Raw genomic sequence first — 144,179 nt, 5'->3', positions numbered from 1 at the left:
TGGTTAGTATTTTTTTATTTATACCTAGATATCCCAGATGATTTTAGATAACTATTATAGATAAATACCAGCAAATACTCAATGAAATTTTCGCTTTTAAAATGCATTACTGGCACGGGGCTGAACACTTTTTTTAGGCACAATTCTAACTTTGTTTACATCCCCGAGAGATCCGAAAGGAATTTGTTTATGAATTGAAAAAGGCATGAACTAACATAATAGTTTTAGCAGTAAGTAAACATGACACAATACAGTCTTTGTTATGTAATTATCACAGTGACTCCGGTTTACAGGAATAACTGATAATCAAGGGAGATAACACACTTCATACGAGTAAAGTGAAATACATCATCACATGTGCTTTTATCCAATAATTTGACCCATGGTCAGTAGATATCATATGCAGTTAATAAACAGTCAAACTTGTACATGTTTTAAGGAAATCATGAATTATTATTTGTAATGCACACTAGCAAATCACAATATATTGTCTTTTCTCAGTGAAAAAGGGTGAGGATCAACAAAACTTTTGAAAACAATATTGCTGCACCTTTTCAACTATTAAGCTAGTTAGCTAGCACTCGTTGCTGCTAATATAAAAGATTTAAATGAAGGTTGATAAGCCACAAGGGAGAAGCATTTTTCTTTCTTTGCGATAAAACTTTCAAAAATTTGATTTTTGCTCTCTCAATAATACTTATGTATCTAAACCAAATAATAACACAGCCTGAGTAATTTTTTTGTCTTATTTCAGTTCCAGACATATCATTACTTTTAACCTGAGATGGCAAACTAGAGGTTTTAAAAAGTCCTGAATAACTGGTAAGCATTTTGTTTTATTTGGCAAGCTCTAAATTGTTTATTTATGGTATTTATGCAATTCAAATTACAGTCGGTATGTTAAAAATATACTGATATGAAAACTGTTGCTATGGTCTTGGCATTAAATGAAAATGCTTGGTTACTGATCTTTTCGACTCCATATTTCAAGTTAAACCTTGCGGCAACTGTTCTTCATGTAACACTGCAAACTATAATTAGCATTATTTTGATATGTCGTTAGTTAATGACGCCATATTACGTGTGATGCCACAATGTTTCCTTTAAAACCTCATGCCGATATCTAACTGATAAAAGATTTTCACTGAAATACATGTAAAAAACATTTTTTCTCAAATAGAATTATGTGAGAGAACAAGTTTTGAAAATTTGCACTTCATTGCACTCTAATTATATGATTCAAATGACTTTTACAGTAGTTTATAGTAGTTTCTACAGTATAAAATACAAGGTTTCCACTGGCTAGAATAATTAAGTATTTTGGTGTTTTTTTTATGAAATCTTCATTTTTGCATAATTTCTCTGTCAAAATGCACTTTTAGGCACCAGAAAATTATATTGAATGCTTTAACAGGGTCTGTGTGTTGTAATATAAGGTTACATTCAGATGTTTTGTCCTTTTTTTGACTAGTGAAGGTATACTGGAAGAAATTAATTATGCATACACTTTGTATTCAAAATAAATAAATATAGCGATAAAAGTGTCATTGCCTTATAGTGCTGAAACAACTTTATTTTTTTTCAGAAATGGACAAAAATACACAGATTTATTCAGAATGTCATACCGATGACGATCACATAAACATATTTGGAAAAATCAGAATTATGGATTGCAATATGGGACAACATCCCTAATGCGCCTCGAAATGAGGAACTCAAATGTCACGTGTAAAGAAAAAATCTCTGTGTAGTGATACTGGACATGTTTCTATTTTTAACAAATGACTAAACTTAATTATTTGTGGTGATTAGGAAAGTAGAGGAATATAGAATAAATGTGTAAAAACTATGGAGCTACTGAATGTGTTCAAAGAATTAAATTTTCAAAGAACTTATTGTGTTAAAAAGGGGATATTTTACCACAAGGAGCCGCATCACAAAAGGATGTTCGGGGTTTGCTAATTTACGGAAAAAGTAATCTCACTTCGTACCCCGAAAATTTAACCACATATGTGAAAATGTCACAGCTTCGAAACGAGCTATCATACATATCCAAGTTTACGATATGGACTGAGCTACAGGAAAAAACGTTACCATTACCGCCTATGTAAAAACAATTAAAGATATTGAGCCAGTTACTGGATTATTTACATGCAGAGAATGTGGCACTCTCTCTAGATATATGGCAACATATGTAACGTCCCAAATTTGACCGGAAGTTGCTACGTACTGTTATATCCCGAACAACTGAATTGATTCTCCACTTTTGCCATGGTTTTACATTCCGTCGAAAGAAGAGCAAAGTGTGCATATGATCATTCCCCAGTCATTTATGAGGACTATAATTTAATAACAATGCAAAAAAAATTACTTAATTATTCTATCATTTTGTTCTGAAAAGAACTAGTACTATCATAAATTTTGAACTACAAAATACGAAACAGATATTTTGAAAAAGCTCATAAAAGATAATAGGTTTATAATAAGGTTTGCAAATTTTTTTTCTTTTGAACTTTATTATTTGTTTGTCATCTATTCTGCTTTTGCTTTATTTGATTGTTAAGACAACGATAGATAATGAAGATCATGTATTAGCAACTATACCTCCAGGGTTTTCTGTGAGACAATCGACAATACCTGATGCAGGCCTTGGAGTATTTGTAGAAACGACCATTCCTAGTGGGACCAGACTAGGACCTTACGATGGGCTCATATCGAAAGAATTCCATGGCGACGACTGGACCTATATATTTCTGGTGATTATTAATCATATGCTGTTGAGAGAGAGAGAGAGAGAGAGAGAGAGAGAGAGAGAGAGAGAGAGAGAGAGAGAGAGAGAGAGAGAGAGAGAGAGAGAGAGAGAGAGAGACTGTTAAGGGTTAGGGTTAGGGTTCAAATAAATAAAGACACTTCTTATTCAGAGAGATATAAAGAGAATTATGATGTCTCGAAAGTTAAATTTTGAATATTTGAAACGCTCGGTCAGATATCTGGGTTTTATCTAGTTTAAAATTCTGGTAAGGGTTAGGGTTCAAATAAATAAAGACACTTCTTATTCAGAGAGATATAAAGAGAATTAAAATGTCTCGAAAGTTAAATTTTGAATATTTGAAACGCTCGTCCAGATATCTGTGTTTTATCAAGTTTAAAATTCAATCTTACAATACTTATTTAAACAACGCTGACACATTGTCATCGTTAGGTCAGGGAGGGAGAGAGATTTGGGTTAGATAAAGGATGTCATCAGATGTCGTATATAGCATTATAGAAACTATTAGTCACTATTTACTAATACATCGGGCAATAAGATGTCCCTCCTGTCGTAACAGTTGAATCTCAAGTATTTGAAATGGTCAGCAAGCTTTGCGTTTTACCAATTTGAAAATGAAATCAAGTTTATTAATTAAATTCAATTTAATGAAACTTAAATAAGCAACGTTGACATGTTATCATCTTTAGGTTACATATAAAGATTGAGAAATAAAGAATTATATAGATGGTAAAAACAAAGAAAAAGCTAGCTGGTTAATATATATGAACTGTGCACGTACGATCGACTAGGAGAATTAAGAAGTCCTTCAATATAACTATGAGATATATAATGTTACTAACCAATGTATAAAGCCTGGGACGGAGTTATACAATTCCTATGGTGAATCATTGGGTCTGAAAAGGACACTCGACGATGATGATTATGCTGAATTGTCTAGAAGAAATATTATTGTAGGAATAATGATTACAATAAAGGGTAAGTGTTTCTGCTGTAGAAATGTAAATATAAAAATGCTAAAGAAATAATTAAATAGATAAAGACAACAGCGGTCAGGGGCGTAGCTAGGCAAATTTGATGTGTACGCAATGCCGGAGAAGGTAGTCATACGGCCGGGGGTAAATGGTGCAAAATCCTGCATTCTCTCAATTTCCGAGGACTTAAAATGACCTCACAGAAATCTTACTTTCAGGAGAAACAATTGAACTTTGGAAATAAATAATCAGAGAAAAACAAAGAAACCCGTACTGTTGGGCTTAACTATTTGTTTTTTCTTTTCTTATGTGTAGTGGGTTAAAATGGCTTGATTAGGTATTTTTTATTTGTTACATAATCATGCTGAACCCACTTTACATTAAAAAAAAAAAACTAATTTCTAAGCCAACACTGTGCAACTTAAATGGTATTTTTCTTATTGAGATAATAAATAAATAAAAATTCGAATCAAACACATATCTTTATGTTTTATTTTATGAGTGAACAAGCAGTGTTTTTCAGCTTTTTTTTCTCTCTCAAAGTTAATTCTGAAAAATCAATGCCCATTTCCTTTCTTTTTTCTACTAAAGATGTCCAAAAACCGTGTCTGTTTTTTTTTTGGTTTTTTTTCTTAGTATATGTTCAAAAGACCGAGTCCAGATAAACGATTCGTTTTCATTGTATTTCTCAACTAGGTCTTCCCTCTTCTCATGGTACTAAAGAACCGTTCGATCTGCCGCGTTGCCGTCGAGACCGGCATACATGCAAATACATTAAGTATCTGAAAGATTCCCGGGTATCCTTGGTTTATAACATTTAATGTTTCCTGCAGCTTGTTAGGAATGTTATCAAAATATCCAGTCCATTTTGTTAACCTTCTCCGAATTTCGATCTTGAAATTCGTCTTTTGTAACATGGGCATCATCTGCATTTCATTAAAGATTATGTCCCCAACAGCTAAAGTAAGTTGGTCAATGGTTTTTGGGATTAACTTTGTACGACATAACGTGGCTCTGCTGTCAGAAGTCTTGTATTTAACTCTGCTATCAAATGATCAACGAAATGTAGATACATGTTCAGTTTCATAAGAATGCATTGATGTCCATGGTCTCTTAAGAATGTCATATTTTATTTCATCAGTTATTTTGGAATCTTCAGAAAAGATGTCAGGGTTAGGAGGCATATGGGAGGTAACAAATGTGTTTTGTATCAGCAACAGAATCACGATGCTGATTTCGTAAATGAAAAGGGAAGACTAGTTTTCGGAACGGATTATAGCTACAAAGTGATCATTAACATATTTGTTTATTTATTTATTTTTATTAACTTCATTACTTTAGTTAAATTCTTACTAGATTTACCATATTTTTATTTTTGTGAGATTTTCGATGTGTACGGAACTGCGTTTTTGCGTACGGGTTGCTACGCGCCTGGCGGTACATCGAAATTCATAAATCGATAGAAAAAAAACAAATCCGTGTTACAAACTAAAACTGAAGGAAAACGCATCAAATATAAAAGAGGAGAAAAACGACGCAACATTAAAATATAAGAAGTTGTGGTATGAGTGGCAATGATACAACTCTCCATCCAAGTCACAATTTTGTAAAAGTAAACAAAACTAAATCTGACGTAAAAGACAATCCTAAAACAAAAAGGCTGGAATGCTTAATGGTGAACAATAGTCCTCGCATCTATCTGCTGGTGGAGATTTATTTCCCCGAGGGTATCACAAGCACAGTAGTCAGCACTTTTTGTGTGCTGACATGAATTGTCATTGATATGGTTATATTTATAATTTTTCTGTTTACAAATTTTTGAATTCTTTGAAATACTAAGGCTTTTCTACCTCAGGCATAGATTATCTTAGCTGTATTTGGCAAAACGTTCAGGAATTTCGGTTCTCAATGCTCTTCAACTTCGTACTTCATTTGGCCTTTTAAACTTTTTTGGATTCGAGCGTCACTGATGAGTCTTTTGTAGACGAAATGCGCGTCTGGCGTATATACTAAATTTAGTCCTGGTATCTATGATGAGTTTATTTAATGTTACCGAATTAAAAAAAACCACTTTAAACTGACAAAAGAGTAATCAGTGTAGATATATATGTCATAATTAAACAATATAAACTAGTCTAAATTGAAAGCAACGTTCAAACCTATGAGTGCGTTAGATAGAAATCGCAATTTGTATACATGTTCATGAAAAAAACACGTCTAAAAATAGCACAAATATAATATTCCAAAAATTCAAAAAGGGAAAAAAAGTATTATATTTTAACAAAACACATTTGATCATCAGGTGGAACAACGATTGTTTTTAAACCCTGCTGACTGCCATTGGTGATTACCAAATAAACGGATTAACAGATGTAACAAAATAATTCTTATCATCAATGTAATACCAAAACAGAAAACAATAAACTTGCGGAAAAGATGGTATAAATAAAAAAAATATATATAGACTAAACATTCTGATACTAGCAGACACTTTAGTTTAATTGATGTGTCGACGTATAAACTGAAGTAACTACGTCCATTTACCTAATAATGCAAAAACAAGATTAACATTTAATTTGATATTGTTAAGGTGGTAGGCCATGGTGAGACCAACATTTTTCTCTCGCTTACTTTTTCTTATATTTGTATAATTAAAAAGGAAGAGGTCAATGCATCATCTGTCAAAATTCACTGTTTCATTTTATGTTTAGGGTATATTGAATATGACCAGTTTTTGGGTACCAGAAATAACGGTCGAAAACAATAGTAGGTATATATCATTTTGCGTTTTTGCACATATTGTTCTAAGAAATACACATGACTGTTAAAATGCATAGCAGAAACATATTTTTAAATAAATCTGAAATATTATGGTAATTCTTATAGCGTGAATGTGACAAAAATAGTTTTTAATTATTGATAAGGCTGAAATGCTGGTTACATTGTAGCTCAGATAACACATTTGTTTTAAAACTTAGCCTGGAAAAATTTTTGTCGTTTAATTCCCGCCAAAAATTGCTGAAACATTTATTGGTTTTAAATCTTGATAATCGCAAAGTTTGATAAAATCTGACCGTTTGAAATTTTCAAAATTTTTGAACAGGTTGGCTTGGAAGACACAGGAAAACCCTTTAAACTGTATTTGTTATGTGCAAAAGTCAAAATTGTACGGTCCCAATACTATTGTTATAAAGTTTATAAGGACAATAATAATACTCAGTACTGGACGAGTGCCCTTGGGGGCGAATAGACATATCACAATTATGTATTGGTTTCTCTCCCCAGAGTACAAAATTATCCTGTCACCAATAACAGGCGCTATCATAATTCATTGTTTTGACAGTCTGTCACTATCTAACTACTAGCTTTGTGGTAATGTAGATTTTTATTCGCATAAACTTGTACTTGGGTTGATGCCCAGATCATATCTTCTAGAATAGTGCCCTTTATATTTGAAAAAAACCAAAGACAAACAGGTAAGTACAAACTCTGTATCACTGACTTAGCATTAAAAACATATAACTTCATTATTTTATCCATTTATTCTAATAGAAATTTCCCAAACTTCCACAGCCAGTGTAGTTTTTTGTAAAACATCTCAGACTCAGTACAATGGTGTTTTTAAAGCATTTCATGAATGATAATTTTCTACCTTTTCATCTACATTATTACATGTAACATGATGAAAGAAATATTTCCCTTTAAAATAAAAGCTTGGTGGTGTCAAATATGTACACTTTACTGGATATGTTTGCTTCATTCTTATTGAAGCCAAATGTAAACAACATAAAAGATTGATCAATGTTTAATTTACTGCTAAGTTAAAACGCACAAATAACTTTCAATACTTGTGTAAGAGTTGTCTTCCATACCCCAGATCTACCCCCTTAACTGACATATCCAGTCATTTGTCATTAAATGATTTCAATTTTTATGTATTTTGCTTTTTTATACACAGATCCAATTCAACGATACAGTTCAAGGTGTTATAAACAGTACGAACAAGAACCGTTTCAAAAAACAGGTTACTCAAAATTTTGTGTCGTACAAAAGAACTTTGAACTATACAAATTTGTTGTTTGTGAAAGAAATCCATGCTCCAAACAGTTTGACTGTAATCAATGTAAAGGTACGTACATCAAATCTTTATTTTAGATTAATTATATTATATGGAAACTTCATACGAATCATCCATTTTCATGATTATAATTGGTAGACAGTTTAGTCTATTACGTTTTTTTAAACCCAAAATAACTAAATAGTATTGATCATTCATACTTTTACTGTGCCTATTTGACCAGCGGTATACTACTGTTACATTTATTAAAGTTGCATGTTTCGTAATTGCTAGGTACATGTAAGTACGTGCGCCGTGTAAAATCAAGGATTGCGACATCGTGAGGAATTTGATTTATGACGTATAGTCTCCGCCATGTGAAGTTGGACCCTTGTTTGTTTTCAAATGGTTCTGAAATGGCCAATGCATTTGTTCTAGACGACCTTTACTCCTAGCTGTAAATGAAATGAACCAAAATACAACTAATTACTACTTTGTACCTTTAAACGTGATTGCACTGACTTTTTACATGATGGTGACTATTATTTGTTTATAAATTTTGTAATAACGAAAAGTGTAATTAATTTTAATACTTTAGTTGGCTTTAAAAAATGTTTAATCTGGTGTAGTATTACTTGTATGAAGCGTTAACAACATTTAATTTCAAATATAAAACCCAGTGAAAACTCATGCATCGACAAATTCGAAGTATATGCGTGGAAAGTCGTCGTTTACTTCAAACATCGTGGCATGTACAAAGAATAAATTCAAAAGAGAACAAAAAAATGTATGGATTCTAAGTGAAAAAAAATATTCAATGAAATACTAATGGACCAGTACAAATACGTAAGTCGAATAAAATCTGTAAAAACAGACTATTTTGCATCCCATGATCTAACAATTAAGTGATAACGCATGCATTGAAAGCGATGGAATCTAAGGCAATGCATGTAAAGTCGTCGTGCACTTCAAACATCGAGACATGTTCAAAGAATAAATATTGCAAAATTAAATAATAAAACTCATCACACGAATGGACAACAGCTGTCATATTCCTGACTTGGTACAGGTATTTTCACATAGCATGCATAGAAAGACACAGTATCCAAGGATGTGCATGAACAGTCGTCGTGTATTTTGTATGTCGCAGAACGTAACAAGCGCATATTAAAACAGAACTTCTTTAAATGTCTGCATAGAAAGAGTTTCTTTTTTAAGAAGGAGAAAGGTAACTTATTGCACAGGTAATATCAGCTGTTTATACAATATCATGATAATTAGTTAAGTTTAATATGTTTTCTTTCAGGATATGGATTTCACTTTGGAAGATATATAAAGAAAAATCATGAGTTTGAACATACTGATAACGTTAATAAATGTAAATGTCATATGACCGGAAGTTGGAATTGCACTGATCCGCATGCCAGCGTTGAAGCTATTTGTGCATACTGAATTTTGTGATTGACGTTTATTCTCACTGAAATAGTATACATATTCGTTAAGGGCCAGCTGAAGGACTCGTATGGGTGCAGGAGTTTCTTGCTGCAATGAAGACTAATTGGTGGCCTTCGAATTTTGTCGGCTCTTTCGTCGGGTTTTTATCTCTTTGACACACTCCCTATTTCCATTCATTTTAACCCTTTAAAACCAAACATTTCAATTACTTGTATATTTAATATATACGGACATGTTTAAACTTAGTCAGCATTTCATCAGGTTTATTAGTAAAAACGCTTCATATTGATATCTATAGTACATTTCGTTGCACAAAACCAATAAGATTAAATAATTAAACGCAAATTAAAAACCGAATTAAAAAGACTATTCACACAGTTATTGTTGAGCATACTACAACATAATGTAATAATACATTTTGTACAAGTGTGCATTTTTTATTTTACATATATTACATACAGTCATCATATTTACCAGGCTTTAAATATTTTTTCAAAAGACGCGCGTTTCTTTATCATAAGACTGATCAGTGATGCTCAAAGAAAGAAGTTAAATAGGCCAAAGCAATACGAAGTTGAAGAGCACTGACGTTCCAAAAATCCCGACAGGTTTTGCCAAACATTGGTCCGGTAATCTGTTTCTGTATTTTGAATTCAGCTATCTCCCTTTGGCCTTTTTTTAAATTAAATTATATATATTATAATTGGAGTTTATTATCAACTTGTCATCTCACTCTATTGGGTAGTTAATCTTCTTTGCACACGATCTATGACGTCACAGTGCAAATTCCATTCTAATTTAATTTTGCTACGTCATTACCTCATAGGATGTTTGCGTATGATATGTGTCTGCAATTTATACATGAACTTCAATTGCTTCGGTCATATTATAACTGTGTTCTTTGTTTCTTTATAAATCAAGAAGGATTTAGCATTATATAGAATAACTTTGCGTATAGTGATGTTTTTTATAACGGGGACATATAATTATCTGTGTAAAACGTTCGTCTCGTTATGTCTTCCAAAAGGAGGGAAACTAGAAAAAGAACACGTGGTCCAGAACTAGACCCTAATAATCCGAATAATTTGACATCAACAGAGCTGAAAGATAAATTAGCTTCGCTAGGTATCAGAATATCCGACAGTGGAAATACAGTGGAGTGCAACTGTGAATGCTTCTCTAGCGTCAAATGTAGAAGATGATGTTATTATATTATTATTATTATTTAGTTATCAAAGGTACCAGGCTTATAATTTCAGACGCCAGACGTGCGTTTCGTCAACATAAGACTCATCAGTTACGCTCAGATCAAAATAGTTAAAAAGCCATACAAGTAAAAAGTTGAGGAGCATTGAGGACCCAATATTCAATTATATCGTCTTCACATACGCAAAATTCCGAACTTTCCAGCATAATTTCGAAAGAATCTACCTCGCTGATGAATACAGAGGAGCCTACGCCTTAACCAGTAGTAGGTGCTTCTGCACATCAAAACAACGCATTTCTGCCAAGGGCTGATGTCAATACGCTTGACTATGCTCTTGTCAAGAAACACCTTACATTTATTTCAGCAAGTTATTGCCGGAGTTCCTAAACAGACTAATAAATACAACTTACATTCCGCCATGAACTTTAACCCTGGGCCTGGATCAACATTTCCAGTTAACCCTTATACACTTGGTGTTCAAACCCTGTGTTGGGAGAATTTGTAAACCCCAACCAGATGAATATCCCGAACAGTTTCGGACCACAATTTCCAATCTTAGCCATGCAAAACCAACAATTGTAAATGTCAAAACATGAATATCCCGCCACACCGTTTTCCGGTGTTGATATGGTATCTGCAGAGATTCGCACTACAAATATCTCAGGTTAAGACATCAACTTAAACATTCTCCTTCTTCCGAATTATGAAACACCCAATAACCAAAAAAAACGATTACCGTTTAATACGAAATTTAAAACTAGACGAGTTTATTATAGCTTTTGGAAGATACAAAATAATAATGTGTCAAGCATTTCCAAACAGGACAGAAGAAATAGATTCTTACCTATCCCACTTCATCGAAACTGCTAATGTGTGGCCGGCAAATTTTTTTGAATACCACAAAATGTTTAGTGCTTAATGTTCAATTATGTACCAAGAACACAGCATTAAAATTTACTGGTCTAGGGGTGATTTGGAGTTGAGACAAATGGTTTGTGCTGGCTCAACAGTAAATATGTGTATCTTCTGTTCATTAACACTACACAAATCATCTATGTGTCCAAATAGCAGGGGTTATCAGAATTCAAAAATTTAATCTCCGTATCAAGACAAACATGGAAGAGATATTTTGATTCACGATGGAATGCAATTTTGCAATAATTTTTATTAACCAAAAGGTTGTGTCAAACCTTACTACCGATATGCCCGCGTGTGTAAAATCTGCAAGAAAACCTATGGAAAGTTTTAATGTTCCACAAATAAAGCTATGCCAGGAACTCAACAACAGGAACAAAACAAATCATTCCTACCCAGCTAAACGGCTCAACACTACATCAAAATGACTAGATTTTATTGATACAAAAGACGTTCCATCAACACCTATTTACATTGATTAACTAGAAAGGGAACTTTTAAATCATCCCGGTAGGCATTTTGTGAACTTTTTATGTAACAGCCTTCGTTATGGATTTGATATGTTAGTTTAAGATTTTAATTTACCTATTTATGAATGTAAAAAATTTCAACTGACAGAACAAATCCTGGAGTAGTCACAAATTTATTACAGCAGGAGGTTGATAAAGGCTTTTTAATGGGCCATTTTTCTCAACCCCCTTTTAAAAGTTATAGAATAAGTCCATTGGGTATTGCTACACACAAGTATTCCAAAAAACTAAGGCTTATAATTGATTTATTATCATCTCATAATTTAGATAAACACAACAGTGTTAATGATTTGATAGATAAAGACCTATGTTCCTTGACATACATTAAAATTGATGATGCTATAAATGTGATTCAAAGATATGGGTCAAAGTCCCTATGATGTAAGGTGGACATCTCTGATTCGGTCAAACAACTTCCGATTAAAAAAGAACAGTGGCATCATTTTTTTTGTGTTATGTTGAACGGTCAGTATTATCATTACGTTCGTTTACCTTACGGGTGTCGTTCTAGTTCACGTCTGTTTGACTTTTTATCTACTAGTGTGTGCTGGATAGCTCAGAACAATTATGATATTTCAGTTATTTTCAATCTATTAGATGAATTTTTAAATGTAGACATACCTTATGATTGTGAAGAAAGAACGATGGCTTTGTTAAGCCTAATTTTTAACAAACTTAATATTCCTTTGTCACTAAGAAGACCGTTGTTCCAGTTTGCGAATTCGAATAACTAGGCATTATTTTGGACACGATTAATATGAAGGCTAGACTTCCTTTCGACAAGGTAAACAGAATCACACAATTCATTTTTTTTTATAAAAAAATCTTGCACGCATACAGAACTCGAACAATTAATTGGACATCTTAACTTTGCGACAAGAGTAATTTTTGCATGTATGACATTCGTTACTTACCTTTATAGACTGATGTCTTTTGTCAAAGAAAGTCACCACTATGCTCATTTAAATAATGAGTGTAAATCCGATTTGACAATGTGGCTGCAATTTTTGTTAACGTGGAATGGAATTAACGTGTTCTACGAATCTCAATTAACCTCTGCAGCGGACATGCATTTATTCACGGATGTTTCATCTACCATTGGTTTTGGAGGTTTTTATGAAGGAAAATGGTTTTGTGACACTAGGCCAAAAGACCTTCCAACTATTTCAGATAAAACTCTATTGCTTTTTTGGAGTTATATCCTATCGTTGTGTCAGCTGTTCTATTGGAAAAAAGATGGTCTTTAAAGCGTATTTTATTTCACTGCGACAATCTAGCGTCTGTTATCATTCTGACTAAAGGTCATATAATCATAAAACTGATAAGACGTTTTGTAACGTCTGCAGCAAAATTTAACTTAGCATTTTACAGCGAACATGTCGGGTGGGGAAACATAAAATGCATTCGACGAGGTGCATAAAAAGTTGATCGACGCTTTAACTACAAATCTTCAAATTTGAAGAATAAAATTTAAAATCAATTAAGTATACAACTAAAAATAGAAAACAAACCTGACTGGTAAACTGTCTAGGTAAATAATAATATTACTGGTGTTTATATTTACAAAGAAAATCATTCAGCCAATTGCTATCAAAATTCGTTTGGTGTGTTTGAGCTTTTGATTTTCCTATTTGAAAAAGGACTTTCCGTTTTGAATTTCCGGTATTTCGATATTTTTTCTATTTTACTTTTGTTACGGTTGAGAAAAAAATCAATGATGAGAATTCATTAAAGTATGGAAAAATCTTCTTATTTCAATTTGTCAAAAGTAAAAGTTAATAGTTTTTTAATTTTTCGATAACTATTTACTTTTATTTAAATAGAAAAAAGAGAAATTTTACGGCCCTCATTAGAAATTGGAAGTTATTATCCGGATGTGTCTTATTCCCGATCAAGATTGAGTGTGGATTTGAATGTCGGGTGATGCATGCATAGCAAGAAACGACTTCCCTTATCACATAGACGGTTACGCTTCTTTTTCAGTTCCGCATTTGTTGTTTTTTACCTTGATTTGTCTATTTACTCATCTAGATTTGAACATCGGTGACTACTCTTACCTTCATTTCTGTACAAAGCAACAAACTTCTTTAGATATTCCGTTATTGATTTGAATTTGACACATCGAGATGGATTTTTTTATATGATCAAATTTCAACGTCACTTTTAGTCTTGTAACATCATGGTTATCTAATTTAGTGTAAATCATAAGTGAAAAGAAGAATTTTTATTTTAGACACCATACATTTCTATTATTTGACACTATTTGTCCGCTAGACATTTTAGATATTCCGTTATTGATTTGAATTTGACATATCGAGATGGATTTTTTTATATGATCATTTTTCAACGTCACTTTTAGTCTTGTAACATCATGGTTATCTAATTTAGTGTAAATCATAAGTGAAAAGAAGAATTTTTATTTTAGACACCATACATTTCTATTATTTGACACTATTTGTCCGCTAGACTATCTATAATATGAAAGCATTGAATTTCCTATTCTACGAAAGACAACTGTCGAAGAAATCTAGAAATCTAGATATTTTACATTTTGAGATGAACATTGTTTACATGCCTTCAGCTGAAACCGAGGTATGGATTACACATGTATAATTAGATGTTACCGATATCAATGTTATTTTTATTTCATTTATATATATTTATGTAATTTTATAAATGTAGATATAGTCAAGTGTTTTTTTATATCCGTCAAGCTTTTCAATAGTTTATTTATTTCTCAAAAGAAATAAAATATAACAGGATAAATTAGTAGTGGTGTAAAAACGTTGATGGGAGGAACATATCAAAGATGAATATGTAATTTGAACACCTCATTCACATCTATCGCATCTATGATGAGTTTGTATACTATTTGTTATATTCGTAATTTTTTAGATGTATAATTGGTATTTTTTGTCGAAAAGCACAATAGCGTAAAATTAATTTTACCGTTTGTTTCTTTATATAATTTAGTTTTCGTTAACAGAATCATTGAGAAATTAAAAAAAATATGCAGATCTATAAAAATCTAAAGAATGACTTTATCATGTTTATAACTACTTACATTTATGATATTAAAATGTGTGATGTTTTCATTTATATATATTCTATTAAATTATTTTGAATATATGATAACTTATAAACAGGAAAAGCCCAAATGCTGTTTGTTAAGTACATTAAACGGCATATAGTGCAATAAATATTATTTAATTGTGTAAAAAAAATTAAAAAAAAAAATTACTGGTAACAAATGCAATTTAAATTCAAGATCATTATCAAAAAAGTCATCTAACATAAAAACAAATTGCAAAGAGAGAGTCTTTGGTCTCGTATGGATTACAATTCGAATACCGAATACTATGTTTTGTTTTGCAAACCGTTGTTTGTATTTTAATCTGGGTTTTTTTCGAAGGGCGTTTGGCGTTGTCATGTCAGTTTATCTTCGCTGTATTAGTTGATTATCCTTTTGAAATTATCCGCGTTTTCTTAACATATAAAATGTTACCAATTCCAAAGTACTTCAAGAAGACCCTTCATCTAGTATATCCCATATTGAATAGCAAATTTCATTAAAAATTAAGAAGGATATTGCAAGCTATTAACCTGGTATAATAAGTAAATAAATGTATGCAGGCTAAGGTTTATGCAAGATAATAGGGGAAATATGACACTGAAGACGTCTAATACCCTTCCGAATTCGATAATGCTGGGAAGTCGTTTATACTTATTATGACTACCAATTTTGATAGGTCTTTCAACACTTTCACTATAAATATTGAGGATCAGGGTCTACTCATCCTTCCTGAGCACCTAAGATCCCCGACCAAAATATTGATAAGCTCTTGTCCTACACAAGTCAAAAAAAAAAATTAATAACATAATGATTATGATGAACGTAATCGAAATAACATATATCAAATATACAGTTAAGTAATGTTTTTTAAAACGAACGTCACATCTTTTGTCAAACAATTAATTTTCCAATTATATATATGTAGCAACATTCCAGGAGCGTCTGCATAGGGAGTATAAATGTATAAGGTGATACGATATTTCAAAGTTTGCACTGACTATCGCGATGTCCCTGAAAAGGAATTATTTAAAAGTAGTATTGACGCCTTTTAAATGATTCTGTCTTAGACGACTACAGATGTGAACTTATTGTTGTAGACACAACGGAGCTCCGTGATGCTCGGTCAATTTTCTTTGTAATATTTTGTAAACTCTCGTTTGTCTTTTCGTCTTTTTTCCTTTTGAAGAGATTTGTATTTTCGACCCCATGTTGTTGTTTGTCCCATTTATATCTTTTTCCACTTTGTTTTTACTTATTTCAACTGGTTATATCACCTTTCTGATTTTCACATTCGTAGAATATAAAATTAAACAACGAAAATAACTTCTTCTGACATGTCTTATCATATGTCGCTGTTGATTCTGCATTGTTCTATATTACAATCATAAACATTTTATATTTTTGCAACTAATATTCAAATATAATTTGGAATAGGTAAAAACAATTCAGATCATATCTTTTTTCTTCAGCAATGAAATATATGAAAATAACATTATGTGTATACTCTGATCTGCTAGATCCCGAATATATGATCCATAACAAAGATCCAGATTACAAAATAATTGAAGGCATGTGACCAAAGTCAAGTAGTTTCCAACTCCCGTCTGGTAAGTAAAGTCTGTATGACCCACATGTCAACCCCCTCTCCCGCGTGCATGATGAACTCAGCAACTTTTTAGAAGTTTCTTTCAACAAAAGTCCTTCTATTTTCTGAATTTGATGTCTGAAATCTTTGTAGATATGGTATCGTATGCTTTATGTCGACTTATGATTCTGATCACCCCATTGTGTTATACTTTCTTTTTTAACTGGTTATTATAAATAAATCAATGTTTTGAGAGAGAGAGAGAGAGAGAGAGAGAGAGAGAGAGAGAGAGAGAGAGAGAGAGAGAGAGAGAGAGAGAGAGAGGGATGGTTTTCGCCGTAGCATGAGGACAATCGTTGACTCGTAGACCTACGTCGTGAGGACTGCCATGGAGATATGAGGACAAACATATGTCCTCACTTCAACATTCGTTTATTTTGATCTGCGCGTCTCTCTCTACACATGCGCACGATTTTTTGGTTGTGAGGACAAGGGTCCTAACAAATGAACCTCTCACTCTCTTTGCCATGGAATGGATAAGTCTATTCGATAATTTCTTTTTCATAGACTGGTTTCCTCAGTAAATATTCAGTATGCCATCGGAATATTTATATGGGTACCAGATAGCTTTGCTTTGCATCGTAAAGTTCGAGGTGTTCCGAATGGGTAGGGTTACTTTTTCTGTGCTTCAGATTGTCATTTAACGGGAAAACGGGGCTTTTAATACATGCGGGGGGTGAGTATGCATTTTATGATATTGATATACATGGATCCACCTTCTTTCTCCAACACACAATATACTTCACATGGGTAGAGTAGAGTGGGGTGCTCATTTTCGCCGGGGACACAATTTCGCCGTTTAAGGATTTTGAGTTGTAAAATCTTCAAAGGATGGCTGAAATGGAAGAAATGTACCCGTAAATTATATTTTTATAACAAATATAATATTTTTTTAAACTGAGACAAAATTGCGGCTTCTACCGAAAATGACCGAAAAACGGACAACGATTTTCGGACAATTTCCTGAATAAAAATCACAATTTCAAAGACGTATTTCTAAGTAAATATTTGACTGAATGCCCTAATTTTGAATTCTTTATACCTTTGAAATGTCTGCTATTCATCTATAATGCAATTGATTTGATAAAAATTGTTAAAAGCTGCGGTTATTTGGTTTTAAATAGATGTGTAAAGACGGCGAATATGTGTCTCCCATTGACAAAACATCCGGAAATTTCAAACACCCTTTAATCTAACTTTTCAGATGATTTTCTTAAAACAAACCGGTTTTAAAGCTTAAGTCTATTTTGCATTTGAAGTTATCTTCATATAGAAATATCAGTATACTTCAAAAACATTTAGATCTGAACATAAACTGTAGAAAACATGGAAAGATTTGGCGAAAATGAGCACCTCACTCTAGGCTTTATTAAAATGTTATTTAAAATGAAGAAACTACAAACGTATATATGCGCACGTATCCTAACTATTTTTAGTTCCTACTGTCGTGCTGACAGAAGTTCGTCGGGAAACTTTATTTATACAAACAATGCATATCATATGATATAATATCTATTCCTTTTGGAACAAATATTCTATACACTTTATTCCGTCTGAACAAAAACTAATATTTATCATGTTTAGTCCAGTGGGAAACACAGGCACTTGTCTGAAAAAAAATGACAATGTTAAAGTAAAGGCTATTTACCTTTAATACACCTTATCACTATTTGTCCGCCATTACTGGGTATCACACAGGTTCCCGTAAAATTTTGACGTCATAATACAAAATATCTGACGCCACAATGGAAAAGTGATTGTTGTATGCATCAAAAGTTCAAGCGGCCGTGTCAGCAGGGATTAGCGATAAGGTGTATTTTGTTTAGAGACCATGCAGTGTTCCAGAATATTTGTTCCATTTAAAAAGTAATAATATGAGTAAGTATAACCTATGTGGAAAGGGAAGATAACTTAGCCATGAACAATTTTCTCATCATGTTGATACTTTTAGAAATACCAGAGTCATATATATTGGCATGACCATGATGACACGGGTTATGTTCTTCTCATTTATTTTATGATAGTATTATACTAAACCCCTAACGGGAGGGGTTAATTGTGCCTGATATTCATATGATGAAGACATAATCTTTCAATCAGTAATTGAGGTCTGGAGCTGGCATGCTGAGTATATTGTTATACTATTGTTTCAGAAAAGGGAGAGGGTTTGGTACAATTAAAACATTTACTCCCGCTGCAAATGCTTGCACCTGTCCTAAGTCAGGAATCTGATGTATAGTAGTTTTCGTCTGTTTATGTAGTTCATACGTGTTTCTCGTTTTCACATAGATAAAACTGTTGGGTTTCCTGTTTGAATGGTTTAAAACTAGTAATTTATGGGGCCCTTTATAGCTTGCTGTTTGGTGTGAGCCAGGCTCAGTGTTGAAATCGTACCTTGACCTATAGTGGTTTACTTTTATAAACTGTGACTTGGATGGAGAGTTGTCGCACAGGCACTCATACCACATCTTCCTATATCTACCAACAGGCCCGGTTGAATCTAGGGTATCTCCGGGATCTGTTCTGGGTCATGTGTTAAGTTATATCAATGATATCTTGAATAATCAGGTGTTTGTCCAGTAGAAACATCAAATGAGCAGATGCGTAGTGTAAAATAAAGTATCATTTCAGTCATAAACAAGAATGTGTCCATAGTACACGGATGCCCCACTCGCACTATCCTTTTCTATGTTTAGTGGACGTGGAATTGGGGTAAAAACTCTAATTTGTCATTAACATTAGAAAGATCATATCACAGGGCACATGTGTACTAAGTTTCAAGTTGATTGGACTTCAACTTCATCAAAATCTACCTTGACCAAAAACTCTAACCTCAAGTAGGACATACTGACGAACGGACTAGGAAGTGTAATGTTTTTCCGACTTTATTACCAAACTGCGTACTTCAGTATTGTAATTAGGTGAGAAAGGCTTTGTAAAGTGAGTGATTTTTTCAATTTTTACATAAAAAATAAAGTGTATTCAAGTTTCTACTCTTAAAAGAGTTTTCTCGTTTTCTGATCGGTTGTTGTCCATACAGCATTGATGAGCATTGTCCTGGCATTAGGTTTCCTTTAGGCAGCAACTATTTGATTTTCTGGGGTGGCTATGGATTTTTTTTCAAGACAAACTTTTTTTTTCGCCTGTGGCGAAAAACAATCTATTTTTTTGGCGACAAGCATGACAAGTCGAAAACAATTTTTTTCTTTCAATTTTAACATTACATTTAGTGGCAGCTGAGGGTGAAACAAACATTTTTTTTTTCAGAATCAAAAACAAATTATTTTTTTCTCCAAAAACTGGAAACAAAACTTTTTGCTTTAAAATCTTTTATTTAAATGTTTTCCTCTGTTTTCCTTTCTTGTAAACATGTGTTATCCTATATAAAACATTAATATGTAGATAAATTAAACAAAAAGAAGAGATGTTAATTCTTTCTGTTTCCATTTTCCGTTCCGTATTCCGTTTCCGCCGTTTAGCAACACCCTATAATTCAGAGTTAAGTATGACGTCCATTATCACTGTACTAGTATACATTTTTTAAGGGGCCAGCTGAAGGACGCTTCCAGGTGAGGGAGATTCTCGCTACATCAAAGACCCATTGGTGGCCTTTGGCTGTTGTCTGCTCTATGGTCGGGTTGTTGTCGCTTTGACATATTCCCCCTTTCCTTTCTCAATTTAAGTTAATGTTAGCAGAATTTGCCAGTGGTCCATGTTTGTTAAACATTAACCTAAATATAAAGAAAATGCATATTGGCTGAAGGTAACCAACAATAAATGTACAGACCTACTTTTGTAGATTGTTGGGTTATTTTTTGTGAGATACTCTGGGCATGTGCAGCACAAAGTATATTTTTGACAGGACCATGTGACTCAAACCACACTTTTTTTTAGATCATTAGATGGCATCAAGACATTGTATTTATGATATTCCTGCTGATTTTGATTTCTCATGATAATTTTTTTGCAAGTGTATAATTTTTGTGTCTCTAGTGGGTATAACTTTTGTTATACATCTTTTGAGGACATTTATATTTTGCTTAACTATTGTGAGCCTGAACTGACAGAAACCATCACAGTTTGTGCTGTTCTGACCTGCTATATCTTTCTAAAGTTTAGTATACATTCTTGTTTGAATTGTTTTACATTGTCTTATCGGGGCCTTTTATAGCTAACTATGCGGTATGGGCTTTGCTCATTGTTGAAGGTCGTACAGTGACCTATAGTTGTTAATGTCTGTGTCATTTTAGTCTCTTGTGGATAGTTGTCTCATTGGCAATCATACCACATCTTCTTTTTTATATGTACTTAAAGACAATAATAATATCAATAGAACTTGTATACATTTTAACAAAACAAATGATGTATATTGGCCCGTTGAAACATGTAACATACATATGTTATCACAGTTCTTCGATTTTTTTAGTCCACAATAACAAATGTACAATGTATGTTATTTTTCTCTTATAACCTTATAGAGTTATATCGTTGACTGATAATGGAGTGCTAAAATATGAAAGATAGAGAATAATGGGTAAAAAAAATAATCAAATAATCATTAAAAAAACGGCCAAGTAATCACATAATCAAAAACCCCATGAGGGCCCTCATTCTGCTGATTAATGTGCTTTAAGAAAATAATGCCCCAACTTGTTGAGAGACAGGACATCTTAAAAAATGAAAAGAGAGAATTCTTTTGAGGACAACAGTCACAATAAGCTCAAGGTCACAGGAAGTGCATAACAGAAGAAGTCTGCATACACAGATCTACAAGCATGCTTTGAAATATTTTTTTTGTAAAATTCTATATTTTGAGAATGACATCTGCAGAATGTACAAAATCTATTGGCTTTGTTTTAACCAAATATTATCTTATATATGATGAAGTAAATGCATTCTGTTACAAAAAACAATTTGATTATGGACCAAGTTATGACTGCTATAATGAGGATTTTAGAGTGTACTTGTTTTCATACAAAGAAGCTACAAAAGTTTATAACTATATCAAGAGAAATGATTTAAAGGCTTTATATGTAAATTTGATTTTATAAAAATACAAATCACAAAAGTAGATAAAAGGTGAGTTTGAGTTTTCTGACATTTAACCTTTTTAAAACTTTGCTTCTTTGCTTAAGGCAGCAACCATTTGATTTTCTAGGAGGGGGGGGGCTATGTTTTTTTTTGGAAAAAAAAGTTTGTTTCCAGTTTTTGGAGAAAAAAATAATTTGTTTTTTGATTTTGAGAAAAAAAATTGTTTGTTTCACCCTCAGCTGCCACTATATGTAATGCTAAAATTGAAAGAAAATTGTTTTTGACTTGTCGCGAAAAAAAAATATTGTTTTTCGCCGCAGGCGAAAAAAAAAGTTTGCACAGAAAAAAAAACCATAGCCCCCCCAGAAAATCAAATGGTTGCTGCCTAACAAAGATATTTATTGGTGCAATTTTCTCTGAGTTTACATACATGTACTTAAATTCTAATACAGACTATTCAACAGAATGGTATCAGCATATCAAGTAAGCTATAGATACCTTCTGGCTGTGGCACTTGTCAGGCTGTCTTTTTACAAACTGGAAACAGGATGAATTATACTTTTAATTTCTCATGTGGCTACATTATGATTTTTTCCTGTTTTATTGCTCATAGACAACATATTTTGAATGAATAGACTGTACATGCATCTATATGTTTTTATGTAATTTGATGAGAAAACATGAAAAACAGTCAAGTATTTACAAATTCTCTTTCTTTACACTGCATTATACAATGTAAAGAAAGAGAAAGTGAAAGTGATTAAAGAGAGAGGAAAATTTGTTAGGACATCATTTATGAGGACTTACAACAGGAAGTTGCTGTTGAGCATGTTCCAATATTCATTTAAATTTGGCAGCCATGAATATGATGGATGCTGCTGTAATTATATTATGTTTGTTAATCATTATTTGTCTCGTTTTGGTTCACCTATTAGTGGCAGTTATAGTGTTTGCTAGAAGATTTACAACATTACTTACAAGATTGAATGCTATTTTACAACAATAGGTATTTAGAAATATATCTTTTTATGTTCTACCTTGCTTTGCTTGTCCCAATTACATAAATTATTTCTGGTTCTATATTAAGAAACAACAAAGACTAATATGGCAGGAGATACACACCAAACAGTTTTAATTTAACATATTAATATTCTTTCAAAATAAAGTTTATATATCTCTTTGACATTAGGACATGTCCTCATAAGATTTTCCCCTCAATATTAAATATGAAACCATATTTATATATATGCTAGAAATCTTTTTCCCAATGGATTATCATCATTATGACAATGTATTATATATGTGTATGTCTTGGCTCTGACATATAAAGGTCTTCTGTCTTTAGAACTTCTAGATTCATTTATATCTCTTTGATATTAGGACATGTCCTCATAAGGTTTTCCCTCAACATTAGATATCCCATAATTCCACAGTCAAAATGGAGAATGGATTCTTAATCACATGAGAATGGCATGGCTTTGTAATTTTTTGTGAGATACTCTGGGCATGTGCAGCAGGAAGTATATTTTTGACAGGACCATGTGACTCGAACTGCACTTTTTTTAGATGGCATCAAGACTTTGTATTTATGATATTCCTGCTGGATTGTTGATTTTGATTTCTCATGATCATTTTTTGCAAGTGTATAATTTTTGTGTCTCTAGTGGCTATAACTTTCGTTATACATCTTTTGATGACATTTATATTTTGCTCCACTATTCTGAGCCTGAACTGACAGAAACCATCACATTTTGTGCTGGTCATCATGTCTTTGTATATTTTTATCCATTGCAAATTATAAATCCAGGATCCTGAATTTAGGTAAGTCAATGGTTAATGCTAACATTTTCTGTAGTTGCTAAAACACAGAGCCAAGAGGCTACTTTAAGGTAGTTCTGATTACCCGATGGGCCATAATTTAAACCCAAGTTCCTAAGTTAATTTTTTTCTTATATGGAAATTTATTGCACTGACATATAACATGTATAAAGGTCTTCTGTCTTTAGAACTTCTAGATTCATTTATATCTCTTTGATATTAGGACATGTCCTCATAAGGTTTTCCCTCAACATTAGATATCCCATAATTCCACAGTCAAAATGGAGAAGGGATTCTTAATCACATGAGAAGGTGTAACACCACTAATTCAGGCCCGGCCAGAAAGCACATACCAGAAAGTAGTACATATTTAACACAAAATAGTTCCTACGCATGGACATAACTTTCAAAATATTTAGAATATTTTATTAATTTTGGTATCAAATGAAAGCTGCATGACTGGTGATCATTGCAGAACATTTTTTGACTGATAAATTTGAATAATATAAAAATGGCATGAAATTTAAAAAGGAGGGTACATTTTGCCTTTTTGTCAGATCGGAAGTACCTGTTTTGGTACATCCGAAGTTCCGGGAACCAGTTCTTTCTTATATGCAATGTAAGGTATGTTGATTTTTTCAGTACAGGACACCAGAAGGTGTTGCTTTAACATGCAATGATTGTCACTTTATTTGAACTTAAGATAAAAGAGCTGTGACCACTCGAAATTGAGGAATTTAACATAGAAAGCAATGGGGCTATTAATTAGTGGTGTACTTCCTATTACAGAGAATCACCAGAAATCCAATTTTTAGAAGTTGTACCTATTCCAATGAAAATAAGTCCAATTTGATGTTAGTAATCATGTTTAATCATCTTTTTTTGGTCAACCATCCTGCTTATGGGACATTTAAGCTCTTAAATTGGCATACTCAAGTGTGTTAGCCTTTTATGGTCATACAGCATGCATGCAGTTAAGACTTGACTCCAAGTTCTTATTTTTGCATTTTTTCTGATTGAAATCAATAAAACAAGTATTTTATGACTTGTATATGGAACAAAATAGCTCTTGGTCAAAATAATCTTATGATTTTTCAAGTTTTTTTGTTTTTCTTATGGTAGCCTTTTACAATCAAGCCAAATGGTACATACTCATATAAGAATTCTAAAATCTCACTGTACATGCAATTTTGAACCAGTTTAGCAAGTAATCTAGCTGAGGGATATATAAATTGCTCTTATTAATCTATGTTTTACCACAGAATTATGGTATATACAAAAAAAAAGCCCTTTTCCAGTTTCAAGAAAAAAGGGGGGATAATTTCTCATTTATGTCTCCAGTTTAAACTGATATATTTTTATTTAATGAAGAACCTCTGATAAAAATATGACTATTAGTAAGCACATAGCTTTCCTAATATAAATTAATAAATAAAACAATAATATTGAGAATAAAAAAGGTATATTGGCCAATGGTAATATCCATATGCAGTTTTCTTTGAAAAACCCATATGTTACTACCAGTCCAATTTGAGCTTAAAATTAATAGAATAGTATTTGGACTAAAGCTTTATATGTTTTTTATTGCTTGAAATAGATCATAGAATGAAATAAAGTAATGCTCAAGTCAATATAGCAAGTTTGGTTCTGTTATAGGTGTAACACCACTAATTCAGGCCCGGCCAGAAAGCACATACCAGAAAGTAGTACATATTTAACACAAAATAGTTCCTACGCATGGACATAACTTTCAAAATATTTAGAATATTTTATTAATTTTGGTATCAAATGTAAGCTGCATGACTGGTGATCATTGCAGAACAATTTTTGACTGATAAATTTGAATAATATAAAAATGGCATGAAATTTAAAAAGGAGGGTACATTTTGCCTTTTTGTCAGATCGGAAGTACCTGTTTTGGTACATCCGAAGTTCCGGGAACCAGTTCTTTCTTATATGCAATGTAAGGTATGTTGATTTTTTCAGTACAGGACACCAGAAGGTGTTGCTTTAACATGCAATGATTGTCACTTTATTTGAACTTAAGATAAAAGAGCTGTGACCACTCGAAATTGAGGAATTTAACATAGAAAGCAATGGGGCTATTAATTAGTGGTGTACTTCCAGAATGGCACAGCTTTAAAACAAGTAATTGAAAATAGGAATCCATGATAATTGGTATGCAGATGTATTACCATTGCCACATCTCATTGCCATGGAGATTATTTGGCTCCGCCCCCTCAGTCATGGTCTATTGACTTTGAATGGTTTGCTTACTTTACATGTAAAAAAAAGTTTGTTTCCAGTTTTTGGAGAAAAAAATAATTTGTTTTTTGATTTTGAGAAAAAAAAATTGTTTGTTTCACCCTCAGCTGCCACTATATGTAATGCTAAAATTGAAAGAAAATTGTTTTTGACTTGTCGCGAAAAAAAAAATATTGTTTTTCGCCACAGGCGAAAAAAAAAGTTTGCACAGAAAAAAAAACCATAGCCCCCCCAGAAAATCAAATGGTTGCTGCCTAACAAAGATATTTATTGGTGCAATTTTCTCTGAGTTTACATACATGTACTTAAATTCTAATACAGACTATTCAACAGAATGGTATCAGCATATCAAGTAAGCTATAGATACCTTCTGGCTGTGGCACTTGTCAGGCTGTCTTTTTACAAACTGGAAACAGGATGAATTATACTTTTAATTTCTCATGTGGCTACATTATGATTTTTTCCTGTTTTATTGCTCATAGACAACATATTTTGAATGAATAGACTGTACATGCATCTATATGTTTTTATGTAATTTGATGAGAAAACATGAAAAACAGTCAAGTATTTATAAAGCATGTAAAATGTTATACAAATTCTCTTTCTTTACACTGCATTATACAATGTAAAGAAAGAGAAAGTGAAAGTGATTAAAGAGAGAGGAAAATTTGTTAGGACATCATTTATGAGGACTTACAACAGGAAGTTGCTGTTGAGCATGTTCCAATATTCATTTAAATTTGGCAGCCATGAATATGATGGATGCTGCTGTAATTATATTATGTTTGTTAATCATTATTTGTCTCGTTTTGGTTCACCTATTAGTGGCAGTTATAGTGTTTGCTAGAAGATTTACAACATTACTTACAAGATTGAATGCTATTTTACAACAATAGGTATTTAGAAATATATCTTTTTATGTTCTACCTTGCTTTGCTTGTCCCAATTACATAAATTATTTCTGGTTCTATATTAAGAAACAACAAAGACTAATATGGCAGGAGATACACACCAAACAGTTTTAATTTAACATATTAATATTCTTTCAAAATAAAGTTTATATATCTCTTTGACATTAGGACATGTCCTCATAAGATTTTCCCCTCAATATTAAATATGAAACCATATTTATATATATGCTAGAAATCTTTTTCCCAATGGATTATCATCATTATGACAATGTATTATATATGTGTATGTCTTGGCTCTGACATATAAAGGTCTTCTGTCTTTAGAACTTCTAGATTCATTTATATCTCTTTGATATTAGGACATGTCCTCATAAGGTTTTCCCTCAACATTAGATATCCCATAATTCCACAGTCAAAATGGAGAATGGATTCTTAATCACATGAGAATGGCATGGCTTTGTAATTTTTTGTGAGATACTCTGGGCATGTGCAGCAGGAAGTATATTTTTGACAGGACCATGTGACTCGAACTGCACTTTTTTTAGATGGCATCAAGACTTTGTATTTATGATATTCCTGCTGGATTTTTGATTTTGATTTCTCATGATCATTTTTTGCAAGTGTATAATTTTTGTGTCTCTAGTGGCTATAACTTTCGTTATACATCTTTTGATGACATTTATATTTTGCTCCACTATTCTGAGCCTGAACTGACAGAAACCATCACATTTTGTGCTGGTCATCATGTCTTTGTATATTTTTATCCATTGCAAATTATAAATCCAGGATCCTGAATTTAGGTAAGTCAATGGTTAATGCTAACATTTTCTGTAGTTGCTAAAACACAGAGCCAAGAGGCTACTTTAAGGTAGTTCTGATTACCCGATGGGCCATAATTTAAACCCAAGTTCCTAAGTTAATTTTTTTCTTATATGGAAATTTATTGCACTGACATATAACATGTATAAAGGTCTTCTGTCTTTAGAACTTCTAGATTCATTTATATCTCTTTGATATTAGGACATGTCCTCATAAGGTTTTCCCTCAACATTAGATATCCCATAATTCCACAGTCAAAATGGAGAAGGGATTCTTAATCACATGAGAATGGCACAGCTTAAAATAGAACAAGTAATTGAAAATAGGAATCCATGATAATTGGTATGCAGATGTATTACCATTGCCACATCTCATTGCCATGGAGATTATTTGGCTCCGCCCCCTCAGTCATGGTCTATTGACTCTGAATGGTTTGCTTACTTTACATGTATTAGTTTGTGATTAGATCAGTTTATGGGGAACCACTAGTGGTAGGCAAAATGGTAGGTCAATGATATTTAGTATGCAGGTGTATAAGCATTGGCATATCTCATTTCCATGGAGAATATTTGGCCCTGCCCCCTCAGTCAGGGTTTATTGACTTGGAAACGTTTGCTTAGTTTACATGTATTAGTTTGTGGTTAGGTCAGTTCAAGATGAACAGCTAATGTTAAGTCAATGATATTTGGTATGCAAATTTATTGACATTTGCAAATCTCGTTTCCATGGAGATTATATAGCCCCACCCCCTCATCATGATTCATTGACTTTGACACTTTTACATAGTTTACAAGTTAATATTTGTGTTAAGGTTTGTTTAAAAGAAACGACTTATGATAAGTCAATGCATTATATGGTATTTGGTATGCAGTTGTATTAGAATTGGCACATCTCATTTTCATGGAGATTGTTTAGCCATGTACCTTCAGTCATGGTTCATTGACTTTGAATATTTGCATAACTTACATGTTAAAGTATTACTATTTTAATTTCAAAATTTGCATTAATTATTAAAATTACAAAAAGGCAAGACATATCTCCGTGTTAACAGTTTATTATGAATGTATGTATGTACTATTTATTGGCTCAGTTTTTGTTATGCATTACCAAAAAAAAACTTGGCTATAATTGGTCCTGGCCCAGTAATAATTTTTTATACGACCGCAAAATTTGAAAATTTTTTCGTCGTATATTGCTATCACGTTGGCGTTGGCGTCGTCGTCGTCCTGCGTCCGAATACTTTTAGTTTTCGCACTCTAACTTTAGTAAAAGTGAATGGAAATCTATGAAATTTTAACACAAGGTTTATGACCACAAAAGGAAGGTTGGTATTGATTTTGGGAGTTTTGGTCCCAACATTTTAGGAATTAGGGGCCAAAAAGGGCCCAAATAAGCATTTTCTTGGTTTTCGCACTATAACTTTAGTTTAAGTTAATAGAAATCTATGAAATTTTGACACAAGGTTTATGACCACAAAAGAACGGTTGGGATTGATTTTGGGAGTTTTGGTTTCAACAGTTTAGAAATTAGGGGCCAAAAAAGGGCCCAAATAAGCATTATTCTTGGTTTTCGCATAATAACTTTAGTTTAAGTAAATAGAAATCAATGAAATTTAAACACATTGTTAATGACTACAAAAGGAAGGTTGGTATTGATTTTGGGAGTTTAGGTCCCAACAGTTTAGGAATTAGGGGCCAAAAAGGGACCCAAATAAGCATTTTTCTTGGTTTTCGCTCCATAACGTTAGTATAAGTAAATAGAAATCTATGAAATTTAAACACAAGGTTTATGATCATAAAAGGAAGGTTGGTATTGATTTTGGGAGTTTTGGTCCCAACAGAATAAGGGGCCCAAAGGGTCCAAAATTAAACTTTGTTTGATTTCATCAAAATTGAATAATTGGGGTTCTTTGATATGCCGAATCTAACTGTCATGACTGTGTATGTAGATTCTTAACCTTTGGTCCCGTTTTCAAATTAGTCTACATTAAGGTCCAAAGGGTCCAAAATTAAACTTACTTTGATTTTGACAAAAAATGAATCAGTTAGGTTCTTTGATATGCTGAATCTAAAAATGTACTTAGATTCTTGATTATTGGCCCAGTTTTCAAGTTGGTCCAAATCGGGGTCCAAAATTAAACTTTGTTTGATTTCATCAAAAATTGAATAAATGGGTTTCTTTGATATACCAAATCTAACTGTGTATGTAGATTCTTCATTTTTGGTCCTGTTTTCAAATTGGTCTACACTAAAGTCCAAAGGGTCCAAAATTAAAATTAGTCTGATTTTAACAAAAATTGAAATCTTGGGGTTCTTTGATATGCTGAATCCAAAAATGTACTTAGATTTTTTATTATGGGCCCAGTTTTCAAGTTGGTCCAAATCAGGATCCAAAATTATTATATTAAGTATTGTGCAATAGCAAGTCTTTTCAATTGCACAGTATTGCGCAATGGCAAGAAATATCTAATTGCACAATATTGTGAAATAGCAAATTTTTTTTAATTAGAGTTATCTTTCTTTGTCCAGAATAGTAAGCAAGAAATATCTAATTGCAAAATATTGTGCAATAGCAAGATTTTTTTTAATTGGAGTTATCTTTCTTTGTCCAGAATCAACTTAAATCTTTGTTATATACAATATACAATGTATATTCACTTTTTACTACCAACTGATAAATTAAAATAATCTTTACCATTCAGTGATAACAAGCAGTTTTTTTACATCTTAATATTTTATGATGTATTTAAATGAGTAGTTATTGTTGCAAACTCCATTAGAAATTTTAATTGAGATTAGTTTTGGAATAAGGGAAAGGGGAATGTGATTAAAAAAATTGGGTTCAATTTTTCTCATTTGAAATTTCATAAATAAAAAAGAAAATTTCTTCAAACATTTTTTTGAGAGGATTAATATTCAACAGCATAGTGAATTGCTCTAAGAGAAAACAAAAATTTTAAGTTCATTAGAACACATTCATTCTGTGTCAGAAACCTATGCTGTGTCAACTATTTAATCACAATCCAAATTTAGAGCTGAATCCAGCTTGAATGTTGTGTCCATACTTGCCCCAACTGTTCAGGGTTCAACCTCTGCGGTTGTATAAAGCTACGCCCTGCGGAGCATCTGGTTTTTATTTGTTAAAAGAAATGATGGTCTGTCAGTTGACCTGGTGGTTTTGGGGTAAACCATTTTTTTTTTCCTTTGATGAACTACAAATCAGCCTATGACATGGTCCAAGTTTTTATGTGATGGCTAAATTTTTCAAAGATCTGCATGAACACAAAAATATACCATAAGCTATGTGACATGCATTGACTTCTAGTTCAAGATGGAGGATAACATGGATATGACTGTTCTTGTTCTGCTTATGCTGATTACAGGAATTGCTGTTCTTTTCACTATTATGTATTTCATACGTTGGAATAGACTGAAGGACTTTAATGAATCCTTGTTAATAGGAATAAACTGTCTGTTTTTAGATGTTTTTTTTTATTTTCTTATTTATTCATCATCCTTCTGTCTTTTCATTTTGCGTTTATCTTTTCTTTTTTTATAGGCTGCCAAGGAGACTAAAGACGTTGATGGCATCTTTATTTTTGAATCATTTTCCTTGTTCTTTCATAGCTTTTTATTCTGATTTTGAGTTTAGCCAAGCGGCAGCATTTTGTACAGACTTGCGTTTTGATATATTAGAATTTTCAGTTAATGGTTTTCCTTACATTGCATTTTTTTCTTTTCATCAGTTAAGAGTTTTTTTGATTTTATGCCAGATGAATAATTTCGAAATTTACAGGTTTATGTTGAGAGCTTAAGTAGTCTATTCTTCTTTTGATTATTTGAATTATTTGTAATGGAAAAACAAATTTTTTTGACAGTTTTTTTTCATTTTCTTGCACAACTATTGCTTAAAGCTTTTATATATTTTTTCCCTGCTCATCTTTTTTTGTTTTTAGTTTGTTCTTTCTTTTTCAATGTTTTGTTAGTTATTTTATTTTTGATCTATGTCGGTTGTGATTTCAGTCGTGAATAAAGGGTAAGTTAACAATCATTTAGCATTTCAGTTCAATATTCTTATCTACATTTGTACATTGTTTCTGCCATCACTATAAAATGTATTGGTTATACACAAGAGTAAGGGTTTGGTTAGCGTTAAGGTTAGAGCTATGACCATAAGTCCAGCTATAGTTTGATTATATTAATTGTTGGACATGAATGAACATTCATATTTCCGATAATTTCACTTGTAGATAAGTTATGTCACACCGGAGAGGGCAATTTTATCGTGATCTCTGTACAATTTGTTTTATTTGATTTCTAAAGAGACGATACTTTTGACGCCTGCTGCTTAAGCAGGGCTACATAATGGGTTCACTTGCGTCGTCATCACACTTCTCTTATCTGCTCGTCCTCCTTAATGCCTTGACAAAATTTAACAAACTTGCACAGATTGTTCTGCAGGGAATGAAGTTGTGCACTTTCTATTTTTTTTTTTTTATCAGGTTGATTTCTGGGGTTTGTAAAGCTGTTTAGTCCTGAGGCCCCAAAAAGGTGTTTACGGTTACCAGACTGACCCTACCTTGTGTTATCACCCAAATTTCATCAAACATACAATGTTGTCTTTTACTATAAGGACTAACCAAGTTTTTAAATTTATGCTATAAAAAATTCTAATTGTGGTAAAATGAAGGTGGAAAAACCTTTTTCAAGCCAAAAACAACAAAATTTGAAAAAAAGGGAAAAAATTCAGGATTTCGGCAAGCAAAAAAAATTGACATACCGACCATCCTCTATGTTACTCTGTAATTGGAAACACAAAAAAGGCCTAGGAGTTTCGCCATGAATTCAAATTACCTTACAGCTTTTACATTAATGCAAATTTTTGTTTGGCTTTTTTTTTTTTTTTTTGTATCAATGTTTGCTCATGCTCATGCATGGCAATTAGGATAGGCGGGGCTTCTATTTTTCTTTCATTGACGAAATATTAAGGCGAAAACCCGGTTGAAATAGAATAAAAATGAATCGAAGCTCATTAAAAAGTTAATAGAAACTTAAAATAAGTTTTCTTCTCAAATACAAAGTGTTTTATTTAAAAAAAAAAAAAAAAAACATTTGCATTAGTTTTTAATTTATCTATTACATAGTTAAGCAGAACAATTAGATATTAAGGGGGCTCCTGGGTATAAATGATTTTTTTTTCTAATATAGGATTTCGCTATATTTTTTCATAAATGAATTTTTTTTTATCGTATACTTAAAAGAAAAATGAAATAAAAGAATGGGGTCACCATTCATTTAAGCTAAAATCTGCCTCTGGAAAAAGCATACATTTTTGTTAATGTCCTTTTTTTCTGTTGAACTAATAGGAGAAAAAGAGGAAATATCGGAATAAAAAAATAACCTAATATAAGAAATCGCTTAAATTTTACAATAATTTAGTTTATGTACAGCTTATTTGAAAACAATAATAAAAAATATAGGTCACTGATGAGTTAAAAAGATATTTCAAATTTAAGGCCAAAAAATGGCATTTAGCACCAAAGGGAGATAATTTGGAGCTTTTTAAAGTTTTAAAGTCATCTGTGGTCAAACCAAATCTTTTTTTGGGGTTGTTTTTTCTACCATATCATAAAGTAACAACTAATAGTGTAATAAATAAAATTTGTAATGAAAAAATAAAGGTTTAATTTTTTGCTAAAATTTTTGTACCCAGGAGCCTCCTTAAGTCGACGACATGGGTATCTATCAAGTTGGATAAAGAAAATGCATAACCTCCCTTTTTTAAAAATTACCACGGATGTAGAACATATCATTCTATAAGTTCAGTTATATCCGTGTCTACCCTTCCATTATGTGACTAAAGAAAATATTTTAAAAAATGGGTATCGAAAGAGAAAATTGAGTGCACCTTTTTATGTTTGGATGTGTTTGAGATGAATATTTTGTCTTCAAAACGTACAAAGCAAGAGTATTTGATACATCATATCGCTTCATATTCTATCATTTTTATATAGCAAAGCTACGGGGGTTTACTTTATAACATAAAAAAATCACAGTACTAAATGATGAAATATATGGGTCAAATAAAATACCTATCTAATGAATCACAAAATCAGAGTAGGTGTGTTCAAATAGCTATTTTTCCGACGTAGTGGGTATAGTTTCGGTTTGTGCCCTTTGAACTTAAGGACGCTTAACTATGGCAACAGAATACGCATGCTCGAAAATCCTTTCTGTGATTGGACTAAATGCTGTCATGGTGAGTGATTTGGTTGTGTTTGAAAAAACGTCTCGAAAATTATATAGTGATGGAAAGCAAGTTAAAAACTATAAATATTTGAACTAGATCTTACAAAGATTTATATTTTTATTAAAATATTTTTTTCTCCAATAGCTCTTTGCATCCATGACAGCTGTTTATTCAGGACAATTATATAATTTTTAATGTAAACTTTGTTGTACGAACGTACAGTGAAACCTGTCTAAACCGAACCTCTTCAGGACTTCAGATTTTGTTCGGTTTTGGCAGGTATTCGGTTTAATCAGGTTCACAATGCATAAAATGTGATATGATTGGTCTTCAGAACAAGTTTGGTTTAGACAGGTGTCCGGTTTATTCAGGGTTGGTTTAGTCAGGTTTCACTGTACATGACTTTTAGAACGCACCTACGCATGGGAGATTTCCGAGGGGTTTTGGTGAATGTAAACAGAAAGATACTACTTATACTACCAATAGTTTCTAGCTTTGTTAAACATGAATTAAGTTTAATGTAAACAGTAGTAAATGTATATTTGTTTCTTGTTATTTGCACTGGATTTTTGACAAATAAATTTTTTAGGTGTCATCACAATATTCTTATATATTATTGTCTTAATATAACCAGACTTGGTAAAGAATTTCTTGTAGTTACATTCAGATGGAGATTTTATTAAAGAGGTCCTGCATCATTAAGTCATTGTGCTTCTGAAGGTTATCGAAATGATAGTTTTAAACATATACCGGTACTCAAATTTAAATACGTCAGATATCTTTTTTAAAGATAGTTCTTGTTTTTACTAACAGTACTTGACAACAGTCTTTTAAGTTGGATGATGAAAATGCATATTTAAGAGAAAAAAAAAAATTTTTGACTTCCATTTCTACAATTGTGAAAATGAACTGGGGAGATGATTTTGACGAAATAGAATCCTGCCTGTATTGTATATTTACAGGTAAGGAAACATGTGAGAATATTTCTCATGTGATGTTTTAAAATTTAGTGTCCTAAACCTCAAACGTAACGTCAAATAAAATTGAAGTATGGTGTATAAAAGCTGAAGCCCCGCCTATCTTATTTGCAATGCTTGAGCAAACATTGATACAAACAAAGATTTGTCATGCTAGCATTAATGTAAAAGCTGTAAGATTGTTGGGAATATTTATATTTCAAGAAAATATCGAGGATATCATATGAGTCACTTAAATCTTGTGGTCGCCTAGTAAAAGGATATTGTTACAGATAAATTTAACCAGTGAAGAGAATTTCAATTTTGGATTCATACAGATCTGGTGGTCACATTCATTTTAAAAAATGGAATCATGTCACTTAAATTTTACTGTTGGGCCACTTAAATTTTGGATTCATACAAGTCTGGTGGTCATACAATAAATAGTGTCACTTAAAATTTGGATTCATAAAAGTCTGGTGGTCACATAAAAAATGGATATTTTGTGTCAAATAAATTTTACCAGTAAACTGCTGGGTAACTTAAATTTTGGGTTCATACAAGTTTGGTGTTCAAACAAAAAAATGGATATTGTGTCACATAAATTTTTCCAGTAAACTGCTGGGTAACTTAAATTTTGGATTCATACAAGTTTGGTAGTCACACAAAAAATGGATTATACATGTATGTCACATAAATTTTACCAGTAAACGGCTGGGTCACTTAAATTTTGGATTCATAGAAGTCTGGTGGTCACACAATAAATGAGATATTGCATTTTGTGTCACATAAATTTTGAGTATACAGCTGGGTCACTTAAAATTTGGATTCATAGAAGTCTGGCAGTCACATCAAAAAAGGATATTGTGTCACATAAATTTTACCAGTAAACTGCTGGGTCACTTAAATTTTGGATTCATACAAGTTTGGTATGAACATCATAAAGGATATTGTGTCATAAATTTCACCACTAAACTCCTTTGTCACTCAAATTTTGGATTCATTCAATTCTGGCTGTCACACAATAAGGCCACTGTTTTATATGACTGCAAAAAATTGCGGTCATATTATGCAGGGGTCGAATTTAAGCTTTTTTGTGTACTGGCCAGCCGGACCAGTGCACTGAAAATTCTACTGGTCCTGCAAAAATGACATAAATTTGACAAACTCCAAAATAAATTACAAATGCTTACTTTTATTTGCATGCTGTTGATTACATAACATTATACATTTATCAAAGAAATTTTGATCCTGATTCTGATCAAGTTAATGATATTCTTTATAAAGATTAGGATCAATAACTGTAAAAATGTTAATAGTGTCTTCAACATCATCACTAACTTCACGACGACCATAGGGTACCAAGCTCGGTTGTCTGGAGCTCTGTCCAGAAATGTTCCAGCTGGCAGTGTATCAAATGATCCTATATCTTCAGTGTCAAACATAATCAATAATAAATTCGAAAAAAAAACTTGAACGTAATTTTGATCTTGAAAAGTCCCTTAAGGTTCTGCATTAGCAGAATGTGCTGGAAATGTAACTAAAGAATAACTCAATATCACAAAGTCAGTGGCACCAGCTTTTCTGATTTTTTTTTATTCAAAGTTTAAATGATTTTCCCTGCCTTTCCTCTCCTTTATTCCTGTAGCTTTTTTTTATGTTGCTCAGAATTTGCATGAGCAAGTACTAGTACAGAATCTAATTTAAAACTTAAGATCAAGTTACAAAAATACTTTTTTTATCAAGGTTTGTCACTGCAGATTTTGCACATGTTGTACTATTCATAACATTGCGATCGACGATATTATTGAGCCATTGACGATCTTTCCCAGGACTTTTGATATTTTTATTTTCTTTTGTCAATTGTCATATTATACTTTATTTCTATCCTCCTTTTCTTTGTCATTATATTTTAATTAATTTTTTTCGGCGGTTTAACCGCTTCCAATAAATTTCACATTTTTTGTTGTTATGAGGACGCTCACTCGAGATATTGATGAATTTGATCAATTGTAATACCCCCAGTACCAATACCGTGTAATTGATTTCTCAGGTAATTTGTTTTGTAAACAAACTGACATTGCGATGCAATCAGAGATTTTTATCGACAAATTTCAACTGGTCAGCCGGACCACCAGCTGACAAAATCTACTGGTCCGACGTAAATTCTACTGGTACCGGACCAGCGCTTATTTCAACCCCTGTTATGGTATGATGCTGTCGTCGGCATTGTAGTTGTTGAGCGCTCACAAACATGCACCCCACCACACACTTTATGTGCCTGTCCCAAGTCAGGAGCCTGAAGTCCAATGGTTGTTGTTGTCTTTTTGTTTTAATTGTTATTTGTTTTGCGTTTTTATTAAAAATAGGCTGTTTATCGTCTCGTGTGAATAGTTTCACATTTTATTTTATTTTGGGGCCTTTTACAAAGCTTGGTTTACGGTATGGGGGTTTCCCATTGTAGATGATAAATCAATTGTAATTTTGACTTTGGTGGATGACTGTCTAATTGACAATCATACCACATCCTCTATCTTTATATGTACATAAGGTAATTATGTAATACTCAGTACATGTACTTACAATGATGCAAAATAAACATACACCGATACATATATATGTATTTACAAATTCTGTGTTGTAGACCATCATGGGAGATTTTGCAAAGGAACAGGAGAAGTTTGCTACAGAGAAGAAGGAACAAGGCAAGAGCTCCAAAACTGCTGTACCACCCTGGGTTGGTTATAATGAAGAGGAGACTATGAAAAAACAAATCCTTGCATTGTCTACAGTATGTGTTACTTCTTATCTTTAATTGGACCAAGAAAAAAAATACCTCTGTTTCTAACATGCTCTAAAAAACTAGGGTTGCAAGGTACATGTAGGCAAACTTTTTTATTTTTTCAAAAGTTTTTGACTGGTTTGTGTTGAAGACATATACAGACTTAAATAGTACTTGTAAAAAAATTGGCAAAAAAACTTTAAGGCAGGCACAAAAATTAAGGTCCGTAGGGTAGGCGGAAACAGGTAAAAAAAAATTAGGCCTTGTCATTAGTTTAGGCTTTTTTCTTCGATGTTAAAGTCATGATTGTTTCAGTATGCTGATATGAAAAATCATTGTTGTTTGACATCATAAGTTGGATACATGTAAATGCTATCATCACTGATGTTGCATTGCAAAAATACAAACCAGGTATAAACATTATCAGCGGTCAACTCTATATATCTAATTTCAATCTTAACGCAAGCATATCAATGTATGGTTATAAAGATCTCCAATGATAATCTATACTTTTCCTAATATAAATAAAGGATGCATGTGATATGATTAGATAGATTTTAAATAATCAGATAGATATTCACGGAAGTTCATTAAATATTGTTATTGCTTGTGTGTGTGTTTCTCTATGATCTTATTCTTTTACTGCCATAATAATCCCAGTGTCAAAAAGTTGTGCTGGTATAAACAATATTATTGATCCAATTACCTTAAATTCAGAAATTGCAAAAAAATGTTATGTCGCCACAGATGAAAGTCTTTTTTTCATCGTGCTTGAAGATATTGATTTGATATTTCGTATATAGTTTTATCATGACCAGAAACAGATCAAGTTCAAATTTTGTTCAGGTCGGATGATTTATTGGCAGAGTTATGGTCCTTGGACCTTAAAAATTCACGCAAATAATCGGTTTTCTGCACTTTTTTTTCGTGATGCTTGAAGACATTGATTTGATATTCAGTATATAATTTCATCATGACCAGTTACCTATCAAGTTCAATTTTGGTTCTGGTCTGATATTTTGCAGAGTTATGGGTCCTTGGACTTGGAATATTCACGCACATAATCAGTTTTAAGAACTTTTTTTCATGTTGCTTATAGATATTGATTTGATATACAGCTTTTTGATGATTCATGTGTTGTTTTTAAATATTAGTCTGACAAAGAGTCCATACTTGCCCCTACTGTTTAGGATTCGACCTTTGCCGTCATATCAAGCTGCGCCCCAGCTTGTAGGGGACTATGTATTGTTTTTTATACGCTCAGAATGCTTGTTTAAATTAAATAGATAATGACTCTCATTTACAATATATCCACAATACATGCTGTACATAGTTTTTTGGAATTTCTTTAGCTGAAACATGCTATTTTTATAGAAATAAAGATTACAAGTCAATGCATGTCTGCATGTTCATTTTGTACATGTATGGTGTCTTCAACTGTCTTGACAGTTTTTCAAAGAAATATTTTTAATTATCTTTCTTAACATGTATTGATGTGTTGATTTGTTTGTCTCCGATGTTTTTAAACCTAAATCTGATTAAAATTCATAAAAAAAAATTGCAGGTATGGTGTACATGGTGTAGTAGAACTCGTGTACAGGTTATTGTTTGGCCCTCAACAATGATTTATAATAAATGTAAATGTACAAGGAGGCTCAACATAAACTTTTGATATTTCTTTTTCATATCAGTCTGTTTTTCTAATTTTTATTACGATTCTATTGAAGTTGTGGATTGTTGTCTTTTAGAATATATTCCATGTATTCTTAAAAAGCGAGCTGAACATTTTTTTTGATGAATCAGTCTTCTGTTCTTATTTTATTGTAGGACAAAAGAAACTTTGTGAGAAATCCCCCTGCTGGTGTCCAGTTTCAGTTTGACTTTGATGCTTCCTTTCCAGTTGCTATGGCAACATCACAGGAAGATCCTTATTTACGAAAAATGAGATTTGAACTTGTTCCCAAACAGTAAGTTTATTTCATCGTACAGTACGGGTAGGGACTTATTTTTATGGATGCCTTAATCCGTCTAGTTGGATATGAATAATCGGACATTTTTATGGTAGGTAGTATGGTCATTAATCAACAGATCCAGGTGTGAATGGTAAAATTGAGAAAGGAAATGGTGAATATGTCAAAGCGACAACCACCCGACCATAGAGCAAACAACAGCCGAAGGCAACCAATGGGTCTTCAATGTAGCGAGAATTCCCGCACCCGTAGGTGTCCTTCAGCTGGCCCCTAAAATATGCATAATAGTACAGTGATAATGGACGTCATACTAAACTCCGAATTATACACAAGAAACTAAAAATTAAAATTATACAAGACTAACAAAGGCCAGAGGCTCCTGACTTGGGACAGGCGCAAAATTGCGGCGGGGTTAAACATGTTTATGAGATCTCAACCCTCCCCCTATACCTCTAGCCAATGTAGAAAAGTAAAAGAATAACAATACGCACATTAAAATTCAGTTCAAGAGAAGTCCGAGTCTGATGTCAAAAGATGTAACAAAAGAAAATAAATAAAATGACAATAATACATAAATAACAACAGACTACTAGCAGTTAACTGACATGCCAGCTCCAGACCTCAATTAAACTGATTGAAAGATTATGTCTTCATCATATGAATATCAGGTACAATCCCTCCCGTTAGGGGTTTAGTATCATACTATCATAAAATATACAAGAAGAACATAACCCGTGTCATGCCAACAACTGTTTTTTTAGAAATAAATGTGTTTAGTTCCGATGCAAAGACCCTATCAGTGAATCAATGTTAAAGCCAAAATATGCAATTTTTAATGACCTGACAACAGTATCGTAACTATATCCCCTTTTAATAAGTCTATTTAAAGGTTTTGTTAGTTTCTGAGGAGAATACTGACATTTTTGTGCTTTATAAAGAATATTTCCATAAAATTTTGGATGTGAAATACCTGAACGTATAAGATGTCTGCATGTTGAGTTATATTTACGATTATTATTTCCTTATACCGGTGATAAAATTTAGTAAATGTTTTGACCAGTTTGTGATATCGAAAACCCTGGTGTAATAATTTTTCAGTAATACATAAATTTCTCTCGCTAAAATCTAATACATTGTTACATACACGAGCGAATCGTACAAGTTGAGATATATAAACACCATAAGATGGTGACAAGGGAACGTCACCATCTAAAAATGGATAATTAACAATAGGAAATGAAAAATCATCTCTTTTATCATAAATTTTTGTATTAAGCTTCCCGTTTATGATATAGATATCAAGATCGAGGAAAGGGCAGTGGTCATTGTTATCATTAGCTTTATTTAAAGTAAGTTCTACAGGATAAATTTCTTTAGTATACATACTGAAGTCGTCATTATTTAGAGCCAATATATCATCCAAATATCTAAAAGTATTGTTAAATTTTTGTATCAAATGTTGTTTTGATGGGTCTTTGCTAATTTTAGTCATAAATTGTAACTCATAACAATACAAAAACAGGTCCGCAATAAGTGGTGCACAGTTAGTCCCCATTGGAATTCCAATAACTTGACGATATACGGAATCTCCAAAGCGAACAAAAATGTTATCAAGTAAAAATTCAAGTGCATAAATAGTATCAAAGCATGTCCAATTGACATAGTTCTTTTGTTTATTGCTACTAAAAAATGATCTAAAAGAGTTTGAACATATGTACTCGCATTCCGACTTTTTAAATGCCCAGTTAATTAGGGATGTGAATTTTTTCTTAATACATTTGTCCTTTCATCTTAATCCGTGCTGCTAGAATTACGGTTCACTGATTTCAGAAACAGGTTACCTGTAATTTTAACCTTAGTCACTTTATTGATTATATTAGTTCTACATCCTATTTGACATAAAATATTTTTACAGGTGAATTACTGGAGAGAACTTTGTTTTAATAAAAATAGCCTATTTTTTTTTAATCATATTTTTTTATATTTCAACTGCTATTTATTTTCTTTGTTCCTCAAAATTATTTTTTTTATTTTATGTTCCTTTTCGTTGTTTTTTTTGTGTATCTTTTTCTTATTTGTTGGCATAAAATTTTAAACATATTTATTTTTACATGTATTCCTATTTCTTGAAGCTGAAGGTTATTTTTGTTTTACTGATTTATTTTCCACGTAAATCCATTGTTTAGCAGAATGCTGTCTCAAGTGATGCTGCATACGTTTTAGTTTCACGAGGTCACATGCAAAATATTTCTATAATTTGTATTTAATATTCAGTCTGCGTTGGGTCAGTTACGAGATAAAAATAATTACAGTGAGCAATACTTAATTGTATATTAGGGAGCTACCATTTGATTTTTATGGGGGGGGGGGGGGGGGGGGGGGGCTAGGATGAAATTTGAAAAAAAAAAAGGCAGGATGAGACACTTGCAAAAAAAAAAAGTCAGGACGACAATTGAGGTAAAAAAAAGTCAGGAAAAACTAATAATAAAAGGCAGGACCGAACAGAGTGAAAAATAAAAAGGCAGGACAGAGATTACAGCTAAAAAAAAATGCAGGACAAAATTTTTCATCCTAGCCCCCCATAAAAATCAAATAGTAGCTCCCTTATTAGTAGCTTGATGATTCTTTGTAGTTTTTACTTTTTACTGCAAACAAATATTGTCCGAAAGTTGGAGATGTATAACTAAAATACGGAACGCAAATAATAAAACTAGAAGAAGATATTGATTCTTCCCGGGCATATACAGTTTATTTTAATATTTCCGTGTTTGTTCATTATGCTAAATCAGTATAATGGAGCTGCATTTGGTGGGGGTAGGAGGGGTCCAGTTCTCGAAATCCCTGCATTAAAAACACGGTCTGAAGGTCCCAAATTTAAATAAATTAAAATCCTGACTTCCCGACATCTTGAAAAAAGAATTCACAGATCCCGAATTCCTGAACTTAATTGCATAATATTCATTTACGGACAATCCATGTAAACTTGGAAACTTGTATTTTATATATTTTATTTACAGCAATCTAAAAAAATATTTGCTGTGTAAAGACAATTCCATGATACACATATTCGTGATCAACAGCGGGTGCACGTGGTTGAACTTTAATTTGACTTCACTCACAATAATATTGAATGCCAATATAAAAAGATATTAAAGATCGATTTTGTCCAATGCACAAGATTTTTATTTGGCGGGAAATATCGTATAAACAGTAAACACAGATGACCTTTCTGACCGACCCTGGGAAAATCCATTCATGATTAAATTTGATGTGGAATGATTGAAAGTATTGTCCGTTATTTCTGATGCTCTTGATCGAAATCCATTATTTACCAGAATAGAAATTTAATCGATTTACATACATGTATAATCAAAACAAGATTTAGTCTTTTTGATCTATTTTTTGTTTTATTTTTTATGTCAGTCATTTCCCGGATTCCAATTTAAATAATCTAGTTCGGAAACATCGATATACAAAATCTTGCGGACTGTACAAGCTTTTAGAATGACTGGAAGTACGACGAAAAAGTAAAGACAGCTGATCATGACTGGTGTAAAACTTTACAATTCGTAAAACATATTTATAATAAAAACACCGGCTATTTTCATTAAAATTTCAGATATGAAAATAGAAAGGTAATATCTCGAGTGTCAACAAATTTAAAAAAATAAATAAAAAATACGAATTGAAATATGATCACAGCGTTATCAATATTGTATTAACAGAAACCAATTGTTTCAAAGAGATTAACGGGAAAACTGAATTTTGTCAGGAGGACCATGAATCTTGTCACCAACAAATAGAAATGAATTCACATTATTTAATTATATCTTTTTTACAGAGTTAAAGAAGATGTTTTCTGGAGAAATTACTTTTACAGAGTCTCGCTGATAAAACAACCTAACCAACTGACAACATTAGCACAAGAGGGTATATATTTTTTTGTGGTTACTTTTACAATATTAAGTCATTGGTCTTCCATATACAAGTTTATAGTTAAGTCACCAAAACAAAGTTTTGCAACTTTTGTTTTTGCTTCGTTTCTTTTTATCAAGTCCCCGACCACGAAGTTGGGGGACTTATTGTTTTTGTTCGGTTTCTTATTATTAAGTGCCCGATAAGGAAGTGGTCATGACTTACTGTTTTTGTTCGGTTTCTTATTATTCTTTTTGTTTATTAAGTGTCCCGAATGAAGTTCGTTGGGAGACTTATTGTTTTTGTTTCGTTTCTCATTATTTTTTTCCTCTGTTCTTTATGCATGAACTTGTCCCATCGAGATCTCCGAGATGTGCAGGCCATTCCAGACTACACGAAATACGTCGGACAAATACGGTGAATAATGGATCTGGTAAAATTTTGTTGAATTCCGGTCCGAATGTCCGGGTTTTTTTTTCATGGATTTTTCTAACATTCTAGCAAAATTGCCAAACGATCTCAAATTCATTTTCATCTTTATTATTCATCACAGCGATGTTTATTTTGTTCAACTGCTAGCTTTATGCCGAAAATCGCCAACCAGTAATGTGTAAATCTGGGTAAAAACAGATCTGACTGTCCAAAACAACAATGGCTGCTATCATTGGCACAACTGGAAAGGTAAATAAAACTGGATCAGATTCTGGGAAGGGATAAGGATAATTCCGGGTTTGGCAATTAATTACAATAAATGAATAAAAATCCAAGCAGATCACAAAATTCAGCTATGAAATATAAATGCTAGAATTGAAAACCAAAAGATATATGAAAAAATAAAAAAGAAACAGGAAATAATATTTTATACAGAAACTCTAAATTATGTTTAGTTCACAAACATTGTCAAAATCCAATAAAATGGGACATTACTCTTCACTTAAATGCATTCAAGCAATTGTGCACAACTTTCATAACAATATACCCTCTTGTTACATCATTTTGTTTTTGTGCATTTTTTGGGAAGAGTAGGACACAACAAAGTCATATGTTTGTTATTTTTTGTCGGATAATATACAATTAGATGTAAAAACAATTGGTCTGGTAAAATTTCATTCGGTCTGGTAAAGCTAGGATGCTTACCAGACAGAATGTCCTGTAAAAATAAAGTTCATTCGTGTAGTCTGCATTCACTTTGAAACTTGGTAGGATGTTTGGAAAATCTAAAGTTTAAAAAATTTCAAAATGGCCACCAAAACACGTCAAAATTTCAACATGCTCCGATTTCAATGAAATTTGGTATATGGGTTTCTTACATCAGCTATTGCTCGCAATGGCAATTCTAGTTATTATTCTTCCTCTGAACATAAAAACTCGAAAATGGCTGAAGGGATTCAAATGAAACTTAATTAGTAGTTTGGACTTGCCCAGGAGGGGTGCATGTAACAAAAAAAATTGACGGAAAAGGGGGAAAGGTCCATAAATAGGACATTGCTATATCTCAGAAACTTGAAAATTAGTACACTGGTAGAGTTTAACATACTTAATAATATTATGCACAAAAAGGGGAGAACAATACGTCGCTGGTTGCCATAGTGACTGGTTTTCCTGCCTAAATATGAAAATTTACAGATTTGAATGAAAATTGATTTCTTTGATAAACATGGCTTTCCGAATTTCATGGCAGCTTCAGATTTTGGCTGAGAGCAACCATATTGCTGGTTTTGGTGACTTTTGTGTCTTGCTTGCAAACACAGTATTACTTGTTTTAACCTGCTGTAGCCTTCATGTTTATATGGAGTCAGGGTTCGACATTAACTTTTCTAACAACTTGCGCCTCGGGCAAGTGCCCATGAAAACTTACTTGTCCGATAGAACAAAACACTTGTCCAAATATAACTTACTACATAAATTTTAAACAGCTATTTGTTGATATAAAATTATAAATCGGGTAAATACAAATGTATAGCTAAGGGAATTGCTGAAGTACTTTTCTCAACATGCTTAAATTTTCATAATGTTCATGATGTTAGCAAAAATGTATTGAAGACGACAATTTTAAAAAATGTTTAAAAGAAAAAACCAACAGAATCCCGTTTGTGGAACTACTACAAGTGTGTGCATGTGCACAGGTGTGACCCTCATTTTATTAAATGATGTCCTTGAATTTTCCAAAAAAAATAAAAAAATAATTTACATGTATTTCATTATTCTACATTCAGCACAAGTATTTTAAAGTACTAATAATGAGGAAAGAACTGTTGAAACTTAATTTTACTAGAAGTTCACATATCTGTCTTTGTTCTGGGTTTACTGTCATCAGGTAAATATCCGGTCTGATGAAATGTGCTCAACTTAATGTTCCTAAAATAGCAAGGTCTAATTCGATTGGTTCATTAATGAATGTGTCATTGAATAATCATACTCTGATTGGACAATATCTTTATAATGTTTATATTAATAACAAAGGGAAAATACTAAACAATACTTTGAATTTTCGAAACGGTCAAGTTGATTGATATTGCGCATTATTGATTTTAAGGAGAATTAACATTAAGACTTTATTCAGTATTTCACTGTTAATTACTTTTATTTTTCACTTGTCCATTGGACAAGTACACTTCAGCTTTTACTTGCCCGATGACGACTTTTATTTGTCCTGGGCAATCAGGCTACCTTTAATGTCGAACCCTGGGAGTCAGAGCAACAAAATGTAATGTTAAATTATAAATATGATTTCAAGTATTTTCTGATAAAATACCCCAGTTGGAATTTATCTATTTCCAGCAACAAACAGAAGAATAAACATAATTAAAAAATCAGAATTGTGATATCAAATATGTGAAATTGTGCTTAAAACTTTTCTTCTCATTGTTTTCATAGATTACTGCTAATTTTTAAAATTCTTTGGTACAAATATATAATGATGCTGTTATGTTAAGACCTGTAGTGACACACATGTACTAGGCTTTTAAAACTTCTAACTTCCATGATGATCAATGAAATATTTTCCACAAGAATGCAAAAATTGTTTTTTTTTTTTTATTAAACTCCCAAAGTAATTTATGGAATGATTGTAGTAGTGATGTGAATGTATTTCATAGCAGTTTTTCATACAATAATAAATAACAATTTGTCAACCTCCCTAAAATTTATTTCAGGAAAAGTCTAAGTAAAATGTAGGCCTGTATTAAATTCTTTCTTTGTTATCGCAGGTTCGTCATTGGGAAGTAGATCAGATGATAATCAGGAAAAAGGTTTGTAAAGTATGGCGTCAGATAAAATGGATATTATACAATTGGCTGTAAATACTGCAAGATAATTACTGTTTTTGGTTTTGCAACATCTGCTACAAATTTACAAAAAAACATAGTATTCATAAAAAAATTAATATGGTTATGAATACTTAATCTATGGTTATGATATAAAGTTTCTGTTCAAGTTATTATAAATTTTAGGATGTGTTTTAAGGTGTAATAAATAATCCTGTGATTCCAGTAACATGCTTGATATAAATAGTAATGTTTTTGTCGAGCCTTCGACTTTTGTCAAAAACGAGACATAGGGATCCTACATTCTGTCGGCGGCAGCGTCCACAAATATTCACTCTGTGGTTAAAGTTTTTGAAATTTTAATAACTTTCTTAAACTATCCTGGATTTCTACCAAACTTGGACAGAAGCTTGTTTCTGATCATAAAATAGTATCCACAAGTAAATTTAATTAAAAAAAAAAAAATCCAGTTTTTCCAATTTTACTTATAAATGGACTTAGTTTTTTCTACCAGGAAACATTAAATTCACTCTGTGGTTAAAGTTTTAAAAATTTTAATAACTTTCTTAAACTATCCTGGATTTGTACCAAACTTGGACAGAAGCTTGTTTATGATCATAAGATAGTATCCAGAAGTAAATTTAGTAAAAAAAAAATATTTTTTCCCGTATTTTACTTATAAATGGACTTAGTTTTTCTGCCAGGAAACATTATACATTCACTCTGTTGTTAAATTTTTTGAAATTTTAATAACTTTCTTAAACTATCCAGAAATTTTACCAAATTTGGACAGAAGCTTGTTTATGATATAAAGATTGTATCCAGGAGAAAATTTTGTAAAGTATTTATTTCTGTTTTTCTGTTTTTTACGTATAAATGGACTCAACATTGCATTCACTATGTGCATTCACCTATCACACTGAAAATATAGACAACATCAAAAGTAGGCCAGACACTGGGTTCCGCGGAACCCTTACAAATTTTTATATATCTTTCAAAACCTTTTACAAGGTCATATAGGGGAATCATTGTGACCAACAGGGCCTGCTTTTATATAGTAAAAAACACAATTTTGGCACAAAAGATTAGGTTCAGTCGAACAACCCTTACCGCCAGACTGTTTTTTATTTCACGTAAGTTATGATAATAATATCAAATTTTATTAGCTCACTGTTCGGGCCAACTGAGCTTTTCTCATCACTTGGCGTCCGACGTCTGTCGTCTGTCGTTAACTTTTACAAAAATCTTCTCCTCTGAAACTACTGGGCCAAATTTAACCAAACTTGGCCACAATCATCATTGATGTATCTAGTTTAAAATTTGTGTTTTTTGACCTGGTCAACAAACCAAGATGGCCGCCATGGCTAAAAATAGAACATAGGGGTAAAATGCAGGTTTTTGCCTATAACTCAAAAACCAAAGCATTTAGAGCAAATCTGACATGGGGTAAAATTGTTAATCAGGTCAAGATCTATCTGCCCTGAAATTTTTAGATGAATCAGACAACCCATTGTTGAGTTGCTGCCCCTAAATTGGTAATTTTAAGGAAATTTTACTGTTTTTGGTTATTATCTTGAATATTATTATAGATGGAGATAAACTGTAAACAGCAATAATGTTCAGCAAAGTAAGATTTACAATTAAGTCAACAGGACCAAAATGGTCAGTTGACCCCTTTAGGAGTTATTGCCCTTTTTAGTCAATTTTTATCCATTTTTAGTAAATCTTAGTTAACTTTTACAAAAATCTTCTCTGAAACTACCGGGGCAAATTTTACCAAACATAGCCAGAATCATTATTAGGCTATCTAGTTTAAAAATTGTGTTTTGTGACTGGACAAACCAACCAAGATGGCCGCTACGGCTAAAAATAGAACATAGGGGTAAAATGCAGTTTTTGGCTTATAACTCAAAAACCAAAGCATTTAGAGCAAATCTGACAAGGGGTAAAATTGTTTATCTGGTCAAAATCTATCTGCCCTGAAATTTGTAGATGAATCGGACAACTGGTTGTTAGGTTGCTGCCCCTAAATTGGTAATTTTAAGGAAATTTTGCTGTTTTGGGTTATTATCACAAACACATCACAATCACCTAAACACAATTTTGTCATGAACTGTCTGCTTCCTTTGTTTAATTCACATATGCCAAGGTGAGCGACACAGGCTCTTTATTAGAGCCTCTAGTTACAATTACACATATTATTTTCATGAAGTTTTTTTTGTTTGATACTTATCAGTTGAAATTACATAATTCCAATATTTAGACCTTAAATTTTAAGACCAGGTTTATATATACGTGTAACCATAGGCAGAAATTCTTTGAATTATAAAACATTAAGAATATATACAATAGAAATATCAGTATGAAATTGTATCACATGACACCATTCTTGGATGCATGCAATATTTACATTTTATTGGAAAATCTTGACAGAGCAAACCCTTGTATTAGATATCCATTTGAAACCCAAGGTTGAGGAAGAAATTCCCAGTAGTCCGTCAGAAAATGAGTTTGTCAACGATACATTCCAATCCAAAAGTTTGTGGGTTGGTTAGCAGGAAACTAGGGTATTATTTTTTTTGGCCTCGCTTTTGATATTTAAGAATAATAACTTTTCCATGAAGTTTTGCCTTACAAATGAATTGAGAAAACTTGCATCAAAGTCGTTTGATATTGAATGTAATTTGCATTTAAACTAATACTAAATCTTTTCCAGAATTAGAGACAGATAGAACCATTATGTGGTCAAGACTACCTGGAATTCCAAGTAAAATGAAATGGCCTGTCCTTGTATACCATGATAGTGTGCACAAGAACATGATTGATGTATTTTGTAAAGCTGATGATGCAGTGTAAGCAAATAATTTTATTACAAATTATGTTAACTCGTAAGGTTTTTATATGACCCCTTAGTCAGGCAGTGGTTGCTCTCTATGTTTTGTATCTGTTACTGTTTTCAATATTAAAGAGGCCAACAGTGTTCTCCCCAGGGCCTTTTGCATCATGGTAATGTGATGCTATATTTCTTGAATGTGATGCTATCTGAATTGGTTTTCTTATAGATTATGTTATGGATGTGATGCTATATTTTTTAGAAACAAGATGGTACTATATTTCAAATGTCCCTGTTTACAAGGATGCTAAATGAAATATCTGGGGAGAACACTGCCCGAAAAATGTCATATTGTGGGGCATTGCAAATTTTTATCGTTCTGATTTTGATTCGATTTTTATCATTTGATTCCTCTCAGTCTTGCGAAATTCCAGAAACCTGTATCTGACATTCGGTCAGACAAACTGACATCTTCTGTCTGACTTCAAGTTTGGATGATGCATGTTTAAGTTTGCTTCAGTCAGCATAAAGAGTAGGTATATTTTACCAAGCGTATTGTACCAAATTGATCATAAACTATAGCATAATCATATATACATGTAGGTTTACAGTGAAGATGGTTAATCTTGAGCCATTCTTGAGATCTTTGAGAAGTTCTTGGGAGCAGATTGGAATGAGTATTTATGCTTTTATAACATTTTGATCAAAGTTAACTTTTAGCATGTTTTACTTGAGAGAAACAGAGGAAACAGTTGTGAATACTTCAAATCATTTGATCAAAGAATGCAAGCAATACATATATATGTTTACAGCATTTAAATTGTATTGAATGATTCTTTTTAATTCATATTGAATGGAAAGATTGATGAAAAAGAACTTTTCTTACTGAAAAAAAAGATCAAGGAAAGTTAAATACTAAACATTTTTTATGTAACTATTCAACTATGGCTTTTGATTTGATCATTTGGTTAAGTACAAGTAACTGTTTCAATCTTTAAACTGGACATGGCTGAAGACTTAGTTTTACATAATACTAGACAACATTCAATTTTATCCATGTGTATGTACTCTTTCATGTCTTTGGACTCTACTAAGTTCATGAATGATTTGTGGCAAAGTTTACATGACGACTAACTCTTCAAAATAAATGAATTTACTAACAGGTCTTCAGCCATGGAAGTGATTAAGATGTTGGTCATTTTTACAATTGAATTAATTTGTAAGTTAATAATTGAAAATATTCTACGCGTGACCGAACAACAAAATAATTCAGCAGTGCTCATAAGAGTTATTATTGTTGTTCCGTCACAAGTGGTATATTTTCAAAAATCAAATTAAATTGTTAATTATGTTTTTATAAATAGATCACAAAACATGATTAAAAAATGTCTTATTCCAGTAGTATTCATGATAAATAACATCAAACATGAGCGTATGATTATAAAAAAAAACAAATATGACTGCATCCAATTTAAGTACCTTATTGCGTCAAATTTTTGTGAGGTTCATAGTTTTGCCCTTTTTATGAGGTTTTACGTAAATGTGTAAAAATAAAATGCTTAATTCTCTTACATGCCAACTATTTCGATTTTTCCATAATATTTTATGAATTTTGGGTCAATTTACGGTTATAATGTTGTAAAAATTTGAAACTGCAAAAATTACCCAATGCACTATAAAGTATATTGCATTTCACATTCTTATAATCGATAATTCTGAAAAGTAAAAAGGGCAAAACTGAGAATAAATTTGGTACATTTTGCAAAAATATGTTGAGAAAAGACATAAAAAGTTTCATGAGTGAATAATCAACCGATAAGTGATGATATCAGATTCATCTGAGAAATTTCAGTATTTCTTTGTCATCTATATAATAATATATATTTGTTTCAATATGTTCATTGCATGACTGTTATCACTTATTTCAGTGTATTATCCAGAAAGGGTTTGTCTGTTTTTAGTCCCCTAAAGGCGAAGCCAAAGGGGACTAGGTTTGCACTTTGTCAGTCTGTCTGTCGGTCCCCACAAATCAGTTTTTTCCACTTTTTTTATTGTGCTTGAAGATATTGATTTGATATTTTGTATAATGTTTTATTTTGACCAGTTACAGATCAAGTTCAAATTTTGTTCCGATCTGATGATTTTAGTGTCTCGCCTGCGACAAAATTTAAGTCGCATAGTTAGACATAAGTATTACTATCCGGCGGTGGCGTAAACTATTTGTATAAAGCTTTATATTTCAGAAGGTAGAAGACTTGGATGCTTCATACCTTGTACGCAGATACCTTATGTCATGAACTTTCCGTCTGTCGTATGACCATTGTCCTCGACTTATTTTCATGGTTCAGTGACTGCTTGAAAAAAAGTTCAGTTTTTTTGTTATGGGAATTTCTCACTTATAATAAGTAATGGGATAACTATATTTGGTATATGGGTTCATTTCAAGGTCTACATGTCCATCAGACAAGATTCACCTGACCTCGACCTCATTTCTTGGATAAGTGATCAAGGTTAAAGTTACGTGAATAGGTCCGTTTGTCAGATACTGAAAGCAGTATGTCAAATATATTTGGTGTATGGAATGATTGTAAGGTGAACATGTTTGTCTGGCAGGTGTCATTTGTCCTTGACCTCATTTTCATGGTTCATTGGTCAATGGTAAGTTTTTGTGTTTTGATCTGTTTTTCTAAAACTATAAGCAATAGGTCAACTATATTTGGTGTATGGAATGATTGCAAGGTGTAATGTCTGTCTGGCAGGTGTCATATGTCCTATCTCATTTTCGTCGTTCATTGGTCAATGTTAAGTTTTATGTTTTTGTCTGTTATTCTAATACTATAATCAATAGGTCCACTATATTTGGTGTATGGAATGATTGTAAGGTGTACATGTCTGTCTGGCAGGTGTCATTTGTCCATGACCTCATGTTCATGGTTCATGGTCAATGTAAAGTTTTTGTGTTTTGGTCTGTTTTTCTAAGTTACTATAAGCAATAGGTCCACTATATTTGGTGTATGGAATGATTGTAAGGTGTACATGTGTGTCTGGCATGGTTTATCTGACCAGGACCTCATTTTCATGGATCATTGATAATTTTAAGTTTATGTGATACTTGTAGTAAAACTTTTATCATTAGGACTATCAACATAAAATTAATCATGGTTAGGAAAGCAGGCGAGACATTTCAGCGTGTGGACTCTTGTGCAGAGTTGTGGTCCTTCGACTTAGAAAATTCGCGTAAATAACTAGTTATCTGCACTTTTTTTCGTCATGCTTGAAGATATTAATTTGATATTTGGTATATAGTTTTAATATGACCAGTTACAGATCTATTTTGAATTCTGTATAATACATAGTAGATATTCTGCTAAGTATCCTGAATATATGGGATCAAAGACCTAAAAAAGTACCATTTTCATCGTTATATTATTTCACTTTGGAAAAAAAAACCATTATATTCACGGTAGTTTATTTATGAACTGTGACACTTTAGCAGTCAAAAATATATATGCAAATATATAAAAAAGAAGATTTGGTGTAATTGCCAATGAGACAACTCTAAACAAGAGACCAAATTAAATGACACAGAAATTAACAACTATAGGTCACCGTACGGCCTTCAACAATGAGCAAAGCCCATACCGCATAGTCAGCTATAAAAGGCCTGGAAATAACAAATGTAAAACAATTCAAACGAGAAAAGTAACGGCCAAATAAATGTACAAATAAATGAACGAAAAACAAATATGTAACACAAACGACATCCACTGAATTACAGGCTCCTGACTTGGGACAGGCACATATGTAAATAATGTGGCGGGGTTAAACCAGTTAGCGCGATCCCATTCCTCCCCCTAACCTTGGACAGTGGTGTAACAGTACAACATATAGGAACGAACTATAAAAATCAGTTGAAAAAGGCTTAACTCATCAGATGGATAGAAATACATCTAACAAAAACAGAGTGGCTCAGCACTTATACATCCCAACAACAAAAAGACTATTAGTACCGATTTGAGATTACTCGCAGTTACTGACAGCTAGTTCAAAGCCAAAAACAACTAATAAAAAAAATCATGCATCTAAAACTAATATGCAGATGTATGTTGTGATACTTGACAAGCATTCTGGTCTTTACAGCCTTCAATTTAAGCAAAAAATGACTATTTTATGATGAAAATAGAAAATGTCGTGTTTGTTATATGTTATAATGAGATTTGACTGTTTATAAAAGATGTCTGATTATTTGAATTCAATGACCTATACAGGCATGACTTTTTGTCGAGCCTTCGACTTTAGTCGAAAAAGCGAGACTAAGCGATCCTACATTCTGGCGACGGCGTCAACAAATATTCACTCTGTGGTTAAAGTTTTGAAATTTTAATAACTTTCTTAAACTATCCTGGATTTCTACCAAACTTGGACAGAAGCTTCTTTATGATCATAAGATAGTATCCAGAAGTAAATTTGGTAAAAATAAAATTCCAGTTTTTCCGAATTTTACTTATAAATGGACTTAGTTTTTCTACTGGGAAACAACACATTCACTCTGTGGTTAAAGTTTTTAGAATTTTAATAACTTTCTTAAACTATCCTGGGTTTGTACCAAACTTGGACAAAAGCTTGTTTATGATCATAAGATAGTATCCAGAAGTAAATTTTGTAAAAAAAATAAATCCATTCTATTTGTCTTTTAGTTTCCAAGCACAGCTCTTAATATAACAATAAGGAGATGTGGTTAATTGTCAATAAGACAACTATCCATCAAAATTCAAAAGAAGTAGATGTACAAGCAATTATAGGCAACCAAAAACTCTTCATCCATGAGAAAACCATGTTTTGTTTAGGGCCTTTCCAGAATTGTGTTGGGGAAGGAAGGCACCTGTATTAAAATTTGATGGGTGGTGGGTATTTAAAAAAGATTACTTGAACATTTAAATGAAATATCCAATTTGAAATGCATGCATGGTGGGGTCAAATAGTCCAGTAGTCAGCACTATGTGCTGTCAGACATGAATTATCATTTATATTATTATATTTATAAATTTACTGTTTACAAAATTTTGAATTTTTGAAATACTAAGGCTTTTGGTAGAATTTAATTAAACCTTAAACATTGTCAAAAAAGGCTGTTCACCAAAATGTTAAAAACTGAAAGTATCAATTTAATAATTGTCATTTGTTTTGCATGCTCTTTACATTGTGAAGGTTATTTGTATTGCAATTTCTAAGTCACATTTAACATGTTTAAGAGTTTTTTTTCAAAAATTTGCTGCTGCAAGGTAATAGAGTCTACAGTTATTTGCTTAGAGTCAGAATAATGTATTCAAATGGGATAACAGGCCTTATGCATCAAAACATCAGTGCTTTTCCTTCTTATTCTGTTTGAAAAACCGAGTATGTAAAACTTTAAAAAAAAAAGATTTTGCTCGCTCCTGTTGCAGACCACTCACCTGTCAAAAACTCATTTTCAAGAATTTTTTTAAAACAAAAAAAATTAGCTCGCTTGCCCCATTTTTTTTTTTAGAGCAAGTGTTCAAAGAACTATTTATCAAATTGGTGTGGCCTAATCATCACTTTTCATACTACATTTTAATTTTTATACACCCGTCTTGAAATTATGGTATATCTCTGTCCATCGTCAACATGTTGCACAATAACTCGAAAGTGCTTTCACTAGTTTCTGTGAAACTTGTTTATATCTATTGACGTTCTTATATAAACTTCTAATACAGACAATGTTGCAAAATAATGTCTGAACGTAATATTTGAATATTTGTATCAAAAGGGAAATTTGCAATTGACATATAATTGAGCCTTGATTCTATAAGTATATTTGTGAGGAATATCTCCAAATTGGAAAAATAAAATAAAATAAAAATACCAAGCACTTGAAATGAGTTCATGTACAAAATCCATGTGTGATCCCATTTAGTTTCACTTTGCATATTTCTTTTTTTATTTACAGAATGCTTGTCAAAAAAAGAAAAAACCCTCAAATGTTTTAGGGAAGATTTGATATGGGCAATGACGGGGGAAGAAAAAAGACTGGATGGTTTGTATTCAAATTTTGGCTTGGCCATAATAGAAATACTCAAATTCTTTTTTTTTTTGGCTTAAAATCACATTTTGTTCTAGTAAAATAAAGTTCTGAGTGTTATCAGTAAATTTCGAATTCAAGGACTTTTCATATTCATTAAAATGACACCCCTTTTGTCGAGCCTGTGACTTTTGTTGCAGAAAGCTCGACATAGGGATAGTGATCCAGCAGCGGCGTTAGCTAACTTCTTTACAGCTTTATATTTTAGAAACTAGATGTTCTTGACCTCATTTTCATGGTTCAGTGACCACTTGAAAAAAAAGTTCAGAATTTTTGTAATGTTGAATTCTCTCTTATTATAAGTAATAGGATAACTATACTTGGTATGTGTGTACCTTGCAAGGTCCTCATGTCCGTCAGACAGTTTTAACTTGCCCTTGACCTCATTTCATGGATCAGTGAACAAGGTTAAATTTTTGTGTTTTGTTCTGTTTTTCTTTTACTGTATGCAATAGGTCCGTGCCTAAATATCAAAAGTACCACTTGAACTTGCTGTCATATGCAGTGTGTAGTTTTAAACTTTCATCAGATGATGTTGCTTTCAATATTCTGGTACTCACAGTCAATATTATGCATAGATGAAAGGTGGACATAACAGGCGCTTTGAGGCACTAGTATTAAAGCTTATGATATCTCAACATAAAATGTATTGAAACATACTTTTTTTTTATAATAATCCAGAAACTGAAAAAGATATTGACATGGATACAAAAGATGAGTCAAGTCAGCATGGAGATGAAGATAAAGTCATGAAAGTCTGCAAAGATGACCTTGAAGATAATTTGTTGTATACGGACATTGATGGTGTTAATTTGACAACTACCAATGATCAGGAAGATAGTCTAAATACTGAAATGGAGGCAGAACCAGAAGATACATCTGTCATGGAAACAGGAAATTATACAAGGGAGATAAATCTAGACATATGTGAAATGATTCAAAGTAGAGGGTGTATAGAAAATATTGAAATGGAGAAAAACAATGAAACAGCTGAAGGAGTTATGGAAAATGAGGAAACAGAAACAAATGTGAAAATGGTTGAAAGTGAAGAGAACAAAAGAGTAGAGGACCAAAACAAAAATAAAAATACCGGTGACATTGGACTCAAAACTACTGAGGTGAAAAGTATCACTGAGGAAAACATAGCTGTTACTGTCACTGATGAGAAAAATGGTACAGAAAAAAAGATGAAAGAGAATACAAAAAAAAGAGGTAGGCATATTTTTAAAATAACTGTTTTGTTTCAATAATAATAATTTTCAACAGGCCTTAAATTTCCTTATATTCCTACTTGGAAATTACAAGGCTGTTGGGAATTATTGTCCTATAATGGGGCCCTTTCAGAATTATGTCTGATGACCCACCTGTCAACAAAGATGGCTGCCATTCCAAAAAATAGAAAATTTTCTGATTTTTTTTTACACTGAGGCTATTTGGACCAAATGTTTGTGAAATGGTGCCTATCAGAATTATCCACAGTGACTGCCATTTGAGCAATACGAGCTATATATATAGTTATTTAGATACTTGCAAATGTAATTATACTTCCATAATAATTGTTGAGGGGGGATAGGACCTTTAGCGGGACTCCGGGATCGGGTGTTTTTAAGCTCGGGATTTCGGAATTTACCCCTTCGGGATCAAGGAATTCTTTTTTTCAAATTTCGGGATCCGGGATTTATTTTTTTTTAAATTCGGGACCTCGGGATATCGTGTTTTTAAGCCCGGGATTTCGGGATCAGGACCCCTCCTACCCCCCCTCATTGTTTCTATTGATGGAAAATATTTATGATTTGTTCACCAATTTGTGTTATGGGAATCCTTAATGTAACAGTTTGATATTAATGAAAAGCTTATTTAAGTCTGATACACAAAACAGAGCAAAAGGAAATGTATAAAAATGATGATTGTGATATCATGTGATAATTAGCAAAAAGAAAAGTATAAAAATGATGAATGTGATACTCTTGCAATAAATTTTTGGTTGGAACTGATTCATATGCATTATGGTACCCCTGGTAGCAAGATAAGCGATGCAGGTGCTGGTGAGCCTCTACATTACCAAAAAAAGACTTTACTGTCACTAAGGCACAGACCATTTAATTTTCATTTTAGGTGGGGGGGGGGGGGGCTGTTTTTTTTGGAAAAAAATTAATGTGGCCTCCATTTTGAAAAAAAAAAGTTATCTGGCTTATTCAGTTGCTAAAAAAAATATTCTAGCTTCATCTTCAGCAAGTATGACATGAATATATTTGATATTGAAAAAAAAAACTTGATGCTTTGGATCGAATGAAAAACATATCTTGCTTTGTTAGCATGGTTAAAAAAAATCTGGCTTGATATAAAACTCCAGGACCCCCCCTAGAAAATCAAATGGTCCGTTCCTAAATATCAAAAGTACCACTTGAACTTGCTGTCATATGCAGTGTGTAGTTTTAAACTTTCATCAGATGATGTTGCTTTCAATATTCTGGTACTCACAGTCAATATTATGCATAGATGAAAGGTGGACATAACAGGCGCTTTGAGGCACTAGTATTAAAGCTTATGATATCTCAACATAAAATGTATTGAAACATACTTTTTTTTTATAATAATCCAGAAACTGAAAAAGAGATTGACATGGATACAAAAGATGAGTCAAGTCAGCATGGAGATGAAGATAAAGTCATGAAAGTCTGCAAAGATGACCTTGAAGATAATTTGTTGTATACGGACATTGATGGTGTTAATTTGACAACTACCAATGATCAGGAAGATAGTCTAAATACTGAAATGGAGGCAGAACCAGAAGATACATCTGTCATGGAAACAGGAAATTATACAAGGGAGATAAATCTAGACATATGTGAAATGATTCAAAGTAAAGGGTGTATAGAAAATATTGAAATGGAGAAAAACAATGAAACAGCTGAAGGAGTTATGGAAAATGAGGAAACAGAAACAAATGTGAAAATGGTTGAAAGTGAAGAGAACAAAAGAGTAGAGGACCAAAACAAAAATAAAAATACCGGTGACATTGGACTCAAAACTACTGAGGTGAAAAGTATCACTGAGGAAAACATAGCTGTTACTGTCACTGATGAGAAAAATGGTACAGAAAAAAAGATGAAAGAGAATACAAAAAAAAGAGGTAGGCATATTTTTAAAATAACTGTTTTGTTTCAATAATAATAATTTTCAACAGGCCTTAAATTTCCTTATATTCCTCCTTGGAAATTACAAGGCTGTTGGGAATTATTGTCCTATAATGGGGCCCTTTCAGAATTATGTCTGATGACCCACCTGTCAACAAAGATGGCTGCCATTCCAAAAAATAGAAAATTTTCTGATTTTTTTTTACACTGAGGCTATTTGGACCAAATGTTTGTGAAATGGTGCCTATCAGAATTATCCACAGTGACTGCCATTTGAGCAATACGAGCTATATATATAGTTATTTAGATACTTGCAAATGTAATTATACTTCCATAATAATTGTTGAGGGGGGATAGGACCTTTAGCGGGACTCCGGGATCGGGTGTTTTTAAGCTCGGGATTTCGGAATTTACCCCTTCGGGATCAAGGAATTCTTTTTTTCAAATTTCGGGATCCGGGATTTTTTTTTTTTTAAATTCGGGACCTCGGGATATCGTGTTTTTAAGCCCGGGATTTCGGGATCAGGACCCCTCCTACCCCCCCTCATTGTTTCTATTGATGGAAAATATTTATGATTTGTTCACCAATTTGTGTTATGGGAATCCTTAATGTAACAGTTTGATATTAATGAAAAGCTTATTTAAGTCTGATACACAAAACAGAGCAAAAGGAAATGTATAAAAATGATGATTGTGATATCATGTGATAATTAGCAAAAAGAAAAGTATAAAAATGATGAATGTGATACTCTTGCAATAAATTTTTGGTTGGAACTGATTCATATGCATTATGGTACCCCTGGTAGCAAGATAAGCGATGCAGGTGCTGGTGAGCCTCTACATTACCAAAAAAAGACTTTACTGTCACTAAGGCACAGACCATTTAATTTTCATTTTAGGTGGGGGGGGGGGGGGGGCTGTTTTTTTTGGAAAAAAATTAATGTGGCCTCCATTTTGAAAAAAAAAAGTTATCTGGCTTATTCAGTTGCTAAAAAAAATATTCTAGCTTCATCTTCAGCAAGTATGACATGAATATATTTGATATTGAAAAAAAAAACTTGATGCTTTGGATCGAATGAAAAACATATCTTGCTTTGTTAGCATGGTTAAAAAATATCTGGCTTGATATAAAACTCCAGGACCCCCCCTAGAAAATCAAATGGTCCGTTCCTAAATATCAAAAGTACCACTTGAACTTGCTGTCATATGCAGTGTGTAGTTTTAAACTTTCATCAGATGATGTTGCTTTCAATATTCTGGTACTCACAGTCAATATTATGCATAGATGAAAGGTGGACATAACAGGCGCTTTGAGGCACTAGTATTAAAGCTTATGATATCTCAACATAAAATGTATTGAAACATACTTTTTTTTTATAATAATCCAGAAACTGAAAAAGATATTGACATGGATACAAAAGATGAGTCAAGTCAGCATGGAGATGAAGATAAAGTCATGAAAGTCTGCAAAGATGACCTTGAAGATAATTTGTTGTATACGGACATTGATGGTGTTAATTTGACAACTACCAATGATCAGGAAGATAGTCTAAATACTGAAATGGAGGCAGAACCAGAAGATACATCTGTCATGGAAACAGGAAATTATACAAGGGAGATAAATCTAGACATATGTGAAATGATTCAAAGTAAAGGGTGTATAGAAAATATTGAAATGGAGAAAAACAATGAAACAGCTGAAGGAGTTATGGAAAATGAGGAAACAGAAACAAATGTGAAAATGGTTGAAAGTGAAGAGAACAAAAGAGTAGAGGACCAAAACAAAAATAAAAATACCGGTGACATTGGACTCAAAACTACTGAGGTGAAAAGTATCACTGAGGAAAACATAGCTGTTACTGTCACTGATGAGAAAAATGATACAGAAAAAAAGATGAAAGAGAATACAAAAAAATGTTTGCTATCAACTGGTTTACATGTCCCTCAATTGGTAGGTACAATTCATTTAAAATTTCACTTGTGATTGTGAACAAGTATTGTAACTTATTTTACTCCCACTACTGAATCAGTGATATCCTGATGTGTATAGAATATGTGATTAATAAGGTTTTTATGTCTTTTTCAAAGTCAGGTAAAAAACAGTAACTTTTCATTGTGCAGTAATTCCTTATTTTTCTTGGCATACTAATTTTCATAGATTTGATGTATACTCTTGATACCAGTTTCATAATATAGGGTTATTGCATGAATATTGGGAAATATTGTCCCGAGTAGAATTTTATATTGCACGAGCTTGCGAGTCCAATATATGTTCTACGAGGGGCAATATTCCCCAATATTCATGCAATAACCCTTTTATTGTATAGCAATATAATATTTTAAAGTAAAAATTGGTTTAAACTAAGATTTTGTCGTTGATGACGTCATGAATTTTTGAAGATTTATTGCACTAGTGCAATATTAGAATTTATTGCACGCTAACTTTTGGTTACTTTCTGTGGGAAATATTATATTGCTATACAATAATGATATTTATTGAATTTTAATCAATTGACTTCATAAATTTCAACATACATCATGTACATGTATAAAAGACTTGTTAAAAATATAAGTTCTATAATTGGGCGTAGCTAGGTAAATGTTTTAGGCAAGATGTTATCTCTTATCTTTAGTGATTAACAACTTAAGTTGTTATTATTGTATTGCAGAAAGAACTTCAAAAATTGGCAGTTTTGAATCAGTGTCAGTTTTGTACAAAGTTTGATAAAGATGTAACACACGTTATAGTAAAGACAGGTAATTTCTATATCTAAACTTTTCTAAAGAAAATACATGGGCACCAAGTTATTGTAATGGACCCTAATCACATGCTAATGTCAATTCCATAAAATTTATCAGTAGAACTTTTTAATTTATTTTAAGCTGTTTTATTATATCCCACACATAATTAAGTTGCAGAGGGTATAATGTTTGTGTCCCTTCCTTCAGTCAGTCCTTCATCACTTTCTTGTCACCATTCTATCACCTTTTTTCAGATCCTTTACAAATTTGAATAAAGGTTAATGGTTTCCACTCATCAAATCAAGGGATGAGTTTGATAATCAGCAAAATCTGAAAAGGGGGCCTTTTTTTTAGGATGGGGACCTAAAAAAAAATATCACAGCATCCTAAACATAGACATTGTCAATCCTGAGAAACTACTCCTCTGTATAGCCAACAGAGCAAATGACTGTATAGAAATCAAATGGGGGGAAATGCTTAAATCATTTTCATACATTTGAAAATAGATTTGACGGCTTAGTCTAATGTTGAAAACTGAAAAGTCAGCTTGAAAGAAAGGAAAAAAATCTGTACTTCTGGATAAAATACACAGGGGATGCATTTATAAATTACTCTGGCTTTGATCTGGAGTGCTTATATTGGTGCTAATTGGGTCTAAAGTAAATAGAAGAGAAATTAAAAAAAATCCTAAAAATAATTATTCACATTACAGAACTAGTTAGAATTTACACACTTGGTGTTTATTGCAGATCCCATTGGAAGTGGTATTTGTGACAGGACATTGAAGTTTTTCCTGGGGCTGTCTCAAAAATGTTGGATTTTAGATTACCAATGGGTAATAGCTTCAAGAGGTGCCGGTCATTTATTACCTGAGGTAAAATTGAATTCCTAATTAATTACTTATTTCACAACTTGTAATATAAAATATAAAACTTTGTGCTACCGTCTTAGGATCAGCATAAATCTGAAAAATGTTTTTCATTTTCATACAAATGATAGTACTTTCACAACATAACACTGTTTTCCCCAGAATTGTCACCTTTAAAGTTATACCAGGAATAGAATCAAACAAAACACCAATGTGATTCAGGTCATTGTATATTTCAGGATCCATTTGAAATCAAAGGAGATACTGGGACAGAACAATTACATAGTGGTCCAAAGAGAGCCAGACTTAATACCTCTGGTCCTTTGTTTGATAACATGCAGTTTTTAGTTATTGGAAAAAGTAAAGACTTACAGAAAGGTAGTATTGTCCTTTGACTAGTGTGTTCTTAGCTCACCTTGCCAAAGACTAGTGTGAGCCCTTGCCATCATTTTATATCCATCCATCAGTCCGTAAACTTTTCATATTTTAATCATCTTCTTCCAAACCACTTGGCCAATTGGACCCAAACTGGGCAGGAATGTTGATTGGATGGTACTTAGTTTTGGTGCTGATAAGAAATTCAACATTGCTACCAGGGCCAATAATGCATTCTGATTGGCTGAAATTTCAAAAATCTTCTTCTGAGAAGCCGCTTGACAGATTGAATAATGATATTTTGGGAATGTTCCTTAGATCAGGCATCTGATTTTGTCCATATACTCTGGACTTGTCCGGTAAAAATATGAAATGTCCTTTCTGCGGACATAATCTGCAAATCTTATCAAAATAATCCAGTTAGTTATTGCTCCATAATTAAATTACTAAATAATTTACACAACCAGATTATAGTCCCTAATTGACAGTTTAAATGGCCAATTAACTATTTGACAAGTGATTAAAGGGTCATACCTGTGGACAGGTAAATCCTGATCAGCTTGATAAGGTAAATAATGGTAGAAATGAAACAAATAGAAAGTAATTTGTGCTTTTAACTGTCAATGGTTTCCTCCAGAATTCATTTATTAATCTTTTGTATTTATATATATAATTCTCTTAAATTACAGGAATTTGTGAAGTGTGCTTACTAAATGAGATATAAACAGGTGTTTCTGTTTATAACCAAAAAATGTAAATCATCATTGTGCATGTGTCGAATTTTTCCAGAAATACTTTTATTAAAATCAGGACATTTCCTAGAAAAAAAAGATTCCACAACTGTTTATCATAACAATTTTGATTTGTTAATTTACAGTCTAATCTGTTATTAGAAACTTAGAAACCCCTGTATTTTCTCAGTTTGTTTTTCAAGGGGGAGAAGGTTTAATTATGATGTTTCCATTTCAAAGCGACAAATAAGTAAGAACCACATTAAATATATGATTGTTAAGACATATGTATATAAACATGATAAAATGAGATAGATTTGCATATATTTGCTGCAATTTACTTAATATATTGTAATTATATTGGTTATACTGGAACAATGTATAAGTGAAAAAATATAATTTATATGTGTTTTAGATGATTTGAAAAGTTTATTGGTATCCTGTGGAGGCCATGTGAAGTATGAATCAAAAGATATAATAGACAAACAGGGTTCTTTACTTATCACATGTTCAGATGAAGAACCATCTCCAGGTGAACTCAAACTTTTCAAAGGTAAGTATGAATTTAAAAAAAAAAGAAGAGGAATGGGTCATTTTGAATAATCTGTCCATCTGTTGATAATTATTCAATCCTTCCATGCATCCATCTAAAAAAGTGGCAGAAGCATACATTCTTGTCCATCATTGCACAACTAAGGTTTTCTGGACTTTTTTGCCACCACATGGAATCCCTTGTCATCTGTCTGCCGTAAAAATGTTCTATCTTCTCCTCTGAAACCACTGGATCAATATAAACCAAAATTGGCCTGAATCATCCTTAGGGTGTCTACTTTCAAAAATTGTGTCCAATGATACTGGCAACCATCCAACATGGCGGTCATGTCTATAAATAGAACATATGGGTAAAATCATCTAAAAAATCAAAGGGCCAATTTCTACCAAACTTTAGAAAAAGATTCATATGAGAGACTGAGTTTCTTTCAGAATGATGGTTGATGACCCGCAATGGCTATCAAACATGCCACTGTTAATAAAAATAGAAAATCCTGTAACAACCAATTGCTACCAAACTTTATTGAAATGATATATAGATGATCCTTTTATTTATGGTTGATGTAGCAATCAAACATGTCAGCCACCATTGCTACAAATAGAAAATTATGCCAAAAACTCAATAAAAAATCATGTAAACAAATAATTGTTATGGAACTTCATGGAAATAATAAATACATGATCCACTTTAAGAATTATGTTTGATGAACCCAAACACCATCAAATATGGCAGTCACTATTACTAAAAATAGAAAATCATAGAAAAAAATCATTAAAAATCTTGTAAGCAAACAGCTTCTACCTAACTTATGGAAGTGCTACATATATATATGATTCTCTTTCAGAATTATGACCACCCCAAAGGTCATCAAACATGGCCACCACTGTTACTAAAAATAGAAAATTTAAAAAAAATTGGCAATTCATGGCTTCAGGTGAGCAATTACAGGCTCCTGGGAGCCTATGGTTTCTCTATGGTTTTGGTTAAAGCTGATCTGACTGACCAATTTTTGACAGAATTACAGCACTGGGACAAACAAACTTTTGTGAAAACTTCAATTTCTGGAGCTTGTTTGCTCACCTGGACTCGATGTCCGTTTGAGCTAATGTCAAAACTTGGCTCCCCTTATCTGTCAGTGTCAATGGTTGTCATCTTTCTTCCTTCCTTGTCTGTTAACTTGTTATACTAATTCAAAAATAGTGATACCGTCCTTTGCGTTTAGTCATTTGAGCTTTCATTTGTCAGTTTGTCTGTCGATCTTTCAAAGGAGAAGGTATCTTTCCTACATTGGTCATCTTTTTGGCCCCTTGAATTATATCAAAAGATATTTTAAATCTATCAAAAAACATCCTTCAGATGTTCATAAGACATTAGTCTGTCAGGCATCAGTATTTATATTTTTGAATTTTGTCTCACATATTAGTATTAGAGTTCCTCAATCCTCAATCTTAAGGCCTGTTGGCACGAATTGTCCCAATGTACGGTTTTCCTCTCTAGTGCGTTTTCCTCGATGTATTTTCTTCTCTGTGCTTAAAGGAGTAAGTTCGGTAAGTGCCATATTTGGCCCCAATTATAAAGTTCATGGTTACAAGACACTAATTGTTTTAAGTTGCCTTAGAGACATGTGAGGAAGTTAAACAGAGCTGTTTTTGTCAAAGTTTAGTTCTAACACGTTGATTTTTACATCCCAAAAAGGTCAAGATAAGAGATTTTGGTGAAATTTGACAAAATCAGCTGGATTTCAACCAAATAAAGGACCAGGAAACATAGAGCGCAGGCGTCGACAAGCTTAATATTCAAATAAGACATGTTAAATGTCTTCACAAACATTATTTTAAAAGATCTTTGTTGTCGACGTATGCGCTCTATGTTTCCTGTCAAATAATCTTTGGAAATTTACCCATTTTCATTGATTTTTTCGTGAAAAATCAATATAAGTACAACTTGTGACGTCATAATGAAACCCAGAATTGTAAAATTTTCCACAAAATGGCTTATATCCTATCTAGTCAATGTATTAGCTATAATCTATTGTGATATTGGTCAATAAATCGGAATTTGAAACTAACGCTAAAAAAGGGGGCCATTTTAGGACCTTATCGAACATACTCCAATGGTATGCTCTGGTTAAGATTGGGATTGAGGAACAGCAGTATTAAATCTGCCCGTTCTTCGTAAAACTTCTTGCATTTAGTGCAAAACGTCAAAAAACTGTCATAATAGCCTCATTTTTAGCTAGTGTCATAAATATTAAGATATGAGTCAAGGTTTACCCAAAAAGATATTTTGCTACAAGATGTATTTTACAAAAATGTTTATGTGTGTAAAATATCTTTTTGGGTAAGGCCTGAGATCATTTTTATTTTCTCTAAAAACTATGTATGAAATTAATGGCAATTTTAGGTCAAATATGTCAATTTCAACATGTTTATGACGTCATAGTGACATTACAAGTGACCTTTCTGCACTGAAATTGCCAGATTAGATAAATAAGATCTCACAAAACATGTTTAACCCACAGCATGTTTGCACCTCTCCCAAGTCAGGAACCTCTGGCCTTTGTTAGTCTTGTATGTTTTTTTAATTTTAGTTCGTTTTTATGTTTTGGAGTTTAGTGTGACGTCCATTTTCACTGAACTAGTACACAATTTTATTTAGGGGCCAGCTGAGGACCACCGGGTGGGGAAATTTCTCACTGCGTTGAAGACCCTTTGGTGGCTTTCGACTGTTGTCTGCTCTTTGAATGGGTTGTTGTTTCTTTGACATATTCCCCATTTCCATTCTCATTTTTATTTTATTGAATTAGTTTACTTCTTTTGCTTTTTCAGGGGCCGAATAATTGCTCTTATTATGCATCCTCCTTATGAGTTTGAATTTGGGTTCCAGGCTATTTTCCATTCAGAGTTAAAGCCCTAATGGCAATATGAAATTTTGCAAGTAAAAAAATGGTGGTTTCCATGTAATAACTATTGAACTACTCAGAATAACTTATGTAAATTTGGTTTGAAGATTTTTGTGGAGAAAACTTGGGTGAGATGAAGGTTTTACATCTAGATGCCAAATTCAATGTGAAATAGGGGCAACATTGTATTCATATCTACCGGAACACACTTGTTACTGGTTTCTAATGAATTATTCAAATTGATGCTGTCTACTTTATTTGGATTCACATGAAATGTTTCTTTACCAGTGTAAAGGATTTATAATCTGTTTTTGTTTGCATTGAATATAATTTGTGTATTTTGTAGTTTAATTGTTTATTTCAGAGTATTACGATCATCATGGTATGATATCAGTATCTAGAGAATGGGCATTGGATTGTTTGACTGTCTATAAGCTGCTGCCAGTGTCGGATTATGTACTTACTCCTAGTAAGATTAGAATTGTTATATTATTAGATTCCTGTGTGTTAGTTGGTGTGTAAAATGGAAGGGCTAATTTTATATACAGATTCATTATACTACTGCACCGAAGATGCTGTTTTACCCCTGTCTGTCCATCCATGTGTCCTTCCATCCCTTTGACCACCCCATTTCTCCCATTCTTCGCATTTTTCCCAGGAACTACAAACCAGTGCTTCCAGGCCTATGCCTTATGTGAACATGCTAAACAGTGTGATGGGTCTATCTATACATTCATTGCTAATCAACTTTCTTTTAACTGAATACTGTTATATTTTTTTCACATAATAGCTATTTATATATGAACTTTGAGTTATTGTCTCTTAGGTATGCTGTTTCTGATGGCGGCAGTGATGTTAACAATATACTAGTTTGTGATTAGTTCAGTTTATGAGGAACCACTTGTGGTAGGTCAATGATATTTGGTATGCAGTTGTATTAGCATTGCATATCTCATTTCCATGGAGATTACATGTCTGTCAGACAGGTTTCACCTGACCTTGACCTTATTTCATGGATCAGTGATCAAAGTTAAATTTACGTGATAAGGTTTGTTTCTCAGATACTGTAAGCAGTATGTCAAATATATTTGGTGTTTGGAATGATTTTAAGGTGTACATGTCAGTCCTGCAGATTTCATCTGACCTTGACCTCATTTTCACGGTTCATTGGTCAATGTTAAGTTTTTGTGTTTTGGTCTGTTTTTCTAATACTATAAGCAATAGGTCAACTATATTTGGTGTACGGGATGATTGTAAGGTGAACCTGTCTGTCTGACAGGTGTCATTTGTCCATGACCTCATTTTCATGGTTCATTGGTCAATGTTATGTTTTTTGTGTTTTGGTCTGTTTTTCTAGTACTATAAGCAATAGGTCAACTAATTTTGGTATATGGAATGATTGTAAGGTGTACATGTCTGTCTGTCTGTCAGGTGTCTTTGTCCTTGACCTCATGTTCATGGTTCATAGGTCAATGTTTTTTGTGTTTTGGTATTTTTTTCTCAGATACTATAAGCAATAGGTCCACTATATTTGGTGTATGGAACAATTGTAAGGTGTACATGTCCGTCTGACTATGATTATCTGACCAGGACCTCATTTTCATGGATCATTGATAATTTTAAGTTTATGTGAGACATTTCAGCGTGTGCACTCTTGTTACATTTATATCTTATTACCATCGCCTGGCATCCAGTTAGGCTACCACCAGGGAATGTTGTTTTTACTTAGAACCTTATGGGACACTATACTATAATATCTTCTCCTTGGAAGCAAATTGGTCATACATGTGTAAACAAATAAGACCTGAATTATAAGGGTAAAACACCAATTTTGGTCCTATGAGGAACAAATGTTTGCAAATTTGTTCTTTGATGGTCCCTTCTGTATTGCTACCCCGACTATAAATAGAAATTTTCCAAATAAATTATTTAAAGAAAAAATCTGATTAAAAATTATATATTAATAGCATATTTGAACTAATTTATTACAAAAATAATGTTGCTTAGACGGTTGAATTTAAAAATGATGACCATCCTCTGGAATCAAATATTGCTGCTACCACAAAACAGTTTATACAAAGCATTTTATGGGATTGTAGTTTAAACCAAATTTGGCATGACTCATCACAAGGGTGTGTAGTTTTAAACTTTCATCAGATGATGGTGCTTTCAATATTCTGGTACTCACAGTCAATATTATGTTGCTAAAAAAAAATATTCTAGCTTCATCTTCAGCAAGTATGACATGAATATATTTGATATTGAAAAAAAAAACTTGATGCTTTGGATCGAATGAAAAACATATCTTGCTTTGTTAGCATGGTTAAAAAAAATCTGGCTTGATATAAAACTCCAGGACCCCCCTTAGAAAATCAAATGGTCCGTTCCTAAATATCAAAAGTACCACTTGAACTTGCTGTCATATGCAGTGTGTAGTTTTAAACTTTCATCAGATGATGTTGCTTTCAATATTCTGGTACTCACAGTCAATATTATGCATAGATGAAAGGTGGACATAACAGGCGCTTTGAGGCACTAGTATTAAAGCTTATGATATCTCAACATAAAATGTATTGAAACATACTTTTTTTTTATAATAATCCAGAAACTGAAAAAGAGATTGACATGGATACAAAAGATGAGTCAAGTCAGCATGGAGATGAAGATAAAGTCATGAAAGTCTGCAAAGATGACCTTGAAGATAATTTGTTGTATACGGACATTGATGGTGTTAATTTGACAACTACCAATGATCAGGAAGATAGTCTAAATACTGAAATGGAGGCAGAACCAGAAGATACATCTGTCATGGAAACAGGAAATTATACAAGGGAGATAAATCTAGACATATGTGAAATGATTCAAAGTAAAGGGTGTATAGAAAATATTGAAATGGAGAAAAACAATGAAACAGCTGAAGGAGTTATGGAAAATGAGGAAACAGAAATTGGACTCAAAACTACTGAGGTGAAAAGCATCACTGAGGAAAACATAGCTGTTACTGTCACTGATGAGAAAAATGATACAGAAAAAAAGATGAAAGAGAATACAAAAAAAAGAGGTAAGCATATTTTTAAAATAACTGTTTTGTTTCAATAATAATAATTTTCAACAGGCCTTTAGTAAATTTCCTTATATTCCTACTAGGAAATTACAAGCCTCTTGGGAATTATTGTGATATTATTACGTGAGTATTTCTGTATTGGCCTTGTTATTTATCTGAGGCTTGCTGTATTGGCCTGAGGGGAAGTGTAATGATATCTTTATTAATTAACTACAGTGTTAACATATTTTTTATTTCTTTTCACAAGAGATTAACATTTTTTACCTTGACACTATCCAAATCTGAGTTCCCATCTATAAGCTGCAATATCAAATGATCTGGTGTTGTTTCCAGGTGCCTTCTACATTTTCTGATGATTTTTTACCCTTTCCAGTCACTACATAGAGAACCAGTGAAAGGAAAGGAAGGAAACCAAACATGGCATGAAATTTCCTTATGAGGTGCTGACCAAGTATTGTTACTTTGCAGCTGATCCATTATCCAAGATGGCTGCCAGCGGTGGACTTAGTTTAACATAGGACCCTATGGGAAATACATACAAATGTCTTCTTTTAGAGAACCAATGATTATGAATGGAATGAATCCAAACATGGTATGAATGTTCCTTATGAGGTGCTGACCAAGTGTTGTTACTTTGCAGCCGATCCCTCATCTAAGATGGCTGCCAGTGAGTGACTTAGTTTAACATAGGACCTTATGGGAAATACATAATCATGTCTTCTTTTAGAGAACCACTGAATGGAATGGAACCAAACATGGCATGAATGTTTCTCTTGAGGTGCTGTCCAAGTGTTGCTACTTTGCAGCCGATCCATCATCCAAGATGGCCGCCAGGGGTGGGGACTTAGTTTAACATACATGACATAGGACCCTATAGGAAATTAATACAAATGTCTTCTTTTAGAGTATCACTGAATGGATGAAACCAAACATGGCATGAATGTTCCTTATGAGGTGCTGACCAAGTGTTGCTACTTTCATGACTTTGTTGTCAATTAACTGTTCAAGATGGCTACCAGGATATTTTAATAAATAACCGGACAAATATTAAACCAAATTTGACCTCAATTATTATTTGGGTATCTGTTATGATTTTTATCTATCTTTACATGATTTCTAAAACCAAAGTAGAGTTAGGTGAGCGACACAAGCTCTTGAGAGCTTCTAGTTACATTAAGCAAGTAACAATCAGTCAATCAATTTAATAGTCTTTACATCTTACTTACAGCTAATTTCCATATGCTTGAGTAAAACATTGGTTGGAATGCTTGCTTTCTTTGTATAAGCTTTGTAATTACAATTAACATCTCCAAACAATAAATATATAAAAAAGAAGATGTGGTATGATTGCCAATGAGACAACTATCCACAAAAGACCAAAACGACACAAACATCAACAACTATAGGTCACTGTACGGCCTTCAACAATGAGCAAAGCCCACACCACATAGTCAGCTATAAAAGGCCCCGATAAGACAATGTAAAACAATTCAAACGAGAAAACTAACGGCCATATTTATGCAAAAAAAAAAAAAAAATGAACAAAAAACATGTAACACATAAACAAACGACAACCACTGAATTACAATATATATATATGACATAGTTAAACCTGTATAAATGTATAAATCCTATTTAAATTCAATTGGACATTTTCCCAATATAATTGTACAATATATACATGATATACAAACAAAGCAAGCAAAGGAAACAAAGTCTTCATCTGCATGCATTAGGAAATTAGCTGTAATGTGTGATATTTTTTTAACAAATCCATTAATAACAAAGTGATGAAATAAAAATATTTGTTTTAGCTGTTCAAGATTCAGCAAGGGAGTTCAACATCACTCCAGAGGTATGTGACCGAACATGTATGTCAACATACAAAGATGGTGGATCACCAGTTGTTGAATTTGTAATTGAATGTTCTAAAAATGGTGAGGACTGGATCCCAGTTGAAAAAGTTGATAAATATAGCAATGCATTTAAAGTCAAAGAGTTGGAAGATGGGAAACAGTACAGTTTCAGAGTTTCTGCTCTGAACAATGCTGGACAAAATAAAACACTAACATCAGAATTTGTTGAAATAGAGAAAGCACCATCAACTCAAATTTTTAGGGCTGAAGAAAAAGTTATGCAGAACCAAAAAACAGTTGAACCAAACTTGAACATGTGTATAGCTGAACCACAGGCTACTCCGGAGACAGATCTTAAAATGGGTAATATATTAACAGCAAATTATGTATAGTATATGGATGTATTTGAGACACAGTTTTTAGGGAAAATAAGATTGTCAATTAAGTTTATGCCTAATACCATTGGCAGAAGTTTCTAATTTGGAACTTACAAAGGTGTTACTGTAACCTTTTTGTGCTTAATAACTTCTTCTTCAATAAGTAAGTTCCTTGGAGCACCCATGTCACACACTACATTGCAACTCAAGTATGTCTTTCAAACTTTACCAAATTGTTATAAATATGGTCTCAGTGAGTGTTCTCCCCAGGCCCTTAAGGAACCACAGGCCTGCAATGTATAATTTCTGAGCGTGATGCTATCGGTCTTACCACGATGTATAATTTTTCTCTTTTTTGAAATAAAAATAGATCTAAAGTGTTGTGCTGTATTTATTTGATTTAATGTCTTTTTCCAATGTCTTGATTCTTTCTTGAAGAGAAAAAATGAATGGACATGTATAATTTTTTTAACCATAATATTTTTCAGCAAACTTGTGCCTAGTCTTTGTTGACTTGCTGTGGTAATATGCTGTGCTCTCTTACTGGTAGCACTTTATTTATGTGATATATGAAATGCACAGTATAATGCTTATAATGCTATAATTTTTTTTCAGATTCCCAGATACAATTAGTTAATAGTGCCAATGAGCGTAATGGAAAGCATGATTACACTAAAACCCATTCTTGCATATTTTGTGGCAAATTGGACTTAAAGATAAGCAGGCATTTGGAAAAAAAACATAGTGATGAAAAAGTTATAGCTCAGCTGCCCAAAGCTTCAAAAAATAGACAATCGAAGGATCAAAATAAAAGAAAATGCACACTTGATACATTACGCAACGAGGGGGATTTCATATTTAATATCGAAGTTTTGCAAAATGTGAGACAACAAAGGCCAGCACAGCAACTAATAGTTGCCAGGAGGCCTAGTGAAGGACAACACCAGATCAATGATTATCTCCCATGTAAATATTGTCTTCGATTTTACATAAAAACAGAATTATGGAGACATGGCAGCTCTTGTACTAGCAGACGTGGAAACGAAAACTTAGAAGATCAGGTCCAAGAAAAGTCATTTATAAAAGCGGGAAAGAGGCTTCTACAAGGTGCAGGAATATCTATTGATCATCACGATCCATTAGAAAAAAGGCAAGATTACTTTACTTATATATTGGAAAGTTTATCAAATGATGTAATAGGACAAAAAGTCAAGAACGATCAGAGTATTTTAGTCTTGGGCAAGAGTTTATTTGACAAACTAGGGAGGGAAAGATCGGCAGGAATACGTTATAGTTTAAGGCTTTTAGCCAGAATTAAAACTGAAGTTCTATTACTAAAACCAGTTGGTGATACAGCTGGAGCTGATCTGGTCAACTTCCTCAGGCCAGAAAATTTCAACTTATTTGTAGCTGCAGTAAAAACCATCGTTAAAGTTAGTGAAGAAAAAACACTAAATGGAGTGGACATGTTTATGAAGCCTGAATTGGCCAAAAAGGCTGGACAAATTATCAGAAAACTTAGTGAACACCACTTAGGTGCAATGGTGACTCAAAGAAATAGAGAGGGAAGGGAAGACATTGCAGACTTCTTATTTTTAATTGAAACTCAGTGGACTGACAAAATTGGGAGTCAGGCCCACCAGTCTTCAAAAGAACGAACATTTAACAAGAAAGAAGTACTTCCATTAACTCAAGATATCATGAAGTTGGCAACACATCAAAATGCTAAAATACCTGAAAAAATGAAGGAACTGTCAGAAGAAAAAACAATAGTTAATTGGAAGGAGCTTGCTTATCTAGTTTTGAGTAAAATTCAAGCATTTAATTTCAGAAGAGGAAATGAAACGAGTAAAATGCAGCTGATAAAATACAGCAATAGGGCAGACTGGAGGGGGGGGAATGAAGAACTATATAAAAGCCTGAGTGCGGTTGAAAGGGAGTTGGCCAAAAAGTAAGATTAAATTTAATTATAAAGACTTTTGATTTTTAAAATTCTCTGTTTTCAACACCTATTTCCTGCAGTTAGTGGACAGAAAGTCACAAAATTAATCAGACAAAAAGTCACAAATAATTTATTTATAATTGTTTGAACATATTATAAGAGAAAGTTCTTGAAATGATTTCTTTTTTATTTTACATAAATTCATTTTCCAGTGTAGGAAATTGTTCATAAGCCTTGATAAATGAAGATTTTTCAAACTTTAATCAGACAAAGGATATATTTCTTGGCACCATGAAGCCAATTAAGTACCAAGCCCTGAGTTTCATGCTATACTATGTGTTGCTTTTTAACATTCATAGCTTGTTAACTTATTGTTTATAAAAAAGAAGATATGGTATGCATGGTATGATTGCCAATGAAACAACTCTTAACAAAAGACAAATTGAAACAAAAATTAACCACTATAGGTAACAGTAAAGTATAAAATAGAAATATTGTATCTTGTATCCACTAAATTATGTAGGAATATCATAATTAGGGCCCCGCCAAATGGCGCCCGCCATATAGTTATCAGTCTGTCTGTCTGTCGCACCTTCCATCCATCCTTCCGTAACAAATCGTGTCTACTCTATATCTAGAGAACTTTCAAAGTTTATACTTGACATGTATATTAACCAACACCGGATGGTGTGTCATAATGTATGTTCAGCTTCCTAGGTCAAAGTTCAAGGTCAAAAACTTTGGTTTTAGTTGACAACCCCATGTTCTATGGTAAAGATTGTGTCTGCTATATATCTTGAGAACCGTTATGATTTCAAAGTTTATACTTGATATGTATTTAAACCAACACCAGAGGATGTGTCATAAATTATGTACAACTTCCTAGGTCAAAGGTCAAGGTCAAAAACTTTGGTTTCATTTGACAACCCCATGTCCAATGATGAAGATGCAAATGTTTTACCACACATTATTCACAGCTGGGCCCACAGAGATGGCTCCCATTTCAATGATATCTAGTTTACACTACGTTAATGTGTCACATGGTAGACATGACCAATAAAGCAGGAAAACTGCTTAAAGAGGCTTCATGTTAGTTAAATTGAAGTTTGCACTAAAGGAGTAGGTCCGGTAAGGGCCGATTTTGGCCTCAAATTTCAGGTTCATCTAACGAAAGTTTTTGGACACTTTTTAAACACTTAAGTGTCTATTTCAATTGATTGGATTAGTTTATGTGAAAGATTTTAACTGATTTAGTCATTAAAAACGCTCTGATTCAAGCTTAAATGTGAAAAATCGATCAAATATGCCAAAAAACGTCACTTTTCAGATGGTTTTTGTCAAAAATGAAAGTGGCCGCATACGTGTTCATCCTCAACCTTTATATATGTTTTGTATTATCATCAAATACAACTTACATTTCAGTATTATGAATGAACACGAATGCGGCCACTTTCATTTTAGACGGAAACTGTCTAAAAATTAACCAAAATGCTAAAATTTTGAAGATTTCAGTAATTTAGCATGACTTAATGATGCTAGAACGCGATATTTTTGCATTGTATGTGGCAAAAACAGCTCATATTTATGTAGCAGAAGCATTTTACTTTCCAAAATATAGCTTGAAGATTACATTTTCACAATTTTCTAAAACTGCTATATTTTGGGGCCAAAAAGGGGTCTTACTGAACCTACTCCTTTTATGGTTGCCATATTGATTCAGCAGATGACCATTTTATTGCAATAATCTCTCTCTATCCTCATTGCTATAATCTCTCTGTGTCCTTATAATTGAAATCCATCTCTGTCCTTATTACCTTAATCTCTCTGTCCTTATTGTCGTAATCTCTCTCTGTCCTTATTACCGTAATCTCTCTCTGTCCTTATTGTCGTAATCTCTCTCTGTCCTTATTACCGTAATCTTTCTCTGTCCTTATCTCTGTCCTTATCACCGTAACCTCTCTCTGTCCTTATTGTCGTAATCTCTCTCTGTCCTTATTACTGTAATCTTTCTTTGTCCTCATTGCCATAATCTCTCTCTGTCCTTATTGTCATAATCTCTCTCTGTCCTTATTGTCTTAATTTCTCTCTGTCCTTATTACAGTAATCTCTCTCTGTCCTTATTGTCGTAATCTCTCTCTGTCCTTATTGTCGTAATCTCTCTCTGTCCTTATTGTCGTAATCTCTCTCTGTCCTTATTAGCGTAATCTCTCTCTGTCCTTATTACTGTAATCTGTCTCTGTCCTTATTAGCTTAATCTCTCTCTGTCCTTATTACGAAATCTCTCTCTGTCCTTATTGTCGTAATCTCTCTCAGTCCTTATTACCGTTATCTCTCTCTGTCTTTATAACCGTAATCTTTCTTTGTCCTCATTACCCTAATCTCTCTCTGTCCTTATAACCATAATCTCTGTCTGTCCTTATTACCATAATCTCTCTCTGTCCTCATTGCCATAATTTCTTTCTTCCATTAGTCTACTTACCTAATTTTTGACTTTGCACTGAAATTTATGCACAAGTAATATGGAGCAACTGGTGAAGCAAAAAAACAGCTAACCCTTCTGGAGCAGCTGAGTTCACCTTAAATTTTTTTGGTGAGTGTTCATGTTTACTGTGTTATTTTCGTCTCGTTTGACAGAGACAAAAAGCAAGACATAGGTATGCTGTTTCTTGCGTTGGTGGCGGCGGTATCAACAATGTATTAGTTTGTGATTAGGTCTAGTTTGTGGGAACCACAAGTGGTGGGTAAATCATATTTGGTATGTAGTTGCATAAGAATTGGCACTTCTCATTTCCATGGAGATTATTTGGTCCTGCTCCCATGGTCATGGTCTATTGACACTGAAAATTTTGCTTAGTTAACATGTATTAATTTTTGATTAGGTCAGTTTCAGGGGAACCATTAGTGGTAGGCCAAAGTTAATTGGTATTCAGTTTTATAAGCTTTAACACATCTCACTCAGTCATGGTCTGTTGATTTTGAAACTTTTGCTTAGTTTACATGTATTAGTTTGTGATTAGATCAGTTTAAGATGAACTGATAATGTTAGGTCACTGATATTTGGTATGCAAATTTATTGACATTTGCATGTATTGTTTCCATGGAGATTGTACAGCTCCACCTCCTCTTCATGGTTCATTGACTTTGAAACTTTTACATATAAAAAAGAAGATGTGGTATGATTGCCAATGACATGAATGAGACAACTATCCACAAAAGACCAAAATGACACAGACATTAACAACTATAGGTCACCGTACGGCCTTCAACAATGAGCAAAGCCCATACCGCATAGTCAGCTATAAAAGGCCCCGATAAGACAATGTAAAAAAATTCAAACGAGAAAACTAACGGCCTTATTTATGAAAAAAACCAAAACAGTTTAAGTAAATGTTTATGTTTAGGTTTGTTTAAAAAAATAAGACTTAAAATAAGTCAATGATATTAGGTATCTATGTATTAGTATTGACACATCTCATTTACATGGAGATTGATTAGCCATGTACCTCAGTCATAGTTCATTGACCATGTTGACTTTGAGTACTTGCCTGACTTTTGTAACATGTTTAAGTATTGCTATTTTAATTCCAACATTTTCATAATCAAAATTACAAAAAAACGAGACATAAGTGATTTGTCTGTGATTCTTTTTATACCCCCGTTTTAAAAAAGTGGAGGTATACTGTTTACTTCAGTCCATCGGTCTGTATGCCATCCGTCCAATGAATATTTTTTGTCGCATCTTTCTCAGGAACCACATCATAAGGATTTCTGAAATTTGGTTTCAGGATTTATATGAGTCAGCTATACCATGTGGTGTAAACTTCCTGTTTACCATGCTTACCAACACTTACATCATTTTACACATGACATCTCTCTCTGTCCTTATTACCGTAATCTCTCTCTGTCCTTATTGTCATAATCTCTCTCTGTCCTTATTGTCGTAATCTCTCTCTGTCCATATTGTCGTAATCTCTCTCTGTCCTTATTAGTGTAATCTCTCTCTGTCCTTATTACTGTAATCTCTCTCTGTCCTTGTTGTCGTAATCTCTCTCTGTCCTTATTGTCGTAATCTCTCTCTGTCCTTATTAGCTTAATCTCTCTCTGTCCTTATTACGAAATCTCTCTCTGTCCTTATTGTCGTAATCTCTCTCAGTCCTTATTACCGTAATCTCTCTCTGTCCTTATTACCGTAATCTTTCTTTGTCCTCATTACCCTAATCTCTCTCTGTCCTTATAACCATAATCTCTGTCTGTCCTTATTACCATAATCTCTCTCTGTCCTCATTGCCATAATTTCTTTCTTCCATTAGTCTACTTACCTAATTTTTGACTTTGCACTGAAATTTATGCACAAGTAATATGGAGCAACTGGTGAAGCAAAAAAACAGCTAACCCTTCTGGAGCAGCTGAGTTCACCTTAAATTTTTTTGGTGAGTGTTCATGTTTACTGTGTTATTTTCGTCTCGTTTGACAGAGACAAAAAGCAAGACATAGGTATGCTGTTTCTTGCGTTGGTGGCGGCGGTATCAACAATGTATTAGTTTGTGATTAGGTCTAGTTTGTGGGAACCACAAGTGGTGGGTAAATCATATTTGGTATGTAGTTGCATAAGAATTGGCACTTCTCATTTCCATGGATATTATTTGGTCCTGCTCCCATGGTCATGGTCTATTGACACTGAAAATTTTGCTTAGTTAACATGTATTAATTTTTGATTAGGTCAGTTTCAGGGGAACCATTAGTGGTAGGCCAAAGTTAATTGGTATTCAGTTTTATAAGCTTTAACACATCTCACTCAGTCATGGTCTGTTGATTTTGAAACTTTTGCTTAGTTTACATGTATTAGTTTGTGATTAGATCAGTTTAAGATGAACTGATAATGTTAGGTCACTGATATTTGGTATGCAAATTTATTGACATTTGCATGTATTGTTTCCATGGAGATTGTACAGCTCCACCTCATTGACTTTGAAACTTTTACATATAAAAAAGAAGATTGTCGTATTCTCTCTCTGTCCTTATTACCGTAATCACTCTCTGTCCTTATTACTGTAATCTCTCTCTGTCCTTATTACGTAATCTCTCTCTGTCCTTATTAGCGTAATCTCTCTCTGTCCTTATTACCATAATCTCTCTCTGTCCTTATTATGTAATCTCTCTCTGTCCTTATTACCGTAATCTCTCTCTGTCCTTATTACCATAATCTCTCTCTTTCCTTATTGTCGTAATCTCTCTCTGTCCTTATCACCGTACTCTCTATCTATCTGTCCTTATTGTCGTAATCTCTCTCTTTCCTTATTGTCGTAATCTCTCTCTGTCCTTATTACTGTACTCTCTATCTGTCCTTATTACCGTAATCTCGCTCTGTCCTTATTGTTGTAATCTCCCTTTGTCCTTATTACTGTACTCTCTATCTGTCCTTATTACCGTAATCTCTCTCTGTCCTTATTGTCGTAATCTCTCTCTGTCCTTATTGTCGTAATCTCTCTCTGTCCTTATTACTGTAATCCCTCTCTGTCTTTATTGTCGTAATCTTTCTCTTGTCCTTATCACCGTAATCTCTCTCTGTTCTTATTGCCATAATCTCTCTCTGTCCTTATAACCTTATGTGCATGACATACGACCCTTTGGTCCCCGATTTGGATTCCAAAACTCCAAATTAAAAATTCCAAGATGTATCTGTACATGTAATGCTTCAGTACAAATTTCTCCTTTCTTCTTGTATCATTGGAGAAATCTTGTTGAATATGTCTTATAATTTATGAAGTTATTGATTGCAGCAGGGTACATGTCTCAGCATAATTGAAGTAAAGAAGATTACAAATCAAAATATAAAGTCTATTAATGAAATATGCACTTGTTTTGATGTAATGAAATACTTACAAATTGTACAAATTATGTTATACGATCAGTATACGAACAGATATAAGTGATTGAGCATCTCCATAAAGGCAAACACTGATTCGTCTATTTCTCATTTCGTTTTTCATTACATGTTATTTGTTATAATTTGGTGTTACAGACTGCTGCTAGTGGTTTTTTTTAAGCAATCAGTCCTTCAAATATTAGAATGTTGAAAAAATTTAATAGTACTTTTCATAATTTATATCTTCAATCATCTGTATGATTTGGAGTTTTCTTTAGCATGTTTAGGATATATGAACAATGAACTTTATTATATCTGCACACTATAATACACATTTGTTTTTCATTACATGTTATTTGTTATAATTTGGTGTTACAGACTGCTGCTAGTGGTTTTTTTTAAGCAATCAGTCCTTCAAATATTAGAATGTTGAAAAAATTTAATAGTACTTTTCATAATTTATATCTTCAATCATCTGTATGATTTGGAGTTTTCTTTAGCATGTTTAGGATATATGAACAATGAACTTTATTATATCTGCACACTATAATACACATTTGTATCTGCTCCTCCTAAAACCCTTATCTTAATTTAATGAAACTTTATCAAGAAACTTTACCATATAATGCCAGTGTGCACCTATTTTGTTATTTGGTCTGAATTCTTTTTTGGGTTTCCCTTAGGAAATCATTGACTCTGAAAGGGGTGGTTGTATCAATTTGAGTGCTTTGCTTGCAGTACCTTTAGTTACATAATGCCATTGGTTCCCTTCTAATTTACTTTTAGGTTCAATACTAACACATCTATAGACTAAGTGCAGTAAGTATGGGACTGTGTGTTCAATTTGTGAACTCTGCTGACAGTACTTCTAGAACTCATAGTTATTATTGTTTCTTTTTCAGAATGGACTTGGTTGAAGTAATTGGGAAAAAAAACAGGAAAGTGCCAGTACTTTTAACACCATTAATGAAAAGGGGCATTGATCTTCTTATATCAACTAGAGATTCTTCAGGAGTAGAGAAGAGCAATATCTTTGTTTTTGCAAAAGTAAGATTTTTTTTAACTAGCAGTTTGAAGTACTTTGCTGTAGGCCAAAAATAGGTGTTATAAATATTACTTTAAAGTGTAAGTGATACATTGTTCTTGGTAAAATGTGTCTGGGCAAACATAAATTGTTAGTATAAAAAGTCCATGGTTACATGATAAGTCCCCTACCGACAAAGTGGAAGGGGACTTTAGGTTTGCACTCCGTCTGTCTGTCCATTGGTCAGTCCAGCAAATCAGTTTTCCACACTTTTTTCTTCGTGCTTGAAGGTACTGATTTGAATTTGGTATATGGTTTTATCATGACAAGTTATAGATCAAGTTTAAATTATGTTCCGGTCTGATGATTTTGTGCAGAGTTATGGTCCTTGAAATTCACTAAAATAATCAGTTTTCCACACTTTTTCTGTCATGCTTGAAGATATTGACTTGATATTTGTTATATAGTTTAAACCTTGACAAGTTATAGATCAAGTTAGCATTTTGTTCAAGTACAAGGAATTTTTAGCCGGTAGGGGACTATAAGAATGCTTGTCTACTAGCATTTCTTAGTCTGATGTCAGTTATAAAAGTCCACAGATTTATTTTCCCAAGTAAAAATGTCCATGTTCTCAATTTTACTAGGAAAATTTTCCAATAGTGTGAGATTTTCACATGGTTGTTAACACCAAATTTTCATCACAAATTTCTCTACAACTGCATAGTAGAACAATGTAGAATGATTTGATATAAATTTGGTATTGAACTTCCTTATGGTGAGTTGTACTGTGTAAGAGAATTTCAGATCTGTCGTACATCTCATCCCTGTTTTCCTATAGTTAAAGATTTTCACATATGGTTCTATAAACATGTCCTGTTTTCCAATAGTGTGAGATTTTCACATATATATGGTTATTAACACCAAATTTTTGGTCGCATACTTCTTTACAATTGCTTTGTAGGATGATTTAGCTTCTATAAAGTGAGTTAGAGATTTTTTTATCTGTTTGTTTACTGTTAGTTTGAGATTTGCACATATATGGTTCTACTGACCACTTCATCATTTCAAAAATTCTCTTAAACCACTATAGATAGAGAAAATCTTTAATTATTGAGATCTACCTACGGTCTATTTAGACCATAACTATCAGATGACTTCTTATATGAGTAGTTGCCCTCAAATAATGAATTTTACCATTTTTCGGTTTACGCCAATTATCTTAAAACTATAATAAAACATGGAGAGAACTTTAAAAAGCAAAAATGATCAGCTAGCCAAGATGTACAAATAAGTCAATATGGCCATGATCATCAGTCCACTCCACATAGGAGTTATTGCCATTTGAAGACGATTTTATGAATCTTGTGTGTATTTGCCCATTATCTTGAAAACTATAATAGATAGGTAGAAACTATAAACAGCAATATTTTGAAAGGTGAGTGAATAAGGCTATTAGAGATTTCTTGGTGGTTTTTTGTTACAGGCTTCTTTGTCTTGAAGCGTTTTATTTGATGTAAAATAATTATATTTTGCAGGGAGAGAGAAGCTACATTGAAGGGGCAGAAGCTCTAAACCATGTCCTGAAAGAAGTTGAAGGGTTAAAACATCCTGAAAATATAAGATTTCCTAAGATGCGGAAATATTTTGCAACCACTGTTCAGGTATGCAAAGCTTTATGATAAGGGCCCAGGCGATTGATCGGCAGGTCTATAGTAATCAAATTATTTGTATGTGCATCTGTCCATCATATATCGTTGCTGCTCTCTTCCTTACAAATCCCTTGAAGTTTGATAATGAAACTTTGAATGTTTATTCACCACTACTAGACATTCTGGAGTGTTGTGTTCAAGGGAAACAAAACATACTATGAAAGTAGTGGTCAACTTAGCCATCCCTGTGCATATGCACAAGAATCGTTTCAGCTCTTTAACTTGAACTCCCTTGTCGTTTTGGCCTGAATTAGTAGTGCTTCAGAAAAAGAAAATGTCTGCCTTCCATGGTTATAAGCTATGTTTGATTAGAATAACCAATCACAATTCACTTTTTACTAGAGTAGAGGCCTCTTTGATGGCTGCCATCATAATCCTCGAGTTAAGGGCATATGATACAGTTTCGATCCCATAATAATTTATTGCTAACAAAAATTTGCATAGAAGCTATTTTTCACCCAAGCAATTCAAATATGTAATAAAAAATATACCTTCATGTGCTACTTCAAGAGATTAAAGGGATCACATTTTAGACATTTACTCAAAATTTCATTTTTGCACACATTTCTTTCCTTTGGATAAACACACATTACTTTTTTGTTTCAACATAGAAACACAAGCTGATTTTTGTAGAAACATTATGAAAATCTTCTTTACATAAATATGCTCCTGAGGTGGTACCAAACACCTTGACTAAAATTAATTTGGCTCGTTTAATTTTCATCATGTTCATAAAATTTTGACACAATATTTACTTTGACCCTTTGACAAAAATATGAAATTTAAAAAAAAACTTGAACCAGACACATTATCAGAAAAAAATGGTTGGATATTTAGCAGTTTGGCAAACACTAATTTTGCCATTTTAAAAAGGAGGGGTCCATGTACTTAATTTAAGTTAAATCAGTTTAAATCATAAAAAAACAGGTGAAAAATGCAGCTTTTCCCGACATGTCACAGTTTTAACGTTGCGAAAATAGCATTTTACATTAGTAACGTCATTACCTCCCCTGTAAATGTATCGTATGCCCTTAAATATACATGTATATTGTTTTAAATTTCTTTCATTAGGAAATCAGATATTTATGTAATATTATGGTATTGAGAGGTGTTTGTGTTGGTTGTTTCTCAAGAGAAAATGCTAAATCTAATGAAATACTTGTGAAAAATCATGTGACCATTCTTAATTTTATTTTCATGATTTTCAATATATATATATGTAGGACTCTAAAGTGCAATGGTACTCTAAAGTGCGATGGTCACGCTAAAGTGTGATGGTCTACGCTAGAGTACAATGGTGTATCACGCTAAAGTGCGATGGCTGTTTGTTCGCTAATGTACTGTGGTTTATCACGCTAAAGTGCAATGGACTAAAAGGGTAATGTTTAAGGGCTTAAAGTATTAAAGAACATGGATTTAAAAAAATTGTCTTTTTGTGAAAGCTTGTACAAGGTTTTATGACATATTTGATAGGCTTTAAAATTACCGGTAGTCTTTGATCATTGTTTAAAATTAAGAAGAACGACCACGTAATAATTGCTAAAATGGTGTAAAAATCTATATATCCTGTATTTTTTTTTTTTTTAATTCAGGCCAGTATCACACATTTGGATAATTGGTGTAGCTTGCCGTTTACACAGTCTATCACTAATGTGAACATCTCCTCTCAAAGTTGTCATTGTTAATTACAAATACAAAATTCGATCTAATTTTTAGCAGACAATTTATGATTTACGCAAGGAAACATGATGTACCTTTATTTTACCGACTTTACTTTTCATTAAAATCGACAATATTTGAACGGGGACGGCACAGTAAACTGCAACATAAACAATGATGTCAATGTATCAATTAGCTTCAAATAGAAACAGGATAAAGGATTCTTATGTGTATACTTTTGTATCTTTAAGTAAGATGGTCGACTGCAGAACAAAAGTCCTTCTCCTAGCACCGAAAAAACCCACATTTGCTGCAGCCCACAAAACACGGTTATCATGTTTAAACTGAGTAAGTCATGGACATTTGCTTTAAAGTTGTTAATCAAATATTCTACATTTATCTTCCGGCATGTTAATTTTTTGTTTGTATAAAAGACTGTTCACGTCATAATCCATAGTACATTTATTACGTCTATACTTTTAGCGTGTGTAGGCATCCCACTTTAGCGTAGACCATCGCACTTTAGCGTGACTATCATACTTTAGCGTCATAGGTTATATTTTTTATATCAGCCAAAAAATACATTTTTTTCCCCTTTTTTTCCAGCTGTTTGGAATTAAGGAAAATGAATTAGCCGAAGTAGCTAGACATATGGGACATGAATTGGCTGTTCATAGACAGTACTATCGGCTACAAGATGATGTAATTGAATTAGCGAAGGTCTCAAAGCTTCTTTTAGCAGTAGAAAGCGGGAAAGCCAACGCATTTAGAGGAATGTCTATAGATGACATAGATATTGATGGTATATGATTTAACATAATGTTTTTGTAATGCCTTCACAACTAATATTAGTTGTTTTCAGGTAGAAATAAAGTAGTTCATTTTAAAAGAAATATTAATAATTCAAAAGTTCACTGCTTTTCAGTACTAGTATAAAAGGCTCATCCTTAAGTAGGATTTCCCATTGGACATAATGACTAGTTTGAACTTTGAATTGCTGGTCCTTCATGAAACCAGCTGGTCTGTTTAAATAGATTTAACAGCTTGAATTAAAAAAAAATTTAGGCACAAAGAGCATGCTTTTTCTGAATTTTACTGACCATTTTGTAGATTTTCCTGCTTTGGTCTGACAGATAGATGGGGGCCTCATTATGGCCAAGTGGTCTAAGTTGTTCATCAGCAGTTATCACTAGCCTGCCAACACTGAGGTTATGAGTTAAAACCCTGCTTGTGGCAGGTACTTTTGACTCATATCTTAATCAACCAGGATTGCTAGTTTTCCTGCTGAAATGTGGCTTTAAACACCAACTATATATCAATCAATCTGACAGGCACGTGATTCTTTCACACTCTGCAAGTCAACATTTGATACAGTATTCTGATAACTAGTCAACAACATAACAAAAGGTGTACCAAAACATTTAAAATAAAATTGATAATGGAAATGGGGAATATGTCAAAGAGACAACAACCTGACCAAAGAGCAGACAACAGCCAAAGGCCACCAATGGGTTTTCAACGCAGCGAGAGAATCTCGTACCCGTAGGTGGTCCTCAGCTGGCCCCTAAATAAAATTGTGTACTAAGTCAGTGAAAATGGATGTCACACTAAACTCCAAAACATATAAATGAACTGAAATTAAAATAATACAAGACTAACAAAGGCCAGAGGCTCCTGACTTGGGACAGGCACAAAAATGTGGTTAGGTTAAAGTTTGTTTATTTCACTAGTGCCAAAAGGCTGGACATACGAATTGATTTTCCAGTGGCAGCAATGTCAGTATTAACTTTTATTTAAACACAAATATTTCAGCTACCATTTCACCAAGGACTACCTTATTTGGTACCAAAATAACTTGTGATCTGACAATTACAATTTTTTTTATAACAGATTGCGAGCTCTTATTATTATGATACTCACACAGTCACATTATTCGCAATAATAAAAACCTCAAAATAATTTCTAAATTTACAGTATGCATATATGACTTCAGTATTGAAACACTTTTAACTATATTTGTAATTACAATAAAGCGGTTCATTTGAGTAAGAAAAAATGTAAAATATCATTAAATCTTGTATCACTTGTAGGAGGAAAATATGGGATGGGAGGCATATTATCTTTGTTTACCTTATATGTTTTTGTTTCAGGTCTGCCCAATGTTGGTGATGACGAAGAATTAGAGAGTACATTTGGTATGATAAATTTTATAGGGTATTCACATTTTAAGTTCCAATATTTTATTGAGGGAAAATTGCCATTCAGGTTTAGTTGAAAAAAGTAATATAAACACTGTTCCTCTGATGTAATGGTTATTTCATAATATTTCATGGGATTGTATACTCTGCATTTTTCCTTTTCCAAATAAAAAAAAATGAATATTTAATTTGATAGTTACAAAGTTACATGCACTAGTCTGTACTGGGAGACAAGTTTAAAAATTATAATTTTAGTCCAAAACATCAAATTCTTAGCTTATGCTTCAAATATGTCAAGCATCTAAAAAAATATTTTGATTTCCATTGTTTGAGATATCACATTTGAAAATATTTGATTATTGTCCTCCATGACAATCTGTTGAAAATAAAGAATCCCCTTTCATTTTCATTTGACTGTGTGGTTATCTTCAAGTGGCAGTACAGAATGCCGCTATTCATGTGAATAATTAATAGATCAGTGCTCTGTAGTTCATATCATTAATACAATCTTGTTCTTCAGCTCCAAATGATGATGCTGATTTAACCCATACAAAGAGTACCAATATTATTCTGCCGTCAAAAGCTGCATCTGGTAAATATTTGATGTACATTTTTATATTGGCACAGCTTATTCATAAATATTTCATGCATTTAGGTCACTATAATTCTTTTTAATAACTTATACAATGACAAACAGTAAAGAAGAACATATTTGCTAGATAGTCTGACTTGGTAAAGGAATAAAATTTACTTGATAGGTTTAAATTACTTTTTTGGTTACCAAAACTTCCTGTTACCTATGTGGACCAAATGTCATAAAAACTTAAGTAATTTTCATGTATTGCACTTAATCTAATGACTAGTGATCTTCATGCATGACTCCTGGTCAGCCTTTAACAAAAGTACTGTAAATGCAGAAATTATTGCAATTTTTGAAGAATGGACAAAAATACGAGATTAATGCCTCGTTCACATGTAAATTTATTTCAAATTGAATGTGAATCAAAATTTGCTAATTGCGTTCACACCCTCTTCTTTTTTTAATTCGAATTGGCTCATTCGCATCATCCAATTCGCATTAGAAATGCGTTTTTGGTAATACAAATCAGTCAATTGGAATTAAACACTGTTATGGACACTTGGTAAATTGTAATTCGAATTGAATTGTTAGTAATTATTTGGTTATGTGAATTAAAAAGTTAACGTCATTAGGACAGTAAAGTGAATTTGAAGCGAATTGCAATTCGTTAGAATTGACGTAAGAAGGTAAAACTTTTCGCATGCGAATTTTAAACTAATTCGAAAAAGTTAATGCAAATCAAATCCTCATTTCCTGCTGATAGGGCAGCATACATGGCTGCTATGGTTGCACATAGGTTTTCATTAAAGGCAATGGGAAAACATATTTTCATCATCTCCTCTGAAGTTACAAGACTAATCTTAATGCAACATTTGTTTTTATATGTTATTTACAGGGAAGGTCATGAAGGTGCACATGGTCGTCTTGATATATGTCATCAGCCCTTGACCTCATTTGCACCCCAAAGTCTTATAACTTGATGATTTTTACCATTGCCTGTTTTTAGTAAGGTAATTGGGAAAGTGTCACGATTTGTCCATGAATACATAAAATGTCATTGTATATCTACATCACAGTTTCATTTTCATTTGACTGTGTAGTTATCGTCAAGTGACAGTACAGAATGCCGCTATTCATGTGAATAATTAATAGATCAGTACACTGTAGTTCATATCATTAATACAATCTTTTTCTTCAGCTCCAAATGATGATGCTGATTTAACCCATACAAAGAGTACCGATATTATTCTGCCGTCAAAAGCTGCATCTGGTAAATATTTGATGTACATTTTTATATTGGCACAGCTTATTCATAAATATTTCATGCATTTAGGTCACTATAATTCTTTTTAATAACTTATACAATGACAAACAGTAAAGAAGAACATATTTGCTAGATAGTCTGACTTGGTAAAGGAATAAAATTTACTTGATAGGTTTAAATTACTTTTTTGGTTACCAAAACTTCCTGTTACCTATGTGGACCAAATGTCATAAAAACTTAAGTAATTTTCATGTATTGCACTTAATCTAATGACTAGTGATCTTCATGCATGACTCCTGGTCAGCCTTTAACAAAAGTACTGTAAATGCAGAAATTATTGCAATTTTTGAAGAATGGACAAAAATACGAGATTAATGCCTCGTTCACATGTAAATTTATTTCAAATTGAATGTGAATCAAAATTTGCTAATTGCGTTCACACCCTCTTCTTTTTTTAATTCGAATTGGCTCATTCGCATCATCCAATTCGCATTAGAAATGCGTTTTTGGTAATACAAATCAGTCAATTGGAATTAAACACTGTTATGGACACTTGGTAAATTGTAATTCGAATTGAATTGTTAGTAATTATTTGGTTATGTGAATTAAAAAGTTAACGTCATTAGGACAGTAAAGTGAATTTGAAGCGAATTGCAATTCGTTAGAATTGACGTAAGAAGGTAAAACTTTTCGCATGCGAATTTTAAACTAATTCGAAAAAGTTAATGCAAATCAAATCCTCATTTCCTGCTGATAGGGCAGCATACATGGCTGCTATGGTTGCACATAGGTTTTCATTAAAGGCAATGGGAAAACATATTTTCATCATCTCCTCTGAAGTTACAAGACTAATCTTAATGCAACATTTGTTTTTATATGTTATTTACAGGGAAGGTCATGAAGGTGCACATGGTCGTCTTGATATATGTCATCAGCCCTTGACCTCATTTGCACCCCAAAGTCTTATAACTTGATGATTTTTACCATTGCCTGTTTTTAGTAAGGTAATTGGGAAAGTGTCACGATTTGTCCATGAATACATAAAATGTCATTGTATATCTACATCACAGTTTCATTTTCATTTGACTGTGTAGTTATCGTCAAGTGACAGTACAGAATGCCGCTATTCATGTGAATAATTAATAGATCAGTACACTGTAGTTCATATCATTAATACAATCTTTTTCTTCAGCTCCAAATGATGATGCTGATTTAACCCATACAAAGAGTACCGATATTATTCTGCCGTCAAAAGCTGCATCTGGTAAATATTTGTTGTACATTTTTATATTGGCACAGCTTATTCATAAATATTTCATGCATTTAGGTCACTATAATTCTTTTTAATAACTTATACAATGACAAACAGTAAAGAAGAACATATTTGCTAGATAGTCTGACTTGGTAAAGGAATAAAATTTACTTGATAGGTTTAAATTACTTTTTTGGTTACCAAAACTTCCTGTTACCTATGTGGACCAAATGTCATAAAAACTTAAGTAATTTTCATGTATTGCACTTAATCTAATGACTAGTGATCTTCATGCATGACTCCTGGTCAGCCTTTAACAAAAGTACTGTAAATGCAGAAATTATTGCAATTTTTGAAGAATGGACAAAAATACGAGATTAATGCCTCGTTCACATGTAAATTTATTTCAAATTGAATGTGAATCAAAATTTGCTAATTGCATTCACACCCTCTTCTTTTTTTAATTCGAATTGGCTCATTCGCATCATCCAATTCGCATTAGAAATGCGTTTTTGGTAATACAAATCAGTCAATTGGAATTAAACACTGTTATGGACACTTGGTAAATTGTAATTCGAATTGAATTGTTAGTAATTATTTGGTTATGTGAATTAAAAAGTTAACGTCATTAGGACAGTAAAGTGAATTTGAAGCGAATTGCAATTCGTTAGAATTGACGTAAGAAGGTAAAACTTTTCGCATGCGAATTTTAAACTAATTCGAAAAAGTTAATGCAAATCAAATCCTCATTTCCTGCTGATAGGGCAGCATACATGGCTGCTATGGTTGCACATAGGTTTTCATTAAAGGCAATGGGAAAACATATTTTCATCATCTCCTCTGAAGTTACAAGACTAATCTTAATGCAACATTTGTTTTTATATGTTATTTACAGGGAAGGTCATGAAGGTGCACATGGTCGTCTTGATATATGTCATCAGCCCTTGACCTCATTTGCACCCCAAAGTCTTATAACTTGATGATTTTTACCATTGCCTGTTTTTAGTAAGGTAATTGGGAAAGTGTCACGATTTGTCCATGAATACATAAAATGTCATTGTATATCTACATCACAGTTTCATTTTCATTTGACTGTGTAGTTATCGTCAAGTGACAGTACAGAATGCCGCTATTCATGTGAATAATAAATAGATCAGTACACTGTAGTTCATATCATTAATACAATCTTTTTCTTCAGCTCCAAATGATGATGCTGATTTAACCCATACAAAGAGTACCGATATTATTCTGCCGTCAAAAGCTGCATCTGGTAAATATTTGTTGTACATTTTTATATTGGCACAGCTTATTCATAAATATTTCATGCATTTAGGTCACTATAATTCTTTTTAATAACTTATACAATGACAAACAGTAAAGAAGAACATATTTGCTAGATAGTCTGACTTGGTAAAGGAATAAAATTTACTTGATAGGTTTAAATTACTTTTTTGGTTACCAAAACTTCCTGTTACCTATGTGGACCAAATGTCATAAAAACTTAAGTAATTTTCATGTATTGCACTTAATCTAATGACTAGTGATCTTCATGCATGACTCCTGGTCAGCCTTTAACAAAAGTACTGTAAATGCAGAAATTATTGCAATTTTTGAAGAATGGACAAAAATACAAGATTAATTATAACGATTTTCAGAAAATCTGCATTTAGATATCTGTATTAGATATCTGATATCAGAATGCGAGCTCTTATTATTGTGATACTCACACAGTCACATTTTTCGCAATAATAAAAACCTCAAAATAATTTCTAAATTTACAGTATGCATATATGACTTCAGTATTGAAACACTTTTAACTATATTTGTAATTACAATAAAGTGGTTCATTTTCAGTAAGAAAAAAAGTGAAATATCATTAAATCTTGTATCACTTGTAGGAGGAAAATATGGGATGGGAGGCATATTATCTTTGTTTACCTTATATGTTTTTGTTTCAGGTCTGCCCAATGTTGGTGATGACGAAGAATTAGAGAGGACATTTGGTATGATAAATTTTATAGGGTATTCACATTTTAAGTTCCAATATTTTATTGAGGGAAAATTGCCATTCAGGTTAAGATGAAAAAAGTAATATAAACACTGTTCCTTTGATTTAATGGTTATTTCCAAATATTTCAAGGGATTAAAAGTTTTCTCTGCATTTTTCCTTTTCCAAATAAAAAAAAATGAATATTTAATTTGATAGTTACAAAGTTACATGCACTAGTCTGTACCGGGAGACAAGTTTAAACATTATCATTTTAGTCCAAAACATCAAATTCTTAGATTATGCTTCAAATATGTCAAGCATCTAAAAAAATATTTTGATTTTCATGGTTTAAGATATCACATTTGAAAATATTTGATTATCCTCCTCCATGACAATCTGTTGAAAAGACAGAATCCCCTATGCACCATCTTGGGAAATTATGTGGGTTGATCTCATCTGAAGTTACAAGACTAATCTTAATGAAACATTTTAATTGGTATGACGTTGGAGTTGTTGTCGTCTGGGGTCGTCGTCCGAAGACACATTAGTTTTCGCACTCTAACTTTAGTTTAGGTGAATGGATCTCTAGGAAATTTTACCACAAAGTGCAATACCACAAATAGAAGGTTGGATTGATTTTGGAGGTTATGGTACCAACAGTTAAGGAAAAAATGGCCAATATTAGCATTTTTATATAACCACAAACAAATTTTGCAATTGTATATTGGTATGACGTTGGCTTCGTTGTTGTCGTTGTCCTCGTCCAAGACACATTGATTTTCACACTCTAACTTTAGTTAAAGTGAATTGATCTCCTTTGAAATTTTCGGAATTAGGAGCCAAAAAGGGGTAAAAAATAATCATTCTTGTAAATTCCAGACAAAACTTGTGTGTTAGTGAACGGATCTCTTTGACATTGTACCACAAAGTTCAATATCGCAAAGGGAATGCTGGGATTGATTTTGGGGGTTATTGCCTCAAAATTTTAGGAATAAGGGGCCAAAAGAAGGGCCAAAAAATAAGCATTTTTCTAGTTTCAGGACAATAACTTGTGTGTAAGTCTATGGATCTTTCTGAAATTGTACTACAAAGTTCTATATCACAAAGGGAAAGCTGCTATTGAGTTTGGGGGTTATTGCCTGAAACGTTAAGGAAAAAGGGGCCAAAAATAAGCATTTTTCTAGTTTCCTGACAATAACTTGTGGTCAAGTGTATGGATCTCTCTGAAATTGTACTGCAAGGTACCATACCACAAAGGGAAGGCTGGGATAAATTTTGGGGGTAATAGCCTCAAAATTTTAGGAATTAGGGGCAAAAAAAAAGGAACAAAAAACAAGCATTTTTTTAGTTTCATGACAATAACTTGTGTGTAAGTCTATGGATCTTTCAGAAATTGTACTACAAGGTTCCATATCCCAAAGAGAAAGCTGGAATTTAGTTTGGGGGTAATTGCCCAAAAAGTTTAGGAATAAGGGGGCCAAAAATAGGCATTTTTCTCATTTCCAGACAACTTGTGTTTAAGTGTATGGATCTCTGAAGTTTTACTGCAAGGTACCATACCACAAATGGAAAGCTGGGATTGATTTTTGGGTATTTGCCTCAAATTTTAGGAATTAGGGACCAAAAAGGGGAAAAAAAACAAGCATTTTTCTAGTTTCATGACATTTACTTGTGTGTAAGTGTATAGATCTTTCTGAAATTGTACTACAAGGTTCCATATCACAAAGAGAAAGCTGGGTTTGAATTTGGGGGTAATTGCCTTAAACGTTTAGGAATTTGGGGGCAAAAAAACAATCATTTTTTCTAGTTTCCAATCAATAACTTGTGTTCAATTGTACAGATCTCTCTGAAATTGTACTGCAAGGCACCATACATTGTAACTTAAAGGGAAGGGTGGGATTGAATTTGTGGGTGATGATGAATCATGAAGGGATTCAAAATATTTGAATGGGGATTTTTTTCCTCGTTTTTTCTTCAAAATTTTCAATTTTAAATTGGTTATTTCTGATTTATATATAAAAGCAAATAATAATGATATGATTTGAAAAGGTAAATTAAAAAAAAATTGAGTTCATAGACCACATTCATTCTATGTCAGAAACCTATGCTGTGTCAAATATTTAATCACAATTTGAATTCAGTGCTGTACCAACTGTTCAGGGTTTGACCTCTGTGGTCGTATCAAATTGCACCCAGCAGAGCACTTTATTTTTATATGTTATTTACAGGGAAGGTCATGAAGGTGCACATGGTCGTCTTGATATATGTCATCAGACCTTGACCTCATTTGCACCCCAAAGTCTTATAACTTGATGATTTTTACCATTGCCTGTTTTTAGTAAGGTAATTGGGAAAGTGTCACGATTTGTCCATGAATACATAAAATGTCATTGTATATCTACATCACAGTTTCATTTTCATTTGACTGTGTAGTTATCGTCAAGTGACAGTACAGAATGCCGCTATTCATGTGAATAATTAATAGATCAGTACACTGTAGTTCATATCATTAATACAATCTTTTTCTTCAGCTCCAAATGATGATGCTGATTTAACCCATACAAAGAGTACCGATATTATTCTGCCGTCAAAAGCTGCATCTGGTAAATATTTGATGTACATTTTTATATTGGCACAGCTTATTCATAAATATTTCATGCATTTAGGTCACTATAATTCTTTTTCAAGAGGCACTAGCTGTCAAATTCATGGTCACCGATTTGACTCGAATTCTCATATTTGATTTATAACAATGTCAAACATTTATCCAAACTATCAAAAGTATAAAATAAACAATTTACAGAGCATGGGGTAGATAATATATCGGTTCGGTTCGTGTGTATTTTAGTCCAGACGCCATCAAATTAACTATCGATTTGACCTCAGATGACCATATAAGCGATGTAAACATAAATAAAGATATAAATAGATTAAACCAACACGTGCAATTGGATTTTTATAGGTCTGTTTGATTATATTTTATAGATTAAAAATAGATGTTTCTCATTGTTTTTAACCATATAAGAATGATTTTATGTGCATCGAATTAGTAATCAAATGATTTACTGTAGTTTCACTTTCATTGTTGACATTCTTTTTCTTTAAATAACCAGTACACGTTCAATGCATGCGTTGTCAATCTTTAGCTATGGGTTAAATTGAAGTTCACATGAATATTGATTTAAAGAGGTCGACTCATTCACTTGCAAGAGAATAACTAATTATCAATGTTTCTTAGCGTAATTTGACAAAATTGTACCTTTTTGGCTGCAAATAGCGAATTGTTATTTCACTATTTCACTTTCATTATTGATTGAACAGAAAAAAATCAAACTTTAGATTTTTTTCATATCTTACGCTTGTGTCCCTTTAACAAACACGAAACTTTCAACAGAGTATATCAATTTTGTGTAATCATATATCTTTTTCAATCATGATCTTTCATCCTTGAATTAATATTTGCACACATATAGCTGTTATACAGCTCACATTATTGAAATGTTGTGGAAATATTTCTGCTTTAATTCCTGACTAGGGAACTTAATCATTTTAAGAAAAAAATGTATGCAGGTGATACTTATTTAATGTTATAAACTGACCTGTTAAGTTTTCAACCCAGACATTTGAACTTTAAAAAAATGTTTACTTTGGAAAATTTATCAAGTTTTTACCTATTCCTTCCTACTCTGGAAATTAGTTTGTTAGTGATATTTTCAAGAGGTATTTATTTGAAACAAATATATTGCAAAAGTAACTTTTTAAAATTTTTGTATTTGTATATACAGTCAAACCTGATTAAACCGGACCCTGAATAAACCGGCTTCCTGTACATTCCGGCCGAAAATGAAAGTCCCCATTTTTTTCCCTTCAAAGTCTTTGTTAAAATACCCTTTGTAAACCGGACCCTGTGTATTCCGAATTCCGGTCTAATTATGAAGTCCCAATACTCTTAATTACATTAATTATTACCTGTCAAAACCGGTTTGTCTAATTAATTTCACTGATCGATATGCAATCAAAACATAATTGTTTACTTTATACAATATGACTTTTCAGGGTAATTAATCAATTAGTCAGGTGTTAAAACTGTGAAGTGAACTTTCAATCGTACAGTAGTGAGCTGTTTTATTTATTAAAACATTTTAAACGTGTCAATTAAACGACAAGACACACCGAATATATCTCGGATTTAACTTACGTTTTGTAACTTGGATAAACAAATTTAAATCGCAGCATAAGAAATTTACAACGTAATGTCGAAACCCTGGGTTCCCTGCTGTGAACCCCTAAACAAATGATCTTGATAACGAAAACCACCCAGATGACAACAATCAATGGGTATAGTAAACTGTACGACAACGTTTCAATAGTGATGAGATTACGTTTGATAATATTCTGGTTTTTTGATCAGCCATTCCAACATTTCAAATAAATGATCATGGAAGTAAATCGAAACAACGCGAGCATTAGGATGCAAATGTAAACAATGGAAAACGAAGTGAAAATATTTTAATTGATTGATCAGATATTCTTTACTATCAAAGAGAACTTTTATATGCAAACTATCGGACGTCAAAAGTCATTAACTTCCGGTCGATACGGAAACCTGAATAAACCGGCTCACTGCCCAAACCGGCCCTTTTTCATAGTCCCGTAGCCGGCCGGTTTATACAGGTTTTACTGTATATTCAAATCTTAATAATATTCCATCCTCCATTGTTTGAGAAACATTTTGTGCAACCCATTGATTTGAGGTTTGACCAATTTTCATACCCCACATGTAGAGTGGAGGCTTTATACAATGTTATATACTGCATTCTTTTCAGTTACAGTGAAACCTATTGTTACAGTAAGACCTAAAAGAAGGCTTGATTCTAAAAATTACAAGGAGGCCTTTAATTTTGCTGACTCTGATGAGGATCCAGATTTTGATATAGGTATGTTCATTTTTAGCTCACCAGGCCAAGTGAGCTATTGTCATCACTTTGCATCTATCAACATCATTGACATCACATGTAAACAACTTCTTCTAAAAACATTTGGGTCGAATGAAACCAAAACTGGCAGGACCTCATCTGAACAAATGTCCCCATTGTGAGACAGAGGTTTTTGTCTCGACTGCGAGGATGAGACATAGATATTACTACCTAGCGGTGGCAGGGTAAACTATTTGTATAAAGGTTTATATTTCAGACGGTAAGAGACCTGAATGCTTCATATCTTGTATGCAGATACCTTATTTTTCAAAGTTTCTGTTTGTCATAAGTCCATTGTCCTTGACCTCATTCTCATGGTTCAGCGACTGCTTGAAAAAAAGTTTAGATTTTTGTTAAGTAAATTTCTCACTTATAGTGAGATGGTGAGTAATAAGATAACTTTATTTGGTAAATAATTCCTTGCAAGGTCTACATGACCGTCAGATATGGTTCGTCTGACCTCGACCTCAACTCATGGGTCAGTGATCAAGGTTAAAGTTATGTAATTAGGTTGGTTTCTCAAATACTGTAAGCAGTTTGTCACATTTTTGTTGTAAGGAATGATTGTAAGGTGTACATGTCAGTCTGGCAGGTTTCATCTGACCTTGACCTCATTTTCACTGTTCCTTGGTTAATGTTAAGTTTTTGTGTTTTGGTCTATTTTTCAGAAATTCTATTAGCAATCGGTCAACTATATTTGGTTGTGGAATGATTGTAAGGTGTACATGTCTGTCTGGCAGGTGTCATTTGTTCTTTACCTCATTTTCCTTGTTCATCTGTCACTGTCAAATTTCTGTGTTTTGGTCTGTTTATAAGAAACTATAAGCAATAGGTCAACTATATTTCGTGTATGGAACAATTGTAAGGTGTACATGTCTGTCTGGCTTAATTTATCTGACCAGGACCTCATTTTCATGGATCTTTATAATTTTTAGTTTTAAAATGTGAAACTTGTAGTAAAACTTTATTTTTAGGACTATCAACATAGAATCAATCTTGGTTAATAAAAGCCGGTGACATTTCAGCGTGTGCACTCTTGTTTTTTTCAAAACCGTCTTGGAAATCTTTAAGGGAATGTATTGAACTCATAAAAAATCAAAGGTTAATTTCAGTTTTCAATGATTTCACATTTACCATTTCCAAGTCATATATTCATTAAATTTTTTGGATAATAAGAGGGTGGGGATTATCTGCTATCCCAATAACTGAATTCTAGTTTATTTTCAAAAAATTTCAAAGTAAATATGTGGGAAATTAAAATTGTCCATCTGTACGTATGTCCCAAGTTGGTTTCCGTTCTCTAACTTTGGTTTGCCTCAACCAAATGTTATGAAATTTATTCACATTGCTTATTACCACAAAACACAGATCGAGCTTGAAAAAAAAATGAACAAATTGCTGATCTTTTCATTTCTGTTCTCTTACTTAAGTTTGCCTCAACCAAATGTAATGAAACTTATTCATAATGCTTATTACTACAAAACACAGATTTAATTTGAATTTTGTGGCATCACATATACTGTTCTTAAGTTATGCCCCTTTACAAATGGAAAAAAATGCTGAATTTATCCTTTCCATTCTCTAAAGTTTGCCTCAACAAAATATTATGAAACTTATAAACAATGCTTATTACTCGAAAACTCATATCAAGTACAAATATAGGTAGCGTTGCTTTTACCGTTCTTGTGTTGTTTCCCATTATAACATTGTTTGCTAGCGGGGGCATCATCTGTGTCCACGCGGGGATACATTCCCCATGTATTTGTCTCATTAAACCTTGTTTCTTATATGTAATATATTTCTGGTAAATCAGACTAATTTTGATTAAAAAAGTAACAAAATGATGACTCAGTTTTTGACCCGGCATGTAATTTAAATATTAGTGTAGCAAGTGAACAGTTATAAATAATGTGTTATCTGGTAAAAGCTGGTGACTTATACAAAGCATTTCCATCTTTCAGTTCAGCAATGTTACATTACAAGTTATATTTTTTTGTCATTTAGGTAGGACAATGAAGAAAAACAAACTTTCACTAGAGAGTGACAGTGATTCAGACAGTGAGCCTAATGTAGCTAGGAAAAAATCTGAAAGTAAGTGAATAGATTCATTAGATATTTAGTTAACTTCAACAAGTTAGGAGTTCTTTTGAGATCCACTTGCATATCCACAGCCAGTTCTCTGAAAACTAATTGACCTACAACCCTCTTAGTCTGAAGATGCATCTGCCTGAAAATTGATGTCACATGAACCATATTTCATAGAACATTAAAGGAGTAAGTTTGGTATGATAACAATGGTTTAAAGTGGATGAAAACACATGTAAGAAAGTGAAATAGAACTTTTTTTGTGGAGCTTCTCTTTTTTAAAAAACCTTAATCTTTACAACTGAACCCAAATAGACAAAAAATAGAGATTTTGTTGAAAAATAACAAAATTGTCTGAATTCCAACCAAATTTAGGCCTAGGAAACATGGAGCTCAGGATTTGACAAACTAAATATTCAAATCAGATATTTAAAATGTAACAATAAACAATTTGTCAATAAAGGAGGTGCTTGTATTGGATGTAACCTCTATGTTATATGCTCATACATGTATTTACGGGTTTAGTCCTACATATGGGATATTCCATGTCTTGATTTCCACACTACTTTTATATTTCGCTGGATACTTAAGTTCATGGATAAACCACCTACGAAAACCGCAAAAATTGGTATCCAAGGAATAAAAGTATTTTAACAGTAGTAATTATCAAATTTGGGCTTCATAAAGGATATATTCTGGATAAAAAAAATTAATGCACAGTTTTTACAGTAACAAGATACCTAAATATATGATTTTGATTTATTACAGAACAAACATCTAAGAGGAAATGGACAAACGAGGAAAAGGAGGCTTTGGTGATTTTAGTTAATAAAGCCATATGTGAAAAAAAACCTCCAAAAAAAAGTGAAGTTCAAAAGCTGCAAAAGAGAAATAAATGCATCGCCTGTTTAAAATGGTTGAGTGTAAAGCACCAAATCTGGGCAATAGCTCAACAGAAGATGAGGGGTGCTAAACGACTACTGGGGGGGGAATGATTTAGATACAGTATTAACAATTGTAATTGTAAAACATTAATATTTTAAATTCACATTTGATCATTTCCTCTGAAACAACTGAGATAATTTGAATAAAACTTTGCAGGAATAGAATATGGAAGGTACTTTATAAAAAAAAATCTTATTGGATTAAAAGCATAGCCACTAAATGTTGCTAAAGTCAAACCTTGATGCTGATTGGTCAGTTTTCAAATTAAATCTCCTCTGAAACTCTAAGGCCATATCACTTTATATGTATCATCATTTGAAGACCCTCTACAAAGATATTTCATTTTATAATGATCAGATTCATCTTAACCAACCTCTGCATAAATAATGTATGGCAGGTTCTTTATATAAAAAATATTATTTTGTTCCAATCAGATGAAGAATATGGCTGTCAGATGTAATTATTCATTAAATATACAAAAGAATAATCATTTCATTATTGCCATGCAGCATACATGGTAGCTATATCAGCACATAGGTTCCCTTTGAGCCCATAGGAAATCTAACTTAAATAAAAAGGACCAACTGGTCAGTTTTTTTTTTTTAATTCTTCACTGAGAATACAAAACTGGTAGTTTGTAGCCAGGTGAGCAAAATAGGCTCAATTGAGTTTCTAATTTTCAGAGTTTAGACTTTGATTAAGGGCATATGATACAGTTACAGGGGAGGTAATGATGTTGCTAAGGTAAAATGTTATTTTTGGCGACGTCAAACTTTGACATATCGGGAAAGATGCATTTTTATTTTATTTTTTTTTTATTTTAGACTGAATTCACTTTAAAATGAGTTCATGGACCCCTCTTTTCTTAAATGACATTAGGTTTGATTCAGTATGAAGATTATTTGTATCAATTTTTATGAAAAGTCACTGATGAAATTTTTTTAAATTAGATAAATATACAGCAAAAAAAAGCAGTTTATTTTTATTCGCATCACTTGGTGTCCGGCGTCTGTAAAATTTAACAAAAATCTTCTCCTCTGAAACAACTGGGCCAAATTTAACCAAACTTGGCCACAATAATCATTGGGGTATTTAGTTTTAAAAATGTGCGGCGTGACCCTGCCAACTAACCAAGATGGCCACCATGGCTAAAAATAGAACATAGGGGTAAAATGTAGATTTTGGCTTATAACCTGACAAATCTGACAAAGGTAAATTGTCTATTAGGTCAAGATCTATCTGCCCTGAAATTTTTAGACAAATTAGTAATTTTAAGAAAATTTTGCAGTTTTTGGTTATTATCTTGAATATTATCATAGATAGAGATAAACTGTAAACAGCAATAAGGAGTAATTGCCCTTTATAGTCATTTTTGAACAATTTTCATAAATTTTTGTAAATATTTAGAAAATATTTTACACTTTAATTACTTGGCCAAGTTCATTATAGATAGAGATAATTGTAGCAACAAGAATGTTCATTAAAATAAGATCTACAAACACATGATCACCAAAACACAATTTTGTCATGAATTTATCTGTGTCCATTGGTTATTATGCACATAGACTAAGGTGAGCGACACAGGCTCTTGAGAGCCTCTAATTTAAAATCATTAAACTTTGATAACAATTAATTATTTCCAAAGAATTGTTATACAAATTTATAGTATACTTATGTAAAGAAGATTTCCCCCAAATGATTTTACAAAAATCCGCTTGTGTTTATCTTTTGAAACAAAAAAGTTAGGTATGTCTATCCAATGGATAGAAATGTCCAAAAAAACGAAATTTTGAGTAAATGTCTAAAATTTCGATCCTATCTCTTAAAGTAGCACATGAAGGTATATTTTTTATTACATATTTGAATTGAAAATGTGAAAAATAGTTTGTATGCCAATTTTCGTAAACAAATCACCGTGGGATCAAAACTGTATCGTATGCCCTTAAGTTTGGGTTAAGATTCATACATGAGGTATTTATGAATGCTAATAAATGTCAACACTGTTATTGGATTATTCAGAAATGATTTAAGGCAACAAACAAATATTGTGTTTCTGTTTTATATACAACAGACCCTGATTTTTACCCCAGACACCAAAGGTTTTACTTAAGATTATAAAATAAACTGGTGCTCTTTATTATATACACTTTTGTATAATCTTTCAGTTAAATTCCTTCATACAGTTACCAAACCAGTCTTCAATATTAAAAAAAACCACTGAGGACTTATTTCAATGGATTCTTTGAATTGACATGCATATGTATTACATCATTTAGCAATCACAATGTTTCAGTTAAAATTTAAAAAAAATATTGACCTTTATTTTGTTTTGTAATCAGAACACACAATATTTTATTTCAGCCTAAAAGGGATTTGCTGTTGTTTCAGAGAGCTCTAGTTTTTATCGTCTGTTTTTTCAATTATTTTTTTCTGAGGCAACATGGGATGTTTTGTGTGTGTTAATAATTATAGACTATCAATGAATAATGTTGATGAACTATAGATTTCTTTATTTTACCTGTAGTTCAGCTTCTTAAATATATTTAAGATAACTTTACACTACAAATTATTTTTGATTAATTTTCTATTATGTTATAAACATTAATACCATGCATACAAAATATATGTGTATACACTGTATTTAGCTCAGCTGGCTTTTGCCATCACTTAGCGTCTGTCATCTGTCCATTAACTTTTAATATTTTAATCTTCTCCTTTGAAACCACTGTCCCAATTGGAATCAAAGTTTGTCTGGATCATCCTTAGGGTGTCTACTTTCAAAACTATATAGGATGACACTGTACGCAAACCAACATGGCTGCCATGTCATAAATAGAACATAGAGGTAAAATTAACAAAAGTTCAATTAAAAAAACCTTAAAAGGGTGGGGTGTCAGATGGACAAATATTCTTGTTACTTTCTTTTCTGAAACCACTAGACCATTTGGAAACAAACTTTAAATATGTTGATATCTATAAAGGTTTTGAATGTATATAATGTGTGATATACAATATTCCACAGTTAGTGCTGAATAGGCAACAGACATGGAATAGTGTTTCAAAAGTTTGCAATGGTTAATTAAATGTTCCTTCTTTTATCTGAAGCTACTTGGCCACAGTGAATCAAACTTGACAGGATTGATTTATGAAAGTTTTGATACATGGATTCTCGAATTTGTGCTGATCAGTAGCAATTATCGATTCTCATTGGATTAATTCAAAAATTGTTTACCTCTGAAAATACAAATCCAAATGTTTTCCTGACAAGCAGCAGCAATGATGACACAAAAATTTTGATAAGCAATGCAGCACTATAAGTAAGCCTCTTGTAAACTCAGTAAATAAAATTTGCTACAATAAATGGTTATTTTAGACTTTTACAGCAAAAAGCTTTGATATAGGGTGAGTGATACAGAAATATTTTAGCCTCACTATGGTTTCTGGAATGTTAGGACTAATCAGACTGCTTTTGATGTGTTCTTAGTTAAAGCAAGTTGAAATAAAAATTTCAAAAAAGTATGTTTATCTACACTTTTTGTTCATTACACTACTGTCAAAGAAGAAGGTACAGTTTGGGGTGTACTTAGCTCTGTAAATTTGTAAAAAAATTGAAATATTTTAAGTGATAAGTTGGCTGAATCAATATAGTGTACAGCTTTGACTCAAATTTAAATTAAGATAGACTGTGACTAGATCAACTTTCTGTAAAAATATCTCTTTGGGTGATGCATGCACTATGTCATATTTGGTTGTTTTCAAATATTTTGCTACTTCAAAGCTCTCAACATAGTGTAGAGGCAAATAAAAATAATTTACAAATTGTTGACAAAATATAAATTTTATAGATTTATTTTACTTTTTAAATTACAAAGTTTCAGGTAATAAGGCCATAGTTTCAAAACAGGGCCATTTTGACCCCCCAAAAGGTACCTTCTTTACAATTAATAAACTACCATGTACACATCATTGGTTAATAAATATCAAAATTACTCTTATGTTTCTTCTTTTAAATTTGTTATTACAGTAATTATTTACTTCTGATTATTGTGTATTCAAGAGGAATAGCTTAATATGGGTTATATCCTATAGGAAACTACCACATTTGCAAATACTGTATTTCATGAGTATCTGTTGAAATTAGTGTATGATGGTGAACGATTGTCATGCCTGGCTGTTAAAAGACACAGTTGTTTCTTTGTATAGTAACTTTTATTCTAGTTAAATGATCCTTCTGGATTTTTTAAAGAAAGAACAAATTGGATCTACACTTCAGTTTCTAAGTTAGTAATGGTTGAGGGTTTAAGAAAGAAGAATATTACATTTTCATTTTGGTAGGTGAAGTTAGTCATTTTGAGCTCACCAGGCCCAAAGGGCCAAGTGAGCTTTTCTTAACACTTGGTGTCTGTCCTCTGTTATTGTTGTCTTCCGTTAAATTTTACCAAAATTTTCTATCTGAAACTACTATACCAAATTTGATCAAATATGGCCACAAGGATCATTGGGATATATAGTTTAAAAAATGTGTTGGATGACCCTGCCTGCCAACCAACATGGCTGACATGACTAAAAATAGAACATAGAGATCAAATGCAAGTTTTGCCTTTTATTTTGAAAACCACTATGCATAGAGGAAATATGACGGGTCAGAAATGTTAAAAAAAGTTGAGATATACCTATTGTCCACTTACATTGAAACTGTCAGACGAATTCCTTAGGAGTTATTGCCCTTAAATTAAGAATTTTAACTTTTTTTTTCATTTTTGCCTAATATCTTGAAAACTATAATAGATAGACTCTTTAACTGCAAAAATGATCAGCAAGTCAAGATCTACAAATAGGTCATCATGGTCATTATTTTCTGATGACTCCTTATTGGAGTTGTTGCCCTTTGATGATGATTTATCAATTTATTGCTTTTTTATCTTATTCATGTATCTCAAAAACTATAATATATAGTTATCAAAAGTATCAGGATTATAGAACTTAAATAAGCAAAAATGATCAACAAGACAAGATCTACAAATAAGTCAAATGGTTGAAATTGTCGGTTTATTCCTTATTGGAGTTATTGCTCTTTAATGACGATTTTTTTATTTACCTTTTTTTTTATCTAATATCTTAAAAACTATAACAGATAGATAGAAACTTTAATAAACAAAATGATCAGCAAAAAAGATCTACAAATAAGTCAGCTTTGCTGAAATAGTCAGTCGACTCCTTATTGGAATAACTTGCTCTTTAATGACAATTTTTACCAATTTTCGCATTTTTGCCGATTATATCTTGAAAATTATAAAAGCTAGATAGACACTTTTTGATGCAAAAATTTTCAGCAAGACAAGATATACAAATAAATCAAATTTTGCCGAAATCATTGGTCGATTCTTTAGATTGCCCTTAAATATTTTTTTTACAATTTTTTGTGTTTTGGGCAAAAACGAAAGAAGAAAGAGAGAAACTGTAAACAGACTAAATGATCAGCAATACAAGATAAAAAAAAAGATATTTTTGTCATGAATTCTTATTTAGTCCACAATGTTGGAGAGTGTCCATTGTTGACGATGCACTCAGATCTATCTGAGAGCGGATACAGGCTCTTTAGACATGTTAGAGTTTCTAGGACAGAAAATTATCCTCTGTACCAAGTTGGTTCCCGATAAATGGAAGGCAATTTTCCCTGGTGAATGAGAAGTAACTGTGCTATTGTTGTGGAGAAAACCTCATCATTGCTCATGGCTTCTGCATATTTTGTTTGTTTGAAATCTATATCGTTGCTTTATATCAATAGAAGCGAAGCAGATCCTGCAACAATTGACTTTATTATTTTATGTTAATTTGGATTTCCATGATTTTTATTGGATAAGAGAAATTAGACATTTTAGTCGATCACCCTTTGAAACCGTGTGACATTTTCTTGCACTGTCACTCGGCTTGTAGCGTATTTTTTTCAATGTCGGGAACCAACGTGGTTAGTATCTTGATGCATATAGACACTATTTTAAAAAATAATCCTTATTAACAGCGATGGCACATTTTAAGTACGCTGATTATTTGTTGTCTGTCATCTGCTTCTGCCCAGAAAATATTTGTAGACTTGAATGATAAGGACATTCTACTGGAATTAAAAGATTCGAAGTCTGCACAACGAACAGTTTAAAGAAGCATTTTTGAAGGGTGACGTATATTATGAATTTTTTCTTTGGAAAAATTAAACATTGAAATTGTTCTTGTCAAGACAAAATTCACACCTTCTAACATGTTGATAAAGAATGTTTAAAAATTCATACATTTAAAACCAGATATCTGGAGAATTTTACCGGGAAAAATATTCCCGTAGTAAAACAAATATTTGTCATGGTCGCTTTCTAGACGTTTCGGCCACAGTACCAGTTCACCATAGTAATTTCGACCGAAGTCGATTCGGCCACACTATTTCATAATTTTGTTAACATATATTTCCTATCGTTAATTATCCATTTTTAAATGGTGACGTTCCCTTGTCACCATCTTACGGTGTTTACACGGTGGGTATGGCTGTCCTGCGAGAGAACGTTCTGTGCTGGTGATTTGGTCCTGTCAGGTGCTGGTGGGTTTGTTTACATTGTACCAGAACGGCAATAAAACGACTGTTTTGTTGCTTAATTTTTCTCTGATGCGTCATAAGTACCATACAAAGTATATTACAACAATATTATCTTGCAAAAGTCGTGCAAGTTCGTTAAACGGAATTGTCCTGACGCTGTGCTGGTGATAAGAAAAACGGTCCTGGTTCTGTGCTCCTATGTCCTGGTTCTGTGCTCTTATATTTCAGGTAAAAGTGGCATATATTCAAGATCATTGATGCTGTACTGTTATTGACTAATTAACTGTTGTCTGCTTTCTTGAAATTGACATTGTTGTGAATCTGTGTACTGTTATTATGAGAGAAAAAATACCCCTATTTTTTTATATTTTTTTTAAATTACCGGTAATCTTATTTATTGGCCTGTTAATGGAACCCTTCTTGTCCCCTTTTACGATCAGAAAATATGTTTACGATTTTCGGGATTACGATCATTTTGCAAAATCACCAAAATACGTTGTAATTTATACAATACTTATATAAAGTAGATGAGGTGGTATGTTTGTTGTCAATGGACAAATTTCCATAAGAAACCAAAGGAAGTATGTGTTAACAACTATACGTCATCGTACGACCTTCAACAATAACCAATAAAATAAAAATGTAAAAGGTTTTGCATAAAAATGGAGAGCAAAAATATAGAACAAAGGACTTTCTCAGCGTTTGAATCATATGTCTTTAGCAGCTTAAAACACGTTTGTTTGTGAACAAGTTAGTGCTGACTATAAGACTGACAATAGTATTGCGGCTTTGTTTGTTTGGGTTTTTTTTTTTTTGGGGGGGGGGGGGATAAGTTAGAGCGAGGTTACAGTGAAAGTTTTAAGCTTGGAATAGTTTCCCGTAAGATTTAAAAGTTGTATTTCAAAAGAAAAATGTATCTTATAACTATAACTATTAAGAATCACTTGCTGTATCTGTAAGATTTTTTCAACATAATTTTTTTTTGTCTGAACGGTTATCAGGTATTTGTTTTCGAAAGTTCGATAGAACACTAAAAAAAAATCACTATTTTATGAAAGGGCAGACTAGAATATGTCAGAGAATGAAGACGAGATAACCTTTGTACAGAGATTTTTGTTATGTTTAGCATGGGATCAACACAAGGGTACATTATCCTTAAAGATCTATTTAAAAGTATTTCAAACTACCGTTTGCTTTGTTAATTGTGCCTTTAATTTCAAAAATTAAAATATCTCGTAGCTTCATACTACCAATTGAGTATAAAACAAGTATATAAGTTTTAAAAAGAAATTCTTAGATTAAACGCATACATTTAACTTTAAAAGGTCATAACAGTTTAAAACAATACAAATCTACACACACAAAAAACTGGCTTAATTTCAACTGGTTATTAACCCGAATCGCTATAAGATCATATATAAACTCACCTGTGTCGAGGAGTCGTGTGAGGTTCATGTATTGTCTTGGCGTCCGCAATTACAAAAAGATCTTTTCTGAAATTACTTGACCAAATGTTACCAAATGATTTTTCAAGAGTGAATCTAGGAAAAACAATATTCATCAACAAACATGACCACTGTCTGTTAAAATGTATTCGAGTTTTTAGTTACAGCCGATTCCATTGAGTATGTAGGCAAAGGTAATATCTTTGGTTTCCTTGCTTGTTAGCTAAATCGTGAAGTCATTGTTAGGTAAGATATACTACCCTCCTTTCGAAGTTGCCTGGTCCTACAGACAGAAATATGTGTCATTTGTCGGACTAGTCTACTCTTAAAGTAGGGTAGTTTACATAACCTAACAATGACTTTTCTATTCAGCAAGCAAGATAACTAAAGATATTCCGTTTGTCTACACACTCATTGAAATCGGCTTTAATATTGCAAAAGTTCAAGCAATTAGGGCAAAACTTACCGAGTAAAAAAAAATCAAAAGGCCAATGTCCAATTACCTTGCACATTTCAGAAAATTCAGATCAGATAACGAAACTGGGTCCAGCAACATTTATAAGCAATTTAAGATTTTGAACCTCACAGTTTCCATTCACCACAAATATTCTCGTTACAACGAATCATTTTAAATACAAAAATACCAGTTGCAGCCTTTTGTTTATCTATTAATATATGTATACGGATAAAGTTATGAAAGGCAGCAGGGTCACCAGGGTGAGGAATCCATTTCATCTGAAATAAATGCTAAGCATAGATCTAGAAAGCGACAGATAATCATGACATTAAAAAAACTCTCTTCTTTTCGACTTTTTTCGAACAAATTGACACATAAAATGAATTATATATAGTACTGTGGAATTTTTAACTTGTGTTCAATTCATTGGTTACACCTTTTACTAGGATAACAATCCTGTCAAGTATGAGCTGGGTAAAATATTGCAGAAAAGAAGATGGAAATGTGAAAGTGTCCGTGCGTCAGGTGCAACAGCATACGAACAGCTAACATGCCTCGTCAGGGTGGAAGCTAGAAAGTCCTCGAAAATTTGATTTAAAACCTTTATTCGTTCCAACAAAGTTATTGAGATTTTGTTGAGGATTTAACCATCTACGACAACAAGATTTTTTTTTTAGAATTTACAGCTCTTCTATAAATATATGCAAAGCAAACCATTGATCAAATTGCTTGCTAAGATTGTTTGGATGTTTGTACACGACAGGTAAGTAGTCTGTTTACTATATACTAGAATTTGTTTGGACAATAAACATTAACTTCAATTCCTGTCAGTTTGTATTTGTCCAATCAAATCCCAGTATGTATTGAAACTCCGCCTACCTATTGCCTGAAAACATCCAAGCAAACATAGCAAGCAAGTCAATCAAAGTTTTTTTTTTTTGCAAGCTTTTATAGAAGAGCTGTACTATATAATGCAAAGAAGCGTTCAAGTCTTTCGCCAAAAAATACTATCAATTTCTTTTTGACCTATGTAAACTTCCGTACCATTTCCTTCCATTCAATCATGATCATTAAATTGAACTGTAAAATATTTATTGGTACCTTCTTAATTCCTTTATAAGTCTTATGTAAACATAATTATGACAATAACTGTTGTGAGCACAAGATTCACTGCGCACTTTTAAAGTTCTGCTTTATCAAACATTAAAATGTGAACTTAAGTTTTGAGACTTTTTTAATCGACACGATTGGAATTTTTGTATATGAGAACATGGTTTATCTATTAGTTGAAAATGCGGCTTTGAACTAGCTTTCAGTACCTGCGAGCATTCGTTGTTCAATAATGTGTGTCTTTGTGTTAATATTTTATGTGATAAATTGTTGTGTTGGTACACCACTGTAACAATGAAGGAGATATGAGGAGGATTGGTTGGGTGGAAGTGGGGAGGGGTATGCGGAGCGCTAACAAACATGTCTATGCGGCATGGGCTTTGATCATTGTTGAAGCATCACTGTAAGGGGAATTTAATATCTTAATAAAACTATTCTTATTTTAGATACTATATATTGTTATCTGATATTGGACGAAAGATGTTGCCCTTTTATGTAATTATGTAATACAAGTTACGATCATTTGAAAACACATATTAAACAGCCAAATGGATGCACAAGAGCTAAAATAGGAGTCATAGATCCTATTGACAACAATTATCTGCCCAATTTTATTGATTTTGTAACATTTGTTTCAAATATGACCAACTTCTTATCCAAAATCACCAGCACCGTATCAGGACCCACCAGCACAGTATCAGGACATAAATAAATTGAGAAAATGCTAAATTTTAATAAATTGCAATGTTTTTTCACAAAATAGTTTTGTCGTGTGGATTGCGGTATAGAAAGCGGACTCTATGAGCATTTTTGTTTTATTTTTTCAGTTCTAGATTTTCTGAAAATGAGCATTTTTGTGTTACGCTTACTGAAACAGTTTAGAGGGTCAACTTTTTAATGGTTTACATATGAACTCATAAGAAACAAAATTGAAAAATCTCAACTGTTTTCTTCTATTTTTTATGATTGAAAACGTAAAAAATCATCATTTTCGTCTTTGTTTACATTTTTTCATTGATCACCAGCACCCGTCAGGACCGAATCACCAGCACAGAACGTTCTCTCGCAGGACAACCATACACACCATGGTTTATATATATCTCAACTTGTACGATTCGCTCGTGTATGTAACAATGTTTTAGATTTCAACGAGAGAAATTTATGTATTACTGAAAAATTATTACACCAGGGTTTTCGATATCACAAACTAGTCAAAACGTTTACTAAATTTTATCATCGGTATAAGGACATCATTCGTAAATATAGCTCAACATGCAGACTTCTTATACGTTTAGGTATTTCACATCCAATATATTATGGAAATATTCATTATAAAGCACAAAAGGTCAGTATTCACCTCAGAAGATTGAAAATCTTTAAATAGACTTATTAAGTAGGGATATAGTTACGATACTGTTGTCAGGTCATTAAGGATTGCATATTTTGGCGTTGATATTGATTCACTTATCATGCTTATAGGGTCTTTGCATCGGAACGAAACACATTTATTTAAAAACCAGTTGTTGGCATGACACGGGTTATGTTCTTCTCATATATGTTATGATGGTATGATACTAAACGGTTCCCCTCACGGGGAGGATTGTGCCTAATATTCATATGACGAAGACATAATTCTTCAATCAGTTTAATTGAAGTCTGGAGCTGGCATGTCAGTTAACTGCTAGTAGTCTGATGTTATTTATGTATTGTTGTCATTTTGTTTATTTTCTTTGGTTGCATCTTCTGACATCAGACTAAGACTTCTCTTGAACTGAATTTTAATGTGCGTATTGTTATGCGTTTACTTTTCTGCATTGGCTAAAGGTATAGGGGGAGGGTTGAGATCTCACAAACATGTTTAACCCCGCCGCATTTTTGCGCCTGTCCCAAGTCAGGAGCCTCTGGCCTTTGTTAGTATTGTATTATTTTAACTTTTAGTTTCTTATGTACAGTATGGCGTTCATTATCACTGAACTAGTATATATTTGTTTAGGGGTGTTGTCTCTTTGGCACATTCCCCATTTTTATTCTCAATTTTATTTTATACATATATGCATTCAACATTTTGACAGACCGTTTGTTTTAAAAAGGAATATTACTTAACACAAAGTTATTTTGTCATAAAGTGTGTATATGCTGTGAAATACACAAAAACTATATGAGGACACAAGAATATTTTTTATAACAGAGAATAGAAAGGAAAAAAAACAGTATAAGAGTATACAGCTGGTATGATATACGCAAACGCACTATTTGTTTTCAATGATAAATGAACAGTTACCAGGAAAAACTTCTCAACCACTGGATCTTGTTCTGCACTGAGACTGTTACATCAATGGGGTTTATTTCTTACTCGTTCTCATGTAGGAATTCCGCTTAATTACGTTCTCATTTTGAAACTGATAGAATAAAAAATATAAAAAGTCTTATGTGACAACATAGGATCCAAGCTGTACAGGAAAGCTGGGAAGAATTGTTGGGCTAGTAGTATTGATGCTATCTTAAAATTACTTGATTTAAAAGAGTATCAGGTGCTCTCATCTAAAAATAAACATTAGAAATATGGTGAAAAAGAAATTATATTTAAAGTATTGCAGCATATGGAAGAAAGAATTATTTAATGATAAAAGACAAAATAAGACCTCTGGAAATAAACTTAGAACATATCGATTATTTAAACCAAATTTTAATTTTGAGCCTTACTTATTGAAATTACCATATATTCAAAGATGTGTTTTAACAAGATTTAGAATTGGAGCTCACAAACTTGAAAAAGAAAAAGGTCGTTATTTTAATATACTAGAAAATAGAATATGCAAACTCTGTAATGAGGAAATAGAAGATGAGATGCATTTTCTTCTAACATGTAAAACTCTGGATAATGTTAGAAATCCCATTCTAAGCAAAATATATAGTAAAAATAAAAATATTTCAAAACTTGATAACAAATCTCTTTTTATTTGGCTAATGGGAAATGAAGATAAAAACATTTTGATAATAATTTTGTCAGTTATTAGAGGTTTTAAATATAAACAGTAATACAATATTAAATTAGATTTCTCTATATAAAATTATGTATGATCAAATATGCATTTACATAAGTTATTTCTTTTACATTTGATAAATTATTAGTATTTACTACGAGGTGTGCTGTCCAATAAAGGGACCAGAATAACAGACTATTGGTCATATTGTATTATATATGTTTATTATTTACAAATTGCCTACTTCATTTTCTTTAATATTATATCAATCAACCAAATCAAAATCAATCATATTATGTACTTTGTTTAACCTATTTTGAATTTACTCTACATTATGTTTGAAAATTATATTATAATTATTTTGCTCATTCTGGGCGCCGTGATTGGCAAATAAAATATTTGTTTGTTCAAAAAAAATATTTGTTTGTTTGGTTTCGAAATGGTTAAACCAGGCATGAGGGTTCGTGTTGTTTATTCTTTAGTTTTCTATGTTGTGTCATGTTTACTATTGTTTTTCTGTTTGTCTTTTTCATTTTTAGCCATGGCGTTGTCAGTTTGTTTTAGATTTATGAGTTTGACTGTCCCTTTGGTATCTCTTTTGTGATACAAGGCGTCGCGCAAGTATGTAGTATTTATACTTATACGCATACGTATATCATTTTTTTTAATAAGAGGCAGGGGCGGATCCAGCCATTTTAAAAAAGGGGGGTCCTAACCTAGGACAAAGGGGTCCAACTATATGTCCCCATTCAAATGCATTGATCGGCCAGAAAAAGGGGGGTTCCAACCCCCGGAACCCCCCCCCCCTCCCCGCCCCTGCTGGATCCGCCAATAAAAGGCGAAACAAACAATTTTAAATATCATTTAAAGGACACAAAATAGTACTTAGATTCTAAAAGATATATTGACATTAGTAAATATTTCATAATTGTAATATAACATGAATAATACCACGTTTTAGTGAAAATTATGGAAATAAAGTCTGTGAATGGGTTGGAAAATAAAAATTGTGTCAGTTAAGAGTTATTTAGCCACGACAACAGTTTTCTACCTTTATATTTTCCCATTGAAAATAATAAGAATTAGATTTTCTTAAGTAAAAAAAAATGAAAATACAGTGCAACAGTATCCTTTTAGTAAGAGCATTTTCATTTTGACTTTCTTTGTATTTTATTGAAGGGTGTGTCACTTCAGTATAGCGTGATATGGATTGGCCGCTGGAATATGCATAAATGTATTATTAACGTTTTCAATCAGCCTTTATTTATGTGTCTGTTCAAAGTGTCTTTCTAATACAACACAGGATACTTATAACGTGTTGTCGTTCTCATATTCACATGATATTTGTCACTGGACGTTAAATCATAATTCGTCAGCATCATCCAATTGGTTCTTTTCTTCTATTACTTAATCATATGTTGTTTACAAATCATTCAAAAGAAGTAAATGAAATAGATCGAATGCAGCTACATTTGGTTAATAAAGTTTAAATTCATTTTATTCCGTTTGGTTCCTTTCTACATAAGTGCAGAGAAGAACAGTAGTTGTCCGCATGTAAACTTCTAGCATTTGTCATCAATTTGAGTTCATCGCAATCTGTTACTGTCTCAACACCCAGGGGTGTTTCATGTCTGTATTCTTAAACACGTATTATTTTTTTCTCTCTTTTTATGCCCCACCTACGATAGTAGAGGGGCATTATGTTTTCTGGTCTGTGCGTCCGTTCGTCCGTCCGTCCGTTTGTCCGTCCGTCCGTTTGTCCGTCCGTCCGTTCGTCCGTCTGTCCCGCTTCAGGTTAAAGTTTTTGGTCAAGGTAGTTTTTGATGAAGTTGAAGTCCAATCGACATCAAACTTAGTACACATGTTCCCTATGATATGATCTTTCTAATTTTAATGCCAAATTAGAGTTTTTACCCCAATTTCACGGTCCACTGAACATGGAAAATGATAGTGCGAGTGGGGCATTCGTGTACTGAGGACACAATCTTGTTTAGTAATACATCACTCCCTACTGTCATATATATTATTCTTTATTATGCGTCTCCCTCCAGATTCGCGTGTATACCATGAGGGTGCGGATTGGGGGTGTTGTTTACTTCGGTATTCTTTAAATTGTTATGTCACTTTTCTCTACATTTTATTTATCTTACTCATTATTCTTTTTCTATTCTTTATATTTTAGCATCCCAATATATTTTATTTACCGATGTTTAGTTACATTACGATGTTTATCTCTGATTTATATACTTGTTATTAATGTAGATGACAAATTGGCGTCATTCATGCCAATTTAAAATATGGATAACAAACATAATGCCTGTCTTTTTTCAATGTTCAAAATATTGCATGCAAGTAAATCCATCCAACGTGTCATTTTGTGTACATTTTGTATGTGTTAAATGTGTTTAAATTTATTGATAAGAAACCCTCCTTTTCGTTTTATAGATCGTTTATCGAAGCTAGAAAAAAAAATTAATTACACCACTGGATTCAGTGCATTGATTTGTTTTGTCAGACATGAATAATTTTTATGATAAAAATATATTTAAAAAGTTATACAATGAAACATACTAAACTTGCAATGATTTTTTCGATAACACCTGATTAACAGACTTTAGCCAACCCGATTAACAAACCAACCGCCGATATAGCCGCATACTCAATATAGATTAACCGACCAATCTCTCGGTTAGTCGAGTGTCGGCCGTGAACTCACAAATGACCAGAGAGATCATTATGATAAGGACTTTAAATTTACAAATTTTCTTCGCTTTAAAAAAAACCTCATATTATTATCTTGTTCGGTAAATCAAAAACTTCATTGTATATTAACAATAATCATTTTACGAATATTCTTAAAAACCATGGCCGAAACGACTTTACAAAAGAATGTCCGAACTGGCTGTGTGACCGAAACGTCTTTATGATCACCGTGGTCTAAACCTATTTTCCAATTTGCTGTTTACCATGCAGTTTAATAAAACAAATAACATATCTAAGTTTTGAGGTCGGTGTTGTCAACATGTAAGCCATGCTGATTTGACGGAAAATAGTAGTCAACGAAAATAAATTGTTAACTAAGAATTGTAAATCTGTTGAAAGATAATTATGAGAAATTTTAAGAGAGTGATTTTTCTCGGGGTTGCAGTACGCGATTTTTTCTGCTTTGTTCACTTGTCTAGTACATTTACCGACTTTTTCGTAATACGAATAAAAGATAGACATTCCCCCTTTTCCTGCCAAAGTAGGTAAACAAAAAAGCGACGTCCATTTCGTCAATTCGGCTCCCCAACCCTTGTACCGATTTTTCATCATATTGCAACAACCCGTAAATTATTTCTGCTCCATAGCATCCAAGTTACTAGAAATCCAGAAGACAACATAGGATCCAAGCTATACAATACGTAAATAATGGCATACAAAATTTACCCCACGTTAACATCAAATAACATTGATAACTTATTATTTAACAACCAGAATATATGATATTAGCGAGCTCCGTTAAAACAAGGGAGTTATATCATATATTCTGAATGTTTGATGAAAGCCGCAGGTTCCTGGAGTCGGTTTCACAAAAAAAAACTTACAATTAAGATTGATCAATTCAGTATACTTACGATAAGCCTTAGTCGTAAGTTGTTTTGTGTAACCGACTCCTGGTCCGTTATGGGCGCCCGTCGTATTGTTCTGTTGTCAAAGTAAGTAGAATTAAATTCCAATATAAGAATTGGAACTATCTGGAAAAATATGTCTTTGCTTAATATATAGGTGCAACCTTTGTATGAATCTTCAAATTCGAGATGACTCCATAAAACTTCTGTCGTGTTTTAAAATAACAAGCTTTTTATTACATTAGTACATTTTCATAGGGGATTAATAAAGGAACCAAAAAGGGCGAAAACAAAATATAAGTCCGTGTGCTTGTTTCTGAGATATTAGCCATTGAAATTTTGGCGGGAAAATGTTCTCTCTTGATTTTTCATAGCTTTATTTTTGACAAGTTTAAGGATGAAGTTTTTATGCTTTTGTTCAGCGTCTGACTTAATGTTGAAAGACCAGGGTTACGTTCAATATCGTAGCGGCTTCACAGGGCTACGTAGATTTTTGACTACCGAACGTGTAGCTAGCCTAGCTGGATTGAGTTTAATATCGTAGCAGCTACGTAGCCGCTACGTTGCTGCTATCAATATCTATGTAACAACTAGTATATAGCTACACGTTCATAGTGAAAATCTACGTAGCACGACGTAGCCGCTACGATATTGAACGCAGCCCAGCTGCTACCTGGATCTATTTGGCAGATAGGCTAGCTACACGTTAAGTAGTCAAAAATCTGCGTAGCCCTATTGAGATCTGACTATGTAGCTGCTACGATATTGAACGCAACCCTGGCAGATATTTTAATTCAGTTCGTTTTACGAAAATTATCCTTCATTTAGAACATAATTTAACAGTTTCTTATCGATAATTTAGGAAAATGGACATCATTAATATATTAGTTGTACTAACTTGTTTCCCAATGTTTACACTAATGTAATTACCAATTTGAAGTTTTGATAGATGCATGTTTGTCTGCATATCCATTAAATTATGTAATGTGTAGAGCATCATGAAAAAAACTACCCTCAACTTTTAATTACTTGCACACCAATTACCCAAATGTCTATACTGGTTCAAATATTTGATTTTTTATAATGTGTAGGTCTGTCATCGTCGGTTAACAGTAACTGTTCGAGTAATAAGAAACAATGAATATGGTGTATAAATTCATGACTACATACACTTGACAAAACCCAAAGCAACGGGACAGCAATTTTATTGCTGTAAAATTGCTGTTCTTCACATGAAAGTCACAGTGATGCTTTTAACGATATCACTTCAATGTAAGTTCAAGTCGGAATTCTTTGCTGTATGTATATAAAGATTCCGGATTATGTTTTGGTTTTTAATTGCAGGATTACCAAGACATTTTGAGGCTGAATATTTGATCACAAGGGGTTATTTTTCATGATTAATTGGTTGTGTTATTTATTTGGTGTGATCATTTTATTACTAAAGGAAATTGTTTAATGACTACCGAAGATTCCATTTCATTTTTATGGTATTTGCAATGCTCAACAATGAGTGATTACTGACACCCCCCTTACAGCTCTTCTATAAAAGCATGCAATGATCAATTTGCTTGGATGTTTGCAAACAATAGGTAGGCAGAGTTTCAGTTTGTTTTATATATACTGGAATTTGCTTGGACAATAAAAATTGACATGCAATGGAGTTATGTTTATTGTCCAATCAAATTCCATTATATAGTAAACAGACTGAAATAGAATACCTACATTTTGTTAACAAACATCCAAACAAACATAGCAAGCAAGTTGATCAAAGGTTTGCTTTGAATGTTTTTATAGAAAAGCTGTAACAGACTCGATAAATCTACATCTTTGTAAAGTTGTAGGAGCGATCAGGATTAATTGTGGTCCAAACATTTAAACATACCATCAAGGTATAAAGCACAAACACACAACAACTAAATATTTTAACATGTTAGTTATAATTCCCCAATAAACATTTCTTTTAGATATAAACATGTATTTGTTGTGCGCCCGATCTTTACTGGATCAAAATATGCCAAACAATGAAGTAAAAGCAGGCAAAAATTGACTTTTAATCTGATTCCTCCATTTAAATGTTAAGCTGTAGTCGTGATTCTTCGAGACATCTACAACAACATGTCAATTTCATGAAAATTGATGTATACTAGTAAGCCCTGTCAATATATCTCGAGCACCTTGGTAAGATTGAACGGTGTGATATGGACCTTCTAAACCAAAATAACAACCTCAGACTATGTTCTTTGTCGCTATAGCTTCAACAGGTCCATATAACAACGAATTTACTTCGTCAAAAGTCCATTATTATCAGGTTGAGCTCGAAGGTAGGCTTTTGTTCATTATAAATTATTTGGATTAAATCAGTTTCAATAAATTAACATTTTACAACATTAAAAGAAAAAAGTAAAAGAAATGGCACTGACTGTGATGCTAAATGCAAAATATACTGAACTGCCTTGTCATTGTTGGTTCTGGAGAAGATTTTAATAACGTTTTCCAATTACAACTTATTTTAATATTCGGACTTCCAGTGCTTGGATCTAAGACCTTCATATCCTACTTGTGCTTCATTGAAGATACATCTGCAATGACATTGTTGGTTCTAAAGAATGTGTTTAAAGCTTTTGTACATTGGTGAATATACTAAGCCTTGTACTCATAAACAAAGTTGTGCACACAAGATTAAAAGTTGTGCGCATAAATATTCTAAATTTCATCTTTGGCACTTAAGGGGCTCTGTGTGTCAGTACAGTTTGTAATAGTAAACATTGTCTAGCACGATATATCTTTGTTGTGAGCACAAGTCCCTGTTATTCGGAAAGACTTCATCTCTTCTTAGTGAGGACGTTCAAAAACATTTTTTCCTTTGAATGGTCAACTAATGGTCACAAGAATGATATGGTTTGTTAATCAAAACAAATAACCCATGAGAGTCTGTTCAGGCGAGCCCGGAAATAGTTGTCCTCATTATAACGCTGTTATGTCCAATGTCCCTAGATTACAGGGGTAAATTGTCGAGAGAGAGAGAGAGAGAGAGAGAGAGAGAGAGAGAGAGAGAGAGAGATTGGTCTAATGTTTTATATATTCAATAAGTCATCAAAATTGATTTAGGAGGAAACGAGAAAAGTTTTATGCTTACCATATCGAGGTGGTACTCTCGGCGTTTATTTTACCTTGACTTGTATATTTCAATTAATTAACGAGATTTTAACATCATTCTGTTGTTTTCAACAATTCAATATCGTCTAAGTTTGAAATACTAATTATACAAGATTTACTTACTCTTTATGTTTTATTTCTTTCCAGTGCTTGGCTATGTGGGATATGTGGAAAGAGACGAAACGTCCTTCACTTTCATCGTGCTGTTCGTGCTGTTCTAGGAAAGAAATTCCGCGTGGATTTAATCAGGAATTGGAACAATTACTGTTTTATAAAGGCAAATTCGATGAAGGCTTGCGAACAATATTATTAAGTGAACAGGATTAAGTAACTCAATGAATTCTGAGATCTAGCGATCAATTATAATTATTAAGACGTAACTGTGAAAGAAAACATGTGTTCTTAAAATGCGCAGAATATGCAGATTTGCGAAAGATCTTTTTAACAGTGTAGGTAATGTAGAAAGAAGTTTTAATATTTTGTGTAATGAAGAATTTTTTGTTTATGTTTCATGACGACAGAGTTTGCTATTTCACAGCCAAAATTTTCCATGAAGTATATTTTTTTAAGAAAACGTGTAATAACTGTAGTCTTCGACTTTTATAAGTCTGTTTGACTTGTGTCTCATCCAATTTGTGTTTATGCAAATAAATATGTTTAAACTAAAACTCAAATGCTTTTAGTAGAGGCTCTTAATAAAGTATTTGTTGTTGTTGTTTATAGTAGTATAAAGTCAAGATATACAACCGATAAATGTTTCATTCTCATTTAAATGGTTCTTCGAAAGTTATCAAGAAAAATATGTTTTTCAAGTATTTATCAAAATCATAGATTTATTAGTACCAGCAATAATTTCATAACTTGTTAGCATCTGTTAATGCTTATGTGTGTAGTTTAAGAAAAACTCCAAAGCGTTAACAGTTCTAGTAAATTTAAAACGTGTGTGCGTTCCAAGCGCTTCTCTTGATTTGTCGCCATAATGAGAGCTTACACTAAAACATTTCAAAGCCAATCCGCGAATTAAAGTTAAAAACGATTTTTTTTCCTGCATTGTACACGAACAATTATGTTCAAATAAATGTTTAAATCCACATAACTCATTCATTGATTTAATATGTGTATGTGTACTTACAATAACCGAACATCATTAAACACGTTCTACACCAGACTTTTGTGAAATAAATGGTGACAAGATAATCGCCCTTCCAAAAAGTTCTCTGAAAACAAAAACAGTAAAGCAAAAGTTCACTTCGTTATCTTTTATATCTAACATTTTCGCTAATATAGAAAACCGGTGAAATTAATAAACACGTATGTGCAATAATCTGATAAAAAGTAAATTCACATATGCAATATTCATTAAAAAGAACCCATATAGAACATATGCAATCATTGAGTAAAATTATGAACAATAATCCGTTAAAAATGTGCCAAAATTAGATAAAACGTATGAAAATATTTGAAAAATCAGGTAAATCGTATTTACATATCTAAATAATGTATTGTACTGGGTCGATACGGCTGCGGACGGACTAGTAGTCCATAAACCTTTCATCAGCTCAGTAGTTATAACTTCGGTACTCACATAATTCATACCTTTCTTAAAATGTCCAGTCGCAAATTCAGAAATTACTAAAAAACTACCTAAGGGAAATTGATTTTTGATGGATTTGGCTATTATTTTGTTTGGATATATAGCTCTTTATGTGTTTCAGTACTGATACATGTTTCGCTTTCAATTTTGTTTCACTTATATTTTTTTTTCAGTTTTGAATACTAGAAAAGCAACAAATATAGATCATTTATGTGCTGTATAATATATCAGAGGATTTTAAAAGAAATATTCCAATCTATTCAACAATTTTTCACCGTTGCTGTCAAGATTTTTTCCTACTGTTTTTTTTAAATTCCAAACCAAATACCTAGTGTATCCCATTGGACAGTAAGTGAATTTTCCTCGGAGTTCAGTATTTTTGTGATTTTACTTTTTTGTTCACAAACATTAATTATTAGATGTTTGTGTAAATTAAACAGCTTGTTATGTTTGTAAAATTCATAAAATTTCCAATTTAGTTGTTCATCTAACATTAAGGTATACAAATGTATTCAATACGGTTGACTGAACAATGATATACATTTTTAGTACATAAATTGTGACATCTGCGTCATTTTTCTTCTTAAACTATTGCTTTTTGCATATACAACTGTTTGTCTGAAACAAACGGTAATTGTTGTCTCATTAAATATTCGTCGTTGAAAGTGATTGGTACTATAACTGTTTTAATCCAGGAATAATGTTCCGTGTACTATTCTATTATATGATATACTGTCACTGCAATTCCATCTTCACCGGTAAGGTTTGAGTGAGTAATACTGTTCCCTTTACTATTCCATTATATGATATATTGTCACTGTTATTCTATCGTTACTGGTAAGGTTTGAGTTAGTACTACTGAATTGATTTATAAACACTATCATTTAATTTTTTTTTTTTTACATTACCACCTGGACCCGGTTGTTCATCTCTCGGTTTAATGTAACCTTTTGTTAAGTATAACCCAGGGTTAAATCTTTTAATTGAAGGATATGTAACCAAGTGTTAAAATTCTGCTGTTCAACATAATATTAACCCTCGGTTGTGTAACCTATGGTTAAATGTTCTGTGAATGTTCATTTTGATCAAAATAAAGAATTTTCAACACTTTTCTCCAATCATAAACAATTGTTTGGGCAATAAATATGATTTTTTATTAAATGTAATACGCTTTTCAGCTTCTAAGTTCATTAAATAGTACAACAACAACGCGGGCGTGGCAGAGTGCACCTTTTGTTTTAAAAGAAGTGTTGATCGTAGAATTGTGTTTTATTATAGATAAATACATAATCTTACTAAACATGTGTAAATCTACTGCATCAGTTTATTTATTGGCATATAAGATGACGGGTTACAAAAATGTTAATTTGAAAATGTCTGTTAGGTAGACGCTATGAACGTAAACCTCGATGTAAAGAAGAAGGTCTGTAGAAATTAAAAATCAGTTTTCGATTACTAATGGCCGAGGAAAACGAAGAATAAGTTGTTTCTGCTGTTTGGTCGGGTTGTTGTCTCTTTGAGACATTCCCAAATTCCATTCTCAATTTTATCAACCATTTAGGGACATTTCCAGTCTAGTTGTAAACAGGTAATTGTTTTATAGACAACACTGTTCATTGGTTAAAATTTATAGCAAGGTTAAATCTTAATCTTTTAACCAATGATGTAACAAAGGGTTTATTTTAAGCGCGAGATGAACAACTGGGTTCGAACGCTTTAAACACACTTTCCTAGAAGACGAGCATGTTGCCGCTAAACCACTTAGTCTTATGTGGTCTTTTGGGTGTGGTGGTGAAGATATATGTATTTTCTAATTAAAGACTATTTTACGATGCATAATAACTAACATCTAACCAGAAATCCTGAATAATGAAAAGTCTAAAGAAAAATAGCTAAGTATTTTGAAAAATAGATAAATCCTATATTCATGATATTAATTGTGTATCAAATTGGTGCTCTGATACTGTAAACTTCTAGCATCGTTTTATAAGATAACCTTGCATTTTCTGTATTAAGTTTTAAGTTTTAATTATTTATTGTTTTATACTTCAACTGAACATCATTTGAAAGGGAGAGAGGGTTTGATATACAAAAATAGTATAACCCTTCAAATAAACTCATCATTGATACCAGGATTGAAATTTTATATTTACGCCAGACGCTCGTCTCGTCTACAAAAGGCTCACCAGTGACGCTCGAATAAAAAAATATTAAAAAGGTCATATAAATTACGAAGCCGAAGAGCATTGAGGACCAAAAATTCATAAAAGTTTTGCCAAATACAACTAAGGTAATATATTCAATATAGTCATGTGCATGTCCCAAGTAAGAAATCTCGTCAGAATTTGTCTTTGGTCAAGTCTTAATGTATTATATAAAAGTAAGAAACGATATATATATGAATCCTAATGAGAGAACTATCAACCAGAAACCAAAGAACGAAGATTTTAACAGCTTTACTTCACAATATGGCCTTCATGTATGAGGAATACCCATACGGTATAGTCAACTATCAAAGACCACAACACGACAAGACGTGATATATTTCAAAGAGCAAACCAATGATGATGTCTGTTAAATTTATTCACTCTTTTCTATACTGGACGCGATTAAAGACATGTGATTTTGTACAGACCTTTGCGTTTTTTGTTGTTGTTTGGTTGCAGTAGTATTGACGTTTGACCCTCTTCTTCTTTTATTCGTATTCTTGGTAGAATTTCTGAAACTGGAAAATGTATAAAAATATTTTTCTTAGAGAGTGTTTGACAAATGGTTAAATTATATATTCCTATTATATGCTAATAGTTTATTGATTGACATTTAACTTGTCAAAAAACCACCTTATGTTGTTTTGATTATTTCAGAATGCTATAAATGTTTTGATCCTGATTTACCAGTTGAACATGGACTTTATGTTATAAAAAATGTCAAGGTAATAAGTAGTGCAGAGTACCACTTGAAAAAAAAAGGGGGGGGGGGGGGGTTATGTCTTTTTAGTTTTTCGACGCTATCAATCAAATTATTATTTTTTTTTTAAATTCAACACTATAAAGTATGGGGAAAATCTGGATTCAGAATAATTTTTTTTTTGTCATCTGCTTGACCACAATATTTGTTTAGGAAAAAAAACAACATAACCCCACTTGAAGTTAAATGGTCGTTCCCTAATACTCTAGAACAGACATTGACATTCGGATCATCCAAAGTAACACAGGGCTAACACCACAAATTACATATACTTCGGATGAAATTTATACGAACGATGTAAGATCTGCATATTCCTGTAGTAATTTGTTGTCCTTCCCTCATCATCGGGATTTAAACACATCATGGCAGCTTTGACTGTTCTGGTCACAGCGCTCTTTACTTAACCATCTTCAATATCAACATAATTATTTTGTGAAGAACGCAATGCGCAATAGCAAAAAGGGTATACTGTGCACTGTACACATGTATACCAAATGCAACGTCTTGCAATTGCAAACCAGAGCTTACATTTGTAAAAGGCAAATATCCCAATGAGGGTTAATATTTTCTGATGAAAATAAATTTAACAAATATATTTATTCTAAAATTTCAATCAAATATATAATTAATTTTGTCAGATCCTCTTTGTATCTTCAATTCTACAAAGATCCAAACCAAGTTTTGGTACTGTCGCATGTCATAATTTTATAATGTAAATACATTGAAACGATCTTACACTATTCCAGTGCAAATTTCAATCTAAATATTATCAGGTTAAACAATATTTCACGGTTGATAACAATTATATTTTGTTCAGCTTCTTAACAAATTCTGGTTCAATAAACATATATGTAATGATCTGTACCAGCTTGAAACTTCCAGATAATTACAATGTAGTTACTGACTAAAGATCACACTAGGTTAACCCTTAAATGTTTCAGATAATTACAGTGTAATTACTGATTAAAGACCATACTAGGTTAACCCTTAAATGTTTCAGATAATTACAATGAAACTGCTGATTAAAGACTATACTAGGTTAACCCTTTTATAATGAGAATTTGATGCGACTGTAATACAAGTGAGTAGTTTAGCTAGCTATAAAACCAGGTTCAATCCACCACTTGCCACATAAGAAAATGTCTGTACCAAGTCAGAAATATGACAGTTGTTATCCATTCGTTTCATGTGTTTGAGCTTTTGAATTTTACTCGGAGTTCAGTATTTTTGTGATTTTACTTTTTACATGTTTTACAATGTAACTACTGATTAAATATCATACTAGGTTAACCCTAAAATGTTTCAGATAATTACAATGTAATTACTGATTAAAGACCATACTAGGTTAACCCTTAAATGTTTCAGATAATTACAATATAATTATAAAGACCATACTAGGTTAACCCTTAAATTTTTCAGATAATTACAATGTAACTGTTGATTAAAGACATACTATGTTAACCCTTCAATGTTTCCGATAATTACAATGCAATTATTGATTAAAGACCATACTGGTTTAACCCTTACATGTTTCTGATAATTACAATGTAACAACTGATTAAAGACCATACTGGGTTAACCCTTAAATGTGTCAGATAATTACAATGTTAGTACTGATTAAAGATCCTTCTAGGTTAACCCTTAAAATGTGTCAGATAATTACAATGTAACTACTGATTAAAGATCATAGTAGGTTAACCCTTAAATGTATCAGATAATTACAATTATTTATATAACTACTGATTAAAGATCATACTAGGTTAACCCTTAAATGTTTCAGATAATTACAATGTAACTACTGATTAAAGACCATACTACACAGCTACTTTTGCATAGGTACTATTTCTGTACCAAAAATCTGTAGTACTGGAAATCTTTTAATATTCAGTACTATTTTGTTACTTTATTATTATTGAAATATTTAGGTACCTGTATTTTACAGTACTTGATTTGTACTTGAAAATTGAAGCACTACATTTTTTTGGGTTACAACGTTACATTTCAGCATTTTGAAAGTATGTCTATTTCAAATCTCTTCAAATTATGATTTTCAAACATGGAATATTGGGATCGCTGTTGGTATTATTTCTGTACCAAAATTTAAAATACAAATCAAGTACTGTAAAATACATGTACGTAAATAGTACAATAACTTTAAAGTAAAGAAATATTACTAAATATTAAAATTAAATTATCAGTACTACAGATTTTAAGTACAGAAATAAAGGAAAAGTAGCTGTGAAGGTTAACCCTGAAATGTTTCAGATAATTACAATGTTACTACTGATTAAAGATCATACTAGGTTAACCCTTAAATGTTTCAGATAATTACAATGAAACTGCTGATTAAAGACCATATTAGGTTAACCCTTAAATGTTTCAGATAATTACAATGAAACTGCTGATTAAAGACCATATTAGGTTAACCCTTAAATGTTTCAGATTATGAGAATTTGATTCGACTGTCATACAAGTTAGAGGTTTAGCTAGCTATGAAACCAGGTTCAATCCAGCATTTGCTACATAAGAAAATGTCTGTACCTAGTCAGGAATATGATAATTGTTATCCATTCGTTTGATGTGTTTGAGCTTTTGAATTTTACTCGGAGTTCAGTATTTTTGTGATTTTACTTTTTACAATGTAATTACTGATTAAAGACCATACTAGTTCAGTTCATTTTTTTATATAAATAAGGCCGTTAGCTTTCTCGTTTGAATTGTTTGTAATTGTCTTATCGGAGCCTTTTATAGCTGACTAAGCCGAATGGGCTTTGCTCATTGTTGACGGCCGTACGGTGACCTATAGTTGTTAATGTCTGTGTCATTTTGGTCTCTTGTGGACAGTTGTCGCATTGGCAACCATACCACATCTTCTTTTTTATAGGTTTACCCTTAAACGTAAAATGTATTAGAAAATTACAACCAGTTGTCGGCATTCCGATGGAACGCACTGTGCGCCTCTCCTTGCCGACCTCTTGTCATTTTCATATGAATCGGAGTATATTCTGTTACGCCGTTCCTCAATTTGTACAGTTCGTTTGATTAAATTATTTATATGTTTATGTGTTCCAGTTTAGGAGGAATATTCTTCTTTAACCTTATAAGAACTTGTAAGAACTTTAAACACCGTATCATCGTTACCTTTCCCTTTCTTACACGTATCTCGAACTGAAAATTGCAAGGTCATTCCAGAACTGGAGAAGTACAAACGTCATCTAGGAAACAATTTGTAGCTAACCACAGAGTGAGTTACATTTATAACTTTGTATCCGATGCCTTCAAATCGTTTTTCACACATTTGAACTCTTTATCCGTGATATACTGGAAACTTTACCTTTATAACTACAGACTTATTTCGCGTTCTATGGACTGTGCAATTGTCTACATTCGACATTCATACATAATAACATTAATTCAACACATTGTAAAATTGTATTTATTTTGTATTTTCAGCTTTTTACCATTTGTTAGATTGGTTTAGGAATAAAGTATCAGCACCTGATAGTCTTTCTTGCTTGAGCCCAATCGTAGGTTAAACATAATGGTCAGGCCACTACAATAAAAAGTCTACAACTTGCCTGTTGTGTCTCACAGATAACGCAACTCCACGTCAGTTCTACAGCTACAACTTGCCTGTTGAGCCCTGCAAGAAAGCGTCATCCCTTGACATAATGTAATTGACAACAACTTGTCCACACATCTCCTGATCAGAAAATACAACAGAGTATCATCGTTCGTAGCTGTTACATCGACACTACGCAACACAGTTTGAGTTTTGGCAGCAAACTAACAACGTTGAGCCATCATTGATCCCAGTCACGCGGAACAGCAAGAAGAGGTTCAGCCCCCAGAGGGAGATGTCCCTGAAGAACTAATAGAGAACCCGTCTAATACCACACATTTAGATGTAAATCCCGAGACGAGACGAGTACGTGACCTCACGGAAAAAGGTAAAGGAGCTTTGAAGGAAAAACGTGACAAGTTCAGTCAGGACCTAGAGAACCTTTGGTCTGATATAGCATCTCAGTTATTGGAAATCACCACGCCTCCTAACGAACTTCAGCAACTCTTAACAGACCAGGAAAAACTTGTAAAAGCCTGTACGAATAATCGTAGACTTACAGATGAATACCTGGACTTTCTGAAAAGGACCAGAACATTGGACAGTCAAAAGGACATAGACGCATGTAATCTCACGTTGGATATTCGACTGTCCAAAGTGGACCTGGCAATAGAAACATTACACGAACATCGCCTCACCATGACAAAGGCTAAATCCACTAAAACAAAGACCTCAAAGGGTAAGAAAACCTCAAACAGCGTTAGCTCTAACGTGTCGAACATGTCAAGCCTAGCACGGAGAAAGCGTGCCAAGGCAGAGGCTGCCAAGTCTAAAATAGCTTATCCTACAACAGGAGGCAATGTTAGAGGAACAAGCCCTGTTCAGACAAACTGAAATGGAACCGGAAGCAGCACGCAAAAAGCCGAAATGGAACAAGAAGCCGCGTGTTCAAAGGTTAAAATGGACCATGGGGCAGAACAAGAGACAATACGCAGAAAAGCACAAATTAAACAACAGGCCGCACGTGTAAACCGGGGTAAAGCCGAGTTGAAAGCCAAGTTAAACCTTCTTGAAGCAAAGAGAGAAGCTGCAGCCGCAGAAGCCGAGACTCGTATCCTGGAATACGACGGCAGCCAAGCGATTACCGATCTCCCTGACGAAACGGAAGACCCGTCCCAGCGTGTGCAAGATTCGTCAACAAACATCCTGTACCTATATATATAGCTTCTGTCGTACAGGAAGTGACATGCCCTCTTAAGAAAAAACACACTCCTGTTAAGCTTAGTTATAAGGCACCTGAGTTCGTACCATCCGTGGCATTGAGCTATCCGTCACAGAAACCTGCTATCTTGCCTACACATGCTGAGTCACAAGAAGTTAATGTATTCCGAGATCTGGGAACAGTAACTGGCATAGGAAAACAGGGCGTTATAGAAGAGATCCTTGTCTCACACAAAAAAAAAAACAAGGCGTTATAGAAGAGATCCCTGTCTCACACCGAAAACAGGGCGTAATAGAAGAGACCCCTTCTGCACACCAAATCAACCCTACGTCGGAGATAACCAGATTTCTCCTACGCAAGGACCTGCTGTTCTCCCGGCTAACAAGCTTTAACGACCGGGCAGAATCCTTTCATACATAAAAAGCCAGCTTTAAAAATGTCATAGACGAATTACAAGTGTCAGATTCGGAACAGATAGACCTACTTATTCAATGGCTTGGACCAGAGTCTGCCAAACATGCCATGAGTATAAGGGCATCAAACGCAAACAAACCAACAAGAGGCCTACAGAGGTTATGGCAGAGACTGGATGAGCGATATGGTGCTCCAGAAATGTTGGAAGCCTCTCTCACAAGTAAACTTGTCAATTTTCCTACCTTGACGAACAAAGATAGCGCACGTCTTTATGACTCGTCTGATGTTTTTCAGAAATAGAATATCACAAGGAAAATCACAAGCTGGGATGTTTGCTAGCATATTTTGACTCTTCGTACGGGATAAATCCTATTGCCGAAAAATTGCCATACGGACTTCATGAAAAGTGGATAACAAGGGCTTCAAGATACAAGTCTAAATATGAAGTTGCCTTTCCACCTTTCACAGAATTTTCTGCCTTCATCAGGGAAATTAGCAAAATAAAGAACGGTCCTGGGTTCAACTTTTGGTTAAAGGTCACACCAAATACAAAAGAAGCTACGCCAAGGTTCACACCCCAGACGTACATTAAAGTCAACGTCCATAAGATGGCTGTTGAACAGCAACTTGAAGACATGTAGTGCAGTCAACAACAAGATCTGTGTATCCCACACAAGACAAAGCATACCTTGAACGAATGACGATAGTTCCGAGCCAAATCAATCGAGGAACGCAAGGAACTGTTAAGACAAAACATTGTGTGCTACAAGTGTTGTGAGTCAACCACACACAGAAGTCGGGACTGCAATGCAAGTATTAGTTGTAATGAGTGTGGAAGTCAACGACATACAACCGCACTTCACATCACTAGACCACAGCAACCTGCAAATTCTCAGTCTAGCTCGCTCAGACAAGCCTACGGTGGGGAGCCAACACAAGCCTATGGCGGGGAGCCAACACAAGCCTATGGCGGGGAGCCAACACAAGCCTATGGCGGGGAGTCAACAGAACCGTTTCGTTCCGTTTGAAGTCAACACGAAGATAGCTCACATTTCAATCACGGAACCAGAACAACGTCTTGTCTCAAGACCGGAAATAGCCTTCAAGGACGAAAATCCAATCGTTGGTCAAGATAACGACCAAAACTTTAGTTCGAATGTCAAGGTTGCAAAAATGCATTCCATACAATTCCTTGAGTGTACTGGATCTAGTGCCGAATCTGGTAAACTCACGAATTTCTCTAAAGGGACAGCACTCATGTCACCAAAAGCAAAATTTGTGACTTCTATAGAAAATTCCATGAAGTTCACGGGAAAAAAAAAAGTTTCATTTGCAAACAATATCCCTACGAAACAAGACCTACTCCGAGTAGGAACAGTATCGTCAAGTCTAGTTCGAATTTTAGTGAGAAGGAACCAGTGATCCTATTTAGACATCATCATAAGGTAACACCCTTTGTTGGACATTAGTACGACAAAATCCAACATCGAGATCGCCACTTCACAGATAGAGCGACTAGATCCGCAGGATGGGACGTTAGGACGAAACGCTTAATTTTGTCTGATACTCACAAAGATGTGACATTTCGCCAACTCGGACGAGGACCAAGTACTAACTCTCGTTATACTTACCGGAGGACCATCTTCGACCGTCGTCAACAACGTTGGCGAAACAGTTCCTACTATTGCAAAAGCAACTATGGAACATTTTAACGATCTCAGCGATCTCATTGGAGACATCCTTCTTTTTAGGACAAGAAACTGTGCCGAATCCAGTTTTCCGTGGAATGAACTTCATAGTGAAAAGTTCTCACACGACCAATAGTGGGCATAACTTCTGTAAATATATTCAATTTATGTTTGGATTTATTTATTTATCATATATTCATATGCGATTTAGTTATGGAATAGTAATATCAGATAGATATCAGACGGGGAGTATTCTGTTACGCCGTTCCTCAATTTATATAGTTCGTTTGATTATATTCTTAATATGTTAATGTGTTCCAGTTTAGGAGGAATATTCATCTTTAACACTATAAGACCTTGTTAGAACTTTAAACATCGTATCATCGTTACCTTTCTCTTTCTTACACGTATCTCGAACTGAATATTCCAAGGTCATTCCAGAACTGTAGAAGTACAAATGTCATCTAGGACACAATTCGTGGCTAACCACAGAGTGAGTTACATTTATAACTTTGTATTCGATGCCTTCAAATCGGTTTTCACACATTTGAACTCTTTATCCGTGATATACTGGAAACTTCACCTTTATAACTACAGACTTATTTTGCGTTCTATGGACTGTGCCATTATCTACATTTGACATTCATACATAATAACATTTATTCAACACATTGTAAAATTGTATTTATTTTGTATTTTCAGCTTTATTCCATTTGTTAAATTGGTTTAGGAATAAAGTATCAGCACCTGATAGCCTTTCTTGTTTGAGCCCAATCGTAGGTTAAACTTAATGGTCAGGTCGTTATAGAGTTTCTCCAGACACAGTCAAACACAAGAAGATCAAAGAAGCCAGATTATTTAATTTTACTTTCAGATATATTGATGATGTTCTTTTCATTAACAATCCGAACATTTCTGATTGGGTTCCATTAATATATCCCCCAGAATTAGAATTTAAAGAAACAACAGACACGGCTTCCTCCGCATCATTTTCCGACTTATATCTCGAATTTGACATACACAGTCATCTCAGTACCAGAATTTATGACAAACGAGACGATTTTCCCCCACCTTAGATGCAATATACCAACTTCATCTGCATATGGGATATACATTTCCCAACTTATTCGATATTCAAGAGCTTGCAGCTCCTACTCAGACTTTGTAAAACGTCACCAGTGTCTGAGCAGAAATTTGATGAACCAGGGGTATGTCAAAGAACGTCTCGTCCTTTATAAAAAAAAAAGTTCATCGGAAGGTACAAAGACCTTGTTGATAAATATTCCGTATCAACTTCACAAATAATACATGATGGTCTTGATGTATAGATTCTGCGTACTGACGTTGTGTATCATCTTAACAACGTGTTATATTGTTCTTTCATTTGTCTTTGTTCTATTATTAATATTACATTTACTGTTTGATTTGTTTTCTGTGATATCCATTTGACGTGGCTCGGTATTTATACATCCCGTCAATGTGTTTGTATTATCTTTCATTTTTGCTGGTGTGTTTTGTATATGCGACCTTTTGTGTTTCTTTGGTTCTTATAACGTGACTCTGTACTTTAAGATATCCCGTCATTATGTCATTGCTCTATTAAAAAATTGAAAATACTTTGAACGACAAACGACAATATTATTTTACTCGCGTAGTGGTATTAACCATATGACATGTGGATTCTTAAAAATTCTAAAGAACTTCTGGACAATTTTAAATCTCATTCTATTTCTGAAATTAATTCTAACATAACTTTTGATTTTTTTAAACCTGTATACCACCCTTCCTAATGTGAAATTATAAAAAAAAAAATTGTATAAACATAGAAGGACAAAATTTCTTCCTATGCGACGTTTACATTTTCTGACGTCAGACACACGAAGCAATGAATGTGTTTTTTAATTTGATAGATGCTTTTGTGCTTTTTTGTAAATGGTTGTTTGTTTTGAGATTGTAACACAGTGATGACTGCTGTACCCATATTTTGACTATTTGATTTATTATGTCTGTTTTGTTCACGCATCGTTGTAAATATAACTGTTACGGAATTTGAAGCGACTGTCATACATGTGAGAGGTTAAGCGCTATAAAACTAGGTTCAATCCACCATTTTCTACATTTGAAAATGCCTGTACCAAATCAGGAATATGACAGTTGTTGTCCATTCGTTTGATGTGTTTTGTCATTTAATTTTGCCATTTGATTAGGGATTTTCCGATTGAATTTTCTTCGGAGTTCAGTATTTTTGTGATTTTACTTTTTACCATATAACTACTGATTAAAGAGCATAGGTTCCTTTAATGTTCCAAACATATCAAATGATACAAATTATGGAATAAATAATTCATCCAATTATTAAATGCATAATCTTTATTTCAAGAGGATAATCCCATTAGTCATGTTAGTTAAAAATAATCTTCTTGAGATTAATTGATGAATGTTTGCTTAATGTCCAGTGCCAAATATTTCATGAATGTTAAGGATAAGAACACATTAACAATAATACAATAGGTAGTAGATCTGGTAATAGATGCTGCCCGGTATGTAGAATCAGGTGATTAATGAGGTTATATTTGATAGTAATAGAGATTTAGGCCAAGTACGGACCCCCAAAGTGTTGTTGCAAGGTAACGTGCAGAGAATGTGGCTTTCTCTCTAGACTAGGCAACTGGTTTAACGTCCCCATTCTGACAACAAATGGAAATTGTTAACGACCTTGACTGGCTATACAGCCCTTGCACGGTCGGACCGGACGTTGCTACGTACTTATACATCCCGCACAGCTTAATTGACTCCCCACTTTTGCCAGGGTTTTACAGTCGGACAAAAAAAGGACCAACGTTTTCATATTTGTATTCCCCAGTCATCTTTGAGGATAATAATTCATTGACCATGCAGAGTCATGTTAATATAAGGGTGAAATAAAATACTTAAACTGCTCTATCATATTGTTCTTAAAAGAACTAGTACTATCATAAATTTTAAACTAAAAAATGCGAAACGGGTATTTTTTTTTTTAAAGCTCATCATAGATACTAATTTTATAATAACATGAATAAGGTAAGCAAGTTTGTTTTCTTTTGAAGTTTGTTCTTTGTTTTTAATCTATTCTGCTTTTACCTTATCTAATATTTAGACGATATTAGACAACGAAGATCATGCGTTAGCAACAATTCCTCCAGGATTTTCTGTGAGACAATCGACAATACCTAATGCAGGCCTTGGGGTATATGCAGAAACGACCATACCTAATGGGACCAGATTAGGACCTTACGATGGGACCTTATCGAAGGAATCTGATGGTGATGAATTGAGTTATATATTTACGGTGATTATCAAAAATATGCTATTTCCTTCTTTTCCAAATGAAACAAAAATTACCCAAAAATCAAATAAAGACTCTCCTCATCGTGAGACAGAAGATATTCCTTATGTCTCGACAGTTAAATTTAAATATTAGATATGCTGGGCAAGCTTTGCGTTTTACCAATTTTAAAATATCCTAATTTATTTATGAATTAGATATAGGAAGATGGGGTATGAGTGCCAATGAGACAACTCTCCATCCAAGTCACAATTCATAAAAGTAAACCATTATAGGTCAAGGTACGGTCTTCGACACCGAACAACAAGCTATAAAGGGCCCAACAAGTTACTAGCGTTACACCATTTAAACGGGAAAACCAATGGTATAATCTATATAAAAAAAACGAGAAACAAGAAACACTTATGAACCACATCAACAAACGACAACTACTGAACATCAGATTCCTGACTTAGGACAGGTGCAAACAATTGCAGGGGGTTTAAACGTTTAATGGTACTGAACCTTCACCCTTATCTGAAACAATAGTGTCACATCACAACATAGAAAGACACACTATAAAATATCAATTGGAATGGCTTAACTCAATCAAAAGACGTAGTGACCGAATGAACATACACTGAACGAATAAATTTGATATAGGATACAATGTAAATACAAAGTTAATAAAGATAAGGGATGGATGATTATTAGAAAAGTATTATACCGCTGCGAAATGCTAAACAATTGTAGAAAAACATCAGCTTTGAACAAAATTACGCCAAATTGAATATCAAAATTAAACACAGGTAAATGAAAATAATTTTGTAGATAAGTATACTTCTTCTTCTGTCTGTATATCCTTACGTTTAAAAACACAAAGAAATTTCTTGTCTAACAATTAAACTAACCTACAACTTGGTAAATGTGGGGTAAATATCAACAAGTAAACTATAAAATTGGTGCTCTATAAAACTTTAATTTTTTTTATTAAACTCGTTTTAATGAAACTTAATTAAGCAATGCATACACTTTTTCATCTTTAGGTTGTATATAGAAATGGAAAAACAAAGCATAATATAGACGCTAAAGGCAAAGAAACATCTAGCTGGTTAAGATATATAAACTGCGCACGCACGATTGACGAGGAGAATTTAGACGTGTATCAATATAACTATGAGATATATTATGTAACTAACCAATGTATAAAACCCGGAAGAGAATTATTAGTTTGGTATGGGGATTCCTATGGTGAATCGTTAGGTCTAGAAAGGACAAGTGATGATGAAGATTATGCTGAATTGTCTGGACGAACTATTATTGTAGATACAATGGATACAATAAAGGGTTAGTATTACTGATGTACAAAGGGAGAAATATTATCATAGGAACGATGAATACAATAAAGGGTTAGTATTAATGATGTACAAAGGGAGAAATATTATCATAGGAACGATGAATACAATGAAGGGTGAGTATTACTGATGAACAAAGGGAGAAATATTATCATAGAAACGATGAATACAATTAAGGGTTAGTATTACTGATGTACAAAGGGAGAAATATTATCATAGAAACGATGAATACAATAAAGGGTTAGTATTACTGATGTACAAAGGGAGAAATATTATCATAGGAACGATGAATGCAATAAAGGATTAGTATTACTGATGTACAAAGGGACAAATATTATTACAGGAACAATGAATACAATAAAGGGTTAGTATTACTGATGTACAAAGGGAGAAATATTATCATAGAAACGATGAATACAATAAAGGGGTAGTATTACTGATGAACAAAGGGAGAAATATTATCATAGGAACGATGAATACAATAAAGGGTTAGTATTACTGATGTACAAAGGGAGAAATATTATCATAGAAACAATGAATACAATAAAGGGTGAGTATTACTGATGAACAAAGGGAGAAATATTATCATAGGAACAATGAATACAATAAAGGGTTAGTATTACTGATGTACAAAGGGAGAAATACTATCATAGGAACGATGAATACAATAAAAGGTGAGTATTACTGGTGTACAAAGGGAGAAATGTTATCATAGGAACGATGAATACAATAAAGGATTGGTATTACTGATGTACAAAGGGAGAATTATTATCATAGGAACAATGAATGCAATAAAGGGTTAGTATTACTGATGTACAAAGGAAGAAATATTATCATAGGAACGATGAATACAATACAGGGTTAGTATTACTGATGTACAAAGAGAGAAATATTATCATAGGAACAATGAATACAATAAAGGGTGAGTATTACTGATGAACAAAGGGAGAAATATTATCATAGGAACGATGAATACAATAAAGGGTTAGTATTACTGATGAACAAAGGGAGAAATATTATCATAGGAACAATGAATACAATGAAGGGGTAGTATTACTGATGTACAAAGGGAGAAATACTATCATAGGAACAATGAATACAATAAAGGGTTAGTATTACTGATGTACAAAGAGAGAAATATTATCATAGGAACAATGAATACAATGAAGGGGTAGTATTACTGATGTACAAAGGGAGAATTATTATCATAGGAACAATGAATACAATGAAGGGGTAGTATTACTGATGTACAAAGGGAGAATTATTATCATAGGAACAATGAATACAATGAAGGGGTAGTATTACTGATGTACAAAGGAAAATTATTATCATAGGAACAATGAATACAATGACGGGTTAGTATTACTGATGTACAAAGAGAGAAATATTATCATAGGAACGATGAATACAATGAAGGGTGAGTATTACTGATGTACAAAGGGAGAAATATTATCATAGGAACGATGAATACAATAAAGGGTGAGTATTACTGATGTACAAAGGGAGAAATATTATCATAGGAACGATGAATACAATAAAGGGTTAGTATTACTGATGTACAAATGGAGAAATAATATCATAGGAACGATGAATACAATAAAGGGTTAGTATTACTATGTACAAAGGGAGAAATATTATTGTAGAAAAGACGAATACAATAAAGGATTAGTATTACTCATGTACAAAGGAAGAAATATTATCATAGGAACAATGAATACAATAAAGGGTGAGTATTACTGATGTACAAAGGGAGAAATATTATCATAGGAACAATGAATACAATAAACGGTTAGTATTACTGATGTACAAAAGGAGAAATATTATCATAGGAACAATGAATACAATAAAGGGTGAGTATTACTGATGAACAAAGGGAGAAATATTATCATAGGAACAATGAATACAATGAAGGGGTAGTATTACTGATGTATAAAGGGAGAAATACTATCATAGGAACAATGAATACAATAAAGGGTTAGTATTACTGATGTACAATGAGAGAAATATTATCATAGGAACGATGAATACAATAAAAGATTAGTATTACTGATTTACAAAGGGAGAAATATTATCATAGGAACAATGAATACAATAAAGGCTTAGAATTACTGATATACAAAGGGAGAAATATTATCATAGGAACAATGAATACAATAAAGGGTGAGTATTACTGATGTACAAAGGGAGAAATATTATTGTAGAAACGACGAATACAATAAAGGGTTAGTATTACTCATGTACAAAGATAGAAATATTATCATAGGAACAATGAATACAATAAAGGGTGAGTATTACTGATGAACAAAGGGAGAAATATTATCATAGGAACGATAAATACAATAAAGGGTTAGTATTACTAATGTACAAAGGGAAAAATATTATCATAGGAACGATTAATACAATAAAGGGTTAGTATTACTAATGTACAAAGGGAGAAATATTATCATAGGAACGATGAATACAATAAAGGATTGGTATTACTGATGTACAAAGGGAGAAATATTATCATAGGAACAATGACTGCAATAAAGGCTTAGAATTACTGATGTACAAAGGAAGAAATATTATCAGAGGAACGATGAATGCAATAAAGGATTAGTATTACTGATTTACAAAGGGAGAAATAATATCATAGGAACGATGAATACAATAAAGGGTTAGTATTACTGATGTACAAAGGAAGAAATATTATCATAGGAACGATGAATACGATAAAAGGTGAGTATTACTGATGTACAAAGGGAGAAATACTATCATAGGAACAATGAATACAATAAAGGATTGGTATTACTGATGTACAAAGGGAGAAATATTATCATAGGAACAATGACTGCAATAAAGGCTTAGAATTACTGATGTACAAAGGAAGAAATATTATCATAGGAACGATGAATTCAATAAAGGATTAGTATTACTGATTTACAAAGGGAGAAATAATATCATAGGAACGATGAATACAATAAAGGGTTAGTATTACTGATGTACAAAGGAAGAAATATTATCATAGGAACGATAAATACGATAAAAGGTGAGTATTACTGATGTACAAAGGGAGAAATACTATCATAGGAACAATGAATACAATAAAGGATTAGTATTACTGATGTACAAAGGGAGAAATATTATCATAGGAACAATGAATACAATAAAGGGTTAGTATTACTGATGTACAAAGGAAGAAATATTATCATAGGAACGATGAATGCAATAAAGGATTAGTATTACTGATGTACAAAGGGAGAAATATTATTACAGGAACGATGAATACAATAAACGGTTAGTATTACTGATGTACAAAGGGAGAATTATTATCATCGGAACAATGAATACAATAAAGGATTAGTATTACTGATGTACAATGGGAGAAATATTATCATAGTAACGATGAATACAATAAAGGGTGAGTATTACTGATGTACAAAGGGAGAAATATTATCATAGGAACGATGAATACAATAAAGGGTGAGTATTACTGATGAACAAAGGGAGAAATATTATCATAGGAACGATGAATACAATAAAGGGTTAGTATTTATGCAGAGTAAAAAGAAATATGCTAGTGGGATATTTAAACATCTTAAGCTGAGAAAACAGAAAATGATTATGTGACAATCAAATACTACAAAATTGAGAATGGAGATTGAAATATGTCAAAGAGACCCGACCCAGGAGCAGATAACAGCCGAAGGTCAGCAATAGGTCTACGCAGTAAGACAAGCCAGTAAAACAGAAAATAATATGATGAAAAAATCGAGCAATACAAACACTTTTTATCTTAATATTCAAAATCTTACTGATTTGAACCGGCACTACATGATGAATAAATAAAAGCAACAATAGTATACAGATGTTCAAAAGTTATAAATTGCTTGATAGAAAAACGATCCGGGTAGCATACTAAAACTGCGGGAAACACATCAACTATAAGAGGAAATTAGCAGAAGTGCAACAAAAAACAAACGACACTACAATATACTTTGACACGAAATATAAGATAACACCTGTTATATTCCTTACTTGGTCTTCAACTTCGTACTTTATTTGGCCTTTTTAAAAAAAATTATTCGAGCGTCACTGATGAGTCTTTTGTAGACGAAATGCGCGTCTGGCGTATATATAAAATTTTAATCCTGGTATTTTTCATGAGTTTAATTGGTACAAGATATTTTTAGAAAAAATAGTCGGTTGAACTTGGTTTATGGCTAGCCAAACCTCCGTGCTTTACGGCAATGTTAAATATACCGTTAAAATGACAACATTACATGACTAGAATACAGTACAAATAAAGTCAAGAACACACAAAAGACTCAAATAAATAATATAATGATACACTTCGACATTAACCACAGAATGACAAAGAATAAACAAAATCAATTTAGGACAGTACAGAAAAACAGATAGATACAATTACGTATTGTGTGTGTCACACGAATGCATCAACTCAACAAAAAGTAACTTCACATGTAAATTTCTACATATTGGATAAAAATCTAGACAAGAATTCTAATTATGTTATTTGATGTATTGTATAACACTTACAAGAATAGTAATATATGATTGTGTTAGTAAGAGTGCAACGTAACAACATGTATGTCGGCCTTTCTTTCAAAATCGAACTGTGTAAAACAAATAAATCCTGTGCACATAGTGGCTTTAATCTAAAATCTTCCAAATGAACGTGTTGATTGATAATCTTTACTTTCACATACGAATAGAAAATAAGAAATAGAATCAGAAATACAAACAATAAGAAACAAAACAACTTAATATTGATAAAAGAGGGACGAAAGATACCAGAGGGACAGTCAAAATTATAAATCGAAAATAAACTGCCAACGCCTTGGCTAAAAATTAAAAAAAGACAAACAGACCAACAAAAGTACACATAACACACCATAGAAAACTAAAGAGTAAGCAACACGAACCCCATCAAAATCTAGGTGTGATCCCAGGTACTCCGGAAGGGTAAGCAGATCCTGCACCACATGTGGCATCCTTCGTGTTGCTTATGTGGTAACAAATACGGTAAAAAGTCTAATTCGGTAGGTCACATTCATGAAAGGGAAGGGGATTGTAGTTACGACGTAAAGAACATATCCGATATCATTTGTGAAACGGTTATTCCATAAATTATATAGCTTCCTTGTTAGCAGCAACCTCGTATCAAGAAAATCATTATAGGAAATGCAAGCACGGGAATATCGTATCAATTGTGAGATATATACCCCGTATGCAGGTGCTGCTGGAATGTTTTTACTTAGAAATGGAAAATTCACAATTGGAGTGTTGATATACCCAGTTTTTTGTCAAAGAGTACATTTCGATATTGCTATTTAAATGATATCATAACACACGGTTTAATCCTATTCGACTATATAATTTCAATTTGTATGGACACATCTTTTTTTATACACAGAACCAATTCAAAGATACAGTTCAAGGTGTTATAAACTGTACGAACAAGAACCGTTTCAAAAAACAGGTTACTCAGAATTTTGTGTCGTTCAAAAGAACTTTGAACTATGCAAATTTGTTCTTTGTGAAAGAAACCCATGCTCCAAACAGTTTGACTGTAATCAATGTAAAGGTACGTATACGTACATCAAAACTTTATTTTAGATTTATTATTTAAATGGAGTCTTCATACGAATCAGCCATTTCGATTGGTCGAAAGTTTTGTCTATTTTGATTCTCGAAACCAATACAATAATATTTATTGAACATGTCTACTTTTACGGCTGCTATTTAAATAGTAGTAAATTATCGTTGTCCTTTATTAAGATTGAATGTTTCATATTTGGTTGGTATATACAGGTACGTGCGCCGTGTAAAATGTATTATCGATTGCGTAAGGAATATATTTTAATATATATAGTCACCTTATTGTAAAATTGGATTTATTATATAATATAGAAACTTCATACGAATCATCAGTTTTCATGATTTTGATTGGTAGATAGTTTTGTCTATTTCGTTTTTTAAACCAAATATAACTAAATATTATAATATTGATCATTCATCTTTTTACAATGCCTTATAACCAGCGGTATACTACTGTTTCATTTATTAACTTTGAATGTTTCGTATTTGTTAGGTACATGTAAGTACGTGCGCCGTGTAAAATTAAGAATTGTGACATCGTGAGGAATTTGATTTTTGACGTATAGTCGCCGTCATGTGATATTGGACCCTTGTTTGTTTTCAAATAGTTCCGAAATGGCCAATGCGTTTATTCTAGACGACTTGTACTCCTAGCGGTAAACGAAATGTACCAAAATACAATTAATTACTACTTTGTACCTTTAAATGTGAATGCACTGACTTTTTACATGATGGAGACTATTATTTGTTTGGAAAATTTGTAATAACGAAACTGTAACTAATTAATTAGATACTTTAGTTGGCTTGAAAAGAAGTTTAATCTTGTGTACTTTTACTTTTTTTAAGCGTAAACACATGTAATTCTAAAAATAAAAGAAAAAATGAGTCAATGAAAATCTAATGGATCAATACAAAGTCGAATACAATCAATCAAAACAAACTATTTTGAATCCCATGGTCAGAAAATGAGGTGATAACGCATGCATTGAAAACGAAAGAGTCCAAGGCTAAGCATGAAAAGTCGTCGTTTACTTCAAACATCGAGGAATGTAAAAAGACTAAATTCAAAACAGAACAAAAAATGTATGGATTCTAAAGATGAAAAAAAGATTTAATGTAATACTAATAGAACAATCCATGAAAATTCGTCGTACGTCGCAGCATGTAACAAGAACATATTAAACCAAAACCTCTACAAATGTCTGCATATAAAGAGTTTCTTAGTTAGGGGAAAGAGAGGTAAGCTATTGCACAGGTAATATCAGCTGTTTATACAATACTTTGATAATTAGTTTTAAAAGTCCGATATGTTTTTTTTTCAGGATATTGTTTTCACTTTGGAAGATACATAAAGACAAATCAAGAATTTGTACATACTGATAACGTTAATAAATGTAAATGTCATATGACCGGAAAATGGAATTGCACTAATGCGCATGCCAGCGTTGAAGCTATTTGTACATACTGAATGTCAGTCGAACTTTGTGATTGATGGTTGGTTATGTCAATCTGATGCAAGATGAAGTTATTATAGAGCATGCCTCTGTATTGGGAAAGCCTTTACTATTTTGGTGTTTCATTTTTTATATTTTTTATATATTTCTTTGTCATCTTATTTTATTCTTTTAACATTTTCAACAGTTGTTCTATCTTTACATAATGTTTAATCTGCTTTTGTGATATGTAACCCTTAAAACCCAATGTATCACTTACTACGATATTTGAAAATATACGATCATGTTTAAATTTTATCAAAAGTACACAGGGTTAATCATTTTAAATGCCTTATATCATCGAATAGTGTTTAAATATCTCAACCGATACGTTATGCTCGTGAATGTCCACACTTTACTAATTTTATATACAGGAGTGTCTCCTTATCCAGAAACTGCTTCAAGAGAGTTATTAGCTATAGTAGAACAAATTAAAAATGACACTCCGTACATTTATCAAAACCGTCACGAATTGGTTGATCTGTACGATGTGTCCGTGTATTATCTAAGTAATGAAATTTATTCCATGTCTAAGATTGTGGGTTTACATCTCTGTCGATAGGGCTGTTGACGGACTTTTAGTCTTCAAGCTAATCGTCATCTAAACAGTTTTAAATACTTCGGTACTGCCTGTGTCGATACGGCTGCTGATGGACTTGAATGAAATATGACGAGTACATATCCAATCCTATATATACTAACACATACTCTTTGTTTCCTATTCTATTTTGTCCAATTCGATATTTTAGCAGAAATGTAAACATTATTTTTTTTAATTTGTGTTTTTTGTGTTGCGGTTAAGGTTTAACTACCAAGGATTTTCCTCATCAGGTATCCCAAGCCTCTTAAATATTGAAATATTCAGTTGAGCAACTGTATCGACCTAGTGAGTACCGGAGTATTAACTGTTGAGTTGACGACAAGCTTGGGTACTAAAAGTCCGTCAGCAGGCGTATCGATCCAATGAATACCGATGTAGTAACTGTTAAGCTGACAATACGCTTGGGACTAAAAGCCCGTCAGTAGCCGTATCGAACCATTGAGTACCGAAGAATCTGTAGTATATATTTGTTTGAATTAAGCAGATTGTGTTTATTTCAATTTGACATAAAACTTCTTATTTAGTTTTGTGTCATCATCTAACATTAAGGTAAATAAATTTATTCAATGCGATTGATTTAACAATGATATACATTAATGGTAAGATAAATTGTGACATCTGCAGCTTTGTTGTTTTTAAACTATTGGGTTTTCCTTATTAAACTGTTTATAGATATAAAATGTTTGTCTGAAACAAACGACAGTTGTTGTCTCATGAAATACTCTTCGTTGGAAGTAATTGTACTAATATGTATAAATTGTTTGATCGAGGAATACTGTTTCATTTACTATTCTATTATATGATATACAGTCACTGTAATTCCATATTTGCCGGTAAGGTTTGAGTTAGTCCTATACTGTATTGATCTATACATACTTGTATTTTAAAAGTGAATTAAGTAAACAATCTCCCATTGACTTTTATACTAATCTATGTCTTGAGTTAAATTTATACCTAATTAACATTTAGAAATTGGAATCTTTCATATATCATTCATGAAGGTACAAATGTAGCCATATCTTTTGCAACAATAAAAACTTAGGGTCATGCAGTATTTCTGGGCATTTACATGGCCTTGTTCACACACACTGTAGATTCGCACTTTAAAATTCCTCTACGGACACGCATTACTTTTCAATCCTGTATTAAAAAAAAATAGTACATTCAGCATTCTTTTTTTTAACTCTAGTATTTATCTATAAAAAAAATGTTTAATACAAACATTATCTACCAATCAGAAGATCACAGGACTTCAGTTTTATACAGGAAGCTCTCCATGAGATTGGTGATATATTTAGTTACTGAATTTACCCCTTGAAGTATGGTCCATTTGTTGATGCAGTTTATAAGTGTTTTTCGTTTCATGTTTTTTTTTTTAAATATATTAGACCGC

General features: G+C 32.7%; 3 protein-coding genes across 3 annotated transcripts; all 3 read left to right on the top strand.

Moving 5' to 3' along the window:
* The first annotated feature begins 37,303 nt into the window (after nt 1-37,303).
* Nucleotides 37,304-55,496, top strand: LOC139501774 (synapse-associated protein 1-like). The gene is made up of 6 exons (XM_071290919.1): nt 37,304-37,466; nt 39,285-39,424; nt 43,269-43,357; nt 46,552-46,593; nt 49,325-49,460; nt 55,410-55,496. The coding sequence occupies exons 1-6, from the start codon at nt 37,326-37,328 to the stop codon at nt 55,447-55,449; spliced, it is 588 nt and encodes a 195-aa protein (XP_071147020.1). The 5' UTR covers nt 37,304-37,325; the 3' UTR covers nt 55,450-55,496.
* A 730-nt stretch (nt 55,497-56,226) lies between these two features.
* LOC139501773 (uncharacterized) lies at nt 56,227-100,118 on the top strand. Its single transcript, XM_071290917.1, has 24 exons — nt 56,227-56,753; nt 58,144-58,674; nt 60,067-60,629; nt 61,348-61,435; nt 62,170-62,294; nt 62,528-62,666; nt 63,810-63,947; nt 67,214-67,318; nt 69,455-69,910; nt 71,728-72,132; nt 72,762-74,097; nt 80,857-81,001; nt 82,514-82,639; nt 84,953-85,148; nt 86,497-86,541; nt 87,065-87,136; nt 88,323-88,394; nt 89,581-89,652; nt 90,839-90,910; nt 91,599-91,643; nt 94,162-94,233; nt 96,457-96,567; nt 98,611-98,697; nt 99,460-100,118. The coding sequence occupies exons 1-24, from the start codon at nt 56,243-56,245 to the stop codon at nt 99,684-99,686; spliced, it is 5,739 nt and encodes a 1,912-aa protein (XP_071147018.1). The 5' UTR covers nt 56,227-56,242; the 3' UTR covers nt 99,687-100,118.
* Nucleotides 100,119-121,203: 21,085 nt separating this feature from the next.
* On the top strand, nt 121,204-143,840 carry LOC139501827 (histone-lysine N-methyltransferase PRDM9-like). The gene is made up of 6 exons (XM_071291050.1): nt 121,204-121,337; nt 123,444-123,511; nt 133,569-133,760; nt 134,783-135,083; nt 140,508-140,678; nt 142,015-143,840. Exons 1-6 carry the CDS (start codon nt 121,280-121,282, stop codon nt 142,158-142,160), a joined length of 936 nt encoding a protein of 311 aa, XP_071147151.1. The 5' UTR covers nt 121,204-121,279; the 3' UTR covers nt 142,161-143,840.
* Nucleotides 143,841-144,179: the final 339 nt, after the last annotated feature.

The sequence above is a fragment of the Mytilus edulis genome, chromosome 13 (genome assembly GCF_963676685.1).
Source record: "Mytilus edulis chromosome 13, xbMytEdul2.2, whole genome shotgun sequence".
Taxonomy (NCBI): Eukaryota; Metazoa; Mollusca; class Bivalvia; order Mytilida; family Mytilidae; genus Mytilus; species Mytilus edulis.
Note: the sequence above shows the minus strand (reverse complement) of the source record. Positions and strands in the feature narration are given on the sequence as shown.

Bases quoted from the DNA above. Each gene is read 5' to 3' on its own strand.
- LOC139501774 (XM_071290919.1), top strand. From the start codon at position 37,326: ATGGGAGATTTTGCAAAGGAACAGGAGAAGTTTGCTACAGAGAAGAAG. The intron at 43,358-46,551 runs GTATATATTTTT...TTGTTATCGCAG, and splicing joins GACAACATTAGCACAAGAGG to GTTCGTCATTGGGAAGTAGA. The intron at 46,594-49,324 runs GTTTGTAAAGTA...AATCTTTTCCAG, and splicing joins AGATGATAATCAGGAAAAAG to AATTAGAGACAGATAGAACC.
- LOC139501773 (XM_071290917.1), top strand. From the start codon at position 56,243: ATGGATACAAAAGATGAGTCAAGTCAGCATGGAGATGAAGATAAAGTC. The intron at 60,630-61,347 runs GTAGGTACAATT...ATTGTATTGCAG, and splicing joins GTTTACATGTCCCTCAATTG to AAAGAACTTCAAAAATTGGC. The intron at 88,395-89,580 runs GTAAATATTTGA...CTTTTTCTTCAG, and splicing joins GCCGTCAAAAGCTGCATCTG to CTCCAAATGATGATGCTGAT.
- LOC139501827 (XM_071291050.1), top strand. From the start codon at position 121,280: ATGTTCCGTGTACTATTCTATTATATGATATACTGTCACTGCAATTCC. The intron at 133,761-134,782 runs GTGATTATCAAA...TTTCATCTTTAG, and splicing joins AATTGAGTTATATATTTACG to GTTGTATATAGAAATGGAAA. The intron at 140,679-142,014 runs GTACGTATACGT...TTTTTTTTTCAG, and splicing joins TGACTGTAATCAATGTAAAG to GATATTGTTTTCACTTTGGA.